Source organism: Salvelinus alpinus, chromosome 20 (genome assembly GCF_045679555.1).
Source record: "Salvelinus alpinus chromosome 20, SLU_Salpinus.1, whole genome shotgun sequence".
Lineage (NCBI taxonomy): Eukaryota > Metazoa > Chordata > Actinopteri > Salmoniformes > Salmonidae > Salvelinus > Salvelinus alpinus.
In genome coordinates, this window is record NC_092105.1 from 34,609,498 (window position 1) to 34,753,676 (window position 144,179).

Consider the following 144,179-nt stretch of genomic DNA (forward strand, 5'->3'; position numbering starts at 1 on the left):
ATAAGTGAAATAATCTGTCTGTAAACAATTGTTGGAAAAATGACTTGTGTCATGCACAAAGTAGATGTCCTATCCAACTTGCCAAAACTATAGTTTGTTCACAAGAAATTTGTGGAGTGGTTGAAAAACGAGTTTTAATGACTCCAACCTAAGTGTATGTAAACTTCCGACTTCAACTTTATTTCCCCTCCATAGGCGAAGGGAAGTGGCATTGGAAAATGTTTTTTTAATGGCTGGCTGTAAAAGAATGTCAAGTGGGCGGTTGATGCGTAAGCAACATCATAAACCATGTGGTCATGGCACTTAACAGGAAGACAACGACGTAGCTAGAATGTCAGAGACGTGAAGACCTGACCTAGGGTGCCTCCCAAATGGCACCCTATTCCCTATATAGTACACTTCTTTTGACCAGGGCTCATAGGCCTATTTGGGATGCAGACCTACTGTTGAAACCGCCGGCTTGATGACAGTGTCCATTTCAATTAGGGAAATTAGCAATGACTGAGAAATCTGACAGCAAAATCTCCTCTCTCACCAAGGGACGTTTATGGAATTGATATGCTGTATAAGACCCCTTTTCTTCTACATAATTGCTCCCTAATTATCCATTAGTTATTCGATTACCCCTTTTAATCTGTAAGTCATGGGCGCGGGATGGGCTGGCTCTGTAAATGGCGGCTCAGGCTCAGTCATTGACGAGTTAGTAACTGCCCTAATTAAGGAATATGCTACTCACACACTGAACCCCAGAGAGACATTTTACATGTTGGTGGGCCCTAGATATTCATGAGATTCTCTAATTTGTAATAATAAAGCTCGGAATTGCCATCAAAGTGGGGGAAATGGTTCTATGGTTATATCGCTCTCTCTCTCTCTAACGACTAAACCTTATTTCTTAGTCAGCCATTACCTAGTCAGAATAATGTGCTGCTCTGCACAATGGAAGTGGTTTTAGCGCCGGTGCAAGGAGCCATTGTTAGGCTGTATTACTCATTCTTAGATATAGTCAGAGGTCTTTATAATGAGACTCCGCTCTCAGAGAAGAAATTGGACAAAGGTTAGGAGTTATACTGTATGGGAGCAGTGTGGTGTTTCTACACTAAAGTATATCAATGGTCATTTGTTGTCGGTTGTAAACGCATGCAGCAGAAACACAAAATGCCAGCCAGAGCCAGATTCTACCATTTATTACACATACTGTATTACATTCTTAAATAAAAATGCTCCACTGAACAGTTCTTGCATAGATATCTTACAATACCAATTTAAAAAAGAATTATGAAACAGACCAGTAACAAAAATAAAGTTTTCTTCTTCCTTAATAAAGAACATTACCATACTAACATCATATAATACAAATAATAATATTTTTCAACACTTTGTACAGCAAAATTAAAAACAAGGAGAAAAAGAACCCAAGAGAAAACTGAAAAGGAAATGACCATGACAATGACAGGAGGGAGGGAGGTAGGAGGGGTGAGGAGGGAGGGAGGGAAGGAGGAGGGGTGAGGAGGGAGGGAGGGAGGGAGGGAAGGAGGAGGGGTGAGGAGGGAGGGAGGCAGGAGGGGTGAGGAGGGAGAGAGGGGTGAGGAGGGAGGGAGGCAGGAGGGGTGAGGAGGGAGGGAGGAGGGGTGAGGAGGAAGGAAGGTAGGCAGGAGGGGTGAGGAGGGGGTGAGGGAGGGAGGGAGGGAAGGAGGAGGGGTTAGGAGGGAGGAAGGGAGGGCGGGAGGGATGGAGGGAAGGAGGAAGGGAAGGCGGGAGGGTGGGAGGGAGGGGTGGAAGAGCAGAGGGTGAGGGCTCAGGGTCTGGTAGGAAGGAGAGGTGATGGTGTTGTTGGCATTATAGGGCCCCTGCAGAAGGAGTAAATGACAGAGAGGTGACGATGGAAAGGTGTTCCCACTGTGTCACTGGGCTTCCACAGACTTACCAGGTGTAGAGGCTGGACTGGGACTAGACTACCTTGTGGAGGCTCAGCCGTACTGTAGACGGTCTGAGAAAAGCACTGGTGGGTTAAGTTCTGCTCTACAGGCTGAGGTGTGTTGTTGGCTGGGTGGGTGCCCCAATGGAAATAGAATTAGATTGGAATTTGAGTAATTCTATTTCTATGTGTGGCCCCTTGACTGAGGATAGTTATTACAGCTGCACATCCTGGTTCTGTCTGTCTGGCCATAAGACTCTTCACTTAGCAGAGGGTAAATAGAATATAAAGTAAAGTACTCTAACTCACCTTCTGAACTTGACACATGTCCAACACCTCAGGAAGACAAAGCCATAGAGATGAATCAACATTTATCAAGATGTATCTTCCGCTAACAGCACATGTCAGAGTGTGATGCCTGGGCCCCAGAGTTGGATGGATAAGGATTTGGGGACAAAGGGAAAGAAGGAGTGAGGTGGAGGGATACAGAGGCAGGGGGGAAGAGTTTTGTCAATACCTTATATACTGACACATCAAATATGGACAAACACAGCAGATACAGACACACTCCCTGATGCAGATGTACAACAAAAAGAACCATGAGTTTCAACATCCCAAACAGGACCAAATTAGTCACCTGTTACATGGCAATGAACAGAACCCCTTGAACCGTCAAAACAACTGTCCAACATTATCTACCATGCCCAGTTGCCATTGGCTGTTTAATGACAGTAGAGGGCCTATATCATGCTAATAACCTATTAGTTTGATTGGCTAAAAACTAAAAAGGAGATACCTTATTGGTTCTTGTGGTTAAGTGCATCAGGAAGTGTCACAACATGTTATGTGGATATTTGACATTTGAGTGCTCCAACAGACTATGCTAGCATTAAGTAAGTAGGTACACTATGGAGTGTGCGCAGTAAGTTCATGTAGTGAAATGGTATGCTTGAGAAGATAGAACAACAGGAACATTAAAAGAGTGTGTGAGATGTATGTAGGAGTCGAAATGCTGAAGCACTGTTGCCTAGTAGTGCACAATACCCTTTAAGTTCCACCTAAAGTGTTGTGGTTAAAATGGGTCTACAGTAGGTCTAACGACTAATGTCTAATGTCTATGGACATTCCAGTGGCCTACAGAACTGTTATCAGACCTACTGTAAACCAGTCACTACCCATACGAGCTCATTGAGTTGAAGAGCTACTAATGTTTTTATCTACAAAGCTGCCAGAAGCCTCACCAAAGTGACAACCCTACCTCATGGGGACCGAACGTGTGAGGCTTCAAGTTTCGGGAATGCTTAAGGTAGGTGTATGACGCAATCGTTCTTGGGATGGTTTTCGCAGGCAACAGTTAACCTAACATAGACTCGACGGTCCACCTCAGACATGACAGTTTGAAATATTACACTCCACTGTACTATTTTGCACTGTACTAAGAAGCTAATTGAACTAGGTCTACATTAGAATTGGTAGGCTGCTAGTTAAGTCACCCTTGAATTGGGCACCCTAAAGAGACTACACAACCATATTTTACAACCATGACTGGACCACGAGTTCGGCCACACTGAACATCAGACAAGAGATTGTAATGCAGGAAGAAGTTGGGTCAGGGTTGGGGAAGGGGGGGAATAATGGTGGAATAGTAGTGGACAGTAAAACGAGTTCATTCTTTCTCTCGCTCTCTCTTACTCTCTCTCTATTTTCATTCACAGCAGTTTACTTGTGAATCTGCAAATCTTTGGGCGAAAGTGTATACGTGTGCATTCAGCGTTCCTGCAGTTGATTGTGCATGGATCACTTCTGTGGGGTTATAGAGAGAGCGAGAGATGGAGAGCGGGATAGAGGGCTATTAGAATGGCACTTGTAGAGTGCAGAAGGAGGGGGAGTGGGGGGGTTGAGGGGGATCTGTGTTGTAAATAGCTATAAGGGCCTGTAGGATTAATCATAATCTCATTTTAATCGCTAATCCATGAGATAAAAAGCACGGCTAATTTCATCATCATTTGGTTAATCCCTGGGGTAAACATTTTTTTTCTCTTTGTCAAAAAATATCTCTTCAATTTCGATCACTTTCTCAAATAAATATATATCTCTCTGGCTTTACGATAAGCTGCTGCTAATGTACTCTTGTTTGTTCTGTGGCAGATTCCACACTGGTTTCGTAACAGTACTGTGGACCGTTGAAATGAAACCATTTTGGCTCGCGGTCCCTGATGTTTTTTCCCCCAGATCTGTTTCCCTGTGACCAAAAGCCTTTCTCATTAGTGGAGTGCGACTGGAGAGACTAAAGGAGCCTCCACAGAGTAGCCTGCAGCGCTAATGCTAATCAGAGCTGTGGGATACTAGTGGCCAGGAAACTATACAGATGACAGCAAGCAGTGTTTTCCATGACAGCAAGCAGTGTTTTAACAGGCGAGGGAAAGGGAAAGGGGCCTAGCTAGCTTCTTCTGGTGAGAATGCCACAGGACTGAAATAGAATAAGACTTTTCATTTGAAGTGGGGTTTTAGATCTGTCAGTGTGTACGCAAGAGGACTAAAGTTGGGCTAATTTGGATTTAAACTGTGTGCTGCTATCTTTTTAGCATGCAGGCCTGTTACGGGCTAAATTACCATGACCATAGTATCCATTTCCTGTTACCCAGCAGGCTTTGCTGCAGTGGAAGCCGTAGAAATGGCTACAACCAGAAGTGAACGTCTTCTAGAACATAAGAGTGCTTGAAGAGTTTTCATTTTTCTGAACCTATGTGAAGTACCAGTGAAGTGCATGGTGTATGGTTTTTGAGTTTGAGTGTTTGTTTTTACTTCATTCAGCTCTATGATCCCAAATGAATGTGATTTGAGTGGTTCGTAAAGAAAAGAAAATGTCAGAAACAAAACTAAAACGAATACATTATTGTCAGCTAATGATAGACAGATTATAAGCTTCCCTAAAGTGAATGAATCAACCAACATACAGTACAATCCCAGTCTCCCACACTGTTAGTTTCAAACTTGGCCACCAGTCTACTGGTAGTAGTATTCTTTCTCACAATGCAGATTAGATTCACAATGTACCCTAAGGATGTGCCGTGCTATAGCTCGCATTGGGACACACACAGACATACCATTGCAATTCCGGCAAAAAGTGCCACAAACAAACCCCATATGATTGTACGTTGAAGGGGGGGTGGGGGGGGTGGGGGGGGGGGGCGTAATAAAAACAAATCCCCCTGCATTTCTCAAATTTTGGCATTACCTTGCATCATCCACCATGGCAATAAAAAAATAATCACTGTAGCGTTAAAACAAGACAAGAAGAAAGGAGTTCCAACTAAAAAGTGGACGCAAAACACAAAGATCATCTTAATCTCTTGTTTCACTTCGTCTTTTTGTTGCCGAGACACTGTTTTTGTGTTTGTAGAGAAAGAGCTGCTGCTGCGCCAGTGGTGCCAATAGGCCTGGTATGGAGGCGGTCCGCTTCCCAGATACCGGTGTGTTCTGTTCCAGACCCTGCCTGGCTCGAGGGTAGTTCCATGCTGGACGTTTTTGGTATTGATTGTTCGGAGCTCCACCGGCCCACCTGAGGGCAGCTCTGGGATCGTCTGTGAGATTCTGGCATGGCTGATACATAAACGTTACTATAGAGACAGTAATGGCATCTTCTCTGATAAAGCAGCCATTACAACTGATGTGAGGAGGCCAGGGTGGGTGTGTATGCGAGAGGGGAAGGAAGTGGTACAGTAATAGTGACAGTATTAGTGATAGTGGTGTTGGTATTAATGCCCTGATTGCAAGGCTATGTAGGACTTCATAGATCTGGGGCATACAGGTGAGGAATCTGGTCCCATGGTGTAGAAGCTGATTGTTAACATACAGAGACTGAGAGACCCAGGCCTGATTTGTGGTGATTGATTGAACATGAGAACAAGCTTGTTTTCTCATTTCAAAGCCATTACCTCCAGCGGAATAAGATCGTCTTTTACAAAACAACAATTGCAAAAAATCTTACTGAGAAAAATTTGGAGCAGAACAAATAATTCCGGGAAGCAATCTGAGTGTGTGTGTGAGAGGCTGCCATGCAGTGTTTTGTTTTCCAACTCTGTTCGTTAACTAAATCATTATTTGAGTCTTAACTCAAAGAGGAGCCATGAGCAAAGAAACTGTTCTGTGTGTCGGTGTATTTGTGTCTGTATGGTGTGAGTGTGTGAGAGACAGGTTTTTTTTTTTTTTTTTCAGTATTTTTATGCAGTTTTTTTTCCTTTGTATTCTTTTTTTCAGTTTTTGTTGTATACTTTATGAAAAAAAAGCACAGATAACATTGAAAAAGTCAGTGCAGACAATGGATACGAAACAGGCAAGACTCTCTGGGCTGATGAGGCCATGTTGTCCTTTCTACTACCCAGAGAGTTGGGTGTCTTTAGTCCCAGGTTCATGTTCAGTAGCCTATCAAGTTCCTAGTCTCCCAAATAGGGTGTGTGGTCACAGCAGACCAGCCTCCCAGGCCCCTCCCCCGCCATACTGGAGGAGATAGGGGGTTCCAAGGTGTATTTCCAGGATCCACACAAACAAAGCAAAAATACAATTTCCAGTTGTATGTTGTGTTTTGGCCCTGGTTTGGTGCTGATGCCTCGAAGGTCACGCCAAGGTTTGTTTTTAGTATCACACAGGAGAAAAACACAGAGTGGAAAACAGAGGTCCTTCTCTTTCATTTCAGGCCAACAATACAAATCCTTTTTCTTTCAGAGTTTCTTGTGATTTCTTTTTATTTAATTTGTATCTCCTTAACTGTCAGTGCTAAATAGCAGGTACTGAGTTTAGCCTGTGTTTACGGGCCGGGGTGCGTTCGTTCGATGTTCCTCCCTTCCTGCCATATGTGCACATTCTTTCTCGTTTGTACTTAAAATGTTTGTTTTTTTCATTCAGTGAATTTTTAAGAAATTTCAGCTGAAAGAAAACAGACCATCATTCTTAATAATAATAATAATTTGTTGTCTTTACAAAACAAAGGCAAGAAAGTGTCGCTGCGCATTTGTTAGTTGTTGCCTGTGAGGTGGCAGGAGTGAAGCTGAGAGAGAAGAGCAGAGCGCCTCCTACAGGAGAGCCTGAGAGATCCACAGCAAGGTGCCTGTGGGTCACAGAGCTCACTCTCTGGAAGTGTCAGACCCTACTCCCACAGACAGGGGGCGCCACTGGCGGATTGCCCACTAGTTCCATTGGTCTCCCTCGTCTCGCTATTTTGGCATTGTTGTTATTTCACACGGTATAGCTTGCTGAGGGTTGACATATAGCTGCAGTTTGTGGGTTCTTATACAAGAGACACAAATTGGGATGGGATTGGAAAACAGCACACCAGAATAAAATGGCCAATAGTTATTGTTGGTTTGTGAAGCACATTGTTACTTCTGCAAGTCACTGACGTTTGGCGTGTCAAAGTAAAGCAGTTCATAATTCTGGGTGAACCATCTCCTTTCCCAAGTTGCTCCATAGTTTAAATGTACAGAAAAGAAACAGTGGCGTGTAAATGGGTCGTAACTGGATCAGCGGATTGGTTTGGCAGTGTGTGAGTTCCCAACCCTGATTGGACAAGGCATGGCTAATCGGATGACACGATAAAAGAGAATTGGTTGTAGACTGTTGAGTAGAAGTGTGAATCATGGAAGTGTGAATAAAAAACAAGCTGCTCCTCGACTCTTTCACTCCATCACTTCCTCCGTCCTCGCCGACCATCCGTCCGTCTGGAGTCGTGGCGTCCGTCTATCCAGCGTGTCATCTCCCATAGTGCTTTGCTCCTGGTGTCAGGTCTTAGGTGGGTCTCTGCGGGCAGGGGCAGCCTCTGGATGGTGAGAGCCGAAGCTGCTGTGTGGTTCGTCTTCCATCCTGCCTACTTATTCTCTCCTTCTATCTCTCCTTCTCCCTCTCTTCTATCTCGCTCTCCTCCTCCCGCTCCCTTAGATGTGCCTCTTCATGTGCAGGGCCAAGTGGTCCGACCTGGAGAAACACCTGGAGAGAAGGAAAAAAAGAGAGGTTGTCAAAATCTACTCAATAACAGTTGGCATGTTAATTGCATGTTACATGTGCAACCAGAGGAAAAAAAACTCTAGACCACCTTTACTCCACACACAGAGACTCGTACAAAGCTCTCCCTCGCCCTCCATTTGGCAAATCTGACCCTAACTCTATCCTCCTGATTCCTGCTTACAAGCAAAAACTAAAGCAGGAAGTACCAGTGATTCGCTCAATAAGGAAGTGGTCAGATGACACAGATGCTAAGCTACAGGACTGTTTTGCTAGCACAGACTGGAATATGTTCTGGGATTTTTCCGATGGCATTGAGGAGTATATCACATCAGTCACTGGCTTCATCAATAAGTGCATCGATGATGTCGTCCCCATAGTGACCATATGTACACACCCCAACCAGAAACCATGGATTACAGGCAACATCCGCACTGGGCTAAAGGGTAGAGCTGCTGCTTTCAAGGAGCCGGACTCTAACCCGGATGCTTATAAGAAATCCTGCTATACCTTATTGACGAACCATCAAACAGGCAAAGCGTCCATACAGGACTAAGATCGAATCGTACTACACTGGTTCCGATGCTCGTCGGATGTGGCAGGTCTTGCAAACTATTACGGACAACAAAGGGAAGAACAGCCATGAGCTGCCCAGTGACATGAGCCTAACAGACGAGCTAAATAACTTCTATGCTCGCTTCGAGGCAAGCAACACTGAAGCATGCATGAGAGCATCAGCTGCTCCGGATGACTGTGTGATCACGCTCTCCATAACCGATGTGAGTAAGACCTTTAAACAGGTCAACATTCACAAGGCCGCAGGGCCAGACGGATTACCAGGACGTGTACTCTGAGCATGCGCTGACCAACTGGTAAGTCTCTTCACTGACATTTTCAACATGTCCCTGACTGAGTCTGTAATACCTACATGTTCCAAGCAGACCACCATAGTTCCTGTGCCCAAGAACACCAAGGTAACCTGCCTAAATGACTACCAACCCGTAACACTCACACTTATAGCCATGAATTGCTTTGAAAGGCTGGTCATGGCTCACATCAACACCATTATCCCAGAAACCCTAGACCCACTCCAATTTACATACTGCCCCAACAGATCCACAGATGATGCAATCTCTATTGCACCCCACACTGCCCTTTCCCAACTGGACAAAAGGAACACCTATGTGAGAATGCTATTCATTGACCCAAGTTCCTTGGTGTCCACATCACCAACAAACTATCATGGTCCAAACACACCAAGACAGTCATGAAGAGGGCACAACAAAGCTTATTCCCGCTCAGGAGACTGAAAAGATTTGCCATGGGTCCACAGATCCTCAAAAAGTTATACAGCTACACCATCGAGAGCATCCTGACCGGTTGCATCACCGCCTGGTATGGCAACTGCTTGGCATCTGACCATAATATGCTGCAGAGGGTAGTGCGTACGGCCCAGTACATCACTTGGGCCAAGCTTCCTGCCATCCAGGACCTCTATACCAGTTGGTGTCAGAGGAAGGCCCAAAGAATGTCCCAAGACTCCAGCCACCCTAGGCATAGACTGTCCTCTCTGCTACCACACGGCAAGTGGTACCGGAACACCAAGTCTAGGTCCAAAAGGCTTCTAAACAGCTTCAACTCCCAAGCCATAAGACTCCTGAACAGCTAATCAAATGGCTACCCGGACTATTTGCATTGTTCCCCCCCCACCCCCATTTTTTACGCTGCTGCTACTCTCTGTTTATTATCCATGCATAGTCGAGTTTACCTCTACCTACATGTAGATATTACCTCGACTAACCGGTGCCACCGCACATTGACTCTGTACCGGTACCCCCTGTATATAGCCTCGCTACTGTTATTTTATTGTTGCTCCTTCATTTTTTGTTATTTTTCTATTTGTCTCATTTTATTTAAAAAAACATTTTAATTTTTATTTTATTTTTTTTACTTCAGTTTATTTTAGTAAATACTTTCTTAACACTTTTTTTCTTAAAACTGCATTGTTGGTTAAGCGCTTGTAAGTAAGCATTTCACTGTAAGGTCTCCAGCTGTTGTATTCGGGCACATGTGCCAAATCAAATTTGATTTGATTTTGATCAATAGACAGTAGGTACAAATGGTTACGCAGTCAGAAAGGTAATCGTAAGGCTGAATGTTCCATTTCTGCATGACTGATCTGTGCCTTTAGCAAGATGGATGCCCAGATTTGAAACAGTACAGGACATCCAGATGTTGGCTGGATAACTGTTGAGGTTGGAATGGACACTCAGATAATCTCTGTAGAAATCAGTGATAAGTTACCATGCTAGAATAGACTGTGCTCTCCTGCTGCTGATCCGAAATGACAAACACCTGCAGAGGTGTATATGAAACAGAAAGAAATGTGTATAATAATCCGTGTTTAGTGATTCTAGATCAGCAGCTAGTGTATGTGTGAGAAAACAAAGCGCTGTGTAACACAGACAGAGTGAGGATCAGACACACAATGACAAAAAACAACATTTGTCCCTTAAAAATAACAAATAATAAATAACATCTCGCTTCATTTTTCTCACATTAGCGACTGAACGCTATAAAATGAGGACATGCCAAATCAGCAACTGGATTGCTCCTTCTCTTTCGTTTATTAAAGAGCATGAGCGATAATTCTCCAAAACGCAGCCACAAATCAAGATCCCTGACTTATGCAGTTCTGCGACTTATACCACAGCTAGAGGTGAAATACTATTGCAGAAACCCAAGCCCTCATTAGTTATGCAGCGTTTGAGTCATGGCAGAAGAGGAGGGTGGAGGGAGCAACGGCCCGTAGGCCTGTTTCGGTACTAATCGATTAAGCTCACTGGTTACTGCTACTGTTCAGGGTGATACATAACAGCAGACAGGGAGAATATACGCCACATGTCCTTTACTTTTACGGGGCTGTAAGGGTCGATTATCGTATTACACTCATGCAAAGCAATAAAATGAATCACAACAGATGTGAATAAAGCAAGCTGGAAAACAAAATGTGGGAGAGTGAACAGAGGAATGAAAAATTCAATTTGCCGACGGCTGTATCCATTATTAATTTGTCCACAGACAGCTCTACAATGTAAATCCAAAGGAGGTGTCTCTCTCTCCAGACAGCCATAACTAAGACTAAGACAAGTTATTTCTCCAGCTAGCCGTGGTGTATACAGGTGGTGGGAGAACACAACACAAGATTTGGTTATGAAAGAGAAAGCTGCACTTCAGTCCTCCTCTCTCTCTCTATCTGTCCACCTCGTCTATACCTTTCCATCAAGTCCTCCTCTCTCTCTCTATCTGTCCACCTCGTCTATACCTTTCCATCAAGTCCTCCTCTCTCTCTATCTGTCCACCTCGTCTATACCTTTCCATCAAGTCCTCCTCTCTCTCTCTATCTGTCCACCTCATCTATACCTTTCCATCAACCATTATAAGTGACACTTTGGGATCATAGGGCAGACCAGACGCAGGTTGCAATTCAAGACTTCTGACAAAATCTCTTTCATTTACTGTCTTCTCTTTTTCAACATCTCTCTCTCCTTCCCTCACACCTTCCTGTATTAGCTCTCCCTTCTTCCCTTTGAACCGTCTATGTTGTACCTGTCTAGTCTATGTGTGTGTCTGCTAGAGAGGGCCAGTGGGGGCTGAGTAAGTTCCGCTGGACAGATGGCCGTCCGAGTCACTGTCAGGGGCCGCCACACCAGCTGGTACGCCCCTGTCTCCCCCCTGCCGTACCCCTCCGCCCCTCTACCCCTCTGCCTCGCCCTGCAGGGGGTCCCAGCTTGATTAGGCAGGATTAATGATGTGCCTGTCTGTGAGTGTGTGCGCACACGATCATGTGTGTGTATGCGTGTGTGTGTGTATCAGAAAGGCTCAGAGAGAGGCTGAGAGCTCAACACACTGACTGTATTTACTGTTAAACTTCCTCCCATTCTGATGGTAATGTGGTAACACAGCAGTGAGTTCCTCCTGGCCCATCTACTGTAGCCAGGCGTTCCCTAAGGTGCCTGAACAGGCTGCCTCGCAGAGGGGAGATCAACGTGCCTGTTTGATGGTCGCGTCACTCACAAAACGCTTCAAAGGCCTAGCAGAAGACTGGGTTGAGTTAACCTCTGTGTCAGCTTGCGTCCCAAACGGCGCCCTATTGCCTTTATAGTGCACTCCTTTTGACCAGGGCCCATGGGGCTCTAAGCCAAATGTAGTGCACTATGTAGGGGAAATGGTGCCATTTGGGACTCAGCCCGTCTACAGTTTGAATAAAACTGTTGACTTAGACAGAAGAGAGGGACAGATACTTAATGTATTATCGTCCATATTTATCTTATTCTGTTTCAGAGAACAATGTAAACAAGGAAATAATTTGGATGGGCTTTTAAGATCAGGGCTTTATCAATCATAAAGACTTCACAGTTAGTGTTCCAAATCCAATTCATGTTTCCTTTGAGCCTGATGGTTCAGCCTCAAACACTGGATGTGTCCAAAATGACACCATATTTCCTATATCGTGCACTACTTTTGACCAGAATCCTATGGGCCCAGATCAAAAGTAATGCACTATATTGGGAATAGGGTGCCATTTGGGATGCACTCACTGTCATCTCATTCACACTCAATGTTTTGGCAGCCATTTTACAGCAGTGTCCCAGTGTGTGTGAAATACTACTAAGACATAATCAGCAGATGAGTTATAGGTATTGATCCAGCCAGCACCCCTCCTGGTGTTCTTTATCACGCACGCACGCACGCACGCACGCACGCACGCACGCACGCACGCACGCACGCACGCACACACACACACACACACACACACACACACACACACACACACACACACACACACACACACACACACACACACACTGCAGTGCTGCTCCTTGCATTTCCTTCCTTCCTTCCCTGCTTTAATTTATGTCTCTTCATTTCTGTGCCAGAGCCGTGTGTGTGGGAGTATTTGTGAGTGTGTGTGTGTGCATGCGTGTGTGTGAATATACAGTGTGTGTGTGTGTGTGTGCCAGCAGAACATGCATAATACACTTCAGTAAGATTAGTAGACTCCAGCAGTGTTCTGGAAGGGGTTAGGTTTAAAACCCAAACTAGAGGAACCAGGAGGGTCCAATTAGAGTCCCCTTGGGCCCGAGGAAGCACGTTTGAGTGTGTGTGTGTATGTGTGTGTTTGCAGTGGGCGTGTGTGTGTGTGAGAGAGAGAGTGAATGTTTGTGTGTGTGTGAACTGGTTGCCAGCCTGAATGGCTGGCTTAGCTCACATCCAAGAGGCTGGAGGCTGTGTGTGTCTAAAGTAGGCCTGGCATCTGGACCTGTCAATTATCCTAACAATAGCAGGCCTGCTCCAAATAGCCCCATTGTTAGCCAATAGCCAGGATACATTCTGGTAATGAGTGTTGGAACACGGATTTGATGATGCACTCCCCCTGGTTAGTCAGTGTTGTGGGCTTGATTGGGGCTATGGTGCATTATGCACAGTGGCTATGGCTGGTCTTGGATCAGTGTTTAGGCTTATAGTGTGGTGGATTTGGGGTGTGTGTGTGTGTGTGTGTGTGTGTGTGTGTGTGTGTGTGTGTGTGTGTGTGTGTGTGTGTGTGTGTGTGTGTGTGTGTGTGTGTGTGTGTGTGTGTGTGTGTGTGTGTGTGTGTGTGTGTGGAGGAGGAGGAAGGGAGGTGGTGGGCTTTGTAAAGCGGTCCCCTTCTGCAGGGGGATTGCAGCTTGCGTGTGGAAAAACATTGCCCTATCTCTGTCCTGCTGGAGACACAACATTGCCCTATTGCCTATACAGTGCACTACTTTTGACTAGGGCTCTGGTAAAAAGTAGTGCACTATAAAGGAATAGGGTGTCATTTGGGATTCAGCCAGGGTGACGGCTTCCCGCTATTGTCACCTGACAGCTTATCACTCAGAGCTCCACGCTAATATACATGTGCCCTCACACACACACATACACTGCTGTCTTCAGACAAAGGGCTGCCTTTGTGTCTCCAGCAGGACAGAGGTCTGATGAGTGTCACACTGTGGTTGCTGTTCGAAAATCAAAGAGTGCCTCAAAGAGTGCCTCTGTATGCCCAAGCTGGTTCATGTTTGGTCGATGTCGCGCTCTCTCTGTCTCTCTGTCTCTCTGTCTCTCTCTCTCTCTGTCTCTCTCTCTCTCTCTCTCTCTCTCTCTCTCTCTCTCTCTCTCTCTCTCTCTCTCTCTCTCTCTCTCTCTCTCTCTCTCTCTCTCTCTCAAGATAATTTTTTATTTTATTACATAACCATCTCACTTTTAGAAGGCCCCTATGTTAATTAGTGATTTGAATGTGAGTGCCATCAGCAGCCTGGCTGGGGCTAGGGGGAGCTAGGGGAGCTAGGGGGAGCAGCCTGGCTGGGGCTAGGGGGAGCAGGGGGGAGCTAGGGGAGCTAGGGGGAGCAGCCTGGCTGGGGCTAGGGGGAGCAGGGGGGAGCTAGGGGGAGCAGCCTGGCTGGGGCTAGGGGGAGCAGGGGGGAGCTAGGGGGAGCAGCCTGGCTGGGGCTAGGGGGAGCTAGGGGAGAGAAGCCTGGCTGGGGCTAGGGGGCTAGGGGGAGCAGGGGGGAGCTAGGGGAGCTAGGGGGAGCAGCCTGGCTGGGGCTAGGGGGAGCAGGGGGGAGCTAGGGGAGAGAAGCCTGGCTGGGGCTAGGGGGCTAGGGGGAGCAGGGGAGAGCAGCGTGTGCTAACTGCTAGCTGCCAGGGAGGAGAAGAGTGCCAGTCTGTAGACTAGAGTGCTGCTATGCACATGATGAAGACAGAGAGTGAGGGAGTGCTGCTACTGGGCCTGTCCAATGGGACATTACAGAAGTGACTTTCATTTATGTAGCTAGTTTTTTTCTCCAACTCAAAGTACTTTGCATTCTATGGGAGTAATTCATCTCGTCTTTCCTTCCACCATCAATACTGTTCAATGTGCACAACTCACATCTTGAGAGATAATTTGTTTGAACATACACGTGTGCATGTGATGGATCGTGCGAGAGCCACGTTGTCATATCTTCTCTACTGGGTCAGTGACGTGTGTTCTTGTGTGTGTATGTAATGGATGTGGTACTTACCTGTCGCAGTGGGTACACTTGAAGGGCTTGGCCCCGGTGTGTTTGCGGTAGTGCCTCGTCAGCTCGTCGCTCCGGGCGAAACGCCACTCACAGCCCTCCCAGGAGCACTTGTACGGTTTCTCACCTGACAAGACAGACAGATAGAGAGGGGGAAAAAAATATGATTACTTTTGCAGTTACATTGACTTTCTGTTTTTGTGGTAGCAATAGTGGATACCATTAAGTTGGTCTTATACAATACCTGTGTAGTTATACTGTAATGGAGCATAATTGTGCAGTTGGCTAAATGACATGTAGGCTACTGATAAGTAAAGCGGTGTTGTCTGTATGATTGACATACCTGAGTGTATTACATCATCACCAGTGTGAGATGAGATCCTCCCAACTCATTTGCTGGTGTTACCCAGTGTGCGATCCTACTAACTAGTTAATGTACCTGTGTTACCCAGTGTGCGATCCTACTAACTAGTTAATGTACCTGTGTTACTCAGTGTGCGATCCTACTAACTAGTTAATGTACCTGTGTTACTCAGTGTGCGATCCTACTAACTAGTTAATGTACCTGTGTTACCCAGTGTGCGATCCTACTAACTAGTTAATGTACCTGTGTTACTCAGTGTGCGATCCTACTAACTAGTTAATGTACCTGTGTTACTCAGTGTGCGATCCTACTAACTAGTTAATGTACCTGTGTTACTCAGTGTGCGATCCTACTAACTAGTTAATGTACCTGTGTTACTCAGTGTGCGATCCTACTAACTAGTTAATGTACCTGTGTTACCCAACCCAGGATTACACACCAAGGGTTTTGCATCAACCAATCATAGACTCCCAGAGCTCGCTAAACAAATTCTTTCAGCGATGCCGTGTTAATTCATAATCCAAAAACTAAAATCACCCTGAAAAATTAAACAGTTTTCACCCCTCCCCTCCCCGCCCACGCCTCTCCTCTTCCCCCTTGGACCCCCTGTGGAAAGATCTGAAATTCAAATGAAGTTTCTCTCCAGTTGAACAGATGGGAGAGGGAGATATCTATTGTTCACAAGCTGTAGTTTTATCTCCCTGATAGAAAGGCCCTCCGGCAGGGGGTTCTGTTACTTTTTGGGATGGGAACGGGGGGGTGTAGCGGGTTGCGGAGGGGGTACCCGGACCCTGAGGACCATGTTGTGTTCGGATGGGCCTGGACCTGGCTGGTGGAGGGTAGGAGGGGGCTGAATCCGGGGAGGGTTTTGGGGTGGGTAGAGGGGGAACCACCCGCCCCGGTGCTGCCGAGCGCTGCTGCTGTGGTTGATTCAGATCTGGGAGTGGTAACGATAATTGGGGTCTTAATGACGCTTAATGGGAAGTAATACCGTACTTCCAGTCAGCCAGCTGTGACCGTCTTCCCATATCACAGTGTCCACCAATCTTCCTAACTAGACTAAAGTACCATTAGAGTGAAATCTAAGCGTCTCAAACAGTAGAGCAGCGGTACGTCCAAATCACAGGCGACCGTGGAAGACAGAGGGCGCAGACGGTGAGGATAACGGAGGGTACCCGTAGGGTCAGAGAGGCTGTGCGTGGAGGGGTGAATGGTGGGGATGGTACTCCACAGGACTTGTTGATTCAAGTAATTTATTCTGCTACAAAAAACCTGCTACAAAAAGTGTTGATTAGCAGAAGAATGTCAGTGATTTCATTGGCTAAAGTATATTGGAGGTGACCCCAGCAGTAGACGGTAAAGGATGATGTGGTTTTGTTTGACATAATCTCAGAGCGATGTGGAATCTGCGGAGACCACGATGATGCAACTGAAAGTAAAGGATGACGTGGCGGAGGAGGAGAGGAGAGAACTGAGGGATGTGAGATGATGCAATGCAACCTCCCCTCATCTCCTCGATTCCGCCCCTTCATCCCCCACTCCCCCCATCATCCATGTTGTAAGATGAGAGGGAAGAGAAAAGGCAAATGGTCTGTGAATGATACCTCCAATCCCGTTTTATTTCACACGATCTTTTCTTATTCTGTTTCCTTTTTCTTATTTGATCCATTGTCTGTGGTGAGATTGTGGTAGTGTGAAGATTGCAGGGCAGAAACACCTCAGGATTACTTGCTGTGCTTTTCTTTCCGTGTTTTGAATATTATTCAAATCAGCAGAGGACATTTTGGGTACTGTCTAATGACCCAGTACTAGCTGCTGTTAGACAGCGTGCATCCAGAATGGCACCCTATTCCCTATATATTGTATACTTTTGATCAGAGCCCTATGCGTAGTGCACTATATAGGGAAAAGGGTGCTATTTCGGAGATAGCCAGGGAGACGGCAACACCTCAGCACTGTATCAGCAAACACCACTTTACAGCCAGATTCCACTCAACACACTTTTCTACCTCTGGGGTGAACACATGAATGCAACACATTCTGAACATCTGTCTGCCTTTGCCCCTTGATACACTCATAAACATTTTGCCAAAAGACCTGAGGCTTTTTATTTGCTCATTCTCCCCCACTGTGTAAAACCTGTAGCAGATGATATCCCCAGACAGTGTTGCCTTGTCATGAGAGCCTGTTAGGCAGGCAGGCAGACAGACAGGGATGAAGGCAGGCAGGCAGACAGGGAGGCAGGCAGGGAGGCAGACAGTCAGGCAGGGATGGAGGCAGGCAGGCTGGCTTCAAGGACCACTCTGTCATTTTGGAGTCTTGAGGCCACAGGTGCAAGACAGCAAACGTTTCACACCCCTTCCTCAGTAATTGCCCAAAGCTCCCCCTCCTCTCCACTACCATCAGCTCCTCCTCTTTGCATTAACCCCCCTCCTCCCTATACCTCCCTCCCCCTCTCCAGACTTGATAGAATGAAGCAGGGTCGGCTTGGACCCACCATCACGGCAACTACGCCAGCCAATTATAACTTGCCGAGGCGAGGATGCATGATGGAGTCGCCTAGCAACCGGCCGAGAGAGAGTTTATGTGAGAGAGACAGAAAGAGAGAGAGTAAGACAGAGAGAGAGAGAGGTGTGAGAGAGACAGAAAGAGAGAGAGTAAGACAGAGAGAGAGAGAGGTGTGAGAGAGACAGAAAGAGAGAGAGTAAGACAGAGAGAGAGAGAGAGTTTGTGTGAGAGACAGAAAGAGAGAGAGTAAGACAGAGAGAGAGAGAGTTTGTGTGAGAGAGACAGAAAGAGAGAGAGTAAGACAGAGAGAGAGAGAGTTTGTGTGTGAGAGACAGAAAGAGAGAGAGTAAGACAGAGAGAGAGAGAGTTTGTGTGAGAGAGACAGAAAGAGAGAGAGTAAGACAGAGAGAGAGAGAGGTGTGAGAGAGACAGAAAGAGAGAGAGTAAGACAGAGAGAGAGAGAGTTTGTGTGTGAGAGACAGAAAGAGAGAGAGTAAGACAGAGAGAGAGAGAGTTTGTGTGAGAGAGACAGAAAGAGAGAGAGTAAGACAGAGAGAGAGAGTTTGTGTGAGAGAGACAGAAAGAGAGAGAGTAAGACAGAGAGAGAGAGAGGTGTGTGAGAGAGACAGAAAGAGAGAGAGTAAGACAGAGAGAGAGAGAGTTTGTGTGAGAGAGACAGAAAGAGAGAGAGTAAGACAGAGAGAGAGAGTTTGTGTGAGAGAGACAGAAAGAGAGAGAGTAAGACAGAGAGAGAGAGTTTGTGTGAGAGAGACAGAAAGAGAGAGAGTAAGACAGAGAGAGAGAGAGGTGTGTGAGAGAGACAGAAAGAGAGAGAGTAAGACAGAGAGAGAGAGAGTTTGTGTGAGAGAGACAGAAAGAGAGAGAGTAAGACAGAAAGAGAGAGAGTTTGTGTGAGAGAGACAGAAAGAGAGAGAGTAAGACAGAGAGAGAGAGTTTGTGTGAGAGAGACAGAAAGAGAGAGAGTAAGACAGAGAGAGAGAGAGGTGTGTGAGAGAGACAGAAAGAGAGAGAGTAAGACAGAGAGAGAGAGAGAGTTTGTGTGAGAGAGACAGAAAGAGAGAGAGTAAGACAGAGAGAGAGGGAGTAAGACAGAAAGAGAGAGAGTAGGACAGAGAGAGAGAGAGTAAGACAGAGAGAGAGAGAGTAAGACAGAGAGAGAGAGAGTAAGACAGAGAGAGAGAGAGTGAGACAGAGGGAGAGAGAGAGAGAGAGAGAGAGAGAGAGAGAGAGAGAGAGAGAGAGAGAGAGAGAGAGTAAGACAGACAGAGAGAGAGAGAGTAAGACAGAGAGAGAGAGAGAGAGTAAAACAGACAGAGAGAGAGTAAGACAGAGAGAGAGAGAGTAAGACAGAGAGTAAGACAGAGAGAGAGAGAGAGAGTAAGACAGAGAGAGAGAGAGAGAGGTGTGCAGCCGCCTGAATCCGCCAGTCATGGACACTCAGCGCCACCAGCCAATTATGGCTCTGCTCTGGATGAGTGTAATACAGTTGCCAGGCAACCTAAACCCCCAAAAAGGGAGCAGGTTGGGGTGGGTGGTAGCTTTTTTGGGGGGTGGGGGAGAGTGTATTTGGGGGTTGGGTGGTGTTAGGGGCAGGGGTAGTTGGAATGGGCAGCACTGTGTTAAAACAGTCTGAGACTGATACCAGGAGCTGCAAATAATCAGCCATTTACGAACTCTCCTCTCGCCTGTTCTGATATGGTCTCCTAGCAACGCACCCCCCCCCCCCCCCCCCCCCCCGCCTCATCACCCACCTCTCCCTCCCATCAGCATCACAGGTGCCGGTGTGCTGCAGTTAATTACATTTCCTTAGTCAACTGGAGATAGAGTGTAGAGCCTATTATGATCTCTCAGCTGAAGTTACAGCAGACAGACAAACAGACTGACTCAGACAATTACGGCCCATTTCACATTTCCTAGAGTTTCATCCATACAGCAGCTCCCGTCTCCCTAAAACAAAGAATCCCATTCCCAACACCAGAGGAGTGAAGATAGGAAAATAATGGGTGGGTTTCTGTTCTGACTGCTCACATTCTAGAACAATGTTCAACCTATAGAATTAGAATCACTAGAATGAACATTCGTTGTAGTCATTCTAATTCTATAGTCATTCTAGTCATTCTAATTCTATAGTCATTCTAGTCATTCTAATTCTATAGTCATTCTAGTCATTTTAATTCTATAGTCATTCTAGTCATTCTAATTCTATAGTTATTCTAGTCATTCTAATTCTACGGTTATTAAACCTCAGTGAAAGGCTGTGTGTTTCCTTGCCAACTGTTATTGATGGGGCCATCCAGGAGCATGTCATCCTCATGAAGCAAGGGCCCCCCTTAAATCCTGCACTAATCTTAATCTCCCTCCCTGTGTGTCACTGATGTATGGACATAATAACCAAAAAGAAGGATTAGGCTAATTACTGTACTGTGCTGCTCTTGTCTTGTAATGAACATATCGGGGCTGGGGCTACACAGCAGCATGCTGCAGCATGTCTTAAGGGTGTTCTTTTCTCTTCTACCCTTCTCTTTTTTCCCCTTTTCCCTCCTCTCCTTTTTTGGGTGGTGGAAGAGGAGGGGGCGAATGAATGGCTTGCATCAGCTCGCTGGTGATTAGCATCGCTAGCGCTCTAGTGGCAGCGGTGAAACCTGCCGAGTCAACAGCAGGCCCCAGGAAAGGATTAGCGTCGCTAACACTGATGCTAACGCTCTCTCTCTCTCTCTCTCTCTCTCTCTCTCTCTCTCTCTCTCTCTCTCTCTCTCTCTCTCTCTCTCTCTCTCTCTCTCTCTCTCTCTCTCTCTCTCTCTCTCTCTCTCTCTCTCTCTCTCTCTCTCTCTCTCTGAGGTTCACTGGGAGGGCAGTGGTGGTTAGATACTCCAGGCTGCAGTAGACTTGGCTGAATTAGCCATTTAGACCTGTCAGTCTATCAATCCATTGGCAATTACCGTACCACTCCCCCCGCTAGCAGCTTGTGGATGGAGAGACTGGACTGGTTTCAGTAAGAGACTCAGAGTCACTGAGGTGAATGAGAGAAAGAGAGTGAGGCTGCACTGCAGAGCTAAGACCTATGTATTTTTAGCCCATTGGAAGGATCTCACAGGGGGATATAGAGCGATAGATCAAGACTGCTCTGTGTTTCTACTTCACAACACTGGATTGCAATCCTTGCACTCACACATATCAGCTGAGCACTTATACTGAAACAGAAGATGTTTTCAGGCTGAAACCTAAACCTATATTCTCCCAGGGGCTTGTGTTAGGTGCATGGTGCACCTGTATAATTGTAGATGCATGGTCCTTGGTCAGGTTAGACAGTGTGTTTTCAGGCAGTGTGTTTAGTGCATGATCTGGCCTTATTGGCTGTGTACCCTTGTAATCTCCACCCGGCCACCTCTCAAAGCCTGAGAGTTCCTCTCTAGGTTTCTTCCTAGGTTCCAGCCTTTCTAGGGAGTTTTTACTAGCCACCGTGTTTCTACATCTGCATTGCTTGCTCTTTGGGGTTTTAGGCTGGGTTTCTGCATAAGCACTTTGTGACAACTGCTGATGTAAAAAGGGCTTTATAAATACATTTGATTGATTGCATGGTGCATGACGCATGGCACATAGTGACCATGGTCAGGCCTAGGTTCTGTCTCACCTGTGTGTGTCCTCTGGTGTGCCTTCAGGTGGGAACTCTTGGTGTAAACCTTCCTGCAGCCGTTGAACTGACAGCGATGGACCCTCTTCTTGTTCTCTGGGATATCTCCCCCCAGCGACCCAGCCCCCTGCTCGCTGTCGCTGTGCACCCCCCTGCTGGGCGGCGAGGGTAGAGTGGAGTGTGTGGCCACCAGCTTGGCCGCATTCAGACCAACCTTCTTGGCCACCAGTTTGAGCGTGAGCGTACCGTCGGCCGTGGCGGTGAGCGTCTGCATGGGCTTGACCAGGTGGCGGCCCAGCTCAGGCGAGGAGGGTGGTGTGAGGGAGGTGACGGCACTCAGCTGAGCAGCGTTGACCCCGTTGACCCCCTCCTTGGTGGTCTTTGCTCCAGACTCTTTTCCGGAGGCCTTGGTGTTGTGGGGCTGTGGGGCCTGTAGCACCTTGGGGAGGGAGACGAGGAGGGGAGGGGGGCTGGGCTGGTCGGGGAGGCTCGGGAGGAGGGGGTCCAGTGGGTCCATCAGGTCCTCGTCACTGTCAGCACCCTGTATGAAGGTGGGCGTCAGGAGACAGTCGAGCTCCTCATCAAACAGCTCTGATAGACGCTTGGGCTCCGTCTGCAGGTACCGCTCCAACTCCAGACACGTCTGTAAGGGTGAGAGAGACACGGTCAGAAATAGGAACAGTACAGGAGAAAACACTCATCCCTAATCTACACATATTATTCAGAGACGCGTGGGCTCTGTCTGCAGGTACGGGCACAACAGCCCCACCACACTCATCTCTAATCAATACATACTGTTTCAGATCTCATACAAAAGTACCGATTTGATTAGCCTCATATGAAACAACTGATCATATCAACCATATACACTCTTAGAAAAAAGGGTTCCAAAATGGTTCACAAAAGGATAACCCTTTTTGGTTCTAGATAGCACCTTTTTTTCTAAGAGTGTATGATAACCTGTCAGTGACTCAGGAGAACTCAAACAATCTGACACAGCCACACACTCTATATCATAAAACCACTGCCTAGATACATATCCAGCTCTGCTAATGACATCATGATAATCTGAGCATCCTATCATCCCCTCCACCCAGTATGGTCCAGTGGTCCAGCCTCTCCAGTGTTGACCATGTCACCTGCCCCTAGCTGAGCCCAGAGAGGGGGATTATTCTCTGATTGAACTGTGCTGGCCTTACTCTTTCCCTCCACTCCGCTTTACAGGGGAGAGAAATTAACCAGCCATGGAATTTTTATCATGAGAAAGAGGAAGGGAGGGCGATACATGCAGAGAGAGGGTTAGAGAGAGGGGGAGAGATATAGGGATACGTGCAGAGAGAGGGTTAGAGAGAGAGGGAGAGATATAGGGATACGTGCAGAGAGAGGGTTAGAGAGAGAGGGAGAGATATAGGGATACGTGCAGAGAGAGGGCTTTAGAGAGAGGGTGAAATATAGGGATATGTGCAGAGAGAGGGTTAGAGAGAGAGGGGGAGATATAGGGATACGTGCAGAGAGAGGGTTAGAGAGAGAGGGAGAGATATAGGGATATGTGCAGAGAGAGGGTTAGAGAGAGACGGAGAGATATAGGGATACGTGCAGAGAGGGGGGTAGAGAGGGAGAGATATAGGGATACGTGCAGAGAGGGGGTAGAGAGGGAGAGATATAGGGATATGTGCAGAGAGAGGGCTTTAGAGAGAGAGGGTGAAATATAGGGATATGTGCAGAGAGAGGGTTAGAGAGGGAGAGATATAGGGATACGTGCAGAGAGGGGGTTAGAGAGAGAGGGAGAGATATAGGGATATGTGCAGAGAGGGGGTTAGAGAGAGAGGGAAAGATATAGTGATACGTGCAGAGAGGGGGGTAGAGAGGGAGAGATATAGGGATATGTGCAGAGAGAGGGTTAGAGAGGGAGAGATATAGGGATACATGCAGAGAGAGGGTTAGAGAGAGAGGGAGAGATATAGGGATACATGGAGAGATATAGGGATACGTGCAGAGAGAGGGTTAGAGAGAGAGGCAGAGATATAGGGATATGTGCAGAGAGAGGGTTAGAGAGAGAGGGAGAGATATAGGGATACGTGGAGAGATATAGGGATACGTGCAGAGAGAGGGTTAGAGAGAGAGGGAGAGATATAGGGATACATGGAGAGATATAGGGATACGTGCAGAGAGAGGGTTAGAGAGAGAGGGTGAAATATAGGGATATGTGCAGAGAGAGGGTTAGAGAGAGAGGGAGAGATATAGGGATACGTGGAGAGATATAGGGATACGTGCAGAGAGAGGGTTAGAGAGAGAGGGAGAGATATAGGGATACATGGAGAGATATAGGGATACGTGCAGAGAGAGGGTTAGAGAGAGAGGGTGAAATATAGGGATATGTGCAGAGAGAGGGTTAGAGAGAGAGGGAGAGATATAGGGATACGTGCAGAGAGAGGGTTAGAGAGAGAGGGGGAGATATAGGGATACGTGCAGAGAGGGGGTTAGAGAGAGAGGGAGAGATATAGGGATACGTGCAGAGAGGGGGTTAGAGAGAGAGGGAGAGATATAGGGATACGTGCAGAGAGGGGGTTAGAGAGAGAGGGAGAGATATAGGGATATGTGCAGAGAGAGGGTTAGAGAGAGAGGGAGAGATATAGTGATACGTGCAGAGAGGGGGTTAGAGAGAGAGGGAGAGATATAGGGATACGTGCAGAGAGGGGGGTAGAGAGAGAGGGAGAGATATAGGGATACGTGCAGAGAGAGGGTTAGAGAGAGAGGGTGAAATATAGGGATATGCACGCACACTCTCTCTCTCATGTTTATTTTCTGCTAGGGCTTCATTAGAATGAGCAATGCCTTGCCATGAGAGAGAGAGAGAGAGAGAGAGAGAGAGAGAGAGAGAGAGAGAGAGAGATACCAATACTCAATCATGAGGCATCAAAGCCAAAGGAACTGAGTAACATTAAGAAATGCTATAGATGGAAGGAATGCAGTTTGGAAACCTACCAAAAAACAATTAGGCAACAGCAAATTCAATCCCTTTTAGACAACTTCCTGGGTAAAATGTTCCACTGCAATAGTGAAGGTGTAAACTTGGCAGTAGAAAATCTTAACAGTATATTTGACCTCTCAGCTTCCCTATCAAATCTAAAAATCTCAAATAGAAAACCGAAGAAAATGAACAACAATGACAAATGGTTTGATAAAGAATGCAAAAATCTAAGAAATAAATTGAGGAACCTGTCCAACCAAAAACATAGAGACCCGGAAAACCTGAGTCTACGCCTTCACTATGGCGAATCACTAAAACAATACAGAAATACACTACGGAAAAAGAAGGAACAGCACGTCAGAAATCAGCTCAATGTAATTGAAGACTCCATAGACTCTAACCAATTCTGGGAAAATTGGAAAACACTAAACAAACAACAACACGAAGAATTATCTATCCAAAATGGAGATGTATGGGTAAACCACTTCTCCAATCTTTTTGGCTCTATAACAAAGAATAAAGAACAAAAACATATACATGATCAAATACAAATCCTAGAATCAACTATTAAAGACTACCAGAACCCATTGGATTCTCCAATTACCTTGAATGAGTTACAGGACAAAATAAAAACCCTCAAACCCAAAAAGGCCTGTGGTGTTGATGGTATCCTTAATGAAATGATCAAATATACAGACAACAAATTCCAATTGGCTATACTAAAACTCTTTAACATCGTCCTTAGCTCTGGCATCTTCCCCAATATTTGGAACCAAGGACTGATCACCCCAATCCACAAAAGTGGAGACAAATTTGACCCCAATAACTACCGTGGAATATGCGTCAACAGTAACCTTGGGAAAATACTCTGCATTATCATTAACAGCAGACTCGTACATTTCCTCAATGAAAACAATGTACTGAGCAAATGTCAAATTGGCTTTTTACCAAATTACCGTACAACAGACCATGTATTCACCCTACACACCCTAATTGACAACCAAACAAACCAAAACAAAGGCAAAGTCTTCTCATGCTTTGTTGATTTCAAAAAAGCCTTCGACTCAATTTGGCATGAGGGTCTGCTATACAAATTGATGGAAAGTGGTGTTGGGGGTAAAACATACGACATTATAAAATCCATGTACACAAACAACAAGTGTGCGGTTAAAATTGGCAAAAAACACACACATTTCTTCACACAGGGTCGTGGGGTGAGACAGGGATGCAGCTTAAGCCCCACCCTCTTCAACATATATATCAACGAATTGGCGCGGGCACTAGAACAGTCTGCAGCACCCGGTCTCACCCTACTAGAATCCGAAGTCAAATGTCTACTGTTTGCTGATGATCTGGTGCTTCTGTCACCAACCAAGGAGGGCCTACAGCAGCACCTAGATCTTCTGCACAGATTCTGTCAGACCTGGGCCCTGACAGTAAATCTCAGTAAGACCAAAATAATGGTGTTCCAAAAAAGGTCCAGTCACCAGGACCACAAATTCCATCTAGACACCGTTGCCCTAGAGCACACAAAAAACTATACATACCTCGGCCTAAACATCAGCACCACAGGTAACTTCCACAAAGCTGTGAACGATCTGAGAGACAAGGCAAGAAGGGCCTTCTATGCCATCAAAAGGAACATAAATTTCAACATACCAATTAGGATCTGGCTAAAAATACTTGAATCAGTCATAGAGCCCATTGCCCTTTATGGTTGTGAGGTCTGGGGTCCGCTCACCAACCAAGATTTCACAAAATGGGACAAACACCAAATTGAGACTCTGCATGCAGAATTCTGCAAAAATATCCTCCGTGTACAACGTAGAACACCAAATAATGCATGCAGAGCAGAATTAGGCCGATACCCACTAATTATCAAAATCCAGAAAAGAGCCGTTAAATTCTACAACCACCTAAAAGGAAGCGATTCCCAAACCTTCCATAACAAAGCCATCACCTACAGAGAGATGAACCTGGAGAAGAGTCCCCTAAGCAAGCTGGTCCTAGGGCTCTGTTCACAAACACAAACACACCCCACAGAGCCCCAGGACAACAGCACAATTAGACCCAACCAAATCATGAGAAAACAAAAAGATAATTACTTGACACATTGGAAAGAATTAACAAAAAAACAGAGCAAACTAGAATTCTATTTGGCCCTAAACAGAGAGTACACAGTGGCAGAATACCTGACCACTGTGACTGACCCAAACTTAAGGAAAGCTTTGACTATGTACAGACTCAGTGAGCATAGCCTTGCTATTGAGAAAGGCCGCCGTAGGCAGACATGGCTCTCAAGAGAAGACAGGCTATGTGCACACTGCCCACAAAATGAGGTGGAAACTGAGCTGCACTTCCTAACCTCCTGCCCAATGTATGACCATATTAGAGAGACATATTTCCCTCAGATTACACAGATCCACAAAGAATTCGAAAACAAATCCAATTTTGATAAACTCCCATATCTACTGGGTGAAATTCCACAGTGTGCCATCACAGCAGCAAGATTTGTGACCTGTTGCCACAAGAAAAGGGCAACCAGTGAAGAACAAACACCACTGTAAATACAACCCATATTTATGTTTATTTATTTTAACTTGTGTGCTTTAACCATTTGTACATTGTTACAACACTGCATATATATAATATGACATTTGTAATGTCTTTATTGTTTTGAAACTTCTGTATGTGTAATGTTTACTGTTCATTTTTATTGTTTATTTGACTTTTGTATATTACCTACCTCACTTGCTTTGGCAATGTTAACACATGTTTCCCATGCCAATAAAGCCCCTTGAATTGAATTGAATTGAATTGAGAGAGAGAGAGAGAGAGAGAGAGAGAGAGAGAGAGAGAGAGAGATATAGGGATACATGGAGAGATATAGGGATACGTGCAGAGAGAGGGTTAGAGAGAGAGGGTGAAATATAGGGATATGTGCAGAGAGAGGGTTAGAGAGAGAGGGAGAGATATAGGGATACGTGGAGAGATATAGGGATATGTGCAGAGAGAGGGTTAGAGAGAGAGGGAGAGATATAGGGATACATGGAGAGATATAGGGATACGTGCAGAGAGAGGGTTAGAGAGAGAGGGTGAAATATAGGGATATGTGCAGAGAGAGGGTTAGAGAGAGAGGGAGAGATATAGGGATACGTGCAGAGAGAGGGTTAGAGAGAGAGGGGGAGATATAGGGATACGTGCAGAGAGGGGGTTAGAGAGAGAGGGAGAGATATAGGGATACGTGCAGAGAGGGGGTTAGAGAGAGAGGGAGAGATATAGGGATACGTGCAGAGAGGGGGTTAGAGAGAGAGGGAGAGATATAGGGATATGTGCAGAGAGAGGGTTAGAGAGAGAGGGAGAGATATAGTGATACGTGCAGAGAGGGGGTTAGAGAGAGAGGGAGAGATATAGGGATACGTGCAGAGAGGGGGGTAGAGAGAGAGGGAGAGATATAGGGATACGTGCAGAGAGAGGGTTAGAGAGAGAGGGTGAAATATAGGGATATGCACGCACACTCTCTCTCTCATGTTTATTTTCTGCTAGGGCTTCATTAGAATGAGCAATGCCTTGCCATGAGAGAGAGAGAGAGAGAGAGAGAGAGAGAGAGAGAGAGAGAGAGAGAGAGAGAGAGAGAGAGAGAGAGAGAGAGAGAGATATAGGGATACATGGAGAGATATAGGGATACGTGCAGAGAGAGGGTTAGAGAGAGAGGGTGAAATATAGGGATATGTGCAGAGAGAGGGTTAGAGAGAGAGGGAGAGATATAGGGATACGTGGAGAGATATAGGGATACGTGCAGAGAGAGGGTTAGAGAGAGAGGGAGAGATATAGGGATACATGGAGAGATATAGGGATACGTGCAGAGAGAGGGTTAGAGAGAGAGGGTGAAATATAGGGATATGTGCAGAGAGAGGGTTAGAGAGAGAGGGAGAGATATAGGGATACGTGCAGAGAGAGGGTTAGAGAGAGAGGGGGAGATATAGTGATACGTGCAGAGAGGGGGTTAGAGAGAGAGGGAGAGATATAGGGATATGTGCAGAGAGGGGGTTAGAGAGAGAGGGAGAGATATAGGGATACGTGCAGAGAGGGGGTTAGAGAGAGAGGGAGAGATATAGGGATACGTGCAGAGAGGGGGTTAGAGAGAGAGGGAGAGATATAGGGATACGTGCAGAGAGGGGGTTAGAGAGAGAGGGAGAGATATAGGGATATGTGCAGAGAGAGGGTTAGAGAGAGAGGGAGAGATATAGTGATACGTGCAGAGAGGGGGTTAGAGAGAGAGGGAGAGATATAGGGATACGTGCAGAGAGGGGGGTAGAGAGAGAGGGAGAGATATAGGGATACGTGCAGAGAGAGGGTTAGAGAGAGAGGGTGAAATATAGGGATATGCACGCACACTCTCTCTCTCATGTTTATTTTCTGCTAGGGCTTCATTAGAATGAGCAATGCCTTGCCATGAGAGAGAGAGAGAGAGAGAGAGAGAGAGAGAGAGAGAGAGAGAGAGAGAGAGAGAGAGAGAGAGAGAGAGAGAGAGAGAGAGAGAGAGAGAGAGAGAGAGAGAGAGAGAGAGAGAGAGAGAGAGAGAGAGAGGAGTAGAGCACGGCTCACTAACTGTCCACTCAGCACATTCTTCATACTGGTTCTACAATACTGTTGAGCCGTCACAGTGGTCAGTTTAGATATTAGATTGTTCCGTTTGGCATGTCACAGCTAAAACACTTGGGCAGAGGGAGAGGGGAGCAGTGGAATGGAGTCAAACCTTCCAGCACTTTAATCCATGTCATCAGTGCAAATTATAGCTGCCTTACCTATTATCTTAACCACAGAAACACTGTGACACCATGTATCTAAAGGCATGCAGCTTGTAGGCTGCTCTGTTCCCCTGTGTTTATAGTCAGGCTACCCCCCCCCCCCCCCACCCCCCACCCCCCCCGTGACACATTTTTGTTGGGCATCTGTTGCGGGATGATAAGCTTTGCTTTGCTAGTGCTACTTCTGTTTTAAAATAACTTCTTCTTTTTTCCTACAGAGGCACATTTGCATATGAGCATATATCAAAGAGATTTCTTCGGGGGGTGTGAATGTTGCAAACTAATTTTGTCTGATAAGCATTGTGTAGATATAGTGCGACGACACACTAAAAAGTTATTTGTTAACGCTGCCTGACAGTTGTGCTAAGACAAGGCTTTGGGCGATTCCTTTGACCAGCTCCTTGCTATGATTTGTGAACACTTTTATTCTTTCTTAGTAATTCTAGTGTAATACAATCTGCAGTCAAGCATGGCCAAGGAGGGCCATTGTATTTATTCCCCTTTAAATTGGATCAATCATCACTAATGCATGGTAAAAGCAACACTGCAGGTAGGCCTAGCCATGGCCCTGCTTGCCAAATGACCATTGAGTCAGTTGGAATAGCTCTTTAAACATTGTGCTGCCTTCTGAGTACATATTATCCTCAACTGTGACTAGGCCCACAGTATGGTCAGTGGCACACACCTCAGGGGCTGGACAGGGGGAGGTGATATCACACGCCAGTAGGCGTGTCCAGTAGGAGAATACACTACCTATGACATTTCATGTATGACCTTTACGTTTTTTTCATATGCGATAGGAAAGGTAACACACACACACACATTCTGACACATATGCACACACACATATATACACACACAAACGCACACGCGCACACCCACACACACGCACACGCACGCACACACACACACACACACACACACACACACACACACACACACACACACACACACACACACACACACACACACACACACACACACACACACACACACACACACACACACACACACACACACACACACACACACACACACACACCCTGCAGGGGGATAGATCAGTGCAGTGTGGGAGCATGCTGGCTCATGGCTTTGGCAGCTAGTGTGAGTAGAGGGGGCTCAGTCACCTCCATTCCCCAGTTCCGTCCCACAACATACGGATAAAGGTCATATCATACTGTACTGGTCTCACTGTGCTGCTGCTCAAAGGACATTAAACCCTGCATGGCCCTATGTACTAAACCAGGCTGAGCATTCATAGCACTATACACTCCATAAAAAGGGTACCAAAAGGGTTATGCGGCTGTCCCAGATATAATCTCTTTTGGTTCCATGTAGAACCCTCTGTGGAAAGGGTTCTACATGGAAACCAAAATTGTTCTACCTGGAACTCAAAGGGTTCTACCTGGAATCAAAATTGTTAATCAAAGGGTTCTCCTATGGGAACAGCTGAATACCCCTTTTAGGTTCTAGATAGCACCTTTTTTTTCTAAGAGTGTAAAAATGTATAGATCTAATATTATAAGATCTATATGGAACTGGATCAATCATTATAAGACCATTTATTGGGAGAATAAAGTGGGTGGTTAGGTATAGGCTACATTGTTGTAGAAGTTGCTGAGAAGTATGCTAATTGTCTCTTAAGACTTCCAGCCATTGCTCTAACGCTAGTTAGCAATGGCTCCAGAAACTACCTTCAACTTCCTTCAAACCGCACACAGAGACATCCTGCACAGAGAAGCTTAATTGCCAAAATGTCACACACTATCCCTTTAACAGTGACAATGTTTTGTTAAATAGGTGTACCATGTTTTACAAGGCTCCATTAGTCACATGCAGTATTCTCCGAAAACACCAGTCAGAGGAAATACAATGACCAGAGGTTGTGTGTGTGTGAGTAACCACCCCCTAAAAGATTAAGCTACCACCTAAAGCACATACAATACAATACAATACAATACAATATAATACAATACACATAGAACAACAATATAGTTGGAGGTTTTATCTGGTCACACTGACATGGGGTTGAATTGTTGTTAATAGTTAAATACACTACAGGAGAATAGAGGTGGTGGGAAAAGTACCCAATTGTCATACTTGAGTAAAAGTAAACATACCTTAATAGAAAAGTGAGTCACCCAGTAAAATACTCCTTGAGTAAAAGTATTTGGTTTTAAATATACTTAAGTATCAAAAGTAAATGTAATTGCTAAAATGTACTTAAGTATCAAAAGTAAAAGTAAAAGTATAAATCATTTCAATTCCTTATATTAAGCAAAGCAGCTGGACACATTTTCTAGATTTTTATTTATTCACAGATAGCCAGGGGCATGCTTCAATTAGGACATCATTTACAAACGAAGCATGTGTTTATAGTGAGTCTGCCAGATCAGAGGCAGATGGGATGACCAGGGATGTTCTCTTGATAAGTGTGTGAATTAGACAATTTTCCTGTCCTGCTAAGCATTCAAAATGTAACTACCGGTAGTACTTTTGAGTGTCAGGGAAATTGTATGGAGTAAAAAGTACATCATTCTCTTCAGGAATGTAGAGGAAGTGGAAGGAAAAGTTGTCAGAAATATTAATAGTAAAGTACAGATTCTCCAAAAACGACTCAAGTAGTACTTGAAAGTATTTGTACTTCAGTACTTTACACCACTGGAGAATAGCAGTGCGGGGACTACATTTCTACTGTTTACATTAGTTTTATATGAAGCACCTGTTAAAAGTCTATTGAATGTGTAAGTAGGGCTATGTTTTCTCCCGTCTCACACTGTGACTGGGCCATAGCTCCCACAGCTACAATAAAGACCAAAACAAACTGCTCCATCTTCTCCGTTCTCCCCCTGTGAGCCTGGACTCCACCAGAGACTCCACCAGAGACTCTCCACCAGAGACTCCACCAGAGACTCTCCACCAGAGACCAGAGAGAGAGCCTTGATGCTAGGCTTAGATTTGTAAGCCGCTTTGGATAAAAGCATCTGCTAAATGGCATATATTATTGTGCGTGTGTGTGTGTGCGTGCCACAATGTATGTGTGTCACAGTGTGTGTATCAAACTGTGTGTGTCCATCAATAATAGATGCTGAACCAAAAGGGTTCACACCCAGCTAAGAGCCTCTGTCTGTCAGACAAAGAGACCAGAGAGGACCACAGCCATCGCTACATCTACAACTAACTGTTATTACCCCATCCAGCTGGACTCCAACTAGACACAAAGGGGAAATTATCACCAGTCTGTCCCAAATGGCACCCTATTCCCTTTATAATGCGTTCATTGGAACACTATCCATAGGGCTCTGGTCAAAAGTAGCTCACTATTTAGGGAATAGGGTGACATTTGGGACGCATCCCCAGCAATATCCGACTTGGTTACTCTCAATGTCTTGGCACCAGTGGTGTTACTTGTGGGGCCCCCTGCCTTGCGGGGGCTGGGGGGCGTGTGAGCTACGCCAGTGCTTGGCACCCTGCTCGGGCATTATAAAGTCAGCACATTATCTAAACTAATGGCTTCATATGATCTCATTCCTGCATCTAGGAAAGTGTGTATTTATGTTCTCTCTCCCCTCCATTTTGGAGTTAAAATCTCTCTCATACAAATAGGTTTTAATTAAAGCTTTGGCTTTCATCAGATGCTGTTTGAAGCTCTATCTCTTGATGCTAAACTGATCTCTCTCCTCCGCTCTTCTCTCTCTCTCTATTCTCTCTCTCTCTATTCTCTGCTCTCCTCTCTCTATCTTCTCTCGCTCTCTTTTCTCTCTTTCTTCTCTGCTCTCCCCTCTCCCTCTCTCCCCTTCTCGCTCTTCTCTCTCTCCCTACACAGCATGCGTTGATGAGTAATTAGCCACTCAAACGACCCAGCGAAGAGATACTCTTTATTCAGCTAATTTGCTGATGGGAAGCCTGTGTGTGTGTGTGTGTGGGTTTTCATCTGTGTATGTATAAGAGAGAGAGTGTGTGCAGAGACTGGTAGCCTACGTGCCAAGAGTTTTGATTTCACTGCAGAAAACCTCCTCATTGTGCCTTGAGGGGCTATGCTGTATAACTTAGAGAGAGGTGCCATCTCAGAGAATACAGTTTGTCCCCTCAACCCCCTTCTTCTATTTAGCTTGTACTGTATCATACAGCCTTCAGTGCAACTGGCTGTTCTCAATGAGCCGGAATGGAGTCTGTCCGTAACGGGCCATCTCCCCTCCCCTCTGGTGTTCATAACAATAACCCAGGGTGCTGTAACTTTGCCACAGCTATTATCCACCCCCTCCCAACACACACACACACACACGCTCCGAACATCATAACCATTCCTCTGTAAAATTGGTACTGCACCCTTGATTCATTGCTGTTTATTTTGTCGGGAGCGTTAGGGAAAGCGTTAGGAGGGGTTTGAGTGTTTCTGTGGGAGCCTGCGGTACCTGCTGCACCATTAGTTCTGTAACGACACCACAATTACTGAGGCTGAGGCAGCCCTGCCTGTCAGAGGAGAGGAGCACTATCAGGACGGGAGGATGGGAGGAGGGACAGATGCTTGCCATCAACACAGGAGACGTTTCAAATCTCTATCGCTTTGCCTTCTCCCATCCTCTATTCCTCAAATGACCTAACCTCATCAGAGACTTCTGTCTATCTTTACTAAGACAGAGGGAGATGTAGAAAGAGGGAGGGAGAGAAATGGGACAGAGAAAGGGTGGATAGAGAGAGATGGAGAGAGGAGAGAGTGAGAAAAGAGGGTGGAAGGATAGAGAAAGACACAGAGAAAGGGTAGAGGGAGGGAAAGCGCTTTACTTTCCCAGTAAGAAGTAGATGCTATCTGTCCCAATGACATTTAGAGCATCATTGTAGCAGAATAACATCCCAGTCATCTGGTCTGGAGCCCACAATGTCTCTGAAAGGATTTCATGGATTTGTTACCCTCCCTCCCCTCTCCTTCTCTAGCAGGGGATCGGTTTACTATGGAGCGCCTGTGTGTGTGAGTGTGAGTAGGAGTGGGAGTGTGGCTTGTCATGGCCCTGCCTGACAACCAGCGGTGTGGCTCTTGCCTGCTGTTTGATGATGTGTGTGAGATGTGATGTGTGCGTGTCTGTGATGCTGGAGAGAGTGACAGTGGAGGGGCCATCAAATCAAATCAAATTTTATTTGTCTCATGCGCCGAATACAACAGGTGTTGACCATACAGGGAAATGCTTACTTACAAGCACTTAACCAACAATGCAGTTCAAGACATAGAGTTAAGAAAATATTTACTAAATAAACTAAAGTAAAAGATCAAATAAAAAGACAATAAAATAACAATAATGAGTCGAGGTAATATGTACATGTAGGTAGTGGTAAAGTGACTATGTATAGATAATAAACAGTGAGTAGCAGCAGTGTAAAAACAAAGGGGGGGGGGGGGGGGGACAATGCAAATAGTCCTGGTAGCCATGATTAGCTGTTCAGGAGTCTTATGGCTTGGGAGTAGAGGCTGTTAAGAAGCCTTTTGGACCAAGATTTGGTGCTCCGGTACCGCTTGCCGTGTGGTAGCAGAGAGAACAGTCTATGACTTGGGTGAATGGAGTCTTTCACAATTTTTTGGGCCTTCCTCTGACAGCGCCTAGTATATAGGTCCTGGATGGCAGGAAGCTTGGCCCAAGTGATGTACTGGGCCGTACGCACTACCCTCTGTAGCATACTATGGTCAGATGCCAAGCAGTTGCCATACCAGGCGGTGATGAAACCGGTCAGGATGCTCTCAATGGTGAAGCTGTAGAACTTTTTGAGGATCTGGGGACCCATGCCAAATCTTTTCAGTCTCCTGAGCGGGAAAAGGTGTTGTCGTGCCCTCTTCAGAACTGTCTTGGTGTGTTTGGACCATGATAGTTTGTTGGTGATGTGGACACCAAGGAACTTGAAACTCTCGACCCGCTCCACTACAGCCCTGTCGATGTTAACTTGTAAGTCGCTCTGGATAAGAGCGTCTGCTAAATGACTTAAATGTAAATGTAAATGTAATGGAGGCCTGTTCGACCCTCCTTTTCCTGTATTCCACGATCAGTTCCCTTGTCTTGTTCACATTGAGGGAGAGGTTGTTGTCCTGGCACCACACTGCCAGGTCTCTGACCTCCTCCTTATAGGCTGTCTCATCATTGTCTGTGATCAGGCCTACGTCTGTTGTGTCGTCAGCAAACTTAATGATGGTGTTGGAGTCGTGCTTGTCCACACAGTCGTGGGTGAACAGGGAGTACAGGAGGGGTCTAAGCATGCACCCCTGAGGGGCCCCAGTGTTGAGGATCAGCGTGGCAGATGTGTTGTTGCTTACTCTTACCACCTGGATGTGGCCCGTCAGAAAGTCCAGGATCCAGTTACAGAGTGAGGTTTTTAGTCCCAGGGTAATTAGGGATGAGATTTGTGGGCACTATGGTGTTGAAAACTGAGCTGTAGCCAATAAACAGCATTCTCACTAGAGGTCGACCGATTATGATTTTTCAACGCCGATACCGATACCGATTATTAGAGGCCCAAAAATGCCGATACCGATTAATCGGACGATTTTTATATACAGTGGGGAGAACAAGTATTTGATACACTGCCGATTTTGCAGGTTTTCCTACTTACAAAGCATGTAGAGGTCTGTAATTTTTAGCATAGGTACACTTCAACTGTGAGAGACGGAATCAAAAAAATCCAGAAAATCACATTGTATGATTTTTAAGTAATTCATTTGCATTTTATTGCATGACATAAGTATTTGATACATCAGAAAAGCAGAACTTAATATTTGGTACAGAAACCAATTTTGCAATTACAGAGATCATACGTTTCCTGTAGTTCTTGACCAGGTTTGCACACAATGCAGCAGGGATTTTGGCCCACTCCTCCATACAGACCTTCTCCAGATCCTTCAGGTTTTGGGGCTGTTGCTGGGCAATACGGACTTTCAGCTCCCTCCAAAGATTATCTATTGGGTTCAGGTCTGGAGACTGGCTAGGCCACTCCAGGACCTTGAGATGCTTCTTACCGAGCCACTCCTTAGTTGCCCTGGCTGTGTGTTTCGGGTCGTTGTCATGCTGGAAGACCCAGCCACGACCCATCTTCAATACTCTTACTGAGGGAAGGAGGTTGTTGGATCTCGCGATACATGGCCCCATCCATCCTCCCCTCAATACGGTGCGGTCGTCCTGTCCCCTTTGCAGAAAAGCATCCCCAAAGAATGATGTTTCCATCTCCATGCTTCACGGTTGGGATGGTGTTCTTGGGGTTGTACTCATCCTTCTTCTTCCTCCAAACACGGCGAGTGGAGTTTAGACCAAAAAGCTCTATTTTTGTCTCATCAGACCACATGACCTTCTCCCATTCCTCCTCTGGATCATCCAGATGGTCATTGGCAAACTTCAGACGGGCCTGGACATGCGCTGGCTTGAGCAGGGGGACCTTGTGTGCGCTGCAGGATTTTAATCCATGACGGCGTAGTGTGTTACTAATGGTTTACTTTGAGACTGTGGTCCCAGCTCTCTTCAGGTCATTGACCAGGTCCTGCCGTGTAGTTCTGGGCTGATCCCTCACCTTCCTCATGATCATTGATGCCCCACGAGGTGAGATCTTGCATGGAGCCCCAGACCGAGGGTGATTGACCGCCATCTTGAACTTCTTCCATTTTCGAATAATTGCGCCAACAGTTGTTGCCTTCTCAAGCTGCTTGCCTATTGTCCTGTAGCCCATCCCAGCCTTGTGCAGGTCTACAATTTTATCCCTGATGTCCTTACACAGCTCTCTGGTCTTGGCCATTGTGGAGAGGTTGGGGTCTGTTTGATTGAGTGTGTGGACAGGTGTCTTTTATACAGGTAACGAGTTCAAACAGGTGCAGTTAATACAGGTAATGAGTGGAGAACAGGAGGGCTTCTTAAAGAAAAACTAACAGGTCTGTGAGAGCCGGAATTCTTACTGGTTGGTAGGTGATCAAATACTTATGTCATGCAATAAAATGCAAATGAATTACTTAAAAATCATACAATGTGATTCATGCTTTGTAAGTAGGAAAACCTGCAAAATCGGCAGTGTATCAAATACTTGTTCTCCCCACTGTATATATATATATATATATATATATATATTTGTAATAATGACAACTACAACAATACTGAATGAACAATGAACACTTATTTTAACTTAATATAATACATAAATAAAACCTAGTCTCAAATAAATAATGAAACATGCTCAATTTGGTTTAAATAATGCAAAAACACAGTGTTGGAGAACAAAGTAAAAGTGCAATATGTACCATGTAAAAAAAGCTAACGTTTAAGTTCCTTGCTCAGAACATATGAAAGCTGGTGGTTCAATATTCTCAGTTCTTCAATATTCCCAGTTAAGAAGTTTTAGGTTGTAGTTATTATAGGAATTATGACGCGTGAACTATTTCTCTCTATACCATTTGTATTTCATATACCTTTGACTATTGGATGTTCTAATAGGCACTTTAGTATTGCCAGACTAATCTCAGGAGTTGATAGGCTTGAAGTCATAAAGAGCGCTGTGATTCAAGCATTGCTAAGAGCTGCTGGCAAACGCCGTAAAGTACTGTTTGAATGAATGCTTACGAGCCTGCTGCTGCCTACCACCGCTCAGTCAGACTGCTCTATCATATATCAAATCATAGGCTTAATTATAATATAATAAACACAGAAATACGAGCCTTTGGTCATTAACATGGTCAAATCTGGAAACTATCATTTCGAAAACAAAATGTTTATTCTTTCAGTGAAATACGGAACTGTTCAGTCTAAATATAAGTCTAAATATTGCTGTTACATTGCACAAGCTTCAATGTTATGTTCATAATTATGTACAATTCTGGCAAATTAGTTTGCAATGAGCCAGACGGCCCAAACTGTTGCATATACCCTGTCTCTGTGTGCAAGGAACGCAGGAGAATTGACACAATTTCCCTAGTTAATATTGCCTGCTAACATGAATTTACTTTAACTAAATATGCAGGTTTAAAAATATATACTTCTGTGTATTGATTTTAAGAAAGGCATTGATGTTTATGGTTAGATACATTCGTGCAACAATTGTGCTTTTTTCGCAAATGCGCTTTTGTTAAATCATCCCCCATTTGGCGAAGTAGGCTGTTATTCGATGATAAATTAACAGCATTGATTATATGCAACGCAGGACAAGCTAGTTAACCTAGTAATATCATCAACCATGTGTAGTTAACTGGTGATTATGTGAAGATTGATTGCTTTTTCTAAGATACGTTTAATGCTAGCTAGCAACTTACCTTGGCTCCTTGCTGCAGATTACCGATTGTTATGAAAACTTGAAATTGGCCCTAATTAATCGGTGATGCCGATCTGGATCTGTTGGGGCGGTATGCGAATTGGAGTGGGTCTAGGGTTTCCGGGATGATGGTGTTGATGTGAGCTATGACCAGCCTTTCAAAGCACTTCATGGCTACAGACGTGAGTGCTACGGGGCGGTAGTCATTTAGGCAGGTTACCTTCACTTTCTTGGGCAGGGACTATGGTGGTCTGCTTGAAACACGTAGGTATTACAGACTGGGTCAGGGAGAGGTTGAAAATGTCAGTGAAGACACTTGCCAGTTGGTCCGCACATGCTCTGAGTATACGTCCTGGTAATCCGTCTGGCCCCGCGGCCTTGTGAATGTTGACCTGTTTAAAGGTCTTGCTCACATCGGCTACCGAGTGCGTGATCACACAATCATCCGGAACAGCTGGTGCTCTCTTGCATGCTTTAGTGTTGCTTGCTTAGATGTGAGCATAAAAGGCATTTAGCTCATCTGGTAGGCTCGCGTCACTGGGCAGCTCACGCCTGGGTTTCCCTTTGTAGTCCGTAATAGTTTGCAAGTCCTGCCACATGCGACGAGCATCAGAGCCGGTGAAGTAGGATTCAATCTTAGTCCTGTATTGACGCTTTGCCTGTTTGATGGTTCGTCTGAGGGCATAGTGGGATTTCTTATAAGCGCCTGGATTACTGTCCCACTCATTGAAAGTGGCAGCTCTAGCCTTTAGCTCGGTGCAGATGTTGCCTGTAATCCATGGCTTCTGGTTTGGATATGTACTGTGGGGATGATGTCGTCGATGCACTTATTGATGAAGCCGGTGACTGAGGTGGTATACTCCTCAATGCCATTGGATGAATCCCGGAACATATTCCAGTCTGTGCTAGCAAAACAGTCCTGTAGCGTAGCATCCGTGTCATCTGACCACTTCCGTACAGAATTATGGTCAGATTTGCCAAATGGAGGGCAAGGGAGAGCTTTGCATGCTTCTCTGTATGTGGAGTAAAGGTGGTCTAGAGTTTTTCCCCCTCTGGTTGCACATCTGGTTTCACAAATGAGGTAAAACAGATTTAATTTTGCCTGCATTAAAGTCCTCGGCCACTAGGCTTCTGGCTGAGCATTTTCTTGTTTGCTCATGGCCTTATACAGCTGGTTGAGTGCGGCCTTAGTGCCATCATCGGTTTGTGGCGGTAAATAGACGTCTACGAATAATATAGATGAAAACTCTCTTGGTAGATAGTGTGGTCTACAGCTGGAGGTACTCTACCTTAGGCGAGCAATACCTTGAGACCTTGAGTCATCGCACACTAGCTGTTATTGACAAATAGACACCATTCCCCACCCCTCGTCTTACCAGACGTAGCTGCTCTGTCCTGCCGATGCACGGAAAACCCAGCCAGCTCTATATTATCCGTGTCGTCATTCAGCCCAGACTCGGTGTAACATAAGATATTACAGTTTTCAATGTCCCGTTGATAGGATTGTCTCAATCATAGATCATCCAGTTTATTTTCCAGTGATTGCACGTTGGCCAATAGAACAGATGGTAGAGGTAGTTTGCCGATGAATTCTCACAAGGCACCCCCTGTATATCTGTCTTTTATTCACACGAATGACGGGGATTTGGGCCTGGTTTAGGTGAAGCAGTATATCCTTCGCGTCAGACTCATTCAAGAAAAAATCCTCGTCCAGTTTGAGGCGAGTAATCGCTGTTCTGATTTCCAGGAGCTCTTTCCGGTCATAAGAGACGGTAGCAGCAACAATATGTACAAAATAAGTAACAAACAAACAAACAGAATAGCACAGTAGGTTAGGAGCCCGTAAAACGGCAACCATCCCCTCCGGCGCCATTGTATGGTGAAGAGGTTGTGTTGAAGCTGGAATGCTATGTCAGTCAAGGAGGCCAAAGGGGAGACGACAGCTGAAACACACCCACACACACGGTCTCCCCATCCCCCCTCTTCAAAGCCCTAGGGTTCTTGACATTTAGAAGATCCAGTTACAGAGAGAGGCAGTAGATACAGTGCTTTAGTGTGTGAGCTGAGCGCATGGTGTGTGTGTGTGTGTGTGTGTGTGTGTGTGTGTGTGTGTGTGTGTGTGTGTGTGTGTGTGTGTGTGTGTGTGTGTGTGTGTGTGTGTGTGTGTGTGTGTGTGTGTGTGCGTGCGTGCGTGCGTGTGTGTGTGTGTGCGTGTGTGTGTGTGTGAGCGTGTGTACTTTTGCTGCTTTAATTGAAAAGCTGGTCGTAAAACCAGTGAACTGGAGGCTCTTGGAGGCTGATTTCTTACACAAGACAACAAAAGAGTAGAAGGAGCTCAATAAAGAGGTGAATGGCAAATGGAAAGACACGTGTGTGAAAAGTCAACACACATCAGCTCTGTACAATGCTGAGTGGCAAAAGAGATTCCCTTTGATCTGAAACAAGATTCCCTGACTACGTCCCGAATGGCACCCTATTCCCTATAGTACACAACTTTTGTCCACAGCCCTGGTCAAAAGTAGTGCGCTCTGAAGGGAATAGGGTGCTGTTTGGGATGCAAGCCTTCTTTCAGAGGAGACCAAGGCCTGGCAATGGAACAGTTTGTTCTGTCAGAACATCAATCTCAACAAAGAGATTTGGTTCTGTGTTCAGGAGGGTCGAGAGAGCAGACAAAACAAGAGATAAGCATCTGAACAGGACGTACATTACTCCCCAGACCTTTCGATGTCTGTTACCTTTCTCGTTTTATACACAAAATAGGTTTCAGAGCCCTTTCTCTCCGCAGCTACTGTTGGAACTGAAACAGCCCTGGGATGGTTGAGGAACATTCTTCATATAAGCGGTAACACAGAAAATATTACATTTAGACCACAAAACCCAAGCCTTCTTAATGTCCTGAGGCACAGCTAGCTTTTATTGCTTGGGATATGTCCCTGAAATGCCCCCCCTGATCTGCCCAGGCCACAACCCTCCCCTATCCCCAATCCCCCTACCCCACTGGCCTCCTCCAATGAAATTTTAATCAACAGTCTATGATGGAGCGGGGCCACTCAGACACTCCCGCTGTGTGATTGCTCTGCCCCCCCCCACCCCTCCATCATCTCTGCACCTGTGTCAACCCCCTCCCCCACTCCTTCTCTCCCTCCCTCCTTACAATACTTACAGTAGCCCCTCATTTCCCTCTCACCCCTGCCTCCCCTAGCTTGTCCCCCCCTCCTCTGCACACGTCCCGACACATTCTCTCACAGCAAAGCAATTAGCACGCGAACGTCACCCCCCCCCCCCTACTCTGCCCTCACCCCCCACCTCAACTCCCGCCCTGATCCGCTGCCACCTGGGCAGACTAATAAACATAGGTTATAAAACTAATGAATAGCGCAGGCAGTAGCAGATAGACACAGCATAGTGCAGAATAAGGAACATTTAAACAGCTGTTAGTGGAGACAAGGCAGATATGCCCTTTTAATTTGGGGGATAATTTAATCTCGTTTTTCTTGGCCCCTGGCCACTGGCGCGTGGTTTGTGCATGCGCGGGGAGCGGGGATTGGGTGGGATACGGAGTGATACGATGGCTGGTTGGAAATGACTGTCTCCTCTGCCGTCACGCGCCAGACGGCCCTTCGCCAGGGTCATTTGTCAAGTCATGCGCTTGTCCTCCAACATGCAGCATTCATCGAGGGTATGAAAATGATGTGCTTACTTTCCACAATCCATTGCTGCAATTCCCACTGACAGCAGAATTGGCTGCAGAGCAGAGCAGAGGACTCACTACTACCACAAAACATGGTGTGAGTCCCACATGGCACCCCATTCCCAATAGTGCCATAGTAGTGCATCATATATGGAATAAGATTCCATTTTGGGTGCAGATGAGGAGTCCATCTCCTGTTTGAGTGTGTTTCTGGGTTAAAACCAGAGAGCAAGGCCTCGTTCATCCCACCAACCACACATTCACTACCTCCGCATTGGACAATTCTGAGTGCCCTAACAGAAAAAAAGAATGAACACTTGACTTTTTGAATGTTGTTGACTTCTATAATACATATTTCCGATTTTTAATGACATCTCTTGGAGAGGCCACTTGTGAATATACTAGCCTACAGCACTTATGGCAGAGGTTTAATAAAAGCTATTTAGCATTACTCTAATATACACAGAGAACACTCAGATGTAGGATTGCATGGCATATCAGCATTACATCAATGCAAAGGCAGCAGATATCATTTCTAATCCTAACCTAACCCTAAATGATATAGAATTTACACACAGAAATATTTCGAAAGATCAACATCTTGATCAAGTGACAAACAAACAACCACCTGTCAAGGTCTTTGCCTCCTGATATATTATGCCATACTGCCTGGCCTGCACTGTGTACCGTAAGACAATCACACCATCATGCATGGCCCCAGCCAAATCAATAGGAGGAAGAGGGAGAAGAGAGGGAGAAAAAAAAGAGGTGTGGTCCCAGTTACCAGAAGGAGAGAGGAAGAGAGGAGGGGAGTGAAGAGGAGAGATAAGGGTAAGATGAGGGAGAGCAGCCTGGTCTCATAGACTAGATGAACCTTAGTAAATGTCAATCCGGGACACTCAAATTACTATATGTTATGTTTGGTACGGTTACATAAGACAGATGGTTACTTAAAGCAAACAACTAAAGTAGGGTGATTGGTCAAGGTGAACGGGTGGGCGTATAATGCAAACATCTAGCAACCCAAAGGACTTTTTCATTTTAGCTAATTAGCAACATTTCAACGACTTACTACTTTTTAGCTACTTTGCAACTACTTAGCATGTTAGCTAGCCATTCCCCTAAACTTAACCGTTTTAGCTAACCCTTCCCCTAACCTTAAAACCCTTTAAGCTAATCCTTCCCCTAACCCTAACCTTAACTCTTTAACCTAACTCCTAAACTTAATCCAAGTTAATTTGGGGCTTCCGAGTGACGCAGCAGTCTAAGGCACTGCATCTCAGTGCTAGAGGTGTCACAACAGACCCTGGTTCGATTCCAGGCTGTATCACAACCGGCTGTGATTGGGAGTCCCATAGGGTGGCGCACAATTGGCCCAGTGTCGTCCGGGTTAGGGTTTGGCCGGGGTAGGCTGTCATTGTAAATAAGAATTTGTTCTTAACTGACTTGCCTAGTTAAATAAAGGTTAATTTTTATTTATTTTTTATAAACCCTAACCTTAACCTTCTAGCTAATGTTAGCCACCTAGCTAGAATTCATAACATTTAATATGAAATGGGTGATGGAATCCACAAATGAATACAACAGTACCATATGAAACGTAACATATGGAGTAAATGGAGTGTCTTGGATTTACCTACAGAATAATACGAAATGCTCTGAGACCAGGTTGGGGAGAGAGGAGAAAAGCACCTGACTGTGAGTGAAAATCAGGAATTCACAGCCACATTTGGCAACACCTAAAAATATCCCACTGCTGACACCACCTGCTGCAAGCAAGGACTCTCTCAGGAAATACACAGAGGTGTGTGTGTGTATGTGCACGCGTGCGTGTGTGCGTGTGTGATTCTGTGTGTGTTCGTGATTCCGTGTGAAAATGTTTGATATTGCGTGTTTGTGTGTGCATGTGTGCATTATTCCATGTGTGTGTGCATGCGTGTAATTGTGTGTGTCTTATTACACGTGTGTGTTATTTCCTATTGCCTGCCCTGCAGCCAGTGCAGAAGAGGGGAAGTCAAATGGCCCGGTCACTGAGAGAGCAGAGGGTTTTGGGGGACACGAGAAATAAGGAAGAGCGATTGCACTCAGAGGACTTGGCCCTATTAGTGGGCTAGCTTGAGCTCTGGGTGAATTATGGCCAAGCAGCAAATAACCCTCAGGCCATTCCAGTGTGTGTGTGTGTATGTGTGTGCTTCAGTCATATTGGCTTAGCTAGTGGGCTTAGTGTGACCATGCTTAGAGGGGGAATCAGGAATCAATACATTACTGTTATCCCCCCAATTCACTACGGCTGGGCCTGAGTTCATTTCTTTTGGATTCGCTAGTTTTCTAAATGGTGGTGGGAGTGGGAGTGGTTGTAATGTATTGTGCATTGTCTGGCAGTGGCAGCGATGCTTGGGTTGTGATTCTGAGTAAGGAATGTCTGGTGTCTGGTGTAGTGTGTGTTAGGGATGTGATCAAAGTGTTGTAGGTATGTAGGAGGACAACGGTTGTAATTTGAAATGCCACAGAGTAGGGCTAGGGTATTAAAAAAAAATATATTTTACAAATCGATATTTGGAGTCAAATATCAATATAATATTATCCAAAAATGTAACTGTATCGATTCCCCCCCCCCATCACTACCACCGAGTAGGAACTGGTCTCATCTGGTGTGACATCAATTATGTCTGACCTGTTTCATCTCTCCAGATTTCTCCTTTGTCTGGCAAACATGCAAAACATGATAAAGCAGATTCATTCTGTTCTCTCATTCAAATGATCAACTTCAGATCATTCTCCATTCATTTCTGTCCACCCATAGTACATACAGCTTCAGTAAGACTGTCTGATACATAGATATATTGTCTATGGTCTAATATCTGCCATCCAGATTAGCTCCGCATGCCAAATGTCTGTTTACAACATCAGTGATGTTGTGTGTGGCTGGCCAGTACAGTCAGTGGACCAGAGTTCAGTTTATACACAGGGCTTCATCCCTTCTTAGATGTGTGTGTGAGAGTTTCTCTGTTTAGTCATGCGGACCAGAGTTCAGTCTACACACAGGGTGCAGATCCCTCCTCAGCCTGGATGTGGATGTGGCGAGGGGTGGCTAAGGATCAGGTCTGCTCTACATCTGTATCCTATCTCAGTAGGAGGACGCCTGGCCGGATGAGACAGCTGTAGGTCTGAATGGGAATCCCCCCATTCCATCCTTTATCTGAGTGACTGGTTGAAGACTATGCACTACGCACACAACCCTTATTTAGTCACTCACTATCTGCATTAATTGACCATGAAAGTACCCAATAAATACACAGTTAGTGTTCATGTAATCTGGCTAAGTACTTTACTCGTAGGCAGATAGTTAAGCTCAGCTCTGGGGTTGAAGATTAGGGAGGACAGCAACGCATTCATTACTGTGCTTCAATATTTACTTTTGCTTTCTTGCTGTCTATCAACACCAAGAGGGAGATACTATTTTAGTCCCTCATGGGCCCTCCTCCATTCCTCCTTTCCTCCTCTCTTCTCCTCCTATCCTCTCCTGTCAAATGTGTCTTTCTTTGTCTCCCTCCTGCACATTGTCACCAGGCTTCTGTCTGCTCTCCCCTCCTCCTCTTCCTCCTCCTCTTCCTCTCCTCTCTAGTCTTTGTCCCACGCACACACGCACGCACGCACGCACACACACACACACACACACACACACACACACACACACACACACACACACACACACACACACACACACACACACACACACACACACACACACACACACACACACACACACACACACACACACACACACACACACACACACACACACACACACACACACCAGGCTAGCTCCTCTGGGAGCAGGGAGGACACAGACGGACAACAGCTCACACAGAGATGAGGAAAACACATTGTCACCATCGCAGCGTGTCGGTTAAAGCCATTAAAAGCCACATTTTCAAGAGAAACAAGAGACAACGTCTTGACTTTGTGTCGGTGTGAATGTGGGTGTTCTATCAGCCTTTGTTTTAGAGGAAACTGAGGGGATGCGTTGATATCCAAGATGATTGCAGGGTCAAGTGAAACAGTAGTGGGTGTGGAAAGGGTTGACATATTGATGAAATTAGTAAATTGTACATTATCCTTGTTGTACAATACTTAAAATATCGGAATAACCAGGTGTAAAAGGCTCCTTTTTTCCTTCTTTAAACACACTGAGTTGTTAGAAGTGGTGGTGGGATCCCGTGTTAGTGAGAGTGGTGGTGAAGTTAGTTGTGGCTGAGCTGATGTCTTGTGACACATCTTGGCAGGACATAAGGGCTGCAGCGTTCAGGTTCATGACCTAAACCAGACAGGTTTATTATGACATCAGCACTTATCAAGCCAGGGGGAGAGCAGGGCTGAAACACACACGCCTCAACCTAAATGTTAATGACACAGCACAGCACAGGACACACACACACATACACAGACAGACCGACAAACATTTATAGAGATAGCGCTGCCATAAAAGTCATTCCTAGATATTAAATTCTCCTGGCAAAACCTCACAGACCCCTGTATAACCCCGCAGTCAAACCTATTCTATTTCCATATGAATTATTACAAGACACCATCTGTAGTCTATAATAATTCTACCCCATGGAGAAAAAGGATAATAAAGATGATTATTTTCAATATTGTGCTTCTATAAAATTCATCCCCTCCCAGGGCAGAGGAACAAAGCATGGCTGATTCTATTCGGTGGTTGTCTGATAACTCTCTGTCTGACATAACCATTACCCCATCCGTGAAAATCGTATTTTCTAACTCCCCACAGGAACACGCCAAACTGAATAAGAAACTTCATGTATCCCGGTTCCCCTCCTGAATGAGGCCTAATGAAAACCCTCTGCTCTGGGCTCTGATGGGGAGCATTTATGTATAGTCAATAATGAGGTGTGTGTGTGTATGTATGTCTGTGTGTCTGAGTGTGTGTGTGTGTGTGTGTGTGTGTGTGTGTGTGTGTGTGTGTGTGTGTGTGTGTGTGTGTGTGTGTGTGTGTGTGTGTGTGTGTGTGTGTGTGTGTGTGTGTGTGTGTGTGTGTGTGTGTGTGTGTGTGTGTGTAAAGCAGTGAATTATGTAGTTAATAGTGAGATATGAGGCAGCATTCCAGCTAGGGGCCAGCTAGTCAGATCTCAGATCTCTGAGGCAGATCCAGCCAAGGGAGGCCAGGCAAGGGACAGGTCTACAGCTACATCAGGGTGGAGATGGGGCTGGGAACACAACAGCCTTCTCTGTAGTCTGTAATGTGACTGGACTGAAGGCCCTTTGATCAGTGGGACAACAACATATGTTATCATACACAGAGGGATTATTTCATACAATACATTTATACTGTTTATCTAAGACACTGTTATCAACTTCCTTGTTGAGCTACCTGGTTTTAGGCAGCGGAAGCATCATTTTCAATGTACCTCAGTCACTACACAACCTTCCCCCCACACACATAGAAACCTATTTCTTACCGAAAATAGCGTGTCCGAGAGAGAGAGAGAGAGAGAGGGTTTCCAATTGCTGAGGTAAAACAGTAAAACAGGCCAGAGGCGACAGCCTGCCAGCCACTCTGTTCTCTGATCCTGATCCATAGCCTCTTCTCTTCTACCGGTCTCAGCCAGTCTGTCCAGCCAAGGGTCAAGGGTCAGCCTGCTACCACCCAATTAAACCCAGCAGGACAGGGCAGAGCCGCTCTGGACCTTGGAGAGGGGTGTGCCCTCCTCGCCTCCAGGGCCCACCACAGGGTCACCCAGAGTCCACCCACCGGTGGGGGGGCTCCTCGCTCAACGCTCGCTGCCTGCCGCATCGTTAATGAACTGCCCGGAGGCGTCCGTGTGTGTGTGTGTGTGACACTGTGTCATCGGGAAGGTGGGCCAGCACAACACAGCGGAACACTTCAAAGAACGGAACAGTGAGTCAGAGTATTGTGGTGGACGACCGTGTCTGAGTCCAGACAGGATTAGCTTTCCTTTCCAAGTTGACTCGACTGAGTAAAGGAAAGTAGATTAGTGGGTCATAAAGGGTGGCTTTTTAAATGAGTATGTGTGGGGGGGTGGGTGAGTGTGTGTGTGTGAGATGTGTGGGTGTTTGAATGGTAACACTGAAGGACAGTGTGTGCGACCCTTCCATCTGCGTCCCCAAGACACACACACAATGACTTCTAAGCCCTGACAGCGTGCAGCTGCAGCTAATGAATACATTCAGTTAATGGAAGGGGGGCTGTGTCTGTGTGTGTGCGTGTGTGTGTGTGTGTGTGTGTGTGTGTGTGTGTGTGTGTGTGTGTGTGTGTGTGTGTGTGTGTGTGTGTGTGTGTGTGTGTGTGTGTGTGTGTGTGTGTGTGTGTGTGTGTGTGTGTGTGTGTGTGTCAATCAACCTTTGCCTATGTTTGTGTGGGCTAGCCGACAGAGAGAGAGAGAGAGCTATTTCTGTTTGTGTACACACAAAACACACAAATACCCACTCAGTTGTGCTGGGGTCACCAGATCCATGGTTTGACGGTCAGAGCCAGGACAAAGCAGGGGAGAGTTAAGCACACAGACGCTTTATCAGCAAACACGTGTCAGTCCAACAATGACCTCTGATCCTTGCTGTCCCCCACCCACACAGCCAGCCATCACCCCCCCCCCCCCCCCTCCCCCCGTCAATACAGCCGTCACTCAAACACACTCATAAAACTATACACACACACACAAACGCAGGCACGCACGCACACACACACTTGACATCTGAGACTACAGATTACCTCACTATAGAGAGAGAGACAGAGGAGAAAGTGAGTGAGAGAAAGAGAGTGAGAGAAAGAGTGTGAGAGAAAGAGAGTGAGAGATAGAGAGAGAGAAAGAGACAGAGAGAAAGAGAGTGAGAGAAAGAGACAGAGAAAGAGAGTGAGAGAAATAGTGAGAGATAGAGAAAGAGAGTGAGAGATAGAGACAGAGAAAGAGACAGAGAGAAAGAGAGTGAGAGATAGAGACAGAGAGAAAGAGACAGAGAGATAGAGACAGAGAAAGAGAGTGAGAGATAGAGACAGAGAGAAAGAGACAGAGAGAAAGAGAGTGAGAGATAGAGACAGAGAGAAAGAGAGAGAGATAGAGACAGAGAAAGAGAGTGAGAGATAGAGACAGAGAGAAAGAGAGGGAGAGATAGAGACAGAGAGAAAGAGAGTGAGAGAAAGAGAGAGAGATAGAGACAGAGAGAAAGAGAGTGAGAGATAGAGACAGAAAGAGAGTGAGAGATAGAGACAGAGAGAAAGAGAGTGAGAGAAAGAGAGAGAGAGAGTAGTAAACAGCCCATTGACAGCGGCAAAGCCTTTGTGCCATGTCATATTTTGCCCCAAACAAGCAAGGGATTGAGAGCCAGTCAAAACAGCATTCACTGCTCAACATAAACGAGCATTTGATTCACTCTTTTCTCTGAGACCGTTTACAGCCGCCTCCACAGTAGATCCTCTTTTCCTAATGTTTGGGTAAATGCATTTGTTCTGCTGGCAGGTAAGGGCACAACAGAGGTCCCTCGACATAATGGGAGTAGTGGATACAAAAGCAAGCAACCTTTCATTGACAGAACAGTAAGCAAGCCCACTCACAACAACCCAGCGTTACAGTATTGTGTTGGGGCATCGTGTAATGTTCTCCTTACACACGCTGAAGGAAGGGCTTTGTGATAACCATTCTCGCTGTGCGTCCGCATAGAACTCCACTGACTCACTGAGCTCACTGACCCATCCACAGGACTGAAGAGTCATGGTGGGGGTGTTGTAGTGGAACTAAAGGCAGGGGATTGTTTGGGGTGGGGGGGAAGCATTAGTGGGGAGCACCGCAAACATAGGTTAATCCAGAAGAGGCTGGTAGTGATCTGAGCCCAGTCAGTAAACTGGGAAGGAGAGACAGAGAGATTGAGCGATTGAGAGAAGGAGAGAGAGACCAAGAACGAGAGAGAGAGAGAGAAGAGCGGAGGAGAGAGATCAGTTTAGCATCAAGAGATAGAGCTTCAAACAGCAGGGAGAAAGTCAGATCCCTGAGAGTCAGATCCCTGTCTTCCTTTAAAGGGATTTAGTGGGGGTGGGGGAGCTTCAGACTCTGTTTATCTTTGTATGGTAGCAGCTAATGTTCTAATGTGGGCCAGCCTGGCAGCTCTGGGGTAATCTAATGAGGATACAGCCATTTTCATTAAACCGCCCAGCCGGGATTACTCCCCCTCACAAGCCGATTGAAAGGGGACCCAGGGTTAACAGCTTGTTATAGGATTGGGGTGTGGGGGGGACACTGAGCTGAGTGAGGGATGCTAGGCTAGCTAATAGTGTGGCTGTTGTGATGGTGTGTGTGTGGCTGTGGTGGTGGTGGTGGTGTTGGTGTGGCGGGGGGTTCTATGCCAGGCTAATCTTCATTAGGCACTGCTATGAGAGGAGGAGAGAAAGGGGCCAGACAGGGGATACAACACTCAGACAAAGACAAAACAAGAGGGGGGAGTGGCTTAAAACAAACAAAGAGCAAGGAGGACTGAGGTAGAGACAAAGGGAGAGAGATGGATAGGGAGAAGGAGAGAGGGGAAGGAAGGAAGGGACAGCAGGGGAGAGGATAGGAGGGGGAGAGAGGGAAAGAGATGGAGGGGATTGAGAGATGGAGAGAAGAGGGGAGGAAGATAGATAGGGAGAGGAGGGGTATGAAGAGAGGGAAGCGTTTTGTTTCACGGGGACGAGGTGGGTCGGTCGGTGTCGGTTGGTCCTCTGGGCTCTGGTTGTATTAAGATCTCAGGTTACAACACTGTTCTGTTCCAGTCAGTGGGCGTGTGACTGATAGGCCCTGTTCAGCCTTGTTCAACCAATCACTGAGTCCATTTCCCTGTCAGCAGTCTTATCAGCCTGCTGGCACTGGGCCACAGCAACACACCACACAGCCCAGCGCTGGGATAAATGACTTCAGGTAAAGCCTCAGCTATACTGTACATACAGGACAGACAGGATGGTTAGTTACCTCCCATTACCTCTGTAAGAGCTGACAGCTCAACATGCTGTAGTCCCAGTAACCGGATTAATCGTAAGAAGAACAAATCTAAATTCAATGGTCTTCATTTAGATCGTAGTCTAAATGCTGAGTCATAATGATGGCGATAAAACATGATTCACAGCATTACCGCAGTACAGCCCCCGTCAGTTGTAAAATGTCACTGACTCACTGAGTTCATTGGAGGACCAGGTCCAGGAACCAGGAATGTCCTTTCTTTAGGTTCAGGTCCCAGGGACAATGAATGACAGTCCAGCCTGTTACCGTGTGTCTCTGAGTAACGCTGTGAGGCTGTGAGCACAAAGTTACATGAAAACTAGCTACTATAATTACGCCGCTCTCTTTCTTTACTGTGTCACTGACTGACTGACTGCAGTGCGAGACAGCCGTACCGTAGGTTGGCGAGGGAGTCAGCTTTCCCCTGTGCTCTGTCTGTTATGTCGCAGTACTGCGTGAGTGTGTGCATTCGGAGTAGTTTAGGTTGCACATTTCTGAACACATCCATGTGGGCCAGCCAAAATGCTCAGCAGTCAGTGACAGTGAGAGGAACCAAGGCATTTTCCACTGAATATTGCTGATCTGTATCAGGCCAGATCCTATTTGTTCACAGCAAGCATGGATGTTGAGTAATTTGTTTGGAGATTGTTTTAGAACAAAAACACGTTTCTGTAAACGGAGTACGGATTCAGCTGTAATAACCTCAGCGATGACATAGAATACAAAAGTGCAGGGGCCTTGACGTGATGCAATGACACAGCTCCTCCATTGTGTGACCCAGCTCAGTGACACAGCTCCTCCATTGTGGGGCCCAGCTCAGTGACACAGCTCCTCCATTGTGGGGCCCAGCTCAGTGACACAGCTCCTCCATTGTGGGGCCCAGCTCAGTGACACAGCTCCTCCATTGTGGGGCCCAGCTCAGTGACACAGGTCCATTGTGGGGCCCAGCTCAGTGACACAGCTCCTCGATTGTGGGGCCCAGCTCAATGACACAGGTCCATTGTGGGGCCCAGCTCAGTGACACAGCTCCTCCATTGTGGGGCCCAGCTCAGTGACACAGCTCCTCCATTGTGGGGCCCAGCTCAGTGACACAGGTCCATTGTGGGGCCCACTACCTCAGTGCTGCTCAGTGCTCATCTATAAATACAATCTGGCGTTCCCTTGTCCCCCTGACGCAGGATTCAGCCGGCTGGGAGAGTGAGACAACATCAAGTCCAACCAGTAGTGTTGTGGTGGACGCAGCTTTTTGCCTGGCGGACTGACAGGAAATGGGACCGGAAATTATCCAGGTATGATGGTCAAGCTTGAACAGTACAGGATGCGGTGGCTCGTGTGTGTGTGTGTGTGTGTGTGTGTGTGTGTGTGTGTGTGTGTGTGTGTGTGTGTGTGTGTGTGTGTGTGTGTGTGTGTGTGTGTGTGTGTGTATAGGTGGTGGATGCCATGCTTGGGCCCTGACTCAGACCAACATACCTCTATTTTTCGTAACACACCACCCCCTGGCCTGTCCTGGCCTCCACACAGATAAGGGAAAACACAAACACACACACACACACACACACACACACACACACACACACACACACACACACACACACACACACACACACACACACACACACACACACACACACACACACACACACACACACACACACACACACACACACACGTAGACCTGCCTCTGTAGATTCCAGACTGGGGTCACCATGGGCGAGTGTGGGCACGCCAGCCAGCCTGAGGAGGAGTCAGCAGCAGTGAGACAGGGGGGATCAACCTGACTCTATACAATCTCCATCTTACATGTCCAGATACGGCTATTCTGACCAACAAAAGGTACCAGGGATAACAAAACTTCCTCCCCGCCTTCCCCCTGTTCTCTTCTCCACACCCTCACTATCAAAGTATTTGTGCAGCAGGGATTTTTAATGCCCGAAAGCCCTCCAAAACAAAATGAAGAACGCAGATTAGGAAAGCTGCTTAAAAAATTTAACAACTTGTGTTCGGTGTTCCGAGGGCTCACCTCCAAAGAAAAAGATAAGGAGGGAGGGGAGGCTGGCCCCTGCCATCTCTGTTTGGTGTGATAACTGCACGGCACGCACACTGAGGCCGATCCGACCCAATTTCACAGCACCAGGTTTGCCGTCCCAGTTAATTGCGGCGGCTAACTTAAGTGAAATAGCTTTTTGGGGGCAGGCTGACTGTTTTAATTGTCTTCCAGCGAGGTGCAGGGTGATTACACATGCAGAGCACAGCTGCATTTTAACAGGCTGATGACAACAGAACACTCCTTTTTCTCACACTGTTGGATAGAGAGAGAGTGATAGAGAGAGAGGGGGACAGGGAGGGAGAGAGAGAGAGAGAGAGAGAGAGAGAGAGAGAGAGAGAGAGAGAGAGAGAGAGAGAGAGAGAGAGAGAGAGAGGGAGAGAGAGAGAGAGAGGGAGGGGGGAGGTTGAAGGGAGGGAGAGAGAGAGAGAGAGAGGGGGGGAGAGAGAGAGAGGGAGAGAGAGAGAGAGAGAGAGAGAGAGAGAGAGAGAGAGAGAGAGAGAGAGAGAGAGAGAGAGAGAGAGAGAGAGAGAGACAGAGACAGAGACAGAGACAGAGACAGAGACAGAGACAGAGAGAGAGAGAGAGAGAGAGAGAGAGAGAGAGAGAGAGAGAGAGAGAGAGAGAGAGAGAGAGAGAGAGAGAGAGAGAGAGAGAGAGGGAGAGGGAGAGGGAGAGGGAGAGGGAGAGGGAGAGGGAGAGATATGCTGGCCTTCACAATCCGCCGCCTGCAGCAGTTTCCTACCTGACATTCACTATGAAATATCTCTGATATTTTCCCAGCTATTTCTCTAAATTCTATCCGGGTACGTGTTGTAAATGTTCTGCTCCAATAGGGAATCACTTAACCGTACATTTATTCTACCTATTTGACAGTGATCTAGTCTGTGTCTGTGTCTGTGTCTGTGTCTGTGTCTGTGTCTCTGTCTCTGTCTCTGTCTCTTTCTCTGTCTCTTTCTCTTTCTCTTTCTCTTTCTCTTTCTCTTTCTCTTTCTGTGTCTCTTTCTGTGTCTCTGTCTCTTTCTGTGTCTCTGTCTCTTTCTGTGTCTCTGTCTCTTTCTCTTTCTCTTTCTCTTTCTCTTTCTCTTTCTCTTTCTCTTTCTGTGTCTCTGTCTCTGCCCTCTGTCTCTGCCCTCTGTCTCTGTCTCTGTCTCTGTCTCTGTGTCTGTCTCTGTGTCTGTGTCTGTGTCTGTGTCTGTCTCTGTCTCTGTCTCTGTCTCTGTCTCTGTCTCTGTCTCTGTCTCTGTCTGTGTCTCTGTCTCTGTCTCTGTCTCTGTCTCTGTCTCTGTCTCTGTGTCTGTGTCTGTGTCTGTGTCTGTGTCTGTGTCTCTGTCTCTGTCTCTGTCTCTGTCTCTGTCTCTGTCTCTGTCTCTGTCTCTGCCAGGGTATCATCCCATCTCATCTGTCACAGCAATGAACAAACACAGAGCCACACCACACCATGCTCTGCCCTGCTCTGGCCACACACACTGGTCCGGATGGGGAGGTGCATATGGGGGACACTGTTACGGAATGAAACACAAAAGCTCCCCTGTACTGTGTCCTAACTACAAATAAAAAAATATTACAGATACACACACACACACACACACACACACACACACACACACACACACACACACACACACACACACACACACACACACACACACACACACACACACACACACACACACACACACACACACACACACACACACACACACACACACACACACACACACACACACACATGAATAAATGCATAACAATACATGTCTGCCCTCCAGTCACACATTCCATGTCTTAGTCTCTCTCTCTGTTTTCTCTCTCGCTCTTCCACCCACACACCCACACACCCACACACAAAGACACATCCATGTGCTCCACTGCATGTATGCTCACATCATAACAATGATCTCATCCCTCCCCCCCTCCCCCTCTCCCCCTCCTCCCAGTCCTTCCCCGCAACAGCTTGCCCAGAAAGAGTGAGGTCACCTGAGAAAGAAGTGGCGGGGTGGGGGGGGGGGGGGTCCCATTCCTACCCCTCCCCCACCTCCCTCCCACACAGGCTTTTCCAGCTCTTCCAGGGAAGGCTCTTTGAACCCAATTACCATCTCCAGGCACCTGGGCCGACAACAGACAGCGGTAGACTCGTCAAGCCCCTAACAGGGATCTGATGAATGCCACTGCACTCCATTAATTCCTGACTACAGCGGAGTTTGCCGACAGGGCCGAAGGGGTAATACTGTACCTCTGCCGGTGGCATAATGGTTCTGTAGCCACCATGTGACACTGGTGTTGAAATGGGCTGGTGTGTTCACCCAAGGCGGCCCAACCTGTTAGACAGGGGTACCAGCATGAGATGGGAAGGACAGACAGTACATCTCTCTGCCTCTGTGGTGAGCCAGCCCGGCAAGTTGTGATAGTTCCTGATAGTTCTGTGACGCACCAGGTGACACAGGTGTTAATATCACCTCTTCTGTGGGCTGGTGTGTGGAGCTGGTCACCCGAGTCCGACCAGCCTGTTAGTACAGAGGTACCAGGTCCAGTACAGTAGCTCTCTCATAGAGAGTTTTCTAAAGCCACTTGAACTTCCCCCACCGTCAGTTGGCATGAGGCGACAGGAACCCCTGCTGGACCCACACCTGTCTGCATCACGGGTGGCCCAGACGGTCATACCTATCCAACTCCTCCACCTCAAACACCATTCCCTCTCTCCTCTACCCATCCTGCCCCTCTTCCTCCTCTTCTCTCTCTCCCTTCTCCTACCCTCTACCTCCAGACTCCTGTTTATCTGACAAGGTCACAGAACGTGGCTATGGCCTCGTTGCCAGGAACTCTGCCTGGTAGGGAAATATCTACATGACCTCATCTGTGGGTTAACGCACACACACACACACACACACACACACACACACACACACACACACACACACACACACACACACACACACACACACACACACACACACACACACACACACACACACACACACACACACACACACACACACACACACACACACACACACACACACACACAGCTCCTCTTCACACTCTGTGCTCAGCACCTGTGACTCATGGGTCCATTCCCCTCTACTTTCAGTAGCATCACCAGACCAGTGAGATCACTGACAGCTTCTTGAAAATGCAGTCAGTCGCCTCTACGGGAGATAGAGAGATACAGAGATGCACCCTGCCTTGTGTGTGTGTGTGCGTGTGCGTGTGTGTGTGGATGGACAGTCAGGCAAGACTGCTCTGTGCTGGGAAGTCCTCAGGAGGGAGAAGAGAACACTCTCCCTCCCTCCATCCACCCATTCTGTTAAGTCTGTGTGCTGCAGCTCACGCTTAAATAATTCAGATGGGTGGAGAATCAGTGAGTGAGTGCACACGAACTGCTGTACTGAACCAACACACATATACACACATACACACACACACACACACAAAACACAGGCCGACACATTTTTAGAACAATACTTTATAAGGCTACGACACGCACACGCGTACACACCGACACACCGACGACCCCCATTCCTGCAGCACTTGGCTATTCCCCCAGGTATTCCAAGCAACATCAAAGATTAAAATAGCTTCCGACCCACATTGCATGACAATGGCTCAAGCTCTCCTGTCTGAAAACTCCCTCTAACTACCTCTCCAACTCCCCCTCCAACTCCTCTTCTAACTACCTCTCCAACTACCCCTCCAGCTACCCTTCTAACTACCCTTCTAACTACCTCTCCAACTACCCTTTCCAACTACCCCTCCAACTACCTTTCCAACTACATTTCCAACTACCCCTGTAACTACCCCTCCAACTACTGCTCCAACTACCCCTCCAACTACCTATCCAACTACCCCACTAACTACATTTCCAACTACCCCTGTAACTACCCCTCCAACTACTTCTCCAACTACCCCTCCAACTACCTATCCAACTACCCCACTAACTACATTTCCAACTACCCCTGTAACTACCCCTCCAACTACCTATCCAACTACCCCACTAACTACCTTTCCAACTACCCCTCCAACTACATTTCCAACTACCCCTCCAACTACCACTCCAACTACCGCTCTAAATACCCATCTATCTACCCCTTCAACTACCCCTCCAACTATCTTTCCAACTACCCCTCCAACTACCCCTCCAACTACCCCTCCAACTACCTTTCCAACTACCCCTCCAACTACCTTTCCAACTACCCCTCCAACTACCCCTCCATGCCATGTCATGATGCTGATGTCACCGTGCCAAAACAACCTCTGCTCACTTTGGCCCTTTTGTAATACTATAAAAATACCCCCTTCCATCTTTCAATCCTTCCTTCAGCGTTACCGCTGATTTGACTTGACAGAGATGGGTTGGTGCAGGCTAAGAATTGTACTGGAATCCTTGAGTTCACCTAAATAACAATGTTAGATCATTGAATACTTCAAGGAAGGGAAGGATGAATAGTCAAACAGCATTCCTATATGAAATATTCCAACAAGGTCCTGATTTTTTACTGAAATGGTGCAGGTGTTGAATTCACAAGTACAAAACCAGGAACATCAAGAGAACATTACACTTCTCACAGCATTAGCAGCCTCCCATGATTCCTCATCACTTTTCAAGAAGTGACATGATAGGAAAAAGAGCACAAGATTGAAAACGACTCTCTCTTTCTCTCTCCCTCCATCTCCCTACAATCTAGTTTCTGACAAAGAAACATTCTCTCCCTGCGTCTCAACGAGCACAGGACACATTTCCAAGGTCGTTGTGCTCTACATGTGACCCATTTACTGGGCTGGCTGCTCCTCTCCTCGCTCGCAGACCGCATGGGATCCACCGTGTCAGTAACACACAGACCATACACACATTAACACACACTATTTGTCATTAGTCGCAGGTAAAGGTGGTTCATGCTTACAGCTCATTAGAACAGGCTTGGATCTGAGAGAGAGAGAGAGAGAGAGAGAGAGAGAGAGAGAGAGAGAGAGAGAGAGAGAGAGAGAGAGAGAGAGAGAGAGAGAGAGAGAGAGAGAGAGAGAGAGAGAGAGAGAGAGAGAGAGAGAGAGAGAGAGAGAGAGAGAGAGAGAGAGAGAGAGAGAGAGAGAGAGAGAGAGAGAGAGAGAGAGAGATACCACACTAGAGCCAAGTCTATATATGGAGTACAGTACAGTATGCCACCTGCCGCAACAGCATACACACAATGCCAGGACTAAGGGCTTCAAATAGAGCCCCAAAAACAACATGGAGCTCCCTGACGACTTGACAACCGTCGCCATGGCACCGTAACCACAGCAACTGTAAAAGCAGCAGCGTCCAGGGGGTTGATGAATGAGAGAAAGGAGGGTGAGGGAGGGGGTAAGGAGGGCTGGGTTTTCTGAAATGAGGGGGGAGGACGCAGGATGAGGGAGGAGGCTAGAGGGTGAAGGGGGGGTCAGTGGGTATCACAGGAAACAATGTGGATACCCTCAATGTCACACTTACAACCTTGTGAGCCCGCACAGCACACATACTTCCTGTAGCTCAGTCAACATCCTCTACTCTGCAGATGATGTCATACAGACACACACCATAACTCATGCACGCACGCACACACACCAAAACTCATGCATGACTGTGCACATACACATCACTCTGCAGATGATGTCATTTGAATCTCCAGTTCATCTTTCTAATGTGATTAAAAAACAAATATATATATATATTTTTAGGGCGTAGATCAGCTTTCATATTGCAGATAGATTGTAGCTTCCATCAATGTAATTGTCTGCATAATTTCCAATCCCCCATATATATATATTTTATATAATTATTTTTTTCTTTATTATTTTCTAACCCTACCACCCCTCCCCTAACCCTTCCACCCCTCCCCTAACCCTACCACCCCTCCCCTAACCCTACCACCCCTCCCCTAATTGGAGTAAACGAATGGACAACAACACTTAGGCTTCTACTTCCAGTTTATACATACTATATACATTTTACAGACACAGTGTAGTTTACAATAGTTATCTTGTGTTTGTTTTTAGTTCCGCCCTTCAGTTCCACTCAACCCCTCCCATCTATCTCTGAACACCATACAGTTTGATTTATATTTGCCATATATTTTTTTTAACTGTGCTGTTTCCCAAAAGTCCTGAACCTATATACATTTTACAGACACAGTATATTTTCAATGAATTATCTTGTTGTTTTTAGTCTCATCCTTCTTTCTAATGTGAGTTAACACTAGTGGGAAATGGCAGTGGAACAGCTCTGTTACTCCCCACTACAGTGAGCGGTGCCAAAATGAACAACGACAGGCTCCACGGGCCGGGAGTTTCACAAAAAGCACCAGTCCCTTGACTGCCGGCCAGAGGGGCATCTGCCCTTTTTATTTTCTCGCCATCCATTTGCTGGGTAGAGCAGCTAAACTCGGGCTCAGGGCTGTGAGAGCAAACTGTGCCAAGCTTTGTGCAGAGTACAGAAGGAGAAAGAGAGAGAAGGAGGGGGGGTAGAGGGAGAGAGAGAAAAAGAAGAAGAGAGAGAGGGAGAGAAAAGAGAGACAGAGAGAGAGAGGAAGCAAGCAGCCAGAACCAAACCAGGTTCTGACACAATGGGTGTCTGGAGCTCAGCCAGGTCACTAGGCCAGCAGTAACTCAAAACAAAGCATGAACAAATACAGATCTCTCTCTCTTTCCCTCTCTCTCTCTCTCACACCTGTGTGTGTGTGTGTGTGTGTGTGTGTGTGTGTGTGTGTGTGTGTGTGTGTGTGTGTGTGTGTGTGTGTGTGTGTGTGTGTGTGTGTGTGTGTGTGTGTGTGTGTGTGTGTGTGTGTGTGTGTGTGTGTGTCTGTCCAGCGGGCGCTTTTCATCATCCACCTGATATGAAAACAAACAAATGAGCTCAGCCCTGCCCGCCCTGCAGCCTAGCAACAGGTGCACGACTACGTCTGTTGTGTGTTAGCATAATCAGCTTTACTCCATCTGACTCTGCACTGACTGGAAACACTGTGTGTGTGTGTGTGTGTGTGTGTGTGTGTGTGTGTGTGTGTGTGTGTGTGTGTGTGTGTGTGTGTGTGTGTGTGTGTGTGTGTGTGTGTGTGTGTGTGTGTGTGTGTGTGTGTGTGTGTGTGTGTGTGTGTGTGTGTTTTTGTCTGTATACTGTTGCAACAGAGTAATTCGAGAAAGAAAATACAACCTGACCTCTATTGAATCTAAAGAGTACTTCAGGATAGAGCAAGAACAATCTCTTTTGGTGAAAATGTCTGCGGTCAACATTGACTGTCAAATCAAATCAAATTGTATTTGTCACATGCGCCAAATACAACAGGTGTAGACCTTACAGTGAAATGCTAACTTACAAGCCCTCAACCAACAATGCAGTTTTAAGAAAATACCCCCCAAAAAGAAAGAGATAAGAATAACAAATCATTAAAGAGCAGCTGTAAATAACAATAGCGCGGCTATATGTAGGGAGTACCGGTACAGAGTCAATGTCAATGTGCGGGGGCACCGGTGTGGTGTCGAGGTAATTGAGGTAATATGTACATGTAGGTAGAGTTACTAAAGTGACTATGCATAGATAATAACAGAGAGTAGCAGCAGTGTTCCGGGGGGGTTGGGGGGTAATGCAGAAAGTCTGGTAGCCATTTGATTAGCTGTTCAGGAGTCTAATGGCTTGGGGGTAGAAGCTATTTAGGAGCCTAGACTTGGCGCTCCGGTACCGCTTGCTGTGCGGTAGCAGAGAGAACAGTCTATGACTAGGGGGGCTGGAGTCTTAGAACATTTTTAGGGCCTTCCTCTTACACCGCGTGGTATAGAGGTCCTGGATGGCAGGAAGCTTGGCCCCGGTGATGTACTGGGCCGTACGCACTACCCTCTGTAGTGCCTTGCAGTCGGAGGCCAAGCAGTTGCCATACCAGGCAGTGATGCAACCCGTCAGGATGCTCTTGATGGTGCCGCTGTAAAACCTTTTGAGAATCTGAGGACCCATGCCAAATATTTTCAGTCTCCTGAGGTGGAATAGGTTTTGTCGTGCCCTCTTCATGACTGTCTTGGTGTGCTTGGACCATGTTAGTTTGTTGGTGATGTGGACACCAAGGAACTTGAAGCTCACAACCTGTTCCACTACAGCCCCGTCGATGATAAAGGGGGTGTGCTCGGTCCTCCTTTTTTCCTGTAGTCCACAATAATCTCCTTTATCTTGGTTACGTTGAGGGAGAGGTTGTTGTTCTTGCACAACACGGTCAGGTCTCTGACCTCCTCCCTACAGGCTGTCTCATCGCTGTCAGTGATCAGGCCTACCACTGTTGTGTCATCTGCAAAATGATGGTGTTAGAGTTGTGTCTGGCCGTGCAGTCATGAGTGAACAGAGAGTACAGGAGGGGACTGAGCACGCACCCCTGAGGGGCCCCCATGCTGAGGATCAGCGTGGTGGATGTGTTGCCTACCCTTACCACCTGGAGGCGGCCCGTCAGGAAGTCCAGGATCCAGTTGCAGAGGGAGGTCTTTAGTCCCAGGGTCCTTAGCTTAGTGACGAGCTTTGAGGGCATTATGGTGTTGAACGCTGAGTTGTAGTCAATGAATAGCATTCTCACATAGGTGTTCCTTTTGTCCAGGTGTGAAAGGGCAGTGTGGAGTGCAATAGAGATTGCATCATCTGTGGATCTGTTGGTGTGGTATGCAAATTGGAGTGGGTCTAGGGTTTCTGGGATAATGGTGTTGATGTGAGCCATGACCAGCCTTTCAAAGCAATTCATGGCTACAGATGTGAGTGCTACGGGTCATTAGTAGTCATTTAGGCAGGTTACCTTAGTGTTCTTGGGCACATGGACTATGGTGGTCTGCTTGAAACATGTTGGTATTACAGACTCAGTCAGGGAGAGCTTGAAAATGTCAGTGAAGAAACTTGCCAGTTGGTCAGGGCATGCTCGGAGTACACGTCCTGGTAATCTGTCTGGCCCAGTGGCCTTGTGAACGTTGACCTGTTTGAAAGTCTTAATCACATCGGCTGCGGAGAGCGTGATCACACAGTCGTCCAGAACAGCTGATGCCCTCACGCATGTTTCATTGTTACTTGCCTTGAAGCGAGCATAAAAGTTATTTAGCTCGTCTGGTAGGCTTGTGTCACTGGGCGCAACATAGTCTGTAGGGGAGCATTAGTGTATATGGAGGCAGCTCTACATGGACATTTCTATGTTTATATTTCCATATGGAGGTTGTCAAGAATGGCCTTTATAGAGAGAGAAACTCCAGAAAGTCAAGTTCAGAGAGAATGAAAGAGAAAGAGATAATTTTAGAAAAGGGGGAGAGAAAGAGAGAGCAAGCAAGAGAGAGTTTGAAAACAGAGGGAGATGGAGAGAGTGAGTAAAAGAGAGGGAAAGAGAGAAAGAGAGAGAGTGAGAGAGAGTGAGTTAAAGAGAGAGTGAGCGACTGAGTTAAAGAGAGAGAGCGAGAGAGAGAGAGAGAGAAAGAAAGAGAAAAAGAGAGAGATGCAGAAAGACAGAGAAAGCAGCGTGGGAGGCCAAAGCACCCCTCCCAACCCCATGAGCTGTTGAATAAACATGAGACATCTCTCTCTATCTCTCTCTCTATGCAGAAATGCCCTTCAGTTCTTTGTCTCTCCCACTCTCTCAGCTCTCTAAGACACCTCTGAAGCTCAGCTTAGAGCTGTTTAAAAACAACAAGGACACCATTATCTATTATTTATGAGTAGCAACGCTAACGCTCGCCTGCTCTTTATGTACATGGTGCTCAGGTGTAGAATACAGAGTGGTGGATTCTGTTAAACTACATAAAGCATACCCGAGGAGAGGGAGAGGGAGGTAGTGTGGGGGTATGAGAGAGAGGCAGAGAACCAATGAGGATTCTGGAACGAAAGGGAGAGTAATGCCTTGACTTTCCTTGGTTTCTCCAAATGGCACTCACTGGGTGTGGATTGTTTTCTATTTCTTTGTGTGAGTTTGTGAGTTGGGTGTATGTGTGTGTAAGTTGGGTGTATGTGTGTGTGAGTTTGTGAGTTGGGTGTATGTGTGTGTGAGTTTGTGAATTGGGTGTATGTGTGTGTGAGTTTGTGAATTGGGTGTATGTGTGTGTGAGTTGGGTGTATGTGTGTGTGAGTTTGTGAGTTAGGTGTATGTGTGTGTGAGTTGGGTGTATGTGTGTGTGAGTTGGGTGTATGTGTGTGTGAGTTTGTGAGTTGGGTGTATGTGTGTGTGAGTTGGGTGTATGTGTGTGTGAGTTTGTGAGTTGGGTGTATGTGTGTGTGAGTTTGTGAGTTGGGTGTATGTGTGTGTGAGTTTGTGAGTTGGGTGTATGTGTGTGTGAGTTTGTGAGTTGGGTGTATGTGTGTGTGAGTTTGTGAGTTGGGTGTATGTGTGTGTGAGTTGGGTGTATGTGTGTGTGAGTTGGGTATATGTGTGTGTGAGTTTGTGAGTTGGGTGTATGTGTGTGTGAGTTTGTGAGTTGGGTGTATATGTGTGTGAATTTGTGGGTTGGGTGTATGTGTGTGTGAGTTTGTGGGCTGGGTGTATGTGTGTGTGAGTTTGTGAGTTGGGTGTATGTGTGTGTGAGTTTGTGAGTTGGGTGTATGTGTGTGTGAGTTTGTGAGTTGGGTGTATGTGTGTGTGAGTTTGTGGGCTGGGTGTATGTGTGTGTGAGTTTGTGGGCTGGGTGTATGTGTGTGTGAGTTTGTGGGCTGGGTGTATGTGTGTGTGAGTTTGTGGGTTGGGTGTATGTGTGTGTGAGTTTGTGGGCTGGGTGTATGTGTGTGTAAGTTTGTGAGTTGGGTGTATGTGTGTGTAAGTTTGTGAGTTGGGTGCATGTGTGTGTGAGTTTGTGAGTTGGGTGCATGTGTGTGTGAGTTTGTGGGTTGGGTGCATGTGTGTGTAAGTTTGTGAGTTGGGTGCATGTGTGTGTGAGTTTGTGGGTTGGGTGCATGTGTGTGTAAGTTTGTGAGTTGGGTGCATGTGTGTGTGAGTTTGTGAGTTGGGTGCATGTGTGTGTGAGTTTGTGGGTTGGGTGTATGTGTGTGTGAGTTTGTGAGTTGGGTGCATGTGTGTGTGAGTTTGTGAGACAGCAAAGAAAAGGTGTGTGTGTGTGTGTGTGTGTGCCAGTGTGTAGGAAGGAAAAATGACTGGCTCCTCTGTGGTTGTTAATCAAAGCCTTGAGTGGAGCAGCAGAGCAACCTCTCTCTCCATGGACTGAGGAGAGACACACAGCACAGCCTCATGCATAAAGATGTAGCTGCCGCCGTGCTCATCTTTCTCGCTTTCCTCTCTCTCTCTCTTTCACTTCCTCTCTCTCTCTCTCTCTCTCCCTCCTTGTCTCTCTCTCTCTCGACTCCTCACACCCACTCTCCTCCATTCCCCCTCTCCGTCTCCTCTCCTCCTCTCAATGGGACCAGAGGGCTGACAGTCACTTGAGAAGCTCCCAGACAAATGAACCACCGTCATCTCCAACATCACCTCTCCCCTCATCCCTCTCTACTCTCCTCCTCCTCACCCTGCTCTCCCACTCTCTCTCCATCTGAGGCTGTGAAAACCTCTTGATCTCCCATCAGTGTGCAGACGTCCAAATGCAATCATATGTAGAGGGCACAGTGTACCTGCTACTCCCTGAGTTATAACAGCTCACAGTATGTGTGTGTTTGTTTGTGTGTGTGTGTGTGCGTGTGTGCGTGCGTGCGTGCGTGTGCGCATGTGCGCATGTCCCGGTGTATGAGTCACGTTATGTACATGTGTGTGGGGGTGTAGGTGTGTGTGTCAAGTGTGCATGCGAGCATGTGTGTCTGTAGTGTATGTGGAAGTCTGTGTTCCTAGCAGTGTGACCAGTTCTCTCCCAGTGAGCAGCAGGCTGTAGACCTGGACTGCCCTTGGTCCTGTATGTGTGGCGTTGTCATGTCAAATGTAGATACTGTGTAGCTTCACTCCCCCTTCACATCTACTACAGTTAGACTGTATAACTCAACACCTTTAGCTCCATTTTGCTGGGTCAGGGTCAGGGTTGATTCCACTTCCATTCAGGATTTGAAATTCCAACTCAATGAAAACATTAAATACTTTAGATGGCACTTTCAATTCTGGAATTGCTGTTGACTGAGTTGAAAAATGAATTGACCTCAACCCTGGCTAAACCCTGTTTTTTAAAGTCACTTTGCACCTAGAGAGTGAAGTAGTTTCAACATCACAACATTGTGTTGTTTGCCCTTAAACAAAACCTCAGCAGTCAGCCATTACCGTAGCTTCCTGGCAGTGATGCTGGCTGCGTCCCAAATGTCACCTTATCCCCTAAATGGTGCACTACTTCTGACCAGAACTCTATGGGCCCTGGTCAAAAGTAGTGCAGTAGATAGGAATAGCGACCATTTGGGCCGATACCGCTGTCCTCGCAGCCCTACCCTAACAGAGGATCACGTGGCTTGTTTGGATTGCAAATTGATCTGTGTGCTCTCTCTCCTTCTCCAATGTGCTAATGATTCAATATGGCCCCTGTATAGACCCTGAGCCTGACACATACAGTACAGTACAGGCCAGGGCTAGCCTCCCTCTCACCCCTGCACTGTTTGGGAAGTTCAATGACTTTCCCTGTCCAGTCTGTCACCGGACAAAATAGATTTCAGACGCAAAAGTAGAACTGTTTGGGGCCATCAGATCCATATACAACCCTATATGCAGAGCTAGCAGAGTGAACCAACCATCCAAACATCCATTTGATATAAAGAAAGTTAAACCCCCTCTAAAGTGTGTAATCTAATCCTGCAGAGCGAGCAGCGAGCTCTCCAGTCCGTCACCTCTATACGGCACACCATTCACCCTTGAAGATCAAGCCTATAGCTTTACACACTAAGCTGTGGCTCTGGGAGACCAGAGTCAGACTACTCATTTATATCAAGTTCATTTGTTTCATTTTCCGAGAGCCAGTGTACTTATTGTGCTGTTTCATAACTAATATACGCTCCATTTTTAGCGAATGGCTCATTCAGTCTGTGTGCGTCCCAAATGACCGGCCCTGGTCCAAAGTATTGCACTATGTAGGGAATAGGGTGCCATCTGGGACGTAACCTGTGTCTGTGGGCTGGGCTAACCTGCCTGCTAAATGATGTGCTCTCATGAGCTTGTGTCTGATTTGAATGGTTTCTGATTAAGAAGCCAATATGAATTAACTCAAAGGAAAAAGGAAATGAGAGAACATGAATACACTGATTACAATAACTAATAATAACTAATCAGCTGTTGGAGGATATATCTCCACTCTATGAGAATTGATTTGAATCGATCTTACTGAGTACTTCTCATTTTAATGTAGAGTATTGTTTGTTTTACAATTTCCTTTCTCTCTCTCTCTCTCTCTCTCTCTCTCTCTCTCTCTCTCTCTCTCTCTCTCTCTCTCTCTCTCTCTCTCTCTCTCTCTCTCTCTCTCTCTCTCTCTCTCTCTCTCTCTCTCTCTCTCTCTCTCTCTCTCTCTCACTCGTTGTCTATTCAGCAGAAAAAATCTTCAAACACATTTTATGGTGTGACTGTCACATTTCATAGCGCCGGTATAGTGGTGGGGTCAGGTGAGATGTGCGATCTAACCAGCGCAAAATGAACTTAACCACACACACACACACAGCGGTGCTTCAGTAAAAAGGGTCCCCACTTCAAAGGGAAACCTGCCTCTCTCCCCCAGAACATGAAAGGCCCTATTCCCTCCCTCAGACTGGAGCCTAATTGCAGTCAGCTGCTGATGGTGTGTTGGCTGTGTTTTGCTGAGAGAGACGGGTGTGTGTTTGTGGATGATGGGTGGATCCATCCAGGCTTAGGATGAGTCCAGAATGGCCCTCTATTTCCAATATACAGTAGTGCACTACTTTTGGGCTTTGGTCATAGGGCCCTGATCAAATATAGTTCACTATACAGGGAATAGGGTGCCATTAAGGATGCACACCTAGTATGCACACCCAATACAGAAACGCCCAGCCAGCACAAAAAGCCATTACACCACAGAAGGATACCACAGGGCCAAAGTGTACTGTGTGAAAGTGTACCTCACACCCAAATGTACCCAGTTCATTTTGTGTCCTAAATGGCACCCTTTTAGGATGCAGCCACTGAGTCATCCCTCGTCACAGGAAGTGAGGAGATCCCCTATGGCCGTGTGTGTGTTTGTGTGTGTGTGTCTGTAATAATGCTGATCTCTTTTATAGGGAAACAGCAGGGGAGAGGAGCTTGCTCACACAGGAAATGTGCAGTACAATAGGCCTGGCTTTATGGCATTAATATGGCTTTACACAGCTCCCTGCCAGCCCCAGCTGATAACAACAAGAAGCTAGGGGGGTGGATGGAAGGATGACTCAATACTGTCTGCCCTACCCTGCCCTGCCCAGCCCTGGCTGGGCCCACATCCCTTGTAATGCCTGGTATTGTTCAACAACTCCATATAAATGTGACAGCCCAACAAGCTGAGAAGGAATCAACTGTAAGGTTCTTCAATCAGATCAGAAGTGTCTGTTTGGGGCTGGGCCATAAAGTGCATCAGTGATAGATAATAATAATGCATAGCATGTTTATAGCACTTTCTTTAAACCCGAGATGCTGACCAGACAGTAATTTGACCTGAATCAGTCTGTGGGAGAAGAGGTGGTGGTATTACTGTAGTTCTGTCTGTGTAGGTTAAATTGAGCAATGCAGACCTTAATTCACCCCCCACAGACACTGTGACATGTGAATTACAGGGCACTGATGATGACTCAGTGACAGCTGGGTTGTTGCAGTAACATTCCACAGAGAAGAGCTGAGCTCCGCCCTCAACTTCTGACCACTTATCAGCAGTGCAGTAATGAGAGGGCCCTTTTTCAAAGAGGCATTATCATGTTTTAAAATGAGATGGAACTTGTCTGACTGGTTTCGTGGTACTAGCCTCCTGCATGGTCCTCAGACAGCTACTCAGTGGAGCGCTGGAGTGGAATGTGGAGTTTGAGTGTGCAACTGTTGATTGAGCCGTAAGAGTGCAGTTTCACAGTGAAGAGAAGAGTAGTAGAGGAAGTACGCTAAGTGGTTACAACAGGGGGAAAAAGCAGTGTGTGTGTGTGTGTGTGTGTGTGTGTGTGTGTGTGTGTGTGTGTGTGTGTGTGTGTGTGTGTGTGTGTGTGTGTGTGTGTGTGTGTGTGTGTGTGTGTGTGTGTGTGTGTGTGTGTGTGTGTGTGTGTGTGTGTGTGTGTGTGTGTGTGTGTGTGTGTGCATCGTTGCATGTCTAGCCCCTTCACACACAGCTGTGGTAATATAAAAACGTATAAAAACAGAACCAAAACACAGCACAATATGGCTCCAGCACTTAAGCAATCCAGGTGTTTCCACTCTCTCCACGCCGCCATCCCTATTGCTAGGGGATTCCACCGGCTTCCCGCCCCACCTCCCCCTGCCTCTCCCTGGGCTCCTTTGCACGGCAAGCCAGCCTCCTGTGATCATAATCCCGCAGCTTTCCCCGGAGCGATCCCCCGTCAGAGATCAGGGGGCTGGTTGGGAATGGGATGTGATGTTATGGGGGCCCCCTCTTCCCCTCTTCCTTCCCCTCTTCCATCTCCAGTGCTTAGCCTCTCTGCTGTGAGAAACCAGCTGCACTCCACTGTGGATTACATAACTGTAACTGTAGTTCTGGCAGACATAGCCCAGAGGAAAGGAGAGGACGGGAGGGGAGGAGGGGAGGAGAGCTCAACACATCACAGACTGGACCGGACAGGCAGGCAGGCAGGTACGGCAATAAAAGCAGAAATTTAAAGCAGGCTGCTCACATAGTTCACTGTTCACAGGGATGCTGGGAGGTAGTAGTGGGGGGTAGGATTCTGGGGGGCTGGGGGTGGTGAGTGGGGTTCAAATAGGCCTCCGATACACGTACGTAGCCCAAATCCATCTGAATCCATTTTGAATGGTATTGTGCTTTCTCTACTCCATTACCCTCCCTCTCTCACTCTCCCCTCTACCACTGCCACTGTTCTGAGAGTTACTGGGCTGTGAAATGCGAAAAACTGCTGCGGCGAATATGCATGCATAGCAATTCATTATCTTGTCAAACTTGGCTTCCCCAGGCGGCCGGGCCGGGCTCAAATCCCTGTGTTAGGGAAGAGAGAGTCAGGCATGCTGCACCGGCTGTGGCTCTGGCTGTGCTGTGGATGGCTGGCTGGCTGCCTGCAGCCTTTACTCTGGAGGACAGGATTGGGGGAGAATAAGGGGGAGGAGGACCAGTTCACAAAGCTGCTGGGATCTGGTCTGTAGGTCAACCAGCTGCCTGGGAGAGAGAGGGCAGAGAGGAGGGAGAGGGATAGAGGGAGAGGGCAGAGTGGAGGGAGAGGGATGGAGAGAGAGGGCAGAGAGGAGGGAGAGGGATGGAGAGAGAGGGCAGACAGGAGGGAGAGGGATAGAGGGAGAGTGCAGAGAGGAGGGAGAGGGATGGAGAGAGAGGGATAGAGGGAGAGGGCAGAGAGGACAGAGAGGGAGGGAGGGGGAGGGCAGAGAGGAGGGAGAGGGATGGAGGGAGAGGGCAGAGAGGAGGGAGAGGGATGGAGGGAGAGGGCAGAGAGGAGGGAGAGGGATGGAGAGAGAGGGCAGAGAGGAGGGAGAGGGATAGAGGGAGAGGGCAGAGAGGAGGGAGAGGGATGGAGAGAGAGGGCAGAGAGGAGGGAGGGAGGGAGGGAGGGAGGGAGGGAGGGAGGGAGGGAGGGAGGGAGAGGGAGGGAGGGAGGGAGGGAGGGAGGGAGGGAGGGAGGGAGGGAGGGAGGGAGGGAGGGAGGGGGCAGAGAGGAGGGAGAGGGATGGAGAGCGGGCAGAGAGGAGGGAGGGGGATGGAGAGAGAAGGATGGAGAGCGGGCAGAGAGGAGGTAGGGGTGGAGAGAGAGGGCAGAGAGGAGGGAGGGGGATGGAGAGAGAAGGATGGAGAGCGGGCAGAGAGGAGGTAGGGGGTGGAGAGAGAGGGCAGAGAGGAGGGAGGGGGATGGAGAGAGAAGGATGGAGAGCGGGCAGAGAGGAGGTAGGGGGTGGAGAGAGAGGGCAGAGAGGAGGGAGGGGGATGGAGAGAGAAGGATGGAGAGCGGGCAGAGAGGAGGTAGGGGGTGGAGAGAGAGGGCAGAGAGGAGCCAGAGGGATGGAGGGAGAGAACAGAGAGGACGGAGAGAGATGGAGAGAGAGGGCAGGGGGGGCAAAAGGCAGGCAGAATGGAGGGAGGGCAGAGGTAGGGTGGGAAGGATAGGAATGGAGGCAGAATGTAGAAAGGCAGAGGACAGATGAAGGGAACTGTGGATAGAGGGGATGGATGGAGGACAGCGTTTACAGTGAGGCTCGAAAACAGGGGTCTAAGGGTCACTCTGTGATTACCAGAGGACAGGAACCAGCCTGGGTCAAATTCCACTGTCACTCCAAACCTTCACAATGACAATACCAGCAGTACCTGTAAATAAAAGTTGGCCAAGATCTGTTGGCCAAGATCCCGCGATACATGGCCCCATCAATCCTCCCCTCAATACGGTGCAGTCGTCCTGTCCCCTTTGCAGAAAAGCATCCCCAAAGAATGATGTTTCCACCTCCATGCTTCACAGTTGGGATGGGGTTCTTGGGGTTGTACTCATCCTTCTTCTTCCTCCAAACACGGCGAGTGGAGTTTAGACCAAAAAGCTCTATTTTTGTCTCATCAGACCACATGACCTTCTCCCATTCCTCCTCTGAATCATCCAGATGGTCATTGGCAAACTTCAGACGGGCCTGGACATGCGCTGGCTTGAGCAGGGGGACCTTGCGTGCGCTGCAGGATTTTAATCCATGACGGCGTAGTGTGTTACTAATGGTTTTCTTTGAGACTGTGGTCCCAGCTCTCTTCAGGTCATTGATCAGGTCCTGCCGTGTAGTTCTGGGCTGATCCCTCACCTTCCTCATGATCATTGATTCCCCACAAGGTGAGATCTTGCATGGAGCCCCAGACCGCGGGTGATTGACCGTCATCTTGAACTTCTTCCATTTTCTAATAATTGCGCCAACAGTTGTTGCCTTCTCACCAAGCTGCTTGCCTATTGTCCTGTAGCCCATCCCAGCCTTGTGCAGGTCTACAATTTTATCCCTGATGTCCTTACACAGCTCTCTGGTCTTGGCCATTGTGGAGAGGTTGGAGTCTGTTTGATTGAGTGTGTGGACAGGTGTCTTTTATACAGGTAACGAGTTCAAACAGATGCAGTTAATACAGGTAATGAGTGGAGAACAGGAGGGCTTCTTAAAGAAAAACTAACAAGTCTGTGAGAGCCGGAATTCTTACTGGTTGGTAGGTGATCAAATACTTATGTCATGCAATAAAATGCTAATTAATTACTTAAAAATCATACAATGTGATTTTCTGGATTTTTGTTTTAGATTCCGTCTCTCACAGTTGAAGTGTACCTATGATAAAAAATGACATGCTACATGCTTTGTAAGTAGGAAAACCTGCAGAATCGGCAGTGTATCAAATACTTGTTCTCCCCACTGTATATATATATATACATACACTACTGTTCAAAAGTTTGGGGTCACTTAGAAATGTCCTTGTTTGTGAGAAAGAAAAATAAATCCATTAAAATAACATCAAACACTCTAATGTACTTGTCCTCTTGCTCAGTTGTGCACCGGGGCCTCCCACTCCTCTTTCTATTCTGGTTAGAGACAGTTTGAGCTGTTCTGTGAAGGGAGTAGTACACAGCGTTGTACGAGATCTTCAGTTTCTTGGCAATTTCTCGCATGGAATAGCCTTAATTTCTCAGAACAGGAATAAACTTACGAGTTTCAGGAGAAAGGTCTTTGTTTCTGACCATTTTGAGCCTGTAATCGAACCCACAAATGCTGATGCTCCAGATACTCAACTAGTCTAAAGGCGGCCAGTTTTATTGCTTCTTTAATCAGAACAACAGTTTTCAGCTCTTTTAAAATTATAAACTTGGATTAGCTAACACAACGTGCCATTGGAACACAGGAGTGATGGTTGCTGATAATGGGCCTCTGTACATATTCCATAAAAAATCTGCCGTTTCCAGCTACAATAGTCATTTACAACATTAACAATGTCGACACTGTATTTCTGATCAATTTGATGTTATTTTAATTGACTTTTTTTTTCTTTTTTTTTTCCAAAAACAAGATCTCTAAGTGACCCCAAACTTTTGAACAGTAGTGTATATATTTTTTATTTACCTAGGCAAGTCCGTTAAGAACAAATTCTCATTTACAATGACGGCCTACACCGGCCAAATTCGGGCCAATTGTGCGCTGCCTTATGGGACTCCCAACCACAGCTGGTTGTGATACAGCCTGGATTTGAACCAGAGTGTCTGTAGTGACACCTCAACCACTAAGATGCAGTGCATTAGACCGCTGAACCACTCGGGATTCCCCTTGTACTTGGGAATTGGGGGATTACAATACCAAGACCAGCCTGTCACACTTTCATATCATTATAAAGAGTTATATATGATTATTTTGGGTAATTTACAAATATTTTCCGTCAATTTCTCAGGCCAAACCTGTATTTCTGCCATTGCTCAAAGGGTTTCACTCACAGTGCAGGACTAGCTACATATGTAGGATCTTATTTTGACCAGTTTCTCACAGCAGGAAAATAATCCTGCAGCAACAGGAAATGTGAATTATTATGTGGATTATAATTAATGGACATTTTTGTTGGCCTTGATACATTTTTAGTGAGGGATAATCAAGTCTAAAATGTAGAAGTGGAAATTAAAAACTTTAGAAGTCTTTTTAAACGTAGAATAAACTAGCTACAAGTTTGCATTCCTGCTGTGAAGAACATTTCCTGCAACAACAGGGTGATCAAAGTAAGATTCTATATCTGTATTTGCATTTCAATCGAACACAGACGGCCTGTGATCTAAAAATACCTCCCAGTTAAAACAAATCAATTAGAGAGCATGCTTCAAATTCCTGAAGGGACTGAAATAGAAGCTCTGAAAACAAAAAGGAGATAAAAAAGAACGCTGCAGCCCAAAATGTGAGAGACGGGACTGCAAGGCATGGCGGAGAGAGAGGCACAGGGTGACCCATTTTCACTGCAGCCCACAACTATATGAGTGCTGTCTGAGAAGGAGAGGACACATACCGCCTGAGTGGCAAAGAAAAACAGACAGACACAGACACTGACAAACAACCAGACTTACAGCCAGCCAGCCAGACAAACAGACAGACACTCATACAGACTGAGAGCCAGACGGATAGACACAGCCAGCCAGCCAGCCATCCAGCCAGTCAGCCAGACAGACAGCTAGCCAGACAAACAGGCAGACAAACACAAACAGACATCATGCCTCCCTCTCTCTCTCTGTCTCCACTCTGTGTCTCAGGTGAGGCTGGTTAATTGGACGAGGTGTCTCACCTGGTTTTAATGGTGTTGTTTACTTCTCCTCCTGTCTCAATCCCCAGGCAGACCCACCTGCTCTCAAACCTGCTCTCTGCCCTCCCCTTCCCATCACAACCTACTCTGCAGCCAAAGACGACAATGTGTGCATGCGCGCGTGCGTGGTTGGTTAGTGGAGGGAGACGGAGACAACAGGGGCCCTCTTGGTGCACAAACATACGCTCTTTAAATTAACCCCCCTCACGGGTCACTGCCGAAATAATCCCTCCCTTTCTACAGAGGACGAACAGAAGAGCGATGATTACAGTGGGCCGCTCTCTCTCTCTGGTCTCCTCTCTCTATTTCTCCGGTCCCCTCTCCCCCCTCCCCCCCCCTCTCTCTCTCTCTCGTCCCTTCTCTCTCTTTCCCCCCTCTTTCTCTCCGGTCCCCCCTCTTTCCAGCCACCTCTCTCTCTTTTACCTCTGTCTCCTGGTGACAGTGAGAGATAGTGTCTTTGTTCAATCCAGGTGAGAGAGACAGCCAGCCCAGCCAGCAGCAGTGTGTTGTCTCCACAGGGACTCAGAAGAGAGAGAGGAGAGAGGGAGCCCCCATCTTCAGCCTCAGCCCTGGTCCCAGCCTAAGAGCACTGAAACTCAATTCACCCATATCGCATCCATTAAGGCCTGATTCATGCTCTGCTCACCGGGGGCCTGCAACGGCCATCCATCTTGTCTCCGGTAGGAGCAAGGGAGGGAGGGAAGGGTGCCTGTCGTTTACCTTCTCCTGCCTGCCTGGCAGATCTAGGGCCATGCTAGACAGAGTAGACGTTCTCCTATCCTATCAAGACATCCTACTGCACCAGTAAAAATATTAGGCAGTTTTAACGGCGTCGAGCAGAGTACGCCGGTCACACTAGAAAAAACTATTTTATCCACCTGTCCACCCAGGCAGGACAAGGATTTTATCAACCCTCACTCATTTGCCTTCCCCCCTCCTTTCCTCTCTCGCTCATACCATCAAATAGGACTTTTATGGTTTGTCCTTCCAAGTGATGTTTTTTTCTCTCTGGCTCTGTTTCAAATGGCACAATATTCCCTACATAGTGCACTACTTATGGGTCTGGTCAGAAGTAATACATTTTATAGGGAATATGGTGCCATTTGGGAGCCTCTCTCTGGCTGCTGGCGGTGGCCTAGTGGCTCCATTTCCTCTGCACAACAATGAGTAAACACATCTAGCAGAAAAGCGGTCGACCGGGTCAGAGCCACCCTTCCCCCCCAACCATCTCTTTATTTACTTTTCCTCTCTCTCTATGCATCTTACTCTACAGATGTAGGATCTTAATTTCATCACTCTTTTGTTGCTGAGAATTTTCCTGCACAGCAAGAAATGCAAACTTGCAGTGTATTCAAAGTTTAAAAAAGCTTCTAACATTTGTAGTTTCCACTTTTAAATGTCAGATTTGAAAGACAAATGTATCAACCCCATACAAAAAAAGTATATAATAATTCACATTTCCTGTTGTTGCAGGATTATTTTCTTTGCTGTAGCAAATTGGCACAAATGAAGATCCTACATATGTAATCCTCTCTCTATTTTTCTCTTTTCTATTCCTTTCTTTCTTCTCCTCTCACTCTAAATTCAGAAAAATTATTCAGGTGGTTGGTAAATTATACTTATAACTGTAAAAATACAAATATTTTTACAGTTAAAAACATGTGTTGTCATCTTTACTTAAATATAATGAGTTCTTTTTACTCTACTTCACTAGTTCAACCAAACCCCCAAAATGAATTCAACATAAGATAAATGCATAATCTAAACAACTATTTGTGTGTAAAAACAACTACAAGGAAGATTGTGTTTAACTTACACAATTTTCATAATATCTCCTTTCAACTTGAGAATTTTAAATTCTTCCGACAACTTGCCATGTGGCTCAGTTTCAGAGGATTGTGGTTAATTTTTTTTTTTTTTTTTTTTTTTTTTTGACAATACTTTTACACAATGTTGCATGCACGTTTGAAGAATAAAAAGCACATTTCTATATTAGTATCAAACAGTTTGTTATGCTATGAGGTGTAATGGATCATGATGAACGGATATCAAAATCGTTGTTCAAATTGACGTTCAATGACGAGACCACCCATTCTCATTCTCACCATTAGTAAGATCACACGTGCCACTCTGACAAATGCAAATACATCAAGCTACAATTCTTGCAGCTTTACCTCCAGTTAGTGGTAGTGTAGTGAGCACTGCACTCAACAATTCCTGCTTAAGTGGATAATAATGTCAAGTGATTAAATACATAAAGCCATGTTTAACACTAGAACACGATCAATGAATATAACTAATCAGAAAGATTAAGTATATCTAATCAACAATAACAGTTCATTTTTTAATGTTGAACTTAATATGTTAGTGTTTGTGAAACACTAAAAGTTAAGTATATTATAAGTCAAAATAACTCATATTGGAAATATGTAGAACTAGCACAATATTTTTTACAGAGTAATCCTCTCTCTCTTTGGGCATGGTTCTGCAGTGTAATGGAAGAAAGACTTGGAGCAGGTCACTACTAGGTTTGGAGGCTACAGTAGGTGTCTGGCTACGTGTCTGGGCTCCCTGTACTGTTCCTACAGACCCCTGGTGCTAACAAACCTACCAGGAGGCCGGCCTGGCAGCCATTACTAACAACATGTCACCATGCTGTCAGAGCCAGCTAGGCAAACACACATGACACACAGATGACAAACACACTTTACCACATGGACATATACAGTTTACATACACTTCGGTTGGAGTCATTAAAACTAGTTTTTCAACCACTCCACAAATGTCTTGTTAACAAACTATAGTTTTGGCAGATCAGTTAGGACATCTACTTTGTGCATGACACAAGTTATTTTTCCAACAATTGTTTACAGACAGATTATTCCACTTATAATTCACTGTATCACAATTCCAGTGGGTCAGATGTTTACATACACAAAGTTGACTGTGCCTTTAAAAAGCTTGGAAAATTCCCGAAAATGATGTCATGGCTTTAGAAGCTTCTGATAAGCTAATTGACATCATTTGAGTCAATTGGAGGTGTACCTGTGGATGTATTTCAAGGCCTACCTTCAAACTCAGTGCCTCTTTGCTTGACATCATGGAAAAATCTAAAGAAATCAGCCAAGGGCTCTGAAAACAATTGTAGACCTCCACAAGTCTGGTTCATCCTTGGGAGCAATTTCCAAATGCCTGAAAGTAGCACATTCATCTGTACAAACAATAGTACGCAAGTATAAACACCATGGGACCACGCAGCCGACATACCGCTCAGGAAGGAGACGCGTTCTGTCTCCTAGAGATGAACGTACTTTGGTGTGAAAAGTGCAAATCAATCCCAGAACAACAGCAAAGGACCTTGTGAAGATGCTGGAGGAAACAGGTACAAAAGTATCTATATCCACAGTAAAACGAGTCATATATCGACATAACCTGAAAGGCCACTGCTCCAAAACCACCATTAAAAAAGCCAGACTACGGTTTGCAACTGCACATGGGGACAAAGACCGTACTTTTTGGAGAAATGTCCTTTGGTCTGATAAAACAAAAATAGAACTGTTTGATCATAATGACTATTGCTATGTTTGGAGGAAAAAGGGGGACGCTTGCAAGACGAAGAACACCATCCCAACCGTGAAGCACGGGGGAGGCAGCATCATGTTGTGGGCGTGCTTTGCTACAGGAGGGACTGGTGCACTTCACAAAATAGATGGCATTATAAGGGAGGAAAATGATGTGGATATATTGAAGCAACATCTCAAGACATCAGTCAGGAAGTTAAAGCTTGGTCGCAAATGGGTCTTCCAAATGGACAAAGACCCCAAGCATACTTCCAAAGTTGTGGCAAAATGGTTTAAGGACAACAAAGTCAAGGTATTGGAGAGGCCATCACGAAGCCCTGACCTCAATTCTATAGAAAATTTGTGGGCAGAACTGAAAAAGCGTGTGCGAGCAAGGAGGCCTACAAACCTGACTCAGTTACACAAGCTCTGTCGGGAGGAATCGGCCAAAATTCACCCAACTTATTGTGAGAAGCTTGTGGAAGGCTACCCGAAAGGTTTGACCCAAGTCAAACAATTTAAAGGCAGTACTACCAAATACTAATTGAGTGTATGTAAACTTCTGACCCACTGGGAATGTGATGAAAGAAATAAAAAATGAAATAAAAAATTCTCTCTACTATTATTCTGACATTTCACATTCTTAAAATAAAGTGGTGATCCTAACTGACCTAAGACAGGCTAAGGTGTAAGTGAACTTCTGACTTCAACTGTATGGTGTGCAACAGCATTGTGACAAAAAGGCAATGGTCCCTGTGTTGGTCAAGGCTGTTAATTGACACAAAAAGTGAGTAGGTTATGTAAGACAACAAAGAGGGGGAATGATTGAGAGACAGCCAGGAAAGATAGATGGAGCAGACCCCTCTGTCTGTCTGACAGCAAGCAGCCAATTACTGCTGAAAGTGGCGGGATGGGCCCTGCCAGACCACAGCTTTCCATTAGCACATGCCAGCCAACCGTGTGTGTGTGTGTGCGAGAGAGAGGGAGAGAGGGAGGGAGGGAGAGAGGGAGGGAGGGAGGGAGGGAGAGATGCTGTGTGAGGGGGGCTCAGGGGTTATGCTGGATCCTTTTCACGCTCACACACCAGCGATTAATAACCAGCCGATCTATTCCTGCAGTTGAGCACATGGAATGGCAATGAGTTGGGGGAGACAACCAGTCAGCCCGAGCCCAGCCGGTAAGTGCAGCCGTGCGCACAGCAGCGTGGACTTGTAGTGCAGACTCATACGCGCTCATCTCACTACGCGCAGTGCAGACTCATACGCGCTCATCTCACTACGCGCACCGAATAAGTAACACTGGCTGAGCACTCAAAAGCACACCAGTTTCCATCTTTAAAAAAATCTCATTCTATGAAATGACACACCTATCACTATATCACAACCACCTCTTTCCTATAAACTGCTAGCATCATTCCACGAAATGGAATAGTATCATGTCGTGAATCAGTGTCAGTAGCCTAAGTCACACAAATATATTTGGTGACTGGCAGTAGCGTTGGCACGGGTGACTGCTTGGCCATGTGCATGCCCTGTGTGCTCACTGTGCCAGTGCCAGCCCTTCGGTTGACTTCATTCTAATAAACGAGTGGTTAGCCTATGTTGAGCGCGACATGTCACAACGCCACAGAGACAAATACAGGTGGATCTCTTTTTACGTCTATCCAGCAACATCACAGGCTTCACTCCGCACATTGGTGAGATTGGATGTATCGTTTTGTTCCAACCCAAAAGCCCCGTGCTTTCCGTATAGGCTACTACTACACGCGCACTACACGCGCACACGCACACGCGCGCACACACACACACACACACACACACACACACACACACACACACACACACACACACACAATTCCTCCCATGCAGCCTAGCTGCTAATCTTCCTCACGCACATATTCTCGCGGCTCCATGGTGATAATATATTATGGATCACTATAGGGAGCCGGTTCTCGTACCAACCGGCTGAAAACACCAAGTAATCTGACAGATGCGGATGCATTATTTAAGAACAAGTCTCTTGTTATTAGTCAAGTGTTCATCTTCGATGCCCAAATTGCCCTGCGCTTTCCCAAATCGCATCTGACAGACGTGTAATTAGTGTGTGTGTGCCACGAGCTCTCTCTCTCTATCTCAGGTTGGTTTCCATTATTTATGAATAAAACAAATAGAACGACTGACAGACGGCCGTATCGATCCGCGCTCTGCATTCTCTAATCAATAGCCTACACTAAAAACGACGGCAATTAGAAACCATCACAATGTTATTAAAACAGTGTATTGTGCTTAAAACCAAATTATAGCAGTATTACTATGTAAATAACAAGAAGAATGCAGACTTGTCTGCAACAAGCCATATTGCTTGTCATTCATTGCAGAATAACACTATCACAATCGGCAAGCGAGATGCAATCAAGAGCCGTCAGAATAACAGAGCACAGCCAGACAAAGTAGATAGTATATTATGGGCTTGGAAAATAGCGTCCTTTAGTGGAATGATGGACACAGAGGCGTCCATGGCAGTCTTTTCTCTACACCATATATTGCCTGCGGATGCGATCAAGTTGAGATTGTTTTCGTGACAGGCAGCATGCGCTGGGCTGGCATGTAAGCGCCGCAACTCGACAGCTCTCTATCTCCGGAGCGTAACCACAGCGTACAAGTGATGATTTACAAATACTAAACTACTACAGTAAAAGTAAAGACAGTTATACAGTGAAGAAAAAGCACTAAGTCACCTGCTGCCAGTTCTCCTCCAGCGAAGGCATCGCAGAGAAATAGCCAGTATCATGCACGAGTTGGAGTTCCTGAAAAATACTGTAATTCGCCAACACGTCCATGTTGATGCGCGATTTGAAAACAATTTACTTTGATCCACTGGAGAAAAAAAAGAACCCTACTTGTGTATGGTAGGTCTAAGAGGTTAACAAAAAAATGTTATTCAGATACTCCTCGTGCGTCTGTCCGTGCACCAGAAAGTAAAGCTCTATATGCCACTGGAACCAAATAATACGCACAATAACCACTATAAAGAAATATAAAAAATAATAGTTGAATACTGTGTCACTGAATTGCAATCCTTTTTCTCTGGTGCTAACTATCAGGTATTCAGTCCAGGAGTGGGATGCCAACTCGGTGACTTGAAACGTCCATCTATTTCCGCATTACCAGATTGCAATCTTCGCTCTATAAATTCCAGGTTGCTTTTTCCCCTGGCTGCCGTGGCTTCAGCAGGCGACTAGCTCGGGCTAGCTGTCTAGTGAGCGGATCGAGCCAAGGGACTCGAAGGGGGGAGTGGTTTGTTGTCAATCAATTCCGTGCGTGACCATGTAAGGTAAATAGGGTTGACGGACCTCACTGGCGTCCAATTAAGGCGGCGCTAAAATAGGTAAAAAGGAGGAGTTAGAACGAATGGCGAGCCGGTATTGGCTCTGTGTAGCTGTCAGTCTGGCCAAACATGGCAGTGAAAGGTGAGCTATTTTTAGATGTCTATATAAATGCAGCAGCATTTTTCCTTCACTCAGTTGAAGTCCGTGGCCGAAGAGGAAGCACATGCGAACATTTCAGACGTCAAAATACCTCATTTTAAACACATTTAATACTCCTAAAGCATGTTTTCAGTGTAGCCTAATGAATTATATATTTTTCGAAACGTTAATCTTAAAAGACGGTTTTAGTGGAAGAAGCGTTCGGACAGAAGACCAACAGGGACTTTGAGGTTGTGATGTAACAGCTTTCCCAACACGACGCCGCTCATAGGCGACTTCTCTTGTTGTTTGAGGTTGCAGGCTTTTACTGGAAACCCGCTGTGTAATATTGAACTCAGCGTGTGGACTATTTGTCTGTAGCTTGAAGGAGAAACCAGTACAAGTCCTATAGCCTACACGTTTTTCTGCCCCTTAAAATACACACTAAACCTTATCAAAACTAATCGTAAACGTTTTTATTATTATACAGTACTTCTTGGTCATGTGGATTGTGAATACTTTCAGTATGAAAATTAAAAGTGTTAACTGTGGATTGGGGCTGTAAATGTATAATTTGGCCATATTAAGGCATGCATCAACTCTAGCCTAATAAAGATAACAAATAAAAACATTACATTCATGTGCAATTATATAATCCTTACAATATAATGATAACAGCATGTATCACATTTACTGTCTGGTAGAACATAACTAATGAATCAGACATTATTTGAACCTGACAGGGATATTTTGTCCTCATATTGTCCACATAGCCAGGTGAAAAGAGAGAGGCTGACAGTTTTAAAGAAACATAATATTTCAGGGGAAAGTGAGCAATCAACTTTGGCTACTTTACATTTTTACAACAGTTATGCAAATCTGTAGGTATACATACAAGGATTTGAAAATAAAATGAGCAGTCTAAGTAATACCAAAGGGTAAGGAGAGATTTAATCACAATTCATTTCCATTTGTCAACATAGCTAATGCATATACAATGAAATGTGAATACACAAACCGCAAACAAGTGTCATAGTTGTAAGTACTGTACATGTTATATGTAACAATGCTTCCCTGGACTGTAATAACACTGTGCCTATGTGTATAATGTATATAAAAAGGTTTAATAGGCTACCTAATGTAAAAAACCTAAGAAACATTAAGTCTCTCCTAGGTTAGTAAGCTACATAGGCAGTCTTAGGTCCAAATGCAGTGGCATTTGTAAACATACAGGTTTGCAATGAATGTATGGCTCACCGCTTTTCTCCTTTCACTGTGAACCTTTCACAACATATCTGTATCCATGATATGTACGCCTGCATGCCTATGTAGGCCACTCATATACACTATAAACAATGTGCATCGAGGCCATTGTTAGGCTACAGTCCACCTCTGACTGTAATCAGACAGGAATATTCTGACAAACTAGCCAATTCATCCTGCAAACACGTATACAAACCATGTAATCAGATTCACCATTGTATATAATAGAAATCATGACAGTTATTGTGACACATATTGTGCCATGATATGGCCTGGCTGTGGCTGTGTCCCGAATGGCGCCCTATTCTCAACTCTGGTCAAAAGTAGTGCACTGTAAGGGGAATAGGGTGCTATTTAGGATTAAACCTACTGCTGTGCAGCCTGCAGTATGTGTTTACAGCATCTGGATCCATCATTATATTGATAATCAGACAGCATCCGCTTAGTAACCATTTACAATGTAGGCCAAAGCCATCAATATGGTAAGAGAGGATACAGTGGAGGGGACGACCCAGTCAGCACAGCAAGCCAAGGCAGCGGGATTGAATTACTATTTCAGTAGGCATAGGACAAGTTTCCATGCAATAACCATTATGTATTGTGACACATTGTGAAGTTGCACACCCAGTGGTTACATGTGAGGAAGATTACATGTGTTGCACTGAGGATATTAAGCAATGCTCTAGAAGTTAGTATGCTGCTCCATCTTTTCTCTCCGGGGACTTAGGTTGTGAATAGGCTATATTGTTATTTAGTTCTGTCACAACGAGATCGCAATACTTTGTTATGCTCTTTATTTGGAGGCCTTTGGTAAACATGATGTAATTACTATGTAGTTACAATGTAATAACAATATAATAGTGAATAGGAAATAAATAGCCAATATGTTTCCAACCTGCATTTAGTGTCTATCTTTACAGTAGTAATTTATAGAGTATTTTAGTGTTAGTGAGTAATTGAGTTTGTACCATGTGTTGTGCTTTCTCCTGCTCCCTCTCCCCTCCCCGGGGACTGGGAGCTTGGTCTCAGTGGAGTACGAGGGCAGATGGTTGCTAGATTGGCTGTTTCAGGACATTTTCCCTATTGATTTTTACAGGTCTCTCTGCCAGAGGGAATTAGCTAGAGCAAAGGGAGGAGGATGACTGAGGGCTGGAGAAGTGGGTGGGGGGTGGGATAAGGGATAAGGAATGAGAATGTGTGTGTGTGTACTGTGTATGTTTGCGAGTTTGTGTGTGAGCGTGCGCATACGAGTATGAGTGTGTGTGTGTGTGTGTGTGTGTGTGTGTGTGTGTGGTGAATGAGCCCTCCTGGTCTTTGACTGCGACTGAAACACACAGGAGATGATACCAGCTGTTTGCAGCTGGGCGCCTGGTCGCTCCGGGCCGTTCAATTTCTTTCTCGCTGCTACACCTGCTTGAGGGGGGTCAGATGTAGCTGCTGCAGGCTGTGGCGTGTACGTACCCACGTAGCAACGCTTCTCACTGGGAATGGCCAGAGGGCAGGGATGGGGAAAGGAGTGGAGGATGGGAGGGTGGGGGGGGGGGGGGGGGGTAGAGGAGGGGAGGGTGTGTTAAGTCCAGGTGTGTGTTAGTGTGTGTGTGTGGTGTGTGTGAGAATCAGCCGGGCTGTGGCCCACAGCTGGGCCCTCTTACCCTTGATGGTGGGTACGCTCCTCCCCCTGCTGGTAACCCTCTGCCCACCATGTCTGGAACAGCTGCTTCTCAGCCAGCCTGAGCCTCACAGCCTCCCAGGCCCAACACAACCCAGAGCAGCAAACTGCAGTACACACAGACACACAGATACCCGCAGCACTGCCAGCCTGCCTCCTAGGCCCAGAGCAGCACAGCACTGCAGCAGCCACACATCCACAGCAGATATACTAGCTCTGTAGTAGTAACTCTGCACACAATAAGATAGACAATAGTGGTCAATAGCGCTAGGATTGTATCCTGCATAAAGCTTCTTAGTTTTTCTTAGTTGTAGCCTATGACTATCCTGGCCAGGTGATGTGGTTATTAAGAAAAACCTCTGGGCCAAGGGAAAAAGTAATGCTTCCAAAGCCTTTATGGGAGGAATATCTGGTTAATTGTTGAAGTCGGATCACAAAGACACAGGCAGGTGCAAACAAAGATGACAACTCCATCTCTTTCAGTAGAAAGAATAATCCAGTGCTCCGTTCGTTGTAATTGGCTGCGTAAGCTGTTATGGTTGTGGTTGACATCATGTGGACTTGGCTGTGCATGGATAGTCATGGTAACTGACCCGTGGGTTAAACACATGGGGCTTCCTCCCCACTCCATCCTTCCATCTCTCCATCTCTACGTACCCTCCCCCATAGTCCATGTCCCCTGGTGAGGCAATATAACCCAGGGAGAGACTGGTAGGGCCAGCCCTGTACACACACACACACACACTGCATGTACGCACGGCACACACACCGCCGTGTACAAACACACAGCTTGACACTAGGGAGCGGGAGGAGTGTGAGTATGCTCATCTCTCACTGCTACACTCATCTCTCTAAAGTCTAGCTCTGTCCCTAGACGTGTGCTACCTACCAAGAACAAGGGACTGTCTTCCCAAAAACACCCTCATCATATGTCACTCTCTCTGTGACTCATAGGCACATGCACCTCAATGTAGTCACTACTGGGAATGTTGACACAGATATCAACATCTGCTGAGTATCGCTGCTGATGATTATATACTGTAACAGGCCAGATGCATCTCCACAATCTGGTTGCATCCACCACAAGGCAAGCAGGCATCAATAATGGCATTGATATGAATGGATAACAAACCCCATAGCTTACAGTATTCATAAGACAACATCAGCACTGCAGTATCTATTCTCTTCGGGCTGACTTCTATTTAGAGATTCCACCTTATGTTCAGTCAGTGTGGCGGGTCCTTATTTTTATCTGTAAGCACAGAATAGAATCTTGAAATACGTATGTGGACTCAGTGTATAAATCATGTATTGAAGTCAATGGCAGATTTGTGCTGTAATATTAAGTGAAGTGAGCAGATCCTCTGTTTTTCTTCCTTTAGAGTGCATCTCAGTTCGCTAGCTGTGACCCGGCTGCCGACACAGCAGTGTGTCTACTGTAGGGGAAGAGAGGAGAGAAGAGGGGAAGAGTGGAAAAGAGGAGAGGGGGATGGGGATGAGGTAGAAGCATGAGATCATAAGAGTCAAGCTGAGGTAAGAAGGAAATTATATCACAAGTGGGAATTGTCCCAATTAAGTTGGACTGGAGTGCCACTGCAGAGATGAAAACGTCCACTCGCATTAGAGTTCCCCTCTGCCTGATATGCTGAGATGCGCTCCCTCGCTCCCTCTTTCCGTTTTCCCCTTTATCCTTTCCCCCAATATCTCCCTCAATCCCTCTCGCTTGCTTCCTATTTCTCTTTCTATCTCTCCCTTTATTCCTCTTTCTTTGGCACCCTTCCGGCCATTCGCAACTTCGGAGTGAGGAATGACCCTGACCTCCAGAAGCATTTGGATGACAGGACACCTTTAACTGGACAAGGAGGGACAGGGAGAACGAGAGAGAGATGGAGAGAGGGATCACTGCCTTACCAACCACCCCACCACCATCTATTTTATTATACACTCTTACTCTCTCTCCCCAATAAAGTGTAAAAGGCCTTTGAGCAAAAGGGTTATGGGTTGGGAGACCTCAAAAGAACAGAATTATTAATTTAGCGCGAGGAATGATACTTTGAATGATAAAGGGAATACATTTATCTCCTCTCTTTCATCCGGCGTCTCCCACTGTATGAAAGAGTCAGGAACCAGCGATAGTGTGGATCTCATGAATTCAATCATGATTAAAAGTAGAGAGAGGCAAAGCAAGGCTTCTCTCTCTCCTTTACTGTACCACCAGCTCCTCGCATTACTTCTCTCTCTCTCTCTCTCTCTCTCTCTCTCTCTCTCTCTCTCTCTCTCTCTCTCTCTCTCTCTCTCTCTCTCTCTCTCTCTCTCTCTCTCTCTCTCTCTCTCTCTCTCTCTCTCTCTCTCTCTCTCGCTCTCTCTCGCTCTCTCTCGCTCTCTGGGTGCTGGAGAAACCCTGTTATTCCCCGGCCTTACCCATGCATTTACTACTAGCATTTCCTTTAAAAAATACATCCCACACTCAGAGAGATAAAAAGAGGGAGGGATAGAGAGAGAGGGAGAGAGAGAAAGAGAGAGGATATTTCACACTATAAAGTGGATCTGTTGGGTAATTCCGTGTTAGCCTTGTCTCCGCTAAAAACACAGCAAACAGGATAAGAGAGAAGACAGGTTATCCTATCCCATATATAAAACCTTGCCTAGCCGTCTATGGGGAAGCACATGGGACCGACTCCCTTCTCTAGTAAGCCTGTTTCAAATTGTTCTTTCTCCTCTCCTCTCTTGTCCTCCTCCTCCTCTCCTCTCCTCTGGCATACAGAGCTGTAATCTTATTATCCTGCTGTGGGAGACTGGAGGACAGCCCTCCCCTCCCTCTCTCTCTTTCTTTCTCCCTCCCTCCCTCCCTCTTTCCCTCTCTACATGGCATTACAAGTAGGAGGAGGAGGCTGAGCCAACTGGCCATTCACCGACGCAGTGCCCTGCAAACATCAATCCATTTGACACATCCCTGGACTCTCTCTTTCCCTCCCCTCTCTTTCTCGCTTGCTTTTGCTTCCGTTTTTCTCTCTCTGGTTTGCACTTGTTCTCTCCTCCTCTGCCGCATTCCATCTCCTCTCCTGTGGTCGTGTGCGGATCTAGATAAGCTCAGTAGGGCACAAGGAAAGCCAAGCTAACACACTCATGCACACACGCAGTAGCACAAACCCAAAATCCCAAACCAAGATAAAGTAGCACAGAACGGCTCTGTCCAGGCTTCCCCTGGCCTTCCCTTGCCTTATCTCCACATGGCTGAGCCGAGTGTAAATATTTAAAAAGAGGGCCGTGGGTGGTGCTTGTGGCGTCTCGGAAGACCTCCCCCTCTGCCCCCCTCCCTCCCCCTTTGTCCCCCTCCTCCTCTGTCCCCCCTCCATGTCTCCTCCACTCTGAGACCCTCAGTTACCACAGGCAATATAGGGAAAGGACCCAATCATGACGACCCCTTGCTGTGTTAAATGGGTACAGAAGAAGACTGGGTGAGGGGGGCGGAAGGGGCACAGGCTTCTTCAAAGCCGGTCCTAACTGCGTCAAATTTCAAACCCCCTTTTATCGCTCTTATCCCAGATCCAGTTGCACCAGTCGGAGAGCTTCGAAATTGGAGCACACACACACACACACACACACACACACACACACACACACACACACACACACACACACACACACACACACACACACACACACACACACACACACACACACACACACACACACACACACACACACACACACACACACACACACATAACCTACAACTCTTAACCTTGCACACACACACTCACCATCACCAAATAAAGTGCAGCAAATCCCCCGTAGCTCCTTAATATGTAACAGTGATATTGCTCTCCTCAACCCCCTCTGCAACCCATATTATTAATAATGGAAGGAAGGGAAGCAATATATCCTAGTGCTATGGGAGGTATAGGAGGTTAAGCATATTCTAAAGCTAATTGTGCATTCTGATTTTAATAAAGACAAATGTATGAGCTTGTGTCAAAGAGGCACCAGCCAAGCAAATACAGATGTAGGATCTGAATTTGAGCCGTTTGCTACAGCAGGAAAATAATATTGCAGCAACAGGAAATGTGAATTATTATGTGAATTATAATTAATGGACCTTTTTGTAGGGGTTGATACATTTCTGATACAAGTCTGAATTTTCAAAGTGAAAATTACAAACTTTAGAAGTCTTTTTAAAACTCAAATACACTACAAGTTTGCATTTCCTTCTGTGCAGGAAAATTCTCAGCAACAAAAGAGTGATCAAACTAAGAACCTACATCTGTAGTGAAAGCAAAGCCCCTTGGCTGAAAACGAATAATAATAGTAACAGTTACCGGTGGTATTTACATAGTATTAAAATTGATGGCAAGTGTCCAAGGGATATGAGTCTGCCTTAATTTGTCTTAGAAAGTGTGCACTCCAATTTACCAGAAAGCATGTAATGGGTCTCCATGCTTGATTTTGTGTGTGTGTGTACTATTCTTCAACAGAGATAGATAAAAAAAAAGATTGTCAGTTTCTTTGTTGGTGATGTGAGGAATTCCACACGTAATGCATTTTTCTACAGGCGTATACAATACATTGTATGAAGTTTATGAACGTGTAGGTGTGCATGTGGACGTGTCTTGACAACAACCTCTCCCTCAATGTCAGCAAAACAAATGACTTGATTGCTGACTTCAGTAAGTAGAGGAGGGAACATGCTCCGATCCACATCAATGGGACTGTAGTAGAGAGACACAAGTTTTAAGTTCCTCTGCGTCCACAACACCGAGGACTTTTCGTGGACCAACGACACCATCACTCTTGTCAAGAGGGCGTAATAGCATCTCTACTTCCCAAGGCGGCTGAAGAAGTTCGGCATGCCACTCTTGGTCCTCTCCAAATACTACCGCTGCCCCATCGAGAACGTCCTGACCGGTTGCATCATGGCCTGGTACGGGTATTGCTCGGCCCACGACCGCAAAGCCCTCCAGCTGGTGGTGAAGACGGCCCAGTATATCACTGGGACCGTGATTACACCCATCCAGGACATCTACTTGAAGCGGTGCCTGAGGAAAGCACGCAGCATCATCAAGGACCCCACACACCCCAGTTTGATACCAACAGGCTCAGAGACCATTTCTATCTACAAGCCATCAGACTGCTGAACACTTGAACTCATCTGACCATCTGCTCTGATTCTCTGCACTTTTAGCACACATCACATCTGCTGCTACCAGACTCTTATTATACTGCTCAAGTTATACACTTGCATCCCATCCCCCCTTCCCCAATACAAATGTAAATATTGGACTTGAAATTGTGCCTTCCTGTATTATACTTATGCTAAAATGTTTATTCTATTCTACTGCCATTTACTGTTCGTATTCGTAATTTTTATTATTACTTATTGTTGTTGTCGAGAAGGAACCTGCATGTAAGCATTTTGTTGGACGATGTATACCATGCATGTCAGAGGAGGCTGGTGGGAGAAGCCATAGCAGGATGGGCTCATTATAATGACCAGAAAGGAATCAATGGAATGGAGTCAAACAGGTTGTTTCCATGTGTTTGGTACCATTCAATTGATTCCATTCCAGCAATTACAATGAGCATGTCTTCCTATAGCTCCTCCCACCAGCCTCCTCTGATGTATATCCCGTACATACGACTAATACAACTTGAAACTTGTGTGTGGGTGTGCACATATGCATTTGTGTGTATGTTCAGTATGTGCATGTGTGCCTGAGTGGGCTTGTGTGTGTGTTTATGTGTGTGCATTCATGTATGTGTATTTGTACGGACACATTGTTGTGTGTATATGTGTCTTTCTGTGACTGCATGTACGTGTGTATGTGTGTGTGGGCAGCCAGGTCAGTCACAGTGTGCTGGTCTCTGTGACACACACCCTGCAGTGGTGTCCCCTGCCTGCAGCAGGCTGTTGTTTGAGCCTGGGCCAGAGCTAAGCTGTGTGCTGGTGGACTGTCACTCCCACTTACATCTGCCCTCTGATCAAAGCCTCTACCACAGCCCCCCTGTGGCCCGCCTGGCTCACCCCCTACCCTCCTTTTCATTCCCCCTCTCCCTCTCTCCCTCCTCTCCTCTCCCTCTCTCCCTCCTCTCTCTCCCTCTGTCCCTCCAACCTTGACTCCTGCCCCCCTCGCCTGGCTGGGCTGGCACACGGAGGATCGGACGCCAGGCTACTACCACAGCACAGACTGGCAGGGAGAGGGAGGTAGAGAGAAAGAGCGAGAGACAGGGAGGGAAGGAAAGAGGGCGAGAGAGAGCGAGAAGGGGGACATCCTAAGGCATTGCGTTATAGCTAGTGGGGACACACTGAGAGACAGAAAGAGGCTTGCTGGTTGGTTGATGACCCCGTTGAGACACCTTCTTTATGATATCATAAAGAGAAAGGCTATGGCCAGACTGCTCATCCATTAGATTGACCTTCCTTTTCATAATCAGCCCTTGTCAGCAGGCAGCCCCTTTTACAGCCCAGGTAATGGGTGTTTATACTGTATATACATGCTATATATGGCCAATGTAGCCATATATTTGACATAACCATATAATAATAATTATCGTCGCATAGGGGTAATCCCACCAGTTTGCACATTTAACTGGCGGTGATTGACAGTTTGGAATAAATCTTCTCATTTGCTTGTACTCACTGGAATTAATTACCAGCCAATTGTGTCAGACATATTAATTTAAAAGATTATACATTACATTAACCAAGCGCCTTATTAGCTAGGGTTACATACGCTACGCTTGGGTTTTTGCATCGAAATGAAATCGCATCAGGCAGGAAATGTGGAACAATTTTCCATGGTTGGTTCGCCAAATAAGTTTGTGTGTGTGTGTGTGTGTGTGTGATTGTGTATGTTTTTTCCCCCATTTTTCCTGGGACATAGATAACTCACACACCAATGCCTATCCATCTCTCATTAGAAGACCGGCCCAATCCCATAATAGTTCTCCCCCTGTTAAATCACCCGGCGAGAAGCTCACCACGCTATACTGTTGTACGCCATTACATTTCAGAGGTGGCTCGCATGTTTGACATAAAATAAATCGCAAATAGATGAATTCATAATTGGACACGCTGCTCATGCTGGGAGAAAAGCACTGCGTCACTGACTAAATGAGTTCTTCAGGGGTTGTTGCTATGGGGGGTGGGGGAGAGGTGAGGGAGAGAGGGTAGTGATGGAGGGTGGTGGAAATGAGGGATAGAGGATTTGTGGTGCAGCTAGGCAGCGCTTCGAGAGAGCGAGAGATAGGGAGAGAGCAAGAAGAAAGAGAGACAGGCAGAAGAGAGAGAGAGGAGAAAGAAAATGGAGAGAGCAAGAAGAAAGAGAGACAGGCAGAAGAGAGAGAGAGATGAGAAAGATAGAGGAGAGAGAAAGAGAGAACATTGGGGAGAGAAGGAGGAAAAGAGAGAGAGAGAGTTCAGTCCCTGGTGGGGGTGGTAAAGCTCGATGTGTTGCTCTAACAGGCTTGTCTCCCATTAGGAGGAGTAGCAGCGTAGTTTAGCGGGAGCTGGGGAGGTGGGGAAGCAGTCTGAGCTGCGGGGAGAGGTAGGGATGAGAAGGGGAGGGAGGATAGGGGAAGAGGGGGAAGAGAGGATGAAAGGAGAGTGAGAGGGGGAGAGAGAGAAGAGGACAGAGAGAGAGAGTGGAGAGGAAAAGGAGAGAGATGTGGTCGAGGAGAAAGGGTTAGCAGCAGCAGGGTTGAAGTCTGGCATGTCCCCTACCGCTGGGAGCCATCCTCAGAAAGAGGAAAGATGGGGCATTTCCTTTAAGCTGCCTGCCATACTGGAATCAGCTGAGGCTGAGACTGGGTTAGGCTTTGGCTGTGCTCAGCTTTTTTTAAAGGATGTGGTACATAGAAACCCACAGGGGGCAGGTTACTAACAGCATCAACACAGCTAGACTAGGTGCAGGTTACTGGCAGAATCAACACAGCTAGACTAGGTGCAGGTTACTGGCATAATTAACACAGCTAGACTAGGTGCAGGTTACTGACAGCATCAACACAGCTAGACTAGGTGCAGGTTACTGACAGCATCAACACAGCTAGACTAGGTGCAGGTTGCTGGCATAATCAACACAGCTAGACTAGGTGCAGGTTACTGACAGCATCAACACAGCTAGACTAGGTGCAGGTTACTGGCATAATCAACACAGCTAGACTAGGTGCAGGTTACTGACAGCATCAACACAGCTAGACTAGGTGCAGGAATAATCAACACAGCTAGACTAGGTGCAGGTTATTGACAGCATCAACACAGCTAGACTAGGTGCAGGTTACTGACAGCATCAACACAGCTAGACTAGGTGCAGGTTACTGGCATAATCAACACAGCTAGACTAGGTGCAGGTTACTGACAGCATCAACACAGCTAGACTAGGTGCAGGTTACTGACAGCATCAACACAGCTAGACTAGGTGCAGGTTACTAACAGCATCAACACAGCTAGACTAGGTGCATGTTACTGACAGCATCAACACAGCTAGACTAGGTGCAGGTTACTGACAGCATCAACACAGCTAGACAACTTTTTCATTTTATTTCAACTTTATTTAACTAGGCAAGTCTGTTAAGAACAAATTCTTATTTACAATGATGGCCTACCCCGGCCAAACCCTAACCCGGACGACCCTGGGCCAATCACAGCCGGTTGTGATACAGCCTGGAATCGAACCAGGGTCTATAGTGACACTTCTAGCACTAAGATGCAGTGCCTTAGACCGCTGCGCCACTCGGGAGCCTGACTACGCTCCCTGTTTCTGGAGAGGCAGAGCTGAATGGGTAATGAGTGGAGTAATTCTAAAACCCTCTACTACTAATGTTTGGACTTAGTTTAATTTAAAGATATTGAACGGGTTCTTAGGCACTTAGAAATGCATAACATAATGTGTTTCTTTTTTGGGACGTAACATATCATCCAAAATGGATATTGTTGTACATAACTTTGCAAATGTGTACAATTGGCTTGTTAGCACGACTTTCAAAATCTACAATAAGAAATGATAGAAAACCTCTGTAGCATCACTTCTAAGCTCCATGGCCCAGAGAGACATGTTGCCTAGTGATCCAGTGACTGACTGATACAGACTACCATGTACAGTAGCAGCAGCCAAAACAGCAATCAAGGCGTCAACAGAGATGCGGCCAGCGGTCACAGAGACAGTCATGTGGATATAAGGAGACGTGTGTGTATGTGTGTGTGTGTGTGTGTGTGTGTGTGTGTGTGTGTGTGTGTGTGTGTGTGTGTGTGTGTGTGTGTGTGTGTGTGTGTGTGTGTGTGTGTGTAGGAGATGAGGAGATGTGTGGAGATGTGTGGAGACGAGGAGATGTGTGTGTGTGTGTGTGTGTGTAGGGACAGTATGAGGAGATGAGTGCGTGTGTGTCTAGGGACAGTACGTACAAGGAGATGAGTGTGTGTGTGTGTGCGTGTGCGTGTGTGTGTGTGTGTGTGTGTGTGTGTGTGTGTGTGTGTGTGTGTGTGTGTGTGTGTGTGTGTGTGTGTGTGTGTGTGTGTGTGTGTGTGTGTGTGTGTGTGTGTGTGTGTGTGTAGGGACAGTACAAGGAGATGAGTGAGTGTGTGTGTAGGGACAGTACGAGGAGATGTGTGTGTGCGTGTGTGTGTGTGTGTAGGGACAGTACGAGGAGATGTGTGAGTGTGTGTGTGTGTGTGTGTAGGGACAGTACGAGGAGATGTGTGTGTGTGTGTGTGTGTGTGTGTGTGTGTGTGTGTGTGTGTGTGTGTGTGTGTGTGTGTGTGTGTGTGTGTGTGTGTGTGTGTGTGTGTGTGTGTGTGTGTGTGTGTGTGTGTGTGTGTGTGTAGGGACAGTATGAGGAGATGAGTGTGTGTGTGTTTGGGTGTGTGTGTAGGGACAGTACGAGGAGATGTGTGTGTGCGTGTGTGTGTGTGTGTAGGGACAGTACGAGGAGATGTGAGTGTGTGTGTGTGTAGGGACTGTACGAGGATGAGATGTGATGTGTGTGTGTGTGTGTGTGTGTGTGTGTGTGTGTGTGTGTGTGTGTGTGTGTGTGTGTGTGTGTGTGTGTGTGTGTGTGTGTGTGTGTGTGTGTGTGTGTAGGAGATGAGGAGTGGTGTGGAGATGTGTGGAGACGAGGAGATGTGTGTGTGTGTCTGTGTAGGGACAGTACGAGGAGATGTGTGTGTGTGTCTGTGTAGGGACAGTATGAGGAGATGTGTGTGTGTGTGTCTAGGGACAGTACGTACAAGGAGATGTGTGTGTGTGTAGGGACAGTACGTACAAGGAGACGTGTGTGTGTGTGTGTGTGTGTGTGTGTGTGTGTGTGTGTGTGTGTGTGTGTGTGTGTGTGTGTGTGTGTGTGTGTGTGTGTGTGTGTGTGTGTGTGTGTGTGTGTGTGTGTGTGTGTGTGTCTAGGGACAGTACGAGGAGATGAGTGTATGTGTGTCTAGGGACAGTACGAGGAGATGAGTGTGTGTGTGTATGTGCAGTGGAAGGGGGGATGGGGGGATAGAGACTAGAGTCTGCATCGTACGAGCAGATATTACTCTGCTTGAGGGTTTTGCTGAGGTCGATAAGGCCTATATTTACTGACAGAGAGAGACATGCACTCGTTCATACTGCGGAGCGCAGGTCATCAGAGCATTATAGATACACTGACTTCGTTCTCTGCTAGGGGGTGGGGGACAGGGAGGACAGGGGGTAGGACTTTTTTCCTCAGGGTAGGTGGGAGGTTGGCGTGGTGGTAGGGAGGGGTCATGTGCTGTGTTCTGATAGTGAGAGGCAAGGAGAGGGGGAGGAGGAGGAGATTGGGAAGAGGAGGGGAGGGGGAGGATGGAGAGCGATCTTCAGGCAACTCAAAGAACATCAAGGAAAAGGGTAGAGAGTGACAGAGAAAGGGTAGGAGAGAGACTGACAGAGAAAGGGTAGGAGAGAGAGACTGACAGAGAAAGGGTAGGAGAGAGAGACTGACAGAGAAAGGGTAGGAAAGAGAGAGTGACAGAGAAAGGGTAGGAGAGAGAGAGTGACAAAGAAAGGGTGAGAGAGAGAGTGACAGAGAAAGGGTGAGAGAGAGAGTGACAGAGAAAGGGTAAGAGAGAGAGAGTGACAGAGAAAGGGTAGGAGAGAGAGAGAAAGTGCATTCTCAGCTGGGTCGGTATTAGTGCTGTGTTGGTGCTTCCTGTGCCAAGGAGAGGAATACATGTGGGAAAATGGAGGGGGAGGGAGAGAAATAGCTGGGACCAGGGAGGGGCATCCATGGGGCATCCATTTAAAGGGAATTAAATAGGAATGAGCGAAAGAGAGGAAAAAGAGAAAGAGGAGGAGTAGAGTTTGACCCTTTCTCCTCTCGCCCCTGCGCCTCTCCTCTCCTCCCATCCCAAAGGTTAATTTGATGCTAATATGGCCTATATTGAGAGGGCGATCACTATCTTGGGCTCCGGCTCTGAACTTCACCTGCAGGCCATTGGATGGAGGTGGATGGAGGTGGAGGGGGGGGCATGGTGGAAAAAGCAATTTCTACATGGAGCACATGAGCCATACATCATAGAGGCCAGTCTGTAATGGAATCGATGAGGTGCAGGAACACAGCGGCCCAAATGGTGACCTGAGCAATGGGGCCCATTCCTTTGAATAATGTTGGCCTCTGTTATTGCTTGCTTGGTTGGGCCTGGAGTGTGTCTGTACTGTAGTACAGTAGGGTGGGGGGTGTTTGCAGGTGAAGACAATCCTCATATTAGTGAGGAGGGTGACAGAAAGTGACAGAGACAGAAGAAGAGAGAGAGAAAGAGAGAGGTCCATCCCCTGGTGTTTGCAGGTATAGAAGATCCCCATACATTGTCCTGTCAGGGCCGGCCTATCGGCCATCAGAACCTTTTGACAGAACGGCCTGTGGTCATCGTGGTCATCATTTACGCCAGTGACGGGGCGGGGCCTGAGAGGTCAGAGGTCAGGTGTTTGATTGAATCCCTGTCGCTAGGGAGCCATGACAACAGCACACAGCATTCCAGCTGAGAGAGAGAAAGAGAGAGAGCAGATCAAAGCAGCACTCCATCAATAGCAACGTTCTGACAGCCCCATAAGCCCACAGGTAGATTCCCTCTCCGCTAGGCTACATCTGTAGCGCTACTTCTGATCACAGACCAAACAATTGTCAGACAACGTCTGAATCACATTTGATTTCTGGGTTGAAATTTTTGTTTTAGTTTAGAGTTTGTCTAGTATTTTGTGAAGAATCTTTATATTCTGCCAGAATACTATTTTCCTGATGAAGGGAAAATGTTGCAGTTAACTAGAATTCATTAGCTTCTCTCTCAGGGGGCGAAAGAACTCCCCATTGGTTTCGCCTTCAAATTCCAATAGATTTTTAGATCACTTGTACGTGCTGAATCTTAAAAGGTTCATTCCAAATGCCAATTAGATAAATACAGTGTAGGTCTTAAATAATTTATCATTTCTACTAAAAGAAATCACAAGGATGGAGTGTTTGATGGAATAACCCCTCTAATATCCACATTTTCTTTATATCATGGCCTATCAAACGGGCATGACCAGGGCTTGTATTCATTAAGCATCTGAGAGTAGGAGTGCTGATCTAGAGTCAGCTCATCCATTATGTTACAGTATGTTCTAAAATGTCATATTGATCCTAGAACAGCACTCCTACTCTGAGTTGCTTTACGAATACGGGTCCATGGGGACTTTCTACTTCTAAGAAGCACTATTCTACATCTAACAGCACTAAAACGAAACAACTGTAGATAAGTTGAACTCGCTTGCTCACCCCTATGACTACCATCCCACCCGCTATCCCCATGTTATATACGAGTCAGTGAAGATCCATTCAGACCCAGTTGGACCCGCTCATGACAAGCCGCTCGCATCGACCACTAGTCTCCTGCATCAATAACTGCTGTGGTGTGGCTGATCATCCCTGTGATGTGTGTGATGTGTGTGTGATGTGTGTGTGTGTGTGTGTGTGTGTGTGTGTGTGTGTGTGTGTGTGTGTGTGTGTGTGTGTGTGTGTGTGTGTGTGTGTGTGTGTGTGTGTGTGTGTGTGTGTGTGTGTGTGTGTGTGTGTGTGTGTGTGTGTGTGTGTGAGCATCCCTGGCATGGCTCACCTCCTCTGTATCGGCCAAATGAGGCAGATGAAACTGCTGCTATATCTATCTGCTCATCAAACACAGCTCCCATTCACTCCCACTGACACTTACATATTTCTGCCATTTCTCCCATAATGGTGGCTGGTGCTGATAGCAAATTATTCATGTGATTGTAAAATAGGTTATTTCTTCACGCTGTAGTCGTTCACACACACTTCTTCAGGAGATACAATTTATTTTGTGGTTGGTTGGTCAAGCCTTAGTCATTGTGGCAGCCTGGGCCCATATTCTTCATGCATCTCAGAGTATGAGTACTGATTTAGGATCAGTTTTGCCTTTGAGATGAAAAATGAATAAGGTTACATGGACACGGGGGGACCTGATCTTAGATCAGCTCTCCTATTCTGATACACTTTATGAATACAGGCTCAGGATGTTGAAAGTAAAAGAACGGAGGGAATTCAATAAACACAATCTGTAGCCTGTCATTATCCTACCATGTTTTTGGAATGATTCGTATAATTTCTACCGATGAATACTGGGGGAAAACTGGCAATGCATCAGACATAGCATGGTTGTGGAGTTGGTTGGATTCTACAGATGATGGAGTTAACTATTTCCTCTGTATTATTACCCCCCTGGGGCGCTTAAAGACGGTGCTTTCTCTGTTGAGCGCATCCTACCGAGGTCTCGTCTCACTCCTGCATGAGAGGCTGTGTGTTACATGATAATACATCCCCCTGACATGTGCACGCAGACATGTGATGCTCACTGTGGAGACCACTGAGCAACACATTCCAGGATTCATCATGTGGAATATTGCTGGAATATTTGGTACGCACCCCAAAATAGCATTAGGGAAGACGTGGAGGGAGGGGATTTGTCAGTGATCTTGTGATAATACTTTCGGCTCCACTGCGATAGAGAAGCACGAAGGTATCCAAATCTTTGCAGAAAATCTATAATTAATCAGAAGACAGATTATCCTCACAAATAGTAAATCATAATGAATTGATATTGCAGACCTGGTTCATGTAGCCTTTTCAAACCATTGGTCCACAGTGTCTCGCTGAAACAGATTGACGGGAGTTTCCTTATAAAAATTCTACAGGACTTCCAACCTTAACCAACCGAATCAAATCAATTCTACTCTAATGAAAGGCAGTTAGTTCATTCACATGAGCATCAGTTTTTATTTACAATAGAAAAACGATAAAGACACTGAGCGCTAAAAAGACACTAACTGCCATTTTGTCACCTATTGTAATCTCATCACCCTCCCTAAGTGTTAATGAATTCTACTCCCCCAGATGAGATCTGCTGCCTGAACGTTCTCTAATTAACATGTTCCTGTAGCACCATGCTAGGTTGTTCTTTCTCCTTCATTGCATTCTCATTTGCCTAATGTGATGATCTCCCATTTGTATTTTTGTGGGCAGTTAATTGAATCTGTTTTGATGTGTTTATATTTTTCGGGGGAGAGACCTGCAGTTAGCTTCATTGTGGGAGCTAGACGCTAATTGCTAAATAAGAGCCGGTTAACATCAGCTGTTTATTTATTTGGAGAGATCAGAGACAAACAGCAACAAATATGTTAACAGAAAATAGAAAACTGGGCTGGAGCTACAGTAAATAACATTAAACACACCAAACACACTGAATAATGGAAAACTGCAGGAAAAGACAGGGAAAACTGCAGGAAGATTGCATGACTCACAGAATATAAGGCAAAGCAGATGAAAACACTGTAGCAGGACTGTATGGCAGAGGTTCAGTTGGACCCCCTTGTTGAAACCTGAAACCTGAACAGCGACCAGACTACTTAGAAGAAGATGGCTCTGTCCCAGATGGCACCCTATTCCCTATGTTGTGCACTACTTTTGACCAGGGCCTGTAGGGTTCTGGTTAAAAGTAGTGCACTATATAAGGAATAGGGTACCAATTGGAACAGAGAAGATATATTTCACATAGCAAGAGACAAGCGGGACATGTGTTGTGTTATGAGTGGTCTCAGTGGGTGGTGGCTGATCACATGTTTTTAGTCTGACCTTGTCTGTGTCTGTCACTTGACCCTAACACGCGTCCCTTCTCTCTCTTCTCTCTCTCCCTGCCACAGAGGCACCTAACGCTGGGGACCTTGGTGTGCTGGGCCCAGCAGGCAGGCAGGCATCACATGGCAGCCTGTCTGAGGGTTGCTGCCTGAATGGAAGAAAGCATCTCTCTATGTTTCTCTCTCTCTCCCCGCCCTCTCTCTATCCCTCTATGGATGAAAGAAAGCAAAAGCTCAGCTCATTCGTTCATTTCCTCACTCTCCCTCTCCTCTCTCCTCCAGTTCTTTTTCAAGAAAAAGGGGCTTCCCACTACTGATCCCAGGGGCATCCGTTCCGGCTCCAATGCTAATTCCATGTCGACATCGTTGTTGATGGGAAGTATTTTTTTGTTGAGCGCTGCCAGAACATGCTTTCTGCAACTCTGTGGTACTTTTCTGTGGTTTCTTTTTCTTCTTTGTTTTCCCCCTTCGTCTGTGGCGTGAATACATTCAGAAATGAGTGCGAAACAAACAAAGCTCCCCTATACACCCCAAAATATGAAATTAAGGCAATATTATCCAGAGCACCCCCTCATATTGCACCCCATCCCACCCCTACTCCATCCCTCCATCCCACCCCCTCCTCCATCCCACCTCATCATGTGTTGTGCTGTTCTTTTTAAGTGTGTTGACAGGCAGGGGAACGAGGTTTGTGTCATTAGTGTTGACATTAGCAGATGCCACCGCAAGCCTCAGAACTACAAAGAATTGGGGGTTCAAAGCCGCCGTGCCTGGATAAACAGATCCCCTGGAAAAGAAAGAGAGAGGGGAGAAGAGGAGAAGAGGGGAGGAGGAGATACATTTTTTCTCGGTTAGCTAGCTACTGGGAATGGCTGCCTCGCATGCCTTGCGGTCTGATTATACAGTACATACACAGTACACTCTGCTAGCTCATACCCCTCTGCACAGCACACCCACCCCAGTCTCTCTCCAGCACCGTGTTTATTCATTTAGACAAAACCCCCTGCTGTTGTCTATTCCTTTCGGGAGGTTTGTGCTATGGAATTCTATTAAGATTTCACAACGCGTCCTCTGTTATTTAATCCGTGCAAAATCCATTCAAGTGAACAGTAGGACTAGGGGAAATCAAACGGAGATGGTTTAGCGGTGCGAACACACACACGTGTGTGTGCGTGTTCAAAGTGTGTGAGAAGTTTGTCGCTGTTATTGCACTTATTTTCATGTTGAGTGGCTCAGGGTATTAGGCACTTAACTGGGGTACATGTTTTTCTCTACTCTTTCTAGCAGTGATTTGGCACACAGCTGCTATTTTAAAGACAGTTTTACTTGTGATCGTTTTATTTACTTTATTTGAATACCCTGATGGTGAGTCACTCTGGATAAGAGCATCTGCTAAAATTACTAAAATGTCACATTGGTACTAGGAGCTTGCTAAAGGACGAGCAGGGTTCTTACATGGACACAGTAGTAGTTTGCTTTCCTCTTGAATTACACACAGAAATCCATCAATCTGATATGTCATCCTTCTGCTATTTCTCTTCTGGTAGTGTTTGTCCTTCAGTGCCTTTTGACTTTCTGGGGCTTATACAGAGTTAATGATATTCAGGACTATTTCCTGATTTGCATAATGACATGTTAACTTGCACTTATCCAATGACGCGCTACTGCTATGATCTCAAAGTCTATTTGTACTGCAGAGCCCGATAAAAGGGCTTCTTCTGGAAGAGAAGTTACAGTCAAATCAATGCTAATTCTACACTCATGGTGACTCACCACAAAATCCCTTGATGGAAAGCTGAGGCTGGGGCAGAGAGAGTTGGAGGCAGGGCTGGGGCTGGGGCAGAGAGAGTCGGAGGCAGGGCTGAGGCTGGGGCTGGGGCAGAGAGAGTCGGAGGCAGGGCTGGGGCTGGGGCAGAGAGAGTCGGAGGCAGGACTGAGGCTGGGGCTGGGACAGAGAGAGTCGGAGGCAAGGGCTGAGGCTGGGGCTGGGGCAGAGAGAGTCGGAGACAGAGCTGAGGCTGAAGCTGGGGCAGAGAGAGTCGGAGGCAGGGCTGAGGCTGGGGAAGAGAGAGTCGGAGGCAGGGCTGAGGCTGGGGCTGGGGCAGAGAGAGTCGGAGGCAGGGGCTGAGGCTGAAGCTGGGGCAGAGAGAGTCGGAGGCAAGGGCTGGGGCAGAGAGAGTCGGAGGCAGGGCTGAGGCTGGGGCTGGGACAGAGAGAGTCGGAGGCAAGGGCTGAGGCTGGGGCCTGGGCAGAGAGAGTCGGAGGCAGGGGCTGAAGCTGGGGCAGAGCGAGTCGGAGGCAGGGCTGGGGCTGGGACAGAGAGAGTCGGAGGCAAGGGCTGAGGCTGGGGCTGGGGCAGAGAGAGTCGGGGGCAGGGGCTGAGGCTGAAGCTGGGACAGAGAGAGTCGGAGGCAGGGCTGGGGCTGGGGCAGAGAGAGTCGGAGGCAGGACTGAGGCTGGGGCTGGGGCAGAGAGAGTCGGGGGCAGGGGCTGAGGCTGAAGCTGGGGCAGAGAGAGTCGGAGGCAGGGCTGGGGCTGGGGCAGAGAGAGTCGGAGGCAGGACTGAGGCTGGGGCTGGGACAGAGAGAGTCGGAGGCAAGGGCTAAGGCTGGGGCTGGGGCAGAGAGAGTCGGAGACAGAGCTGAGGCTGAAGCTGGGGCAGAGAAAGTCGGAGGCAGGGCTGAGGCTGGGGCAGAGAGAGTCGGAGGCAGGGCTGAGGCTGGGGCTGGGGCAGAGAGAGTCGGAGGCAGGGGCTGAGGCTGAAGCTGGGGCAGAGAGAGTCGGAGGCAGGGCTGAGGCTGGGGCAGAGAGAGTCGGAGGCAGGGCTGAGGCTGGGGCTGGGGCTGGGGCAGAGAGAGTCGGAGGCAGGGGCTGAGGCTGAAGCTGGGGCAGAGAGAGTCGGAGGCAAGGGCTGGGGCAGAGAGAGTCGGAGGCAGGGCTGAGGCTGGGGCTGGGACAGAGAGAGTCGGAGGCAAGGGCTGAGGCTGGGGCTGGGGCAGAGAGAGTCGGAGGCAGGGGCTGAAGCTGGGGCAGAGAGAGTCGGAGGCAGGGCTGGGGCTGGGACAGAGAGAGTCGGAGGCAAGGGCTGAGGCTGGGGCTGGGGCAGAGAGACTCGGAGGCAGGGGCTGAGGCTGGGGCTGGGGCAGAGAGAGTCGGAGACAGAGCTGAGGCTGAAGCTGGGGCAGAGAGAGACGGAGGCAGGGCTGAGGCTGGGGAAGAGAGAGTCGGAGGCAGGGCTGAGGCTGGGGCTGGGGCAGAGAGAGTCGGAGGCAGGGGCTGAGGCTGAAGCTGGGGCAGAGAGAGTCGGAGGCAAGGGCTGGGGCAGAGAGAGTCGGAGGCAGGGCTGAGGCTGGGGCTGGGACAGAGAGAGTCGGAGGCAAGGGCTGAGGCTGGGGCCTGGGCAGAGAGAGTCGGAGGCAGGGGCTGAAGCTGGGGCAGAGAGAGTCGGAGGCAGGGCTGGGGCTGGGACAGAGAGAGTCGGAGGCAAGGGCTGAGGCTGGGGCTGGGGCAGAGAGAGTCGGGGGCAGGGGCTGAGGCTGAAGCTGGGACAGAGAGAGTCGGAGGCAGGGCTGGGGCTGGGGCAGAGAGAGTCGGAGGCAGGACTGAGGCTGTGGCTGGGGCAGAGAGAGTCGGGGGCAGGGGCTGAGGCTGAAGCTGGGGCAGAGAGAGTCGGAGGCAGGGCTGGGGCTGGGGCAGAGAGAGTCGGAGGCAGGACTGAGGCTGGGGCTGGGACAGAGAGAATCGGAGGCAAGGGCTGAGGCTGGGGCTGGGGCAGAGAGAGTCGGAGACAGAGCTGAGGCTGAAGCTGGGGCAGAGAAAGTCGGAGGCAGGGCTGAGGCTGGGGCAGAGAGAGTCGGAGGCAGGGCTGAGGCTGGGGCTGGGGCAGAGAGAGTCGGAGGCAGGGGCTGAGGCTGAAGCTGGGGCAGAGAGAGTCGGAGGCAGGGCTGAGGCTGGGGCAGAGAGAGTCGGAGGCAGGGCTGAGGCTGGGGCTGGGGCAGAGAGAGTCGGAGGCAGGGGCTGAGGCTGAAGCTGGGGCAGAGAGAGTCGGAGGCAAGGGCTGGGGCAGAGAGAGTCGGAGGCAGGGCTGAGGCTGGAGCTGGGACAGAGAGAGTCGGAGGCAAGGGCTGAGGCTGGGGCTGGGGCAGAGAGAGTCGGAGGCAGGGGCTGAAGCTGGGGCAGAGAGAGTCGGAGGCAGGGCTGGGGCTGGGACAGAGAGAGTCGGAGGCAAGGGCTGAGGCTGGGGCTGGGGCAGAGAGAGTCGGAGGCAGGGCTGAAGCTGGGGCTGGGGCAGAGAGAGTCGGGGTCAGGGGCTGAGGCTGAAGCTGGGACAGAGAGAGTCGGAGGCAGGGCGGTGGCTGGGGCAGTTAGAGTCGGAGGCAGGACTGAGGCTGGGGCTGGGACAGAGAGAGTCGGAGGCAAGGGCTGAGGCTGGGGCTGGGGCAGAGAGAGAAGGAGACAGAGCTGAGGCTGAAGCTGGGGCAGAGAGAGTCGGAGGCAGGGCTGAGGCTGGGGCAGAGAGAGTCGGAGGCAGGGCTGAGGCTGGGGCTGGGGCAGAGAGAGTCGGAGGCAGGGGCTGAGGCTGAAGCTGGGGCAGAGAGAGTCGGAGGCAGGGCTGGGGCAGAGAGAGTCGGAGGCAGGGCTGAGGCTGGGGCTGGGACAGAGAGAGTCGGAGGCAAGGGCTGAGGCTGGGGCTGGGGCAGAGAGAGTCGGAGGCAGGGCTGAGGCTGAAGCTGGGGCAGAGAGAGTCGGAGGCAGGGCTGAGGCTGGGGCTGGGGCAGAGAGAGTCGGAGGCAGGGCTGAGGCTGAAGCTGGGGCAGAGAGAGTCGGAGGCAGGGCTGAGGCTTAAGCTGGGGCAGAGAGAGTCGGAGGCAGGGGCTGAGGATGGGGCCGGGGCAGAGAGAGTCGGAGGCAAGGGCTGAGGCTGGGGCTGGGGCAGAGAAAATCGGAGGCAGGGGCTGAGGCTGAAGCTGGGGCAGAGAGTCGGAGGCAAGGGCTGAGGCTGGGGCTGGGGCAGAGAGAGTTGGAGGCAGGGGCTGTGGCTGGGGCTGGGGCAGAGAGAGGCTGAGGCAAGGGCTGAGGCTGGGGCTGGGGCAGAGAGAGTCGGAGGCAGGGCTGAGGCTGGGGCCGGGGCAGAGAGAGTCTGAGGCAGGGGCTGAGGCTGGGGCTGGGACAGAGAGAGTCGGAGGCAAGGGCTGAGGCTGGGGCTGGGGCAGAGAGAGTCGGAGGCAGGGGCTGAGGCTGGGGCTGGGACAGAGAGAGTCGGAGACAGGGGCTGGGGCTGGGGCAGAGAAAGAGGCTGAGGCGGAGGTTGTGGAGAGTGCTGGCTGCGTTTAGGACCGAACAGAGTCAGACAGGCTTGTTGGCGAGAGCCACTGCTGCCTGCCATGCCAGTCCTCCCTCTACATCTCTCTCCCCTCCCTCTCTCCTTCCCTCCCTCCCTCGCTCCCTCCCTCCCTCCCTCCACATCTTCTCTCTCTCCTGCCTGACTGTAAATGAAGAGTGGGTGGCTGTGTCTCTCATTTTGTCCAGGATCATTTGTGGTAATTAGGTATACTGTATTTGGTGGAGGTTAATCAGGGCTGACACAGGCAGATGAAAAGGCTGGGCGTAGTGGACCTATGTAGGGACGGCAGGCAGGCGGTTGCTGCTGATGTAGCTGATGACCAGAGCCCGGGTCTGTGGACTGTGGAAGGTTCCAGGGAATTTTACATCAGGGGCCTGACGTCCCTGTCCCTGCCCGGCAGGAAAGGGGGCTGGAGGTCTGGAGTGCCCGAGGGGCTTGGAGGGCCACAGGGTTTGGGGGCTCGTGTAACTCAGGGGTTGGAGGGGCTGGGGGCAGTGGGTTTTGAAAAATCAGCCCTTACCTAAAACATCTGGACGTACTGTGGTTTCCCTATGGAGGGCAGTGAACACGAGGTCACCTCTCCACAGCTGGATCACTCCATATGTGTCTGAAATGGCACCCTATTCCCTATATAGTGCACTACTTTTGGCTAGGGGCCATAAGGAATAGGGTGCCATTTTGGAGGCACATCTGTATTTGGTCCTGGCCTCTGGAAGTCTGGCCATCCTCAGGTTCATTCCTCCTATTGTCACGTATGGAGCTCTGCTCTGGCCCAGGAGCGCCATCCCAGCCCAGCCATCCAGCAGGCCTAATGGTCCACAGCGATCTACACAGTTTATCTTCTGCCTGGAAGATAATGAGTAAGGAGGGGAGGAGTAGCTCTATTCAGCCGGTCCTGCTGGCCCTTCTGAGCTAAGGGATTCCATTAGCAGGCAAATAGTCTACTGTGCTGTGTGAGTATATGTGTGTGTGTGTGTGTCTATGTGCATGCGTGTGTGTGTGTCTATGTGCATGCGTGTGTGTGTGTGTGTGTCTATGTGCATGCGTGTGTGTGTGTGTATATGTGCATGTGTGTGTGTGTGTGTGTGTGTGTGTGTGTGTGTGTGTGTGTGTGTGTGTGTGTGTGTGTGTGTGTGTGTGTGTGTGTGTGTGTGTGTGTGTGTGTGTGTGTGTGTGTGTGTGTGTGTGTGTGTGTGCCCTATCTTATGGAGTGTTGTCAGTGATTGTTTACAGGCCAGCAAACAGCTGTTTACTTCTGTATTCATCTGCATCCCGTCCCTGGCGATAGTGAATACAGAGATACAGCTTCTCTCCTCTCAGGCTCAGCTGTTAATGTATAGATAGATGTATACAAAGCAGCACAATTTAGCCAGCACAGCGCAGTAGGCTGAGGCTCCCCTTTGGGGTTGTGTTTCTCAGATCTTCATGGCTGCGTCCCAAATAGCACCCTATTCCCTAAAAATAAGCAACACATACTGTATTTAGTGCACTGTATAAGGAATAGATTGCCATTTGGTACACATCTCATATCTCCCTACTTTAATCTACTGCTCAAATAAAACAGAGACCCGTGATGGGATTGTTGGTGTTGCAGTTTCAATTCCGTTGTTCAAGTCCTACCTCTGTGATGTGTGTTTTTATTTCTGCCCCTGACCCGCAAAGAAGAGCTGGTGCTCGATGTTGACCTTTTGGGGGCGGAGGGCTGCTGTGGATGGAGAGATGGAGGGATGGAGGGATGGAGATGAAGATGGAGATATATGACTATTCATCACCGTGAGCGGCACGTCCCTGTCCGCTGATGAGGAACGCTCCCCCATCCAACACCTATCTCTCTCTCTCTCTCTCTCTCTCTCTCTCTCTCTCTCTCTCTCTCTCTCTCTCTCTCTCTCTCTCTCTCTCTCTCTCTCTCTCTCTCTCTCTCTCTCTCTCTCTCTCTCTCTCTCTCTCTCTCTCCTCTCCTAAGCTCCCCTCTCTCCTCTCTGCTCCTTTCCTCTCCTCTCCCCCTCCCTTTCCTCTCCTCTCCCTCCTCCCCTCCCTGCTCCCAGGACTCATAAATAAAGCCCTATGACCGTGCATTCATTCCCCCATGCAGGATTGATATTCATCAGTGGCAGGGCCTTTCCATTAGGTATCCAGCAGCATATTCAAACACTCATCAACGACCCCCCTCTCCCTCTCCCCCTCCTCTCTCTTTCTCTCTCTCTCCCCCCTCCCCTGAAAGGGTTTGGGATGGGAGACTTCAGACCATGGTGTCCTCCACGGCCTGCCGCCAGAAGAGCTCTTTATGTAAGAGGGAAATTACACCTGAAGGTACACTCTTAAAAAAACGGGTTCCAAAAAGGATCCAAAAGGGTTCCTCAGCTGTCCTCATAAGATAACCATTTTAGGATACAGGTAGAACCCTTTTGGGTTCCATGTAGAACCCTCTGTTCTACATGAAACCCAAAAGGGTTCTACCTGCAGCCAAAAATAGTTATTCAAAGGGTATTCCTATGGGGACAGCCAAAGAACCCTTTAAGGTTCTATATAGCACCTTTTCTTTTCGAAGAGTGCAGCTAAAAGCTAGCGACGAGGAGAGGCGAATGCATATTGACACCCACGTCATTTACCATTCTGCTTGGCAACTGAGTGATGGATGTGATGTCGCAGTGCTGGGGAATGGTGACATATGATGATAGGGATGAATATGCTTCTGTCTTCTCGATAAGAGCAGGATTTATCTATGATGCCTTACTGGGGCCTCTCCAAAGCCCGTGCTGGGGTCATTTAAAACAATTGATTGTGTTGGTGTCGCCTATAATCCACTCAAGCTAGTTGATTTTAACCATCATTTCTTAATCCAGCCATATAGTAGACCACGACTTATGTTCATATTATGATAATGATGTGATGCAACCTTGAAGAAAGTTAATAATGAGCCAGTAGCCTTTTGATGAGGACAAGGGTGAGCTCATGACCTTGAGTGTGGTGTATAAAACAACGAAGCAACCCCCCCTCCGCAATTACTTTGCATTTAAGCATGATGTCTCTCTCTCTCTCTCACTCTCACTCTCACTCACTCACTCACTCACTCACTCACTCACTCACTCACTCACTCACTCACTCACTCACTCACTCACTCACTCACTCACTCACTCACTCACTCACTCACTCATTCACTCACTCACTCACTCACTCACTCACTCACTCTCTGATGTCTGTTTCTCCCGGTGGGTGTGGTTTCGACAACTACAAATTGCAACCTGACACCCGTCTGTGCCTTCAACATTTGAGGTTGATGCCCGGGTGGGTCCCCCACAGTAAGGGAAGGAGAACAATGCTAATTAGGGAAGAACGTGATGTTGCACTTAGACAGCCACTGGGAGGGGGGGGGGGGGGGGGGGTTGACGTGTGTGTGTGTGTGTGTGTGTTTCTATGTGCGTCTCTATTTGTGTTTGTGTTCAGAGTGTGTGTGTGTGTACATGGGGGTGCAGCCGCTGGAAGAGAGGGATTTAAAAGGATTAGGGGGTCCCTTCTCCCACAGAAGGCATGGAGCAGCCAGAACCCCTGTCCCTGCACACACACACTGACGAGTACACACACTCTCACCCCTTAATCCTTTTCAAGTGCGCCATGGAATTGTGTTTCTCATAATCTGCTGGATTCAATCGATGGAACCCAATATACTTGACAGATACGGAGGGGGAGCGAGCAGAGAATAGAACAAACAATGGGAGGAAAAGGGTGTTCAGCCAAAGCTGGATTATGACAGGAACAAGTGCTCCACTGTTGCTCACATTACTTGAGGGTGGGATATACTGTACATGTAGCTACATGGCTGTTCGCTAGAAGAGTGTTGAGCTAAAAAGAATTGACCTCTCTCTCAATGTCTCTCTGTCTCTCTGTCTCTCAGCAGCCATGGACTTTATTCCTGTCTGAAATGGCACCTTATTCTCTGGTCAAAAGTAGTGCACTACATAGGGACTAGGGTGCCATTTTGGACAAAGCCTTTATTCCCTGTTTCCACATAGAATAAACATAATTGAAACGGGGGGAAAATATCCCTCATCCTCATGCTAAGTAGAGAAAGAGAGAGAGGATCCAAGCTAATGTTCCTCATCCATCACATGGTTATTAAACGGCAATCGCTGCTTGCAAGAGGAGCCTCAATGTGTTTGCAGCCACTTACAAAACAAAGGGAAGTACACTGCCATCAAATATAATGGGTCGGAGCCACGTTGCCGTGTATTCACTGCAACTCAGCACAAAAGACACATTAGTGGTTATAATGGAGCTGAGAGGAGAGAGGAGAGAGGGGAGGGGAGGGGAGGGAAGGGAGGAGAGGGAAGGGAAGGGAAGGGAAGGGAAGGGAAGGGAAGGGAAGGGAAGGGAGGAGAGGAGAGTGGATGGTTTTTCTGGTTGAAGTGCGAGACGAGAGTACGCTCAGACAGCAGCTTGATCTACCTACCATCCCATTTGTGAAAAGAGAGGAGGGGGAAATTGAAAACCCTAGCAGATGGAGGATAATGAATTAGCCTGACTGCTGTCAGTCTTGGCGGTTGATTCTGCAGTGCCCTCCAGGCTCCAGCCACAGACAGACAGTGACTACAGAGGGTTTGGAGAAAGAGATCCTCCCCCCTGATTGGATCGTCTCTCACCCCCCCGTTCCTCCCCCCTGCCCCAAACCGCGCGGGATCCTGGGTATTTCTTCCTCGTCATGGCCACAGGGACCCGGGATGACGGCGATAGCGACAGTGGTAATTATTTTTCGCTGGGCCCAATGGGAAGGGCACAAGTAATTAACGTGTGCCTGCTCGAGCTTGTAACTTCCTGTGCGAGGCCTCCTCCTGAGGGGAGAAGATTGAGGGGGGCTTAGATCCCCTCTGGAGAGATGAAACCTCCCAAACCTCATATCCAGTACATTGGCTTTGGATAAATACGTAGGAGCCCAAATACCAGTCCAGTCTTACACCTAATACCAGACTGTCTAACACACCAACCGCGCATGCACACGCTACCTACCTGTCTGTAATGAGCAAACTGCCCTACAACAAAAATAACTTATATAAACTGTCAATTCCCTGTTTTTCTTCCAGGCAAGTAGACAGCCACATCCATCATCCTCTGTGCATCGGTATTACTCCCCTGACATGTTTATATGTATGGCTGTGCTGTGCTGTATGCCTGTTACTGTATGTGCCATCTGAGAGCGTTTTGCAGATTGTAAAAGCATGCTGTTGGAGCTATCAGCCCAAGTTTTGCTGCTGGTGTTTCCAGGGCATGATCTCTCTTAGCAGCACGGCTGAAAACCTGTTTCTCTCTTGAAAAAAGAAGAAACCTTTGCAGTGGGCTAAATCAGGGTTACACAGAGTGTTACTTCATACTTTGAAACAAAAGTATAGACCTCACACACATGGTATGGGCTTAAAAAAGAAGAAACCTGTACCATGTCAGATATTGAAATGTAGTTGAAATGTATTCCATTTTGAGTTTGCATCCCAATATTACACTTTATATACATCACAAAATACTTAAATTATAACAAAACCGTTTGACATAGAAACACCAGATTTTCTGCATTAAAAAAAGAATTATGTTTATTAATTATGAAATTATGAAAAATCTCATTAACATTCCACCCATGAGGCCACCAAAGGGCGATTCGGTCTTTAGACTGAAGGAAAGGGCTACTTGGTTCATATACAGTGCATCCACATTTTGTTATGTTACAGCCGTATTCTAAAATGGATTAAATACTTTTTTTTCTTCATCAATCGACACACAATACCCCATAATGACAAAGTGAAAACAGATTTTTTGAAATGTTAGCAAAAAAAAGAAATATAATACCTTATTTACATAAATATTCAGACCCTTTGCTATGAAACTCAAAAATTGAGCTCAGGTGCATCCTGTTTCCATTGACAATCCTTGAGATGTTTCCACAACTTGATTGGAGTCCACCTGTGCTAAATTCAATGGATTGGACTCCGTCCTACCTGCTGCACAGTGACACCTGACACGAAGCCACTCCTGCATTGTCTTGGTTGTGTTCTTAGGGTCATTGTCCAGTTGGAAGGTGAACCTTATTTTTGAATGTATGCATTAATGAATCAATTATACAATCATACAATTAATTGGACTTAGTTTTTTACCTATCTAACTACATACAGTAACAGCATAATGGTAATACTTTATTTGAATAGTCCATCTCTATAGATAAACTGGGTAAATCACGATGTAGCCTAGGTCTTTTCACAATACAGGTAATTATTCAATAGGAGTGTGTGCATGCATTGGCTTATTGAGCTTGTTTTGGCAGATTTCATGGGGCTACAGATTAAAAACAATCTGTTTCCCTTCCATTTGGGACTTATTTTACTGTACTGATCAACATTTTCATAGAATAATCAATCTCTTCTTTAATAAAAGTGTGAGCTGTCTCTTTAATATCCATGACATCACACAGACAGACAGACAGACAGACAGACAGACAGACAGACAGACAGACAGACAGACAGACAGACAGACAGACAGACAGACAGACAGACAGACAGACAGACAGACAGACAGACAGACAGACAGACAGACAGACAGACAGACAGACAGACAGTCAGTTAGTTCAAGGCTAGAGCAAAGATCATGACCGGGAGAGAAGAATTGAATAAATAAAGTTTTTAGTAACAATCGGCTATGAAATCAGCATATGATTACAAACAAGGTACTAGGGTAGTAAATTGATGTTAGCTTCAGCTGTAAGCTAGCATGGAAAGTTGGCCTACGAAGCTGGAAGCTACCGGTATCTTCTTGCATTGTAAATTGTTCTAGCTAGTAATGTACATTGTTTTACAAACAGAAATGAACAGTTTCAACATTTTACATGCTGTGTTGCATTATTCAGGTGTGTTAACTTCTGTGCAGCAGAAGTGGTGATGCAGCCCAGACTACCAGTGAGTGAAGGGTTCGTTTTGATGTTCGGCAGCGTTCGTGTTCGAGCACAACATTTTTCTTGAGGCTGAAGCTCAGTAGCCGAAGTTTATGCCCATTCGTCGGTGAATTGGTTACAGTGGCGATTCTTCAAAGTATTTTTTGTCATTCAGCGATAGACAACTAGTTTTCATGCACATTTTTTCACTTGAGAAATTCTGCACCAAACATCTTAGTTAGATGTGAAATTGCACAACTAAGACCTGCTCTGCAAAAACTTTAAAATGAATTACAGATTTCTTGATGTATCTTGATTCTGACTATTTTGAGGAAGTGATTCGATTTTTTTGAAGTGTTACTGTATTTTGTTGCTACAGCGTCTCAAGAGGGACAAACAATAATATTGCCGCTTTTTTGTTGTTTTTCAAGCGAATGTCTTATTAATGGAGTCAGCAAGTAGCAAACCGAACCTAGTGTGCAGATGCCTTTAGTGGAACAGTTACGGAGCAGGCACTGTGCGCTCACGCTATAACGACACCGGCTGTGCTGATAGACAGACTTGATCCCCTCTCAATCAGTAAACGATGTGAGACACATTTGACAGAAGTACCGAAAGTAACAAAAATACTAGAACCAAAACATTGTTAATGTTCTTGCATTGAAAAAGTACTGAAGTTTTGGTATACCGTGCAACACTATTATAGCCATAGTGAAAGGCAAACGTATCATTTCATATTCTGTGTCAGTATTCAGTTTACTACTATATAATGTCTCTGTGAACTCAACCTTTTCTGATTATCGTGGCAGCTTAGATGCCTCGGTACATGGTCCTTTTATGAGCCCTTATGTCCCAATATTTTAATGCAAACAGTTCTTTCTTTGACACAACAATTATGTGGATGGGATTTTCATTGGTGCGTCTCAAATTGCCCGACTGTATTTCGGTATTACGGCTGTATTGATCTGAGATCATCGGCGCATGCTGCTCAACCCAGATACATTACCGGGCATCATTGCTTCATTATCATTGCCACAGTATCGTCAGCCATTACAGATGCATCAGTCCTGAAGGAGTTCAGTGCCACAGTGCCATAGCAGGCTGGGTGGGATGAGTTAGTCATGCTGTCATGTGCGTGGGTGCCTGTTTCTATGCAATCACACTCTGCTTTTAGATGTTACGTGATCATGACTTCGGCATAGCGATGCAAATCTTCCCGTAAAAAAATGGAGAATGAGATCATCTCTCTCACCAACGAGATCATCCGTCTCACCAACGAGTCCCAGCAACATGAAGGATTGCATGGATCTGCTTTATGCTGATGATGTCAGAAGATTGGGAAACTTTTCAAACAGTCACATTAGCTCATATTATGCAGCAAGGACTCAATTACACAGAATGGCATAATATTTCCAAGTTCTACCCACACCTTGTTCGAAGATGGCTGGGGTACGATTTGATGGAATGTTTATAACAAGTGACTGAACTGAAAAGGGAGAAAAGAAGTGTGTGAACCTAAAAGCCCAATATCAGTCCAAATACCAAACCATTCTGTTCCTATCTAGCACCCCTGTCATAAACTGGTGCCTTTGGATTTGATCTGTTTCCTGAATTCTGAAAACCAGTAAACCTACCCTTTCCATACACGTCCACCCACACATTCAAACACCTACGCACGCACGCACACACACACACACACACACACACACACACACACACACACACACACACACACACACACACACACACACACACACACACACACACACACACACACACACACACACACACACACACACACACACACACACACACACACACACACACACACACACATTCAAACACCCACGCACGCATGCACGCACGCACACAAGCACACACAATAATGAGTAGCTCAGCTTGAATCACAACAGCTACCAAAGGCCTTTGAACCTCTCTGGGCTGTAATCTGGAAGAAAAATTCCCAAACTACATTCCGCCTACTCACCTCCTGTCTCAGTACACTGCCTACTCCCCCCACTCCCCCCACTCCTCCCCCTCTCTCTCCCTCTTCTCCCTCCTTTCTCCCTTCCTCTCCCTCTCACCGCTATTGCACCCTCCCTCCTGCCCTCCCTCCTCCCACCTACCACACCAGTCACTTCCCTCTCTTTGTACTGTACTGTTGATGGAGAAATAGTCTCAGAGTAGCTCCACTAGCTCCCGGGAACTGGAAGTTGTGAAACCCTCCCGATTGGCCTCTCACAGTGAGAGATAAACAGACGGTGAGCTGAGAGTTGTTTGAAGCCTGCTGGGAGAGTGGGTGGGAAGGGAGGGAGGAGAGAGGGTGGAAGGCAGGAGTGGTGGGAGTGAGGAAAGGAAGGAGAGAAGGAGCAGCACCCCAGCTGCTCAGCTGGGTGTAGGGGTTTGGTGGTAGTTGGATGTGGTGACTTGTGCTGGGGGTGGGTTTAGTATGTCCTGAGGTGAGTGTCAGAGCCTCATTCACTCAGATGTAGGGGTTTATCGGCACTAATTAGCGAGTGCCTACCTTTGTCACGCTTTCGATTCCAGCCTCAGATGAGTTTGTCTTCCACTCAGACACACACACACATTACTCAGACACACACATATTACCAGCCCCAGACATGGTGGCGGGAGCAGGGCTCGCTCTGGAAATGCTCTCAACCACTCTTCATTTCTATTCAGCAGCAATACCTCAGCTCAGGAACCAACCTACCCCCCTTCACTCGCACCCCACCTGCCCTCCTGACCCCCCTCAACCTCTCCTCACCCGCCTCCGGCTGCATGATCCCCTCTGATATCTCCAGCAGTGTGGCAGAGGTTGAAAACACGGCAATCTAGCTATAAATCGCACCGGGGGCCAGCCTTGTCCGGCAGAGGCAAAAAATATGTCGCAAATTGCATTATGATGATGAACATTTTCCTCCAGTAATTCTAATACCATTAGGTCAGACAGCTCCATCAAATTCAATCAGCACTCCGCCGTGCCATGTACCGTCCAACAAGGCAGGCTGCCCCGAGCTGTAGGAGCAGAGTTACTGACTGCTACCAGAACACAGTCAGACAGTCAGTCAATCAGTCATCTGGGCTTCATTCACTACAGAGTAAAGATGTGTTATAGTTCAGACTTCTGTGGATTCTAGAGCCTTATGTAGCTGTTATAAAGGCTTTGTGAATGCATACAAATGGGGTCTACAGTGAAATTGTCCTGATTTACATTACCTGAAACTGGAAGCATCGTACAGAGTCATATCTGCTCAACAGTTCGACATGGCTACAGCCAATCAGAACCTGCAGGGACTTTTCCTTATCAATGTTTGTCCACAGCTGCTTTCTGTGATTTTAATGAAAGCTACAGCCACAGGTAGTTTTGATCATTTTTCAAATCTGCTGGATGGAGGAGGTACTACTCGCACAATTTCTTGAGAGCTCAGAATTATCTCTCTGGCTGTACTCTGCATACTCTATCGCTGTTTCAATTATGGTTCGTATATTGGCAGATTTCACCAGTATAGAAAAACATTACATTTAACCGAGACACTCAGGTTAATGGTTGCAGTCAGTTTGTGGTGGTCACAAGCCATTTAGATGTTGTTCAACTGCAACAGTCAACACATAATTTCTTGTCATGAGACACAAAATCAATCAGAGTGCATCAACATCAGTGTACAGAAAACACAGCAGACTTAACATTGGGAGAGCATTCATTTGATGATTTAATGCAGATGTGGAGATAAAGAGGTAGCATCCTCTCATCCATCTAATGTGATGACTCAGTCGGACCAGTTTCTTCTCCTAGTGTGGACGTGTTTGTCTCTACTGTGAAAGCCCGGAATAGAGAGAGTTAGCATCGACCTATATCTGCTCTGCCTTGCTCTGGAGGGATTGAGTGGTGACTTGATGGAGATGGTGTCTGCGTCCCAAACGGCACACTATTCCCTATATAGTGCACTACTTTTGACCAAGGCCCATAGGGTTCTGGTCAAATGTAGAGCGCTACAGGGAATAGGGTGCCATTTGGGACACAACCAGTATCACAGTGAATGAAGGCTGTCGTGTTGCTGGGAGGTAATAGAATGAGGAGTGTTATCACTGGACAGGTGAAAGGTCTGTATCCGCGGGCTGTTTACCTGGCTGTCTGCTATACCAGCTGAATCACTGCCTACATCCAAAATGCCACCATATTCCCCATAAGGCTCTGTCAAAAGTAGTGCGCTATACAGGGAATTAGGTGGCATTTGGGACATTCCCACTGTTTAACTGGCTGTCTGCTATACCAGCTGACTCTGATAACATTCTAGAAAAAAGAAAGTTATTCTATTACAGTGGATGTAGCAGCCATTACATGTTATTATCACAGATGGAGGGTGCTGTATTTGTGCTGTATTGTATGATTGCTGAACACACTTTACATAATAGTATATATTTACTACCGGAGATCGTTAGAATTCCAGATATGATTGGGGAAAAACGATCACATTTATCTGTAAATGTTCTTTTGAATTGAATGTGTATTGGGGGAGGTTTGCTGTAGGCAGTTGCTACAGTGTCACATACAGATTTCTAGCAATTACAAGCTCATTTGTTTCAAAAGCTCTTCTATTTTACTGAAGACTAGTCGCTACATACATGTAGAGTATATCAGAACAGCTTACAGATCATTAAAATGGTGCTGTCATCATCAACATTCACTCCATTAATAAGAACATACACATTACGAGAAATATTAACTTAAATGGCTGTTCCTCAAGAAACATCACAACCAACAGATTTTGACGACATAGTTACAGCCAATATAATGCAGCGGCAGTTTGATATGACCAGGCAGTGGAAACGTTTGTTAGTGTACTGAACAGTGGTGCTTTGTCGTGATTTCTAGTCAGGCTGTGTCCCCTGAATGTCTCAATTGATTAGACCAGCGTGGAGAACCAGGAACCTACAGAGAGCCCAGAGGAGGCCCAGCGGAGGTCCAAGCTGTGCTGCCTCTGCCTGGCTGTGATCAACTGGGGGGCTGGGAAATCTGGAAGGATGGGTGGATGGGGCTTCCTTCCAGGCGGAAGAAACCGAAATGAATAAAGAGAAAAAAACCATCAGTAAGCTCTTTAAATCCGCTTGGACCAAGGGAGTACGGAGACGTTTCTTTCTTAGTTTTCCAGTTTTCTCTGGTTCTTGGGACTGGGGCTGATAAACAGTGTTGGGATGGGATCCCCTGCTGAGTGCCTAGTGCCATCCCAGCCAGGCTATAGACAGAAAGTCTGCTTCATTCTACAGCTAGAGGACTCCTGATATAATATAATTGTTGTCTTTATCTGTTGTTGTTGTTTAGTAAAGTATTTCTGCCAGCTAGGGTTATTTTACTTTAAGTGCTGCCTGTCTTCCCAGTACCCTACTTGGTGTGTGAACTGCTGACTGCTCATTACTTGCAGTTGATTGTTGACACATCAACCAGGATGAAAGGGCAGGTGAATTTGTGACTTGTTTTGGTAATCAGTGGCTGTATTGGTGGTTTATCCTCTGCCAGGCAATCAGCAATTTGTACAGGGAGGTGTGCTCTTCACCTCTGCTAGGAAATTAGCAATTCGTCTTAATACTTCAGTTTCCCCTGGTTTCTAAACAGCATCTGTAAGTGGCGGTCGTGTCAGTGGCCGTCTTGTCGGCAAAACTAAGACGGTTGCCAAAACAAAGACGGTTCTGCTGAGTTGTTCTGTGGAGTTCTTCGAGGAAGTCTCCACAACACTCTCTCACTTGAGTATCTTAACTAGGTATTTTCGGATCTCATTTTGCTCTTTTGTAGCTTTGGCAGCTATGTGTGTGTTTTCTATACCTGTTCGCTCCTCGCTTTGTAGATGCTCCCAACCCCTTGGCTGCAACCCTTCTAATTGAGTGTACCCCGTGCGCACAACCCATGTGGAATCCCAGGTCTCTGATAGCGTTTGGAACTGCCGATCTGAGGTCAAGAACGCAGAGTTCATCTCAGCCTATGCTGCCCTTCAGTCCCTTTACTTTTTGGCCCTGACGGAGACATGGATCACCCCAGAGAACACTGCTACTCCAGCTGTTCACTCTTCCTTTGACTACGTTTTCTCTCATAGTCCGAGAGCATCTGGTCGTCGCAGTGGTGGCACATGGCTACTAATATCTCCTAAATGGAGATTTTCTATTTTATCCCTCTCTCACCTGTCCATCTCCTCATATGAATGTCATGCTGTCACATTGTTGTCATCTATCACCCACCAGGTGTCCTTGGAGAATTCCTCAATGAGCTTGACACCTTGGTAAGCTCATTTCCTCACCGGTCTTCGTACTTGGCGACTTCAACCTCCCGACGTCTGACTTCTAATAATTTCTTTCTGCTTCCCCTCCTTGTCTCTTTTGACCTCACCCTTTCTCAACCCCCTCCAACTCACAATGCAGAAAATATGCTTGACCTCATCTTTACTAGAAGCTTTTCTTCTACTAATATCACTACAACCCCCCTCCAGGTCTCTGATCACAACAGACTTCAAAATGGCCCGAGTTGCTCCCCTCCACAGGAAACCAACATTTGACGCATCTACCATCAAAAACTATAGACCTGTATCCCTTATTTTCTTTCCAAAACACCTGAGCATGCAGTCTCTGATCAACTCTCTCTTTATCTCTCTCAGAACGATCTTCTTGACTCTAACTAGTCAGGCTTCAAGACTGGTCACTCAACCGAGACTGCTCTTCTCTGTGTTACCGGAGGCTCTCCGTGCTGCCAAAGCTGACTCTCTCTCTCCTCTGGTCTCATCCTCCTAGATGTATCCATTGCCTTAGACATCGAGAACCATCAGATCCTCAGCCTTCAAATCAAATCAAATGTATTTATATAGCCCTTCGTACATCAGCTGATATCTCAAAGTGCTGTACAGAAACCCAGCCTAAAACCCCAAACAGCAAGCAATGCAGCTGTAGAAGCACGGTGGCTTCTACACCTACTCCCTAGAAAGGCCAATCCCTAGGAAGAAACCTAGAGAGGAACCAGGCTATGAGGGGTGGCCAGTCCTCTTCTGGCTGTGCCGGGTGGAGATTATAACAGAACATAGCCAAGATGTTCAAATGTTCATAAATGACCAGCATGGTCAAATAATAATAATCACAGTAGTTGTCGAGGGTGCAGCAAGTCAGCACCTCAGAAGTAAATGTCAGTTGGCTTTTCATAGCCGATCATTAAGAGTATCTCTACCGCTCCTGCGGTCTCTAGAGAGTTGAAAACAGCAGGTCTGGGACAGGTAGCACGTCCGGTGAACAGGTCAGGGTTCCATAGTCGCAGGCAGAACAGTTGAAACTGGAGCAGCAGCATGGCCAGGTGGACTGGGGACAGCAAGGTGTCATCATGCCAGGTCGTCCTGAGGCATGGTCCTAGGGCTCAGGTCCTCCGAGAGAGAGAAAGAAAGAGAGAAAGAGAGAATTAGAGGGCTGGCCGACTCTGCACACTCTTAGATTGCATCCTACTTTGCAGGCCGCTCCTACCAGGTGACTTGGATAGGATCTGTGTCTGCACCACGTACTCTACGGGTGTTTGCAAACATTAAAGCAGTCACTCAATTCTGCAGGCTCATGCTCTGCAACATCCATAGAGTATAACCCTACCTCACACAGGAAGCAGCAAAGGTCCCAATCAAGGCACTTGTCATCTCCCGTCTGGACTACTGCAACTTGCTGTTGTCTGGGCTCCCCGCTTGTTCCATCAAACCCCTGCAACTTATCCAGAATGCTGCAGCCCCCCTGGTTTTCAATCTTCCCAAGTTCTCCCATGTCATCATGCTCCTCTGCAAACTCCACTGGTATACAGTTGAAGCTCGCATCCACTACAAGACCATGGTACTTACCTATGGAGCAGCAAGAGTATCTGGTCCTCCCTACCTTCAGGCTATGCTCAAACCCAGTCCAAGCTCTTCTCTGTCCTGGCACCCCAATGGTGGAACCAGCTTCCCCCATCTTCTGAGAGTATCTTAAATAATACCCCTCCTCACCTCAACCCCCCCCCCCCCCCCCCCAAAAAAAATAATAAGAATCGTGAACCAACACTTGCACTTGACCACCCCTACCCCTCCTCCTAATTAGCTCTGACTTTGCTGATAGCTGCTTATTGAGGAAAAGTGTGCTGATGATGCCTGTGATACAGTATTAGTAGGTTGTCCCACCTAGCTATCTTAAAATGAATGCACTGACTGGAAGTCGCCTGGATAAGAGTGTCTGCTAAATGACTAAAATGTAAAAAATATGTAAAATTAAACTCAGGGGTAGTCTGGGAAATCTTGCCCTGGGGGAAGCTGGGACGCTGCGTTCCTCACCAAAATAACAGAGGGGCCTCTCCGGTGAAAGATCAACCACAGGGGAGGGAGAGAGAGAGTTGGGGGGGGGGGGGGGGGAATACAGACAGACTGATGAGGAGAGTAAAAAGAAGCAGTAAAGACACAGACGGAGAGACTGCAACTGAACACCTCACCAAACTACTCTCGGAAACTTTGATAAGTCACACACACAGGTACACGTGCTAAAAACAACTTTCACATTGGAACTGGAGACAAAGAAGACAAAGAGAACAGATAGAGTCAGGAACCATGGAGAATGCTGGGATGGATGCCTGGAGGACTGGGGGACGTTGGTGCTCTTGGCCTGCAGCTTTTGGAGCCTGGACCTGGACCCCTGCTGAGATGTGTGGTCTGGGGCTGCCTGGCTGGCGCACATCCTGCCCCCTGTCACCCCCCCACCCCCATCCCCTCATCTTCCCTCCACCCACTCATCCTCTACTCCTCTCCTAATTTCTTTCTTTCCTCATCCACCTCTCTTCCTCCGGCAGTCCTGCAGAGAGAGGCAAAGGATGAAGGGAGGAAGGGATAAAGGAGGGGAGGTTCTAGTGAATAATTTATCCCACTCTAGTGCCCTGCTGGCTTCCATGGGGAAGCCAGGCAGAAAGAGAACAACACAGCGGTACTGTACTGTTACTGTAACTGTGTGGAGCTAGCGCCACTGCCAGACAGGCCCATGCACCACAGGGCCAAGAGAGAAGGTTAAATAAATCTTGCCCTGTAAAATGATTTTGGGGGGACCAGTTTAAATATAGGTCAGATAAATGAACGCGCACGCGCACACACACACACACACACACACACACACACACACACACACACACACACACACACACACACACACACACACACACACACACACACACACACACACACACACACACACACACACACACACACACACACACACACACACACACACACACACACACACACACACACACACACACACACACATACACACACACACCTTGCCTCCACGCTGTTCTCTCCCACCGCTGCAGAGAGGAATCAAGGTCAACCATGGCTCCTGCAGAATGATGAAAAGCCCCTACCTGCCTGCCCACCTCTCCCTCTCCACCCCCCTCTCCTCCTCTCTACCTCCCCACCTCTCTCTCGCCAACTCCTCTCTACCTCCCCACCTCTCCCTCTCCACCCCCCCTCTCCTCGTCTCTACCTCCCCACCTCTCCCTCTCCTCCTCTCTACCTCTCCATGGACTGGAGTCAGTAGCCAGAGCTGGTATCCACATCATCCTACCAGAGCAACGGGTCCTCCTCTTAGATACGTAATCTCTGTAAACCTCATAATTAAAGCAAACAAATTTTATTTTGAATTTTATTTTGGGACGATACAGTCAGAATATGGAGGATCATAGTATTGAGTATATTTATAGGTTTAAGCATTTAGAGAGAAAGCTTGAACTAATATAAACTACCGTTCAAAAGTTTGGGGTCTCTTAGAAATGTCCTTGTTTTTGAAAGAAAAAAAGTCCATTAAAATAACATCAAATTGAACAGAAATACAGTGTAGACAGGCTCTAATCAGAATAGAAAGAGGAGTGGGAGGCCCCGGTGCACAACTGAGCAAGAGGACAAGTACATTAGAGTGTCTAGTTTGAGAAACAGACGTCTCACAAGTCCTTAACTGGCAGCTTCATTAAATAGTACCCCCAAAACACCAGTCTCAACGTCAACAGTGAAGAGGCGACTCCGGGATGCTGGCCTTCTAGGCAGATGTGTAAGTTCAGTGGGTTCACTTAGCTAACAGGGTAGAACTTGGCATCAGACATGCTGTCTGGGCCCGGTAGCAGTCATAATGAGGACACCGTCCTTACCTCAGGGGAAGGGAAGTATGTCTGTCTGGCTGTCTATCTGTCTGCCTGGTGCAGCAGGCTACATCGCTGCTCTCCATGGCCCAGAGACGATGTTTCTAGCTGGGCAACTGTCACAGCGAGGCTGGGTCTAGTTGGCTCTCAGCCTGGTTGTCTCTGGTCATCTCAACAGAGCTCTAAATCACCCCAGTAGGCCATTATCAGAATTCATTTTCAGCAGGGGGTGGGGTTCATGGGTGGGAACAGGGGGCGGGGGGGCTGTGCATACAGTAATATAATAAAGCATTTTCCCTGTCGCCGTGCCAACGGTAACCAAGGTTGCAGCCACATGTCATATTGTACACGTGACTACTGGGTTCTATGCAGTCACCAACATGACAAATGAAAGGAGCCGTCTGCAAACAGGAGGGTTATTTGAGGGGGTGAGCTTTGTCCTGGTAGTAAACTATAACATTAATAGGATAGGAGTCATAATAGGGTGTAATACGCTATATTGTACATCCTATACAATGTGTTCCATTATGTTTTACATTGTGTTTATGTTAATGCACGTCACCATCATATGACAATGGCGAACGGCTGAAGTTTGTCTGGAGAACACATACTAGTAGGGGTGTCCAGTTTATCTAACCTATAGTTGTTGATGAAAATGTGTTCATTGTATTATTTTTCAGACTGTTCATCCCCTAGCACATAGCTAGCTGATAACAAATCCATGTATGGGAAAAAATGATCTCTTGTTTACCCTGTGTACATATTTACTCACTGTTCAATGTAATGATTTTCTTCAGTTTCAGAGAAGGTAATGGAAAGACTGAGTAGCCAAACAGTTACATGGTATTTCAAGAGGTGTGAAAACCAGGGGTTGGAACCGGTTCAGGGAACAGAACTCAAAACCGGAAAATAATGAACATTTTCAAGGAACAGAAACCAGAACTGGAACAAAAGTGATCCATACTGTTCCCGGAACAGAACCTCTTTTTTTAAAAGCATGGAAACCAGTTAATAACCATATTTTACGCTCCAGGCAGTTTTTTCTAGTCCCACAATAAAATGCAACAAAGCCCCTATTTAAAGCCCTCACTCTGTCACTCAGAAACATATTCCCGTGTCTGCCTGCAAGCTGAAAATCTTTGCAAGAGTGTGTGTATTTAGGCTACCTGGCCCTCCCCCTCCGAACGACAGGCTACTGTACTGACATTTGAAGCGTGAGAAGATAGGGAGAGAGATTTTTTATTAGCTAGAGAAGAATGGATTCACTTTTTCAATACTAGATAATTAAGGATACTATAGTTCTAGTTATCATGTTTCCCGATGCATTTATTAACTACAAAAAGGAAAGACGTGTTTTTAATTATGGTGCGACTCAAGCTTGTTAGCTAGCTAGCTCAAAGGACATTCAAAGTTCCTTCATAGAAGCCGCTCCTCCTAGGTATAATTCTGTGGACCAATTTCAGATAGTGCATGTCATAACAGGATGCCTAGCGCTTCAAGCCTGCTCCTTTACCGTATCTCACTATCTCCCCACACGTAAGATGCTGTCACATCTTGCGTCATAGGCTACACTTGTCTATCCATCACGCATGTAAGCAACTAGCTTGCCTGCTCTATCCGCACTGATTGGTGAAGTAATTTATTGAGCTAAATGTAAAAAAGGAACATAAAGGAACGATATAAACCGGTACTTTTTTGGGAATCGAAACGGGTTCAGAACTTTATTTTGCTGTTCGGAACAGTGGAATGGAATGAAAAAAATGGTGGTTCTGTTCAGAACTAAACAATTGGAAAGTAATTGAGGTTCCAACCAGGGCTTGTAATAATGTTTAAAGCTGCAATATGTATCTTTTTGGGCGACCCGACCAAATTCACATAGAAATGTGAGTTATATACAGTACCAGTCAAAAGTTTGGACACACCTACCAAGTCAAGGTTTTTTCTTTATTTTGAATATTTCCTACGTTGTAGAATAATAGCGAAGATATCAAAACTATCAAATAAGACATATGGAATCACCAAAAAGTGTTAGACAAATAAAAATATATTTTAGATTTTAGATTCTTCAAAGTAGCCACCCTTTCCCTTGATGACAGCCTTGCACACTCTTGGCATTCGCTCAACCAGCTTCATGAGGAATGATTTTCCAACAGTCTTGAAGGAGTTCCCACATATGCTGAGCACTTGTTGGCTGCTTTTCTTTCACTCTGCGGTCCTACTCATACCAAACCATCTCAATTGGGTTGAGGTCAGGTGATTGTGGTGGCCAGGTCATCTGATGCAGCACTTCATCACTCTCCTTCTTGGTCAAATAGCTCAGATGGAGTGCGTATCGCTGCAGAATGCTGTGGTAGCCATGCTGGTTAAGTGTGCCTTGAATTGTAAATAAATCACAGACAGTGTCACCAACAAAGTTCCCCCACACCATTACACCTCCTCCTCCATGCTTCACGGTGGGAACCACACATGCGGAGATCATCCTTTCACCTACTCTGCATCTCACAAAGACATGGCGGTTGGAACTAAAAATCTAAAATTTCTCCTCTGAACAGTTGATGGTTGTGATTTGTCTGTTACTTGAACTCTGCAAAGCATTTATTTGGACAGCAATTTCTGAGGCTGGTAACTCTAATGAACTTATCCTCTGCAGCAGAGGTAACTCTCCTTTCCTGTGGCGGTCCTCATTAGAGCCAGTTTCATCATAGCGCTTGATGGTTTTTGCGACTGCACTTGAAGGAACTTCAAAAGTTCTAGAAACTTTCCGTATTGACTGACCTTCATGTCTGAAAGTAATGATGGACTGTAATTTCCCCTTGCTTATTTGAGCTGTTCTTGTCATAATATGGACTAGATATTTTACAAAATGGGGTTATCTTCTGTATACCACCCCTACCTTGTCACAACACAACTGATTGGCTCAAACACATTTAGAAGGAAAGAAATTCCACAAATGAACTTTTATCAAGGCACACCTGTTAATTGAAATGCATTCCAGGTGACTACCTCATGAATCTGGTTGAGAGAATGCCACGAGTGTGCAAAGCTGTCATCAAGGCAAAGGGTGGCTACTTTGAAGAATCTCAAATATTAAATATATTTTGATTTATTGAACACTAACATTATTCTACAATGCAGAAAATAGTAAAAATAGAGAAAAACCCTTGAATGAGTAGGTGTGTCCAAACTTATGACTGGTACTTTATCTGTCATTTTCATTGAATGCAAGACAAAAAAAGCGGTAGATCTGTTCTGTGTGCTTTATTTCTATGCTTCCTGTTTCGTTTTTTGCATCTTTTATTTTTGGTTCTGTACACCAGCTTCAAACAGCAGAAAACACAATATTTTTGGTTATGGAAATATATTTCACAGCGGTTTAGATGGTACAATGATTCTGTACCCTGTATTTGCTTGTTTTGACACATAAACTGAAATGATTAGCAACCAGGAAATGGCGGAGCAATTTTTGCATAGTGCATCTTTCAGTATGTTGTTTGTATGAAAAAGCATTGTCTCCATGCCATAATAACCCCAATGTCAGTGCTATCCTTCACCCCTAAAAGGAGTCTAAATAAGATTTGGAGGCCCCATCTCTCCGCCCTCTGATAGAGAAGCATGCAGTGGGCACTAGCGTGAGATGCGGTTGAAGATTGCATTACTAAACCACTCGTCGAGGAAAAGCTCTCCAAATAATTCAATTGGAGTTGGAGAGCTTGGTACTGTTGCCATTTATCTGGTGAGTGGGAAAGAGGGGTAGAGGAAGGGAGAAGGGAGGGGGGGAAGAGAGAGGAGGAGAGAGATTTAGTGAGAGAGAGGAAGGAGAGAGGAGAGGGGGGAAAGAGAGAGAGAGCATCCCACTCAGGGTCCAGTAGAGTCAACCACTACTCATGCTCGGATTACCCCTGTTCAGACTGCCACCCCCTTCCTCACTCCTGCTCACCCCCTTCCTCCCGCCTCCTTCCACCCTCACCCCTTCACTCCTGGACCGTACATCTTTGTCCAGACACAACTGCCAGGTACAACTGGAGTAAAAATCAAGCTGTCATTTCTCTTCACCCTGGCAGATGAGCAGAGCGGCTAGCCAGCATTAGCATCATTAGTATGGCTGTAGTGTACTAGCCCAGACTCAGGGAGGAGAGAGAGCAGACAATGATGGCCGACTGATGAGTCTGGGGCGAGGGAGGAGGTGGAGGAGGAGGGAAAAGGAGGGGGAAAGTCTGGACGGAGGGAGGGAGGAGGAGAGAGGACGAGAGAGGACGGGTGGAGCGAGGTAGAGGCAGCCAGACCAGGGGAGAGAGGGCAAAAAGGAGACACTGGCTCAACAGGAGGATGCATCTCATAACACCGCTACATCCCCTACAGTGTAACAATATGGGGGCTCAGCCCACTACCAAATCACATCCTTCCCCTTTAAGCCTCTCCATTCAGAGTGAGTTCAACTTTTTATTTTATTTAATCTTTATTTAACTAGGCAAGTTAGTTAAGAACAAATTATTATTTACAATGATGGCCTACCAAAGGGCAAAAGGCCTCCTGCGGGGAAGGGGGCTGGGATTAAAATTAAATAAATAAAACAAATTAAATTTAAAAAATCATAATTAAACCCCCTCTCCCCACCCACCCCTAACGTGTAGCTAGGTGCCCACCCCCCTCCTACCCCCCCGTCCTCTACCTCCCCCCCTACTAACAGTGGTCCATTACGGGAGTGTTTTCGCCTGTGAGGCTGGGCTGGGCTGGCGAGCTGCCATGGCTGTATTGATCGAGGCTGCGCCCGCCTCCATTAGTGCCCCCGCCTGGCCCCAGAAGGAGGCAGACTGTCTGTAGGGGGCTATCACTCCCCATGAATTAGCATAGAGACTCTGTAGCCGCTACCCACCGTCACGATGGTAACAGACTACAAAGGGAAGCACAGCGAGAGCTGCCCAGTGACACGAGCCTACCGGACGAGCTAAACTACTTCTATGCTCGCTTCGTGGCAAATAACACTGAAACATGCATGAGAGCATCAGCTGTACCGGAAGACTGTGTAAGACCTTTAGACAGGTCAACATTTTCAAGTCCGCAGGGCCAGACGGATTACCAGAACGTGTACTGCGAGCATGCGCTGACCAACTAGCAAGTGTCTTCACTGACATTTTCCATCTCTCCCTGTCCGAGTCTGTAATACCAATTTGTTTCAAGCAGACCACCATAGTGCCTGTGCCCAAGAACACTAAGGTAAACTGCCTAAATGACTACCGGCCTGTAGCACTTACGTTATGTTGCCATGAAGTGCTTTGAAAGGCTGGTCATGGCTCACATCAACATCATCCCAGAAACCCTAGCCCCACTCCAATTTGCATACCACCCCAAACGATCCACAGAATATGCAGTCTCTATTGCACTCCACACTGCCCTTTCCCACCTGGACAAAAGGAACACCTATGTGAGAATGCTATTCATTGACTACAGCTTAGCGTTCAACACCATAGTGCCCTCAAAGCTCATCAATAAGCTAAGGACCCTGGGACTAAACACCTCCCTCTGCAACTGGATCCTGGACTTCCTGACGGGCCACCCCCAGGTGGTAAGGGTAGGAAACAGCACATCGGCCACGCTGATCCTCAACACGGGGGCCCCTCAGGGATGCGTGCTCAGCCCTCTCCTGTACTCTCTGTTCACTCATGACTGCATGGCCAGGCACGACTCCAACACCATCATTCAATTTGTCGATGTGTCACGTAGAGTAGGCCAGAAGGCTAAACTGGAAAACCTAACCTCTATCAAAATAAAAAGATGGCGGAGCCGCAAAAGTTATTCTGTGCAAAGGTGTTTATTTACAAGGTTATTCCGGAACAAAAAAAAAGTATAATACAAAAAAGTATAATAAATATTGCATATCTTAAATATGAACACTGACAAGTGTGAAATGTATGTATCAAGACAGAAGCCAATTTGTGTGTCGACCCACATTGTTAACCCATCTTACAACGGAGCAGGGAGGAGTGATGAATGTGTGCGTGCGTTAAAGAACCAAATGCTGCCCGCGGCCAGTGACGGACTTCTACGTCACACAATGACACAACAGTGGTTGGCCTGATCACTGACAACAACGAGACAGCCTACAGGGAGGGGGTCATAGACCTCACCGTGTGGTGCTAGGACAACAACCTCTCCCTCAACGTGATCAAGACAAAGGAGGTGATTGTGGAGAAAGAGGACCGAGCATGCTCCCATTCTCATTGACGCGGCTGCAGTGGAGCAGGTTGAGAACTTCAAGTTCCTTGTTGTCCACATCACCAACAAACTAACATGGTCCAAGCACACCATGACAGTCGTGAAGCACGCACGACAAAAGCTATTCGCCCTCAGGAGACTGAAAATATTTGGCATGGGTCCTCAGATCCTCAAAAAGGTTCTACAGCTGCACAACCGAGAGTATCCTGACTGGTTGCATCACTGCCTGGTATGGCAACTGCTCGGCCTCCGACCGCAAGGCACTACAGAGGGTAATGTGAACAGCCCAGTACATCACCGGGGCCAAGCTTCCTGCCATCCAGGACCTCTATACCAGGCGGTGTCAGAGGAAGGCCCTAAAAATTGTCAAAGACTCCAGCCACCCTAGTTTTAGACTGTTTTCTCTGCTACCGCATGGCAAGCAGTACCGGAGCACCAAGTCTAGGTTCAAGAGGCTTCTAAACAGCTTCTACCCCCAAGCCATAAGACTCCTGAACATCTAGTCAAATGGCTACCCAGACTATTTGCATTGCACCCCCCTCCCCTCTTCACACCACTGCCACTCTCTGTTGTCATCTATGCATAGTCACTTTAATTAACTCTACCTACACGTACATACTACCTCAACTAACCGGTGCCCCCGCACATTGACTCTGTACCGGCACCCCCCTGTATATATTGTTATTTTTTACTGCTGCTCTATAATTACTTGTTACTTTTATCTCTTATTCTTATCCATATTTTTTTGAAACTGCACTGTTGGTTAGGGGCTCGTAAGTAAGCATTTCACTGTAAGGTCCACACCTGTTGTATTCTGCGCATGTGACTAATAAAATTGTATTTGATTTCATTTGATTTGATCAAGAATGCCATGCACAAATCACACACACGGTGGACAAAGACTCACTCGGATACACACACACACACACACACACACACACACACACACACACACACACACACACACACACACACACACACACACACACACACACACACACACACACACACACACACACACACACACACACACACAGTTGGTTACACACAGACACACACGTACTCATGCATGCACTTTAGCTATGCATTCTGTTCCCTGTGCTTCTGCACCCTGAGGTTCCCAGTCAGTCCTATTGTTCTGTAGAGGCCACCACAGCCATAGTATATAAAAGTGATTACATTTTTAATGCAATTTGAAGGCTGTATAGAGGGGGCATATGTGTTTGTTTGTTTGCATAGAATCTGTAATGCGTAGGTGTAGAAGAGAATGGGCATGCATACGCAAAATCAGTGGTGTACATTTAACTCAAAGTGTCAAATGTACACGATTTTCAGTGAACATATGAGTCCCACTGTACTGGTGTTAAAATAACACTTTTGAAAGTGTTTAAGATTGAACTATGTTGCAGTGTTCCCCATTCAACTCTTATAGTGTTCAAATGAACTTGATTGTAGTGTTTGCATTGCTCTACTGTGGAGTAATACACAACACCTACTGTGTAAAACATAACACTTGATGTAGAGAAAACTGGGCTCACTTTGCCTAGTGCTGAAACTCTTACACTTTCTCAGTGTAAGAAATGAACACATGTAGTGTTACATTGGGTGTTGTTTTAACACTGTAAGGTGTAAAACCTCATTTGCATATTTCCTAGGGTACCTTTTCTTTTTGAGTAAATTGTAGAGTTGCCACCCATGACTGTATTTGTTAGTGACAGAGACATGGTTGTTGTATTCTTTCCTTTTATAGACCCGTCCCTTTCATCAAGTGAGTTGTTGTTTTTGTCACACTGCTTTGCTTTATCTTGGCCAGGTCGCAGTTGTAAATGAGAACTTGTTCTCAACTGGCCTACCTGGTTAAATAAAGGTTAAATAAAAAAATAAAAAAATAAAAGTTCCTAGGCGAATGTTATCATTCAAATTAAACTCTATGACAATACATTACATACTGTATATCGTAAGGCCTTAATTATTGGCCTAGTAACTGGCCTAGTGGTGTTAGGAAACTCCTGGTTTACAGGCCACATCAGGCCTGCAAGTCACATTTTGCTGGCTTGCAAAGTGATGTGTAATTCCTATTGGAATCCAGACAGAGTTAAGATATCCAATAGTTGGAATTTTTATTCACCCGCTGTAACGGCTTTCTTCTTCCTCCTCTAATGAGGAGTAGTAGGAAGGATCGGAAGACCAATGCGCAGCGTGGTATGTATCCATAATGACTTTTAATAAGAATGAATACAACAAAATACAAACTAACAAAGTGAAACAAAAAGGAAAACCGAAAACAGTTCTGTCTGGTGCAGACACACAAAGACTGAAAATAACCACCCACAAAACCCAACAGAAAACAGGCTACCTAAATATGGTTCCCAATCAGGGACAACGATTGACAGCTGCCTCTGATTGAGAACCATATCAGGCCAAATACAGAATTAGAAAATCATAGAAAACTAACATAGACAACCCACCCAACTCACGCCCTGACCATACTAAAACAAAAGACAAAACAAAGGAACTAAGGTCAGAACGTGACACCCGCAACCTACATTCAGAATAAAATTTAAAAAAACACTACCTAAACCATTTAAACCCAACAACCATTTCAGTAACATGTACAATAAATCTAACTAACTGATTGGATTAGTTTAGAAAAATATATGTTATTTCTCTTTGTATGGCATGAGATTAATCAATAAATCAATGTAAATGCATAAACAGACACACACACACACACACACACACACACACACACACACACACACACACACACACACACACACACACACACACACACACACACACACACACACACACACACACACACACACATGAAACTCAACCCAAAACACAATGGTGCATCCCAAATAGCATCCTATTCCCACTGCACTACTTTTGACCAGAGGCCATGGTGTACTATGCAGGGAATAGGGTGCCATTTGAGACACAGACCACAGGTAAATAGCCTATCAAATGCATTCGGCATCTTTCCATCTTTCCATCTCATTACAACAGCCAACCTCTCTCTGAGGACACAAGACAAGAAGGGAAATAAGGCAAACAAAGGCGATAGAGCGGTTGAAGGCATATTGAATGTTAAACAGTGTGATAAAGTTATTCAAAAGAGACAAAGTGAATGCCTTTGTGGAGAGTAGAAATTGCCAAAGCAGCTGGGCTAAATCTGGATTAAAGGCTAAAGGGATAAAATCGTGCTGCAGCTTTAATAAGAGCTGATTTCCATTGATGAGCGGCGCCATAAATTAACGCTGAATGACAGAAACGCATTGAAATGGACATTAGGGCCCACAAAACCCTACAGCCATGAAATTACCAGATAACAGTCACTCAGTATGGTGGTGGGTTGGGTGAGTATTCCTGTGTGTCTGTACGTGTTGGTGCGTGTAGACCACCCCCCCCAAAAAAATTTTTTTTGCAGGATTTTGGGGGAACTCAATTTACTATTGAATACACCAAGTGTAATTTCGAAATTTGGTTAGGCATCATCAGTTCTTCTCTTATGTCAATCAGGAAGTAGCTACAGTATGTTTCCATTAACTTGTCCAGAGATGTTTTCTTGCATTTGGAAAGTAGCAAAGTAGTACAGTGCCTAAAAAATGGAAGTGGTTGAAGTGTTTCCATTTCCCATCTAGTCAGAATGAATAAAGTGGCAACAGCCTGTATGCCCTCCCACCTATCTGTTTCATGTCTCAGGTAGCCAGTCTGCCCTCCCGCCTATCTGTTTCATGTCTCAGGTAGCCAGTCTGCCCTCCCGCCTATCTGTTTCATGTCTCAGGTAGCCAGTCTGCCCTCCCGCTTATCTGTTTCATGTCTCAGGTAGCCAGTCTGCCCTCCTGCTTATCTGTTTCATGTCTCAGGTAGCCAGTCTGCCCCCCCGCTTATCTGTTTCATGTCTCAGGTAGCCAGTCTGCCCTCCCGCCTATCTGTTTCATGTCTCAGGTAGCCAGTCTGCCCTCCCGCTTATCTGTTTCATGTCTCAGGTAGCCAGTCTGCCCTCCCGCTTATCTGTTTCATGTCTCAGGTAGCCAGTCTGCCCTCCCGCTTATCTGTTTCATGTCTCAGGTAGTCAGTATGCCCTCCCGCTTATCTGTTTCATGTCTCAGGTAGTCAGTATGCCCTCCCGCTTATCTGTTTCATGTCTCAGGTAGTCAGTATGCCCTCCCGCTTATCTGTTTCATGTCTCAGGTAGCCAGTCTGCCCTCCCGCTTATCTGTTTCATGTCTCAGGTAGCCAGTCTGCCCTCCCGCTTATCTGCCCTCCCGCTTATCTGTTTCATGTCTCAGGTAGCTCGCGAAAGCCAATATGGCGAGAATACAATAATTGACTAATGTTTGGCATATTCTAATAATTCTCATGTGCCAAAGTATCGCCACGGTCCGTGCCATAGTGAAACTAGCACTCCTGTATATCGGTAATAATTGGATGGTGACAGTTCCATCCAGCCAACCAGAAAAGCAAGGTGAAGCAATTCAGGCATTCTTGGACATCAGTAAAGTCCTTGTCGTGCAAAGAAACATTATTTTTACAGTTACATTTTTTTATTTTGCAAGCAGTAGGCATTTAGAATTAAATGTGCAGCGGAGCTTATTAGTCACGTGATGACATTACGTGTTCCGCGTATCTTCAAAATGATTCGATTTTTCATCATTTAAACGAAAAACACTGTTTCCATCATCATTTGTCGCAAAAAAGGAAGTTAGACAGAAATCCACCCCTGTTCAACGGATTAAAATGTTGTCGATCTTTAGAAAATGTTTCCAATCTTTGCCGTTTCCATTACACGTCACAATAATGTTTTTAATTTGTCGAAATACGCTTGGGTAAATTGAATCCTGCCTACTGACAGTCAATCATTTAGCCATGTCAGCTTTCTAATTTTTGACTGGTAGTTAGTCTAGGGAGCCGAATCTAGGCCGAATACCGACCAGGCATGCAGGACAAGTGCCCAGGGGCCCTGACCTCTAGGGGGCTCCCATTTCATTTTGTTAGTCATTCTCACAGATATCATATTAATATAACATAAATCATTTCAAAATGTGTAGAATTTCAGGAAATTAGCTTTAAAACAGCAAAAATGTATCTACACCCCATGGCAAAATGTGTAGAATTGCAGGAATTGAACTTTAAAACCTCACAACAAAATATTTTGCCGGGGACACCTCTTTTATGTCCATGCTCTGATACACTGACACATTTTAGCAAATATATATATATGCAAATAAAAAAACAAGCATGCCCCCTCTATACAGCCTTCAAATTGCTCTCTCTCCATAATATAATGTAATTGATATACTATGGCTACGGCCTCTATAGAACAGAACAATAGGACTGACTGGGAACCTCAGGGTGCAGAAGCACAGGGAACAGAATGCATGGCTCAAGGCCTCTCTGCTCTCTCTGCTCTCCCTCTCTCTCTCTCTCTCTCTCTCTCTCTCTCTCTCTTTCTTTCTCTCGCTGCATGTCTTGCCCTTTCACTCTATGCTTTCTCTCTCTTTCTCTCTCTCTCGCCTTCCTTCCTTTTTAAGCCAGGGAATTTGACGCCCCCCCATCACATGTGCGGAGGCTCACTGCTAGTTCAAAGGCCTGGCTCTCATGCATCCCCCCAGTTCATTGGCCCTTGGGCTTCTTCTAATGTGTCTCCAGCTGACATCATCAGGGGTTGGGCCATTAAAGATCTAAACAACACTATTAACCCCTAGCCACGCCCCCCAACCCCCCATCTCTCTGACGCCCCCCTCCAGGGTTGAAGGTTCCCATACATTTCAATAGATTAAATTGTGCACCTCTCTCTGCAGCTAGCACCTCTGTGCCTGTCCCACCTCCGGGGGCCTCCTACATCATTCCAGGGGACTCAATTTCTTTCCTGCTACTTTATGGATATGACGGCTTGGTGGAGTAGAGTGGAATAGACAGCCAGGGGAGGAGTGGGGCTGCAGAAGCCTTGTGGGAGGGCAGGAATTTTACAGAGGCACAGAAGAGCTGTGAAGTTCAAGCCCTTGAAGACATGAGCCATGAAGCCAATGACTGAGAGAGAGAAGATGAGAGTGAGAGGTGGAGAGAGAGAGAGAGAGAGATGGGGAAAACTATCTCCACCCACACCTCCCCTCCCTCTCTTCTTCCATCCCTCCCTCCCCTCTCCACCCATTGAATCTTCTCCCCAATGAAGTTTTTCCTCGAACACGCCTAATTGCTTCTCAACCCCCTCCTCCTCCCCCTCCCCCTCCTCATCTTATACTCCTTCCAACTGGTGTACACCTCACCGCCCTCCTCCCCTCTCCCCCATTTTCTCCCTCAACACTCACACCCCAGCACACACACACCCACAGAATCTCATCCATCCCAGAATAATATAGCTAGCTAGCTCACATGTCATCTGGCTTATCAGTTTGTTGGCGGTGTGGCTGAGGAGTCAGCCTGGGCTTTCATACATAACAACCCTTCAGGATCAGACACAGGGATCTGTCGGCTCCCAGCCATGGAATGTGACAGCCTTCTGTCAGAGAGGGAGACGTTTCACCATTCAGCCAGCCAGGGTAGGCCCAGGCAGAGAACAGAACGTAACCAGGGACCAGAGAACAGAACGTAACCAGGGACCAGAGAACAGAACGTAACCAGGGACCAGAGAATAGAACGTAACCAGGGACCATTCAGCCAGCCAGGGTAGGCCCAGGCAGAGAACAGAACGTAACCAGGGACCAGAGAACAGAACGTAACCAGGGAACTGAGAGAAAAAGAAGGGAAGACGAGGAAGTTTTCCTTGTTCCTTACTCCTCTCTCTCTCTCTCTCTCTCGCTCTCTGCATCTCCCCTCTCGCTCTTCGTCTGTCTCTGATACCGGGAGAGAGTAGACGGGGGAGGCATGTAATCTATTCGCCTCGGATCTTTATTTATTTATTTCCCACAGCGCAAAATTAGTATAATTATACAGTAATGAGTGCTACAATGGAGTGCTGTTTTCTATTACGCCAGCCCCACTGCCAGCTAGCACTGTGAGAGAGAGAAAGAGCTGGGGGGCACAATGTCTATGTCTCACATGGTAAACAGTAGCAAACTGATTAAAATGCAGTGGCGGAGACTCAAGAGAAGAATATAGTTGCTGGGTCCCCACTCTCCGTCTCACCCCTCATCCTCTTTCCCACCCTCCTTCCCACCCCCCACTCTCCTTCCCACCCTCCTTCCTACTCCCCACCCTCCTTCCCACCCCCCACTCTCCTTCCCACCCTCCACTCTCCTTCCCACCCTCCTTCCTACTCCCCACTCTCCTTCCCACCCTCCACTCTCCTTCCCATCCTCCTTCCTACTCCCCACCCTCCTTCCCACCCCCCACTCTCCTTCCCACCCCCCACTCTCCTTCCCACCCTCCTTCCCACCCCCCACTCTCCTTCCCACCCTCCTTCCCACCCCCCACTCTCCTTCCCACCCTACGTCTCACCCCTCATCCTCCTTCCCACCCTCCTTCCCACCCCCTCCCATCTCCAACTTTAGAGAACGAAAGAACAAGAGACACAGATTGAAAGAGAAACAGTCCATCTGTCTCACCATCCAAGTGTTCAAGACAAGTATTTACTGCATACCGTAGACGTGATTTCTGGGAATTTTGAGAAAGTGCCTGCAAGCGAACCAGAGACTCCAAGGGACTGAGTAACAGACCATCTATCTCACCATTGAAGCGTTTAGCTATCTATACTGTAGATGTGATTGCTAGGACTTACTGTATCAACAGTGCATGTACAAGCTGAGACATAGTACAGCATGACAGTATTGCTCTGTTACAGTAGACAGTGCTTGTAGAGTCCGGAGCTGGCAAGACTTCTCATATCCTCAATTGGAATGAGTCACCTAAGTTGCCCTGCCTGATTGTGTAATCAATGTAGATCTACACACACAGCTGCCTAAAAGACAGATACTGTATGAACTAAAGGTACATTCATTCACTAAGTGACTTTCTATAGAAACCTATGGAGAGAGTTTGACCTGCAGGCTGGGATGAAGAGTAAATGAGTAGATGAGTGGGTTAGAGGCCATGGCTGAGTGTAGAGGGAGGGAGGGAGAGAGAGAGAGAGAGGAGGGAGGGAGGGAGGGAGACAGAGAGAGAGAGGGAGGGTGAGGGAGGGAGGGAGGGAGGTAGAGAGAGAAAGAGAGAGAGAGAGAGAACACTCAGCTATTTGTCCTGCTGATAAGAACAAACACCATTGACTCTGTACCGGTACCCCCTGTATATAGCCCCGCTATTGTTATTTACTACTACTCTTTAATTATTTGTTATTCTTATCTCTTACTTTTTTTTAGGTATTTTCTTAAAACTGCATTGTTCGTTAAGGGCTTGTAAGTAAGCATTTCACTATAACCTGTTGTATTCGGCGCATGTGAGAAATAAAATTTGATTTGATTGATTTGAAATACTATCCATATTTACGTTGATTTATTTTCCCTTTTGTACTTTAACTATTTGCACATCGTTACAACACTGTACAGTAGCCATAATAGGACATTTGAAATGTATCTATTCCTTTGGAGCTTTTGTGAGTGTAATGTTTACTGTTAATTTTTTATATTTATTTCACTTTTGTTTATTATCTATTTTACTTGCTTTAGCGATGTAAAAATACAATTCCCAGAGAGAGAGAGATAGAGAAGGAGGAGGGCTGTTTGATGATTATTTAACCTTTATTTAACTAGGCAAGTCAATTAAGAACAAATTCTTATTTATAATGATGGCCTAACCCGGCCGACGCTGGGCCAATTGTGCGCCGCCCTATGGTACTCCCAATCACAGCCAGATGTGATACAGCCTGGATTTGAACCAGGGACTGTAGTGACACCTCTTGCACTGAGATGCAGTGCCTTAGACCGCTGCGCAACTCGGGAGCCCAAAGATGTACGACGGTAACGAAGTGTAGCGAGGCCTGGGTCTGGATCTGCTCTGTTTAAAGGCAAGGTGACAAAGTGGGAGCCGTGCAGAGGTGTACTGTAGGTAACCAGAGAAACAGAGCTGTCTGCCTAGCTATGTGTTAAGCCCACACTCACTTACATGTGTTGTGTGAGATCTCACCAGCCATTACACCTCCTCACATACTGGAGCCTACTAACGTGTGTGGGAACAGATCTCAGAGCACTGGGATAATAATAACTGAATGTTGACTAAGCTCAGTGCATTAATCCACATTGTATGAACATTTGAGAATGATAGATGAGGTGAATAGATTCATTGATACACAATTTGAAGGGACTTTTTTACTGACCTCACGGAGTAAAGAAATCAGAAATATTGCTTTCTACTTCCTGTGTCTTTGAACTGATTCTGTTTCTGCTGTGGTAGCAATACGTCACCAGTCATGTCCAATCGGGCGCTGCAACGGCTGTTGTTCTTGTTTACCCATCATGCAGTTGTTCCTCTTCTAAACGAAGGGTTTTGGACACCTGTGTTCTACACCTGGTGTCTGGTTCCTCCGTGCCTGACAGCATTGCAGCGCGGGTAGACAAGGTGACAAGATGTCACCTCACGGCAACTCCCTCTCGCCCAAAACCCCACAAATCATTTTGACATCTCAAACTTCTCCATCTCTGCTAAAGGTGGCAGTCCCAGCAGCCCCGACTTACAAACATTGCACAAAAATCCTCCTCTTATCCCCTGTGTTTTGAGGGGGACTTGTCAAGCGTCTACGGTCTTAGATATTCTGACATCCGTCTTGCCATCTTTCATATTTGCTCAGAGGAGCTGGACCTCAAATGCCGGTTGTCGTGAACGGGAGCTAGGAGAGAAAAAATCATTTCAGATCAAGTATGACAACATTTTATGAGATTTGAGAGGAGGTTTATGCGTCATGCAGTTTTGGAGGCCCTTGTGTAACAGCATTCACTCCAGCCTGTTCCAGTCAACTCTGGCGGTATATAGGCACTGTATGATGTTCAATGTTCTGTCCTCTCCTCTCTGTCAATCAAAATATTCCATTATGTTCCCCCTCCTCCCACTGTTTTCATGTTTTACATACAGTATGTGTCTCTTCTCCCCACAATATTGTCTGTGTAAGCAGGGCCACTGCAGGTGATTTAAAAAAATTCAGAGTGCAGTATTTGTCTCCTCTATCACTGATATTTCACTCTTATTGCAATGGATTACTGTAATTTTCAGTCCTAGCCAGCCAGCATCATACAAACTGGACCCAAACAACTTCATTGTGCTCTACAAGCAGAGAGCCAGGCAGCCTGTTCCTGTCGGTGACGGCAGACTACAGGTGTGTAAATAAAGGGAATGTTGTGTAGCGACAGCTACACAACATGAATGGTTGTGAATGGTTGTTCACGAGATGAGACCACCTTTTCAGGGATTGTTTGTGTATCAAAATAACACACACACACATGCACACACACACCTATGTTATGTCTCTCTCATCCTGTCCTGTGAAAATGACGCAGTTATCTATATACTGTAAGAGGAGTAATGTTGGGTACTTAGAGGAATCCTACACACACACACACAGAGAGAGAGCGAGAGAGAGAGAGAGAGATTCCTCAGTGATCCTTCACTCCCATTTGTTTTCATTCCTGACGTGACGTGACAGTGAACCATCATAGCATTGGTTCCAATGCTGTGCAGTGTGTTTTTCTGGCGCCTTCGTGGCTGTTGTGGCTTCACCCAGATTGGTGTTACACATCGGTAGTGGGGGAGTTCTACCCATAGAGGCGGACCTCATAGTACTACTGAGAAGCGCTGCTTCAGAGACGGCAAGGGCCAGGGTGCCCTGAGGAATGGCTCTGGACCAGTCTAAAACTCCCTGGATGTTAAGCCACTCCGTTTCTTCTCCGAACTGCCTCTACTCTTGCCATCATCCTGACGCTGACTGCCCAAGCCATGAATGAACTACCTTGCCTGCCATGATCATCAATTAACTATTTGTTTTGTTTTACAATTTATTTATTTATTTATTTTCTTCTGAAGTGCTTTGAGTTTGTAATGAAAAGATCTATAAAAGTGTAATAAATTATTATTAAGTGACAGTGAACCATCCCCCATTGAACTCTTCCCACTGCCATGGTGATATACAGATGTAGGATCTTAGTTTGAGCCAGTTTGCTACAGCAGGAAATATGAATTATTATGTGGATTATAATGAATGGAAAAACATTTTCGTAAGGGAAAATCAGGTCTGAAATTTCCAAGTGGAAATGAAAAACTTAAACTTCAGGTTTGTAAACCTCAAATACACCACAAGTTTTAAATGTTGTGCATTGCAGGAAAGTTATCCTGCAACAGGGTGATCCGATTAAAATCCTACGTCTGTAGTGGAAGCCTGGAAGGTATATGGAGATTCCATTCCAGATTCCACATTCTTCCATTCCCAGAAAATGTGTTAGCTAGTCCCGGTCCTAGTAGTTTCATGCATGCTCTGCTGACAGATGCTTTTGGAAATGTGGAATATTCTCATCATGGGGTTGTTGGTGGTACTGATATATTGTAGAGATGCTTAATAGTACAGATGATGATTTCTATATGACTACACAGCAAATTCATCAGTGTTAAATCAACACTGACAGTAATAAATTCAACACTGGGCCAGTGCCTGTCTATATGCAGGGTTTCCGTTAAGAAAATGTGGAGCCTGAAAACATGACCGGGAAGATTTGAATTTATTGGCCATTTGAGAAATGCATTGGGTGTGATAATGTAAGATAATGTGTCTTGAGTATAATTTAAAATGTTGAGACAAGAAGAAGGGGAGGGGTGTGAGGCGAAGAGTCTCTCTCCAGAATGGCTCAGCTGTCTCCCACCAATTCTTGCGCGTTGATTGTTTCATTGTATGAATTGTATGCCCTTACATATGTCACCAGTAGTAAATGTACCGTTAACCCCTGTCATTTGGTTACATTCATTACTGTTAATGCACGTATTAATTACAGTCATTTACCGACCGTTCTCATTCTCAGACTGGAAACGTTGTTTGCAGATTTCATAATCTGCTATACTTGTGAGAAACAAGTTTTGGTTTATTTCATAACCATCATTTACGAGATCTGCCAATTCTTTCATTGACTTTTGTTTGGAGTGCTCCATGTGAGTGCTCCTTGCTCTGGCACCCCAATGGTGGAACAAACTCCCTCACGACGCCAGGTCAGCGGAGTCAATCACCACCTTCCGGAGACACCTGAAACCCCACCTCTTTAAGGAATACCTAGGATAGGATAAAGTAATCCTTCTAACCCCCCCCCCCCCCTTAAAAGAGTTAGATGCACTATTGTAAAGTGGTTGTTCCACTGGATATCATAAGGTGAATGCACCAATTTGTAAGTCGCTCTGGATAAGAGCGTCTGCTAAATGACTTAAATGTAAATGTAATGTGAGCAATGAGCATGTTTCTGGTTTCTCTGTTCCGATAATGTTGAGGGAGCGTGCATACCTAAGCACTCATATAAGTACCTGGCCTGCTGCGTGGAAATGTTTTTTTTTAAACATCTATTGCGAATGATAAAATATTAAAACTATAGTTCCTCACAGAAAACAATTTCAAAAATCCTTTCAACAATCTCCCCCTCGATAATCACCAATCCTCGGGGTGAAAGAGCAGTAGAAGTTCTAGGCCTACTACTGCATTGTCCTATAGGCTATGATGGATCACGCAATCGTTCACGTGTCCATATGGCAGAGGCTGGTGATCTCCCATTAGTTCATGTGTCCATATGGCAGATGCTGGTGATCTCCCATTAGTTCATATGTCCATATGGCAGAGGCTGGTGTTCTCCCATTAGTTCATGTGTCCATATGGCAGAGGCTGGTGATCTCCCATTAGTTCATGTGTCCATATGGCAGAGGCTGGTGATCTCCTATTAGTTAATGTGTCCATATGGCAGAGGCTGGTGATCTCCCATTAGTTAATGTGTCCATATGGCAGAGGCTGGTGATCTCCCATTAGTTAATGTGTCCATACGGCAGAGGCAGGTGATCTCACATTACTTAATGTGTCCATATGGCAGAGGCTGGTGATCTCCTATTAGTTAATGTGTCCATATGGCAGAGGCTGGTGATCTCCCATTAGTTAATGTGTCCATATGGCAGAGGCTGGTGATCTCCCATTAGTTAATGTGTCCATGTGGCAGAGGCTGGTGATCTCCTATTAGTTAATGTGTCCATATGGCAGAGGTTGGTGATCTCCCATTAGTTAATGTGTCCATATGGCAGAGGCTGGTGATCTCCCATTAGTTAATGTGTCCATATGGCAGAGGCTGGTGATCTCCCATTAGTTAATGTGTCCATACGGCAGAGGCTGGTGATCTCACATTAGTTAATGTGTCCATATGGCAGAGGCTGGTGATCTCCTATTAGTTAATGTGTCCATATGGCAGAGGCTGGTGATCTCCTATTAGTTAATGTGTCCATATGGCAGAGGCTGGTGATCTCCCATTAGTTCATGTGTCCATGTGGCAGAGGCTGGTGATCTCCCATTAGTTAATGTGTCCATATGGCAGAGGCTGGTGATCTCCCATTAGTTAATGTGTCCATATGGCAGAGGCTGGTGATCTCCCATTAGTTAATGTGTCCATACGGCAGAGGCTGGTGTCTCACATTAGTTAATGTGTCCATATGGCAGAGGCTGGTGATCTCCTATTAGTTAATGTGTCCATATGGCAGAGGCTGGTGATCTCCCATTAGTTAATGTGTCCATATGGCAGAGGCTGGTGATCTCCCATTAGTTAATGTGTCCATGTGGCAGAGGCTGGTGATCTCCTATTAGTTAATGTGTCCATATGGCAGAGGCTGGTGACCTCCCATTAGTTAATGTGTCCATATGGCAGAGGCTGGTGATCTCCCATTAGTTAATGTGTCCATATGGCAGAGGCTGGTGATCTCCCATTAGTTAATGTGTCCATACGGCAGAGGCTGGTGATCTCACATTAGTTAATGTGTCCATATGGCAGAGGCTGGTGATCTCCTATTAGTTAATGTGTCCATATGGCAGAGGCTGGTGATCTCCTATTAGTTAATGTGTCCATATGGCAGAGGCTGGTGATCTCCCATTAGTTCATGTGTCCATGTGGCAGAGGCTGGTGATCTCCCATTAGTTCATGTGTCCATATGGCAGAGGCTGGGGATCTCCCATTAGTTAATGTGTCCATGTGGCAGAGGCTGGTGATCTCCCATTAGTTCATGTGTCCATATGGCAGAGGCTGGTGATCTCCCATTAGTTAATGTGTCCATATGGCAGAGGCTGGTGATCTCCCATTAGTTAATGTGTCCATATGGCAGAGGCTGGTGATCTCCTATTAGTTAATGTGTCCATGTGGCAGAGGCTGGTAATCTCCTATTAGTTAATGTGTCCATGTGGTAGAGGCTGGTGATCTCACATTAGTTAATGTGTCCATAAGGCAGAGGCTGGTGATCTCCTATTAGTTAATGTGTCCATAAGGCAGAGGCTGGTGATCTCCTATTAGTTCATATGTCCATGTGGCAGAGGCTGGTGATCTCCCATTAGTTAATGAGTCCATATGGCAGAGGCTGGTGATCTCCCATTAGTTAATGTGTCCATATGGCAGAGGCTGGTGATCTCCCATTAGTTAATGTGTCCATAAGGCAGAGGCTGGTGATCTCCCATTAGTTCATGTGTCCATATGGCAGAGGCTGGTGATCTCCCATTAGTTAATGTGTCCATGTGGCAGAGGCTGGTGATCTCCCATTAGTTAATGTGTCCATGTGGCAGAGGCTGGTGATCTCCCATTAGTTCATGTGTCCATATGGCAGAGGCTGGTGATCTCCCATTAGTTCATGTGTCCATGTGGCAGAGGCTGGTGATCTCCCATTAGTTAATGTGTCCATATGGCAGAGGCTGGTGATCTCCCATTAGTTAATGTGTCCATATGGCAGAGGCTGGTGATCTCCCATTAGTTAATGTGTCCATATGGCAGAGGCTGGTGATCTCCCATTAGTTCATGTGTCCATAAGGCAGAGGCTGGTGATCTCCTATTAGGTCATGTGTCCATATGGCAGAGGCTGGTGATCTCCCATTAGTTAATGTGTCCATATGGCAGAGGCTGGTGATCTCCCATTAGTTAATGTGTCCATATGGCAGAGGCTGGTGATCTCCTATTAGTTAATGTGTCCATATGGCAGAGGCTGGTGATCTCCTATTAGTTAATGTGTCCATATGGCAGAGGCTGGTGATCTCCTATTAGTTCATGTGTCCATACGGCAGAGGCTGGTGATCTCCCATTAGTTCATGTGTCCATAAGGCAGAGGCTGGTGATCTCCCATTAGTTCATGTGTCCATAAGGCAGAGGCTGGTGATCTCCTATTAGTGCATGTGTCCATATGGCAGAGGCTGGTGATCTCCCATTAGTTCATGTGTCCATATGGCAGAGGCTGGTGATCTCCTATTAGTTAATGTGTCCATATGGCAGAGGCTGGTGATCTCCCATTAGTTCATGTGTCCATATGGCAGAGGCTGGTGTTCTCCCATTAGTTCATGTGTCCATATGGCAGAGGCTGGTGTTCTCCCATTAGTTCATGTGTCCATAAGGCAGAGGCTGGTGTTCTCCCATTAGTTAATGTGTCCATATGGCAGAGGCTGGTGTTCTCCCATTAGTTAATGTGTCCATATGGCAGAGGCTGATGTTCTCCCATTAGTTCATGTGTCCATGTGGTAGAGGCTGGTGATCTCACATTAGTTAATGTGTCCATAAGGCAGAGGCTGGTGATCTCCTATTAGTTAATGTGTCCATAAGGCAGAGGCTGGTGATCTCCTATTAGTTCATATGTCCATGTGGCAGAGGCTGGTGATCTCCCATTAGTTAATGAGTCCATATGGCAGAGGCTGGTGATCTCCCATTAGTTAATGTGTCCATATGGCAGAGGCTGGTGATCTCCCATTAGTTAATGTGTCCATAAGGCAGAGGCTGGTGATCTCCCATTAGTTCATGTGTCCATATGGCAGAGGCTGGTGATCTCCTATTAGTTAATGTGTCCATATGGCAGAGGCTGGTGATCTCCCATTAGTTCATGTGTCCATATGGCAGAGGCTGGTGTTCTCCCATTAGTTCATGTGTCCATATGGCAGAGGCTGGTGTTCTCCCATTAGTTCATGTGTCCATAAGGCAGAGGCTGGTGTTCTCCCATTAGTTAATGTGTCCATATGGCAGAGGCTGGTGTTCTCCCATTAGTTAATGTGTCCATATGGCAGAGGCTGATGTTCTCCCATTAGTTCATGTGTCCATGTGGTAGAGGCTGGTGATCTCACATTAGTTAATGTGTCCATAAGGCAGAGGCTGGTGATCTCCTATTAGTTAATGTGTCCATAAGGCAGAGGCTGGTGATCTCCTATTAGTTCATATGTCCATGTGGCAGAGGCTGGTGATCTCCCATTAGTTAATGAGTCCATATGGCAGAGGCTGGTGATCTCCCATTAGTTAATGTGTACATATGGCAGAGGCTGGTGATCTCCCATTAGTTAATGTGTCCATAAGGCAGAGGCTGGTGATCTCCCATTAGTTCATGTGTCCATATGGCAGAGGCTGGTGATCTCCCATTAGTTAATGTGTCCATGTGGCAGAGGCTGGTGATCTCCCATTAGTTAATGTGTCCATGTGGCAGAGGCTGGTGATCTCCCATTAGTTCATGTGTCCATATGGCAGAGGCTGGTGATCTCCCATTAGTTCATGTGTCCATGTGGCAGAGGCTGGTGATCTCCCATTAGTTAATGTGTCCATATGGCAGAGGCTGGTGATCTCCCATTAGTTAATGTGTCCATATGGCAGAGGCTGGTGATCTCCCATTAGTTAATGTGTCCATATGGCAGAGGCTGGTGATCTCCCATTAGTTCA

At 46.7% G+C, this 144,179-nt stretch overlaps 1 protein-coding gene across 1 annotated transcript; it reads right to left on the bottom strand.

Annotated features, from left to right (window-relative positions):
- Positions 1-1,172: 1,172 nt before the first annotated feature.
- Positions 1,173-80,482, bottom strand: LOC139546733 (Krueppel-like factor 7). Its single transcript, XM_071355463.1, has 4 exons — positions 79,957-80,482; positions 21,519-22,161; positions 14,998-15,121; positions 1,173-7,900 (listed from the first exon to the last, which is right to left on the bottom strand). The coding sequence occupies exons 1-4, from the start codon at positions 80,056-80,058 to the stop codon at positions 7,849-7,851; spliced, it is 921 nt and encodes a 306-aa protein (XP_071211564.1). The 5' UTR covers positions 80,059-80,482; the 3' UTR covers positions 1,173-7,848.
- Positions 80,483-144,179: the final 63,697 nt, after the last annotated feature.

Excerpts from the sequence above, each read along its gene's own strand:
- LOC139546733 (XM_071355463.1), bottom strand. The coding sequence starts at position 80,058 with ATGGACGTGTTGGCGAATTACAGTATTTTTCAGGAACTCCAACTCGTG. Across the intron at positions 22,162-79,956 it reads TGGAGGAGAACTGGCAGCAG|ACGTGTCTGGAGTTGGAGCG; the intron begins GTGACTTAGTGC and ends TCACCCTTACAG. Across the intron at positions 7,901-14,997 it reads AAGTGTACCCACTGCGACAG|GTGTTTCTCCAGGTCGGACC; the intron begins GTAAGTACCACA and ends CCTTCTCTCCAG.